Consider the following 144179-nt stretch of genomic DNA (forward strand, 5'->3'; position numbering starts at 1 on the left):
CATTTTCAGCCAGTGGATATTCTTATATAGATGTCATTTGCTGAATGTTTTTCATAAAATAAAAAAATAAAACATATGACCATGAAGGTATACACTGTTAAAGGTTTGCTCTCATATTACTTATTTTTGCTTTATTACCAACACGGTCAAGACAAACCTCTAGGATATCGGTTGTGTTGGTCCCCATTGTGAAGAAGAAACCAATCATTTCTTTCAATGCTATAATCATTAGTTTCACAAGGTAGCACACCAAGGCTTTAGTTCATTGAGCTATGGTGTTTAGGAATAGCTGGAGCTATTATGTTTGACCTTTTCGGAATCGTAATGACTTCCACACATTAAAGGTCAAGACTTGCTGAGCTTCTATTAATTTTTGGGAAAACAATAGACTCATAATGCTCACAGAGTCGAATCACCACCTCCCTTAAACAAGACATTAGTGTACGATTTACCAAGGTAATGCAATTGGATCGCATTGATAATTTCTTAAGATTTGACACATATGGCTTTATAGGACTGACAGATGAAGACTTGTAAACATAACCTCTTAATACAACTAATGATTACTTGCTAAAAACCTTGCCACTTTACTGTCTAGACATCAACTGAAGTAGCACCGACATTCAACTGTAAAATGAATAGCAAGTCCAACTCTCTATAGATATAGCAAATGACATGGTTTTTCAAGATATTCCCTTAAAAGCACTCACAGAAAATAAATGAACATTCATTTGTACTGTGCATGTGTGTATGTATGAATGTCCATAATCAAAAAGCACCGCAGAGGTGCATTTTATATGCAGGCATTTATTTTCGTTTTCTATGAACAACCACAGTTTATTACATTACATTAATGATGGTATCAAATAAAGCAGACAACTGCAATTTGGTGACATCCCAGCAGCCGTGGTCTTGACCAGCGTTGATATAACATCCAGAGTATTCTTCGTCTGAGGCCGAGACGAGACGGATATCGGCCCATGCACTCAGTGCTCACTGGAGTCTGAGTTCTTACAATCGCAATGTTAACTGTTGAAGTTCATAGTGATCATTTTGGGTGAGTGGCATTGGAGGAGGGCCTGGAAACACTGGCCAGTGTTTCCCATTAATTTATTGTATTATAGTTATTGATGCATTCATGGGTTCATCACTTCAATGTTGCAGCTAATAAAAGGTGGAGCTAAATGTAACTACTGTATATGCTTAATGATCAGGCGTTATACTATTTATTATTACATCATAGTGTATCACTATATTTAGGTTTTGCGTTAAGAATCTAGATCTGTAAAGTTGCTTAACTAACTACAATTGTCAAATAAATGTTGTGGACTGGAAGTAACACATTTGCATAACATGGAAACACTCAAGTAGGCTAAAAGTACCTCACAATTGTACACTACTTGAGTAAATGTACTTTGTTTTGTTCCACCATTGCTTGAAGAGCACAACACTTTATTTTACCAGACTGATGCATTTAACTTTACAATGTTCACGTTTTCTATTGAAGGACCATGCGCCCGGATTCCCCCAGAGGGTCATCGGTCCACCGACGGTAGTCCCAACGATCCTGTTGGGAACACTGTGAGGCGTGAGACACTTTTTAAACTGCTGATATTTAGATACTTCCATTTGAAGCGCTGGGCACAACTTTTTCGGTTGTTTCACATAATGTGTTATATATCAGTGCCCTGAGAATGCACTTCATACAGTATGTTTGACTAACCATTGTTCTCATCTGTACAATTGCATTAGTATAATATTTGAAAGGCTAAAATAATACAAATACAAACTAAGCCTATCGACCTTGCTGCAAACTCGCTGCATGTTTCAGTAAGATGGTTGTTCATTGTGACGTGCTTTTAAAGGATATTGATTTTCATGGCTCTTGTGTTATCAAAATATATATATATATATATATATATATATATATATATATATATATATATATATATATATATATATATATATATCAATGTGCAAGACCTGTGGGTTTTATATTCTTTTAAATGTTCTTTAGAATTTGCAGAGAAAGAGTTAGAGAAGAAAAGCAGCTTGTGGCTTGATAGGTCAAGCTCAAGTAGAACATCTGAAAATAAATGTAGCAAAAAAAAGGAATGTTGCCTTTACCTGTTGACAAGGCGTTTGAATAAAGTTGAGTGGTTAAGCTTCAACAATCATCAAATAATGAGTTCTCGCCAATATCCACATCTAGCTAAGGCAATTAGTGGATGTAGCATTTTTAAAACCAGTGAACCAGTGAATGGGTCAACTTCTGTCACTGGCGGGTGAGGTCTGAGGCTGCTGTGCCGAAAGAAAAACCTCATCTATTTCTGTTTTACAGTGTGTGTGTGACAGGCTGACTGATAGTGACTCACAGGCACTCACGCACACGCACACACACACACACACACACACACACACACACACACACACACTCACACAGTTTTGTTGTCTGTTGCTCATTAAGTCGACTTTAATCATTTGAATGATAAAAAAAGAGTGATTTCCTGCTGAAGCCTGTGCCATAAGTTCTTCAAAAGGCCTGAATCTGATTTTGAACATTATTAAATTCATGGTAAAGAGATTCCATTTTTCCGACATCTAATAATGGAAATTACAATACAGTTAATACAGAGGCATTGCACATGGCCACTGGAGTCTTTCGCTTTTAAACTCATATATTTCCCAGATATTCTAAATTTTTATATGAAATAATACGCATGTTGCACCACATGGAACTTTTACCCATCGAATTGTCATTGTCATATTGGATTTGAAGTCAGGACATGTTGATATTTTTAATAATAAAAGCATTTCATTCATATATTACTTACTTAAATATGAATTTAAATGCAAACACCTGTTTGTCCCGAGACCTTGCCATACGTTGAAATCCAACCCGTTTTCTGCTATCTTATTGTATTATTGTGCTACCGTGCTGCGTTTGGGTCAGACCAGCATGAGCAAATAGACATCTGCAGCAAGTCTTTTAACCACATGGAATACACTTGGACTTTTTTATGTTGCCTTTAGTCCATCTTCTTTTTAGGCTGTGCAGTTACTCAGTGAGAATCTAGCCAAGTGGACAATGCTACACTTACATTAAATATAATAGCTAGAGCTCAAGAAAACTCTGTCATTTATTTACAATTGCATCAACTCGGAGATAAACATCTTGAAACCTTTCCAGTGCCATTCGATTGAGTCTGCAATCAGCTGAATGGTTCTTGGCACAATACACAGTAAATAACTGCAAACAAAAAAATTGTTGATTCCACAGATCAACAATTCAATTCTGCCCCTGATTCACACTGCAAACCTAGATGAATGCTACCAATCCATTCCAATCTATAGAATTTATTTATGACTTAATCTTTTTAAAAAGCAAGCCCAAAATGCTAAGTAGCTTAATTTGCCCTCTCCTTCCCCCTGTCTCTCACTCACACTCGCACACACACACACAAACACACACACAGACACACACACACACACACACAGACACACACAGACACACACCTGCTTTCTTTATACGGTGTGGGGTTTGCAGCTGTGCTGTGCAGCAAATGACTGCAGGAGTGTTTAAAGCCTACTGTTTCCCTATCAGAAATATTATTGTTGCTGCTGTTGCGTGCCTAACTGTCAGGATGATGGGGGTATAATCCCAACCCAGTGGCAAACATAAACAAAAAATAAATAAATAAATAAAGTAAATCTACTGTAGCTCCTGGCATGTTCGAACACGCTACGACCCCCCCAACCCTTTAAGAGAAATACTGACAGCCAGCATTGCTGCATAGAATCTGGAATGCTCTGAATATGATAAGGAGGCACGGGTGTAAGAGATAGAGACATGTTTACATGACAGTAACAGGATTACCTACCCCGATATACTCATCCAGTTTGAATATTAATTAAAAGAAATATTTTATTCATGGCTTGCTCTATTGAAGTCCGGTTGTGTGAGAATGGAGGACGTATTTCCAAAGCACCTTGTTTTCCCAAGTTAAGACGTTGCATCCCTCTACAAGAGGGAGGAGTGATGCAGATCCTCCCACCTCTTAATAAGACTCTCTGCTTCCTCGAGAACCCATTCTGTTAATTAACCAAACCTCACAGGGCCAAACACAAGTCCAAATGCTCTCTCGTTTTGATTTAAGTTCTCCGGGTAAACAAGAGCAAGACGCAGCGTCGGCTGCGCGTAGAAGAAATCTGACGTATTCCTGCGTGTGTGGGATGCTGAGGGAGACTTCATAGAGAAAGAGCAAATGTGCCGCTCCAAGTATCGACTTAATATAACCACCCTTGTCGTCCTACTCCTTTGTCACCTTACTGACTGTCTTCTTCTTTTAATTACACATCAGTGCCTTCCTTACTGCTGAGCCCCCACCTATTGGTGCCTGGTATTGTTTGGAAACGACAAACAGGTGTTCATGGGGTGGAGTGATAACCGGAATGGACAGCTGCTCGTGGAAATATTAGCGGGTAAAATTGTTCAGCCTTTGTAACTGCCAATCAGAAACCGGCACATACACACACCGAGCTACATGCAGATATGACAGCGAGTTGTCCATGTGGTGCTGACAGCTTTATAAACTCACCTCTTTTACATCTCCTCAGATGCCAGGGCCATTAGGAAATCAGCTGTCCATTAACACGGTTCTGCCAGCGAGTGATGTTCTCCCCCCCCCCCCCCCCCCCCCCCCCCCACACACACACACACACACACACTCTGCATTTTCCTATTTCTTATTGTCAGAATCACCAGATTGAAAAGAAATGTAAGATGTGCTTAAACTACCTCTGATACGCGTTAACATCACCTGAGAATAAAAGTAGACGTTTGATTGACTTATGTCGAGAAACTGGAGACAATAGAGACTAGAATGTGTATTGTATTGTGTTGTCTTTTTACAGTGACATTAAGGGATCGACGATCATATATCAAGAAGGTTTACCTGCTACCATTACACTGTAAATCACACGATTAGGAAGTGTTATAAATTGCGCTGCAGAATATGGGACTAAAGCCAAAATTAGTCATATAGGCATACTGAAATTGGGAAATGTAAAAAAAAAAAAAGCAGTTTTTTCGCGAACAAATCTTAAACGTTGAGGATTCAGAGAATGAATACAGCAGCAAACAACCATTTGCTATGTAAAGACATAGCAGTAATGTCTACCTGAGCAGAGCATGAAGCCACTCTCCCTGTGTGTGCTGTGACCCGAGCTCCTCCTGGCTCGGTTCACTTACCTGGGCCGGCCGTGTGGAGCCGTAGAGAGACGTCAGAAACCTTTAACACATGCTGATGAATGCATTTAAAAATTTAAAATGCAGTTTTTAATGTGTAGCCGTCTCCCACTCGGATCAGCAGAAGAATTCAACTCTTTACGTGGAACTTTGAGATTCTCCAACTGTAATGCTGTTGACCTCTCGGCTGCTCGCCTACCAGCAAGTTTTCCCACACCCAGTCACAACACATATGGGTTCATGTGTTACGAGTTTGCTCAATATATGGAGTTTTTTTTAATGTTTTTATCAATAGTAATTTACATTTTTAAACTACAAGTACTTCCACGTAACCGCTGGCAACAGTGAAAGTAGCCCATGGGGTAAAATCACTGTCTCATTTGAGTTCAACCATAAACGTGCATTTATTGCACATTATCAGCATTTATTTCGCTGTATACAGTATTCCCTGAATACCTTCACTTCGTACGACACCCATTACTGAATTAATGCCTTTACTCAGAATTATTATCTGATTAGATATGATTTTCAATTTGTATAGATTCACAAGTAAATGGAAACCCGACTTAGTGATGAAGACTATTCACAGATCGTCAGATTTAAAGCACAGCGTTGCCAACTTTGCTTCATAAAGCGCTGACGCCGTGTTGCTGGGCTTTGCCTCAGACTGAGCGCTTTCACAATAAAGTTTTTCTTTTCGCCTCACTGCTCCTTCCATCCCTCGGTTGACCCATCTGTAACTGCTCCTGCTCCACAGGTGGACGCGCTACAAATTTGAATGCAAAACGTTTTCCAACTCTGTCTGCTTCTCCTCACAGCTTTGGATGCATCCCGTACATCCCAGAATGTAATCGCTAAAGAGGGAATCCACGGCAAATCACGCATGACAGAAAGGTGCTGCTGCCTCGTTTGACCGCCTGTGGGCTGAAATGCTGTTTGTTTTTTAATGTCTGGCCACACCCCTCGATGTCACAGTGGGTGTTTTTAATCAACTGTCACAGGCAAAAAACCCACTGTGACATCACTGGCTGGGATGTGACCAGTGGGCTGGCCTGCATTAACATTTGTACCAATAGGGAGCAGCGCAGCAGAAGATCTTTTTGCCCTTTTTTTAATCAGTGTGGATTTACTCCAAAAGGTGTACATGTGTGTTGCATACTGTATGGGTGAGTGTATGAGTGTGTGTGTGTGTGTGTGTGTGTGTGTGTTTGTGTGTGTTTATCTTTGCGTCTGCCTGTTGTGACGTCTGTGTCAGCCTCCTGTCTGTATACACCCCCTGTTTGTGGGGGAGGATGGGTGCTCCAGGTGTGGTATGTGATAAGAGAAGAGATGTAAATGTATACAAATCACATACACTCGCGGGAGCTAACAGACCATGAGCTCAGAATTAGAACATTCTGTCTGCTTACTGAGTATTCAAGCATGTCGAGCTTCAAAGTTTTCAGCATCAAAATTGACGTAAACGGCGATGGGTCCTAGGATTTTATTTTAATTTTTTGAAGGAAAACCTGCCAAATGCTTAATTGGTGCTTGTCGAATGTGTTTATATGACTCAATCAGACATGGACAAAATCAGTTCCTCATCAAAGTATGAGGCTGTAATATTCAAGGCCCTGGCCACAGGCAGTGCTGGCTACATCCTGCTCGGTGGGCAGACTCTTGGGGATTTTGGGAGAGTTCGAGGGCATTCTGTGCCTTTGTTCTGATGCACTGATTACCCTTGCTTTGTCCTCATTTTAGCTCTCTCATATTCAAATATGGCCACAAGGAAAAGGTAAGTGGGAATCAAACAGGCCCCGTGCTCTTTAAACCGACTAAAGATATCAAATGACACAGTATTTGAGCCCACACTCAGTTATACCCGAAACGAACAACACACTGTTTGAACATGGCCTCAGTGCGTCTCCGCTGATTTCAAAATAATGTATTCTATGCATGTCACGTAACTTTAATGCTAATAAATTGACACGACGTGTCAGTTTAAGTGTTGTATCCTGAAACGCTGCCTTACATTGCCATTTGGGGCTTTTTTCATCACATTTTTAAAAAGCCTGAAATTAGCATCAAACTCTGTTAACTGACAAGACGCAAACATTGACATTGTTTTTAATCCCATTAATGAGACTTTGATCTGGCTCAAATGATTGGTCACTCACTGCTTTTCCTAATTATGTGACCTTTTCCGTTTGTGTTCGATATGTCATCCTCTCACATTGTTTCCTCTCTCTCCGAATATACTTTCTTCTCAGAAGACTTATGGGCCACCTGTGAAAATACTTAAACGTTATTAGTATGGCTGGTGAAGAGCAGCGTAACAGTGGCAGTGCGTGGGCGGGAGCTCTAATATGATTGGCTCGGGGACACTGTAAGCCTGAGTGGCAGCCCTTAATGGGAGCCCTGGAGAGGTAACCCAACAGCTGTGTGTTTGCAGCTAATGAGAGATGGGGGAGGAGTAAAGGATCACAGACTGGAAACACTCTGATAAATTCTTGCCTCAGAATGGCTGGGGAAGATAGGAAATCAAGTTTTCTCCGGAGGCGGTTGCTAAAGGCTTTCCTTTGTGACAAAACACGCGGTTGACTCATTGCTCCTGGTCCATTGCTTATGCTTAAGCAGCTATGATCACTGACATCAGTGCTGGGGAAGAAAGGAAGGCAACAACTGTGGCGTGGGATGGATCCTACTCCCTGCTGAGCATGCTGATTTATAGCCCGGAGCAAAAGCATTGTTTTTTTTGTGTTTTTTTTAATTACACTGCTGCAAATTTAACAGATGATGTTAGACACAACTAAATTCTTACAATAAACACCGACAGCATTGTTCCTTGTCTGTAATGGGAGAACAAACAAACAAAAAAAATGCTACGTAAAAATCACACCAACGTCAAGCAAAGTTCTCATTGAATTCTCCTAATTTCCTCAGCTGATGTCGACTGTATTATTCCCCCTCCCCGTTCTCACCGCCTGAGGGTGGCGCCAGATGCATAAACAGGATCCAAGCAGCTTCCATTTTAGGCCATTCCCTTTTGCTACACGGAATACATATCAACAAGTAAACTGTCTGTGCAGCCTACCTGTTACAGCCGCACTCGACATTTTGTACAATCGGTGCATTTCGTGTCAACAGAAGCAGCTGTCCCGTTGCAGCGAGGAGCGAGACGAGTGCAACACATCACTGTATGGTACGCACATTCTATAAGGAGCCCCCCCACACGCTCACACACACACACACACACACACACACACACGCACGCACGCACGCACGCACGCACGCACGCACGCACACGCACGCACATTCACACACACATTTGAGGTGACCCAGTTTGATGAGATCTCAAACTGTCGAAATCACACAATTTCCTGGTGGGCAGCCCAGGCGTAATGTGATGTTGAGTGTGAAGTTGCTGTGTGCTGCGGTGGATGGGAGCCCCACCTCCTCCCACGCTCCGATGAGCGGAGAGAGAGAGGGAGAGAGGACGAGGGAGAGAGGGGAGCAAACCTACCCACAGTATCTCACCACTTGCTCTCTGGAAATGCTTCAGAGGGGCTCCTGGCTTTAGGACCGGTTGGCTGTTGAATTGCACGTTGCGGGGAATGACATGCATGTTGCCGTCGCTTAGACATCCAGCGCGTGCGTGAGAGTCACCACCCCACTCGTGTCTGACTGAAGCGCTCGAGAAACTTGGACCAAAACGGGGATGCGCCAACGAGTGCATATCTTGGCAGGGATCAGTTGTTGAGGATTCTGGAAATGGCACACAGTTGGCCGTCCCTGTGGAGTGAGACTCCTCGTTTCCCGGCTCGATCATAAAAGCACCACACTCACACAACAACAACAACAACAACAAAACTTCTCACATTTTCACGGACACGAGCCTGTATCTTTTCGGCGAGACCGGCGGACGACGGTGGACCCCGAATCCTGCGTTTTTATTTGGTGCGCAAAGTTGCAACAAAAAAAAGCTGTGAGCGGATTTTTCAAATATTTTTTTTGACATTTTTTTTTCCTCGGAGCCCTGCTGAAGTTGTCGTGACGCCGGTGCCGCGGCGGAGGTTTGAGGGTTAGACACCTGCCTCTGGGATCACCGGCGGACGCGCAGCAGCTGTCTGTCGGACGGACTGGCGACGCGACAGGCGCTCGCGGAGAAGTCTCTGGCTCAGGTACTGACATGACTGGAAGATTTACCCCCAAGAAAGTTGTTGTGATTGGCCGACGCTATTGGCGATTGTGCGTGCGTGTGTGTGTGTGTGTGTGCGTGTGCGTGTGTGTGTCTGAGAAGTTTCAGACTTCAAGTGGCGGTCTAAGAGCGCGGACCGGGGTCCTTCGTGGACTGTTCTGTAGCCTACAACAAGTTGTCCGCGAGGCTTTTAACAGTAGACGAGCCGATGGAGCGGCGGCGGCGGCGGCTCGGTGTTACAGGTTGATCAGGACGCGGAGATGGACCGGCACGTATGTCAGCCGCGATAATGACGCGCGCGCACCGTACATAAGACGGGGCATCGCAATTAAAACACATCCGAGCGCAGTGCTCTCGCCTCCGTGAGTCATTGGGTCTGCACACACACACACACACACACACACACACACATACATCTGTCTGATGTATGCTGGCGATCGGCTAATTGCATCTTCTAATACCATTAGGATTCTGTCAAGCAGAAAATGTGATCCATTCATATCATTCCTTCCTCGCCATTTCTTTTATACTAGCTGCAAATATCACACTAATTGTCTTCATTAGTGGATCTTTATTTGGAGCGGTTTACTCACGCCTAACGATTATTATATATACATTTTTTTTTTTGCGCAAATAATTCTGACGTATTGCCTGCCTTGTTAAGAACTATTTGGCAGTTTTTTTCCGACGGAGAGATTCTCGCAAATAATTGGAGGGGGAAAAAAAAGAAGGAAAAAAAATCCCCCTTTGATCAGGGCATCCGCAGGCACGGGTAATCTCCCCTCCTCTCCAGCGAGAGTCTGGGGTGTTGTTTCTCTCCACTCCACCGACCACCGGGCACATTTTAATAGTCTGCTCCACGTTGTCACGTGGGTGGAAGTTCCCACACATACTGTGGGCTAAAAGGCCATCAGAACAGGCCTAATAGCCCAGTTCTACCCCAAAGACATACACCTGAGGAATGTGATCATGATCTGCCTGTCCGTTATGAAACAGTTTAGATGGGAGTTTGGAAAATGACACTCAGTTATTAGTTAATTATTGTGAACAAGTAGCCTGTGCTTATCTATCTATCTATCTATCTATCTATCTATCTATCTATCTATCTATCTATCTATCTATCTATCTATCTATCTATCTATCTATCTATCTATCTATCTATCTATAACATGATAGGAGCAAAAGGAAAGGCTGCAAGCTTAATTCCCTAAATTTTTTCACTCATCATTATATTGCCATAACGATCAATGGTGAACTTTACACCTTCTCCTCTGAACACTGTGCAATAACATGCAGTGTGTCATGTAATGGAGTCGCTGGAGGAAGGCTACCTGTTTGCCCTCCGGTAAATCATCGAGCTTTCTGACTGACCGCTCAGACCGACATTCGTACTTCAGAGCTTGAGGAAATCTGGTTTTAGACACAGTTGCAGGCTAACAAGGACTTTAAAGTCCACCACCTGTTAGTATGAACATAAGTCCCGTTAAACAATGTGCGAATGCCGACGCTTGTTGTGGTGTTTTGAGAGTGTTCTGGTCTGGGTCAGCCTATGAATAGCCAAACACTTAGCAGGAGTGTTTCCCACCAAAGGCCATTTCTCTTCCATTACCACCAGCCAGGTTTACTGTCTCTGGATGTGTGCAGAGTAACATTTTGCAGTACATTCTTATTGGTGGACCAGCTGTAGGGAGACCTAAGCTGTGATACTACCCATCATAAATCATGCTGGTAGGAGGGTAATGGGTTTTACCTGTTATACTAGCTAAAGGCGCACAGTCAGCCAATATATCAAATCACCTCAGTTGAGAAAATCATTACATCATCCGCTATCTTTCCACACTCGAGCAAAGCCGTGGAGATCACATCTTAGAGTAGACATTTATGAGCTTGATTTGTGCAGAGTAACAGGTGAAACAGCCGACTCTGCAGAGGAACAGGAGGACCGGGGGTGCTGCTGGATTATAATCTTCATTCCTGTATGCCTGATGATGACAGGAATGCTTTTTACCCCAGACACAGCCCCATACCTTTGACATATTATTAATATACAATTATACCTCAGTTGATTCTACACATGAGTCATCTCTGCTGGACCTGTGGAACGGTCAACTTAAAGAGCAAGTGTCACCCAGTCAGTCACTGTGTTGACTCAGTCAGTAGATAGTCTGTCTCTATGGTAACCAGAACAGGCGCACATGCTCTGCAACACAATTATATTTTTTCATTTTTTCCATACCTTTAAAAAAATAATGATCGCTCACATGTGTTATGTACTTACCAAATATGTGTTGCATCTTTATTAAAAAAAAAAAAACAACTAAAAAACTAAAAACAGTAATTTCAGTAATTAGAAATGATTTGACAAAAAAAAGGTGAAATGTTCATGTCACATAAAGGAAATAGTTAAGATAGATTGATGATCTTAATCAATTTTAAGATAAATAACTGGATGACCGTAACCGACGTTACTCACTTTTAATATTTTGGACTTTAGTACTGCTTTGTTACTTGTACGTTTCAAATGTACAGTATCTCCTACACAGGATTTATGTCCATAAATAAAAAAATCTATATATATTTCTCACCCTATATTGTCCCTTATAATCATTAACATGAGTAATGGATATAATATAAAAACAGGATCTGCCGGTCCAATTTGTGTCCTCTCCCTCATCACCACACCGCTAATAAACAATTAATATGGAATATATGTGCCCAGCAACTTCCGTTCCTCAAATTGAAAGCCATAACACTGAGCGTAGAGTGGAACCTTATATTTTTCTTTCTTCCCAAATATGAAATGTCAACAATCCCAAAGACAGCTTGACAACTGCCTTTGGTGCAAAAGGCTGTTTGGCAAAACACACAGAGCAGTTTTAAGATGTTTTTTGATGTTGGAGCAAATTAAAAAGATCCTACCGCATAGGTGCAGATATTTCTGCATTTCTCCACCGACCAACAAACTGCAGGTGGTGGAGGAGAGGCTTTTTTTCCGGGGTTTGTAACTGAGGATGGTACCACTTATTCACATTCCATGGTTATGCTGGGTTCAGCACCCCTGGCCTCATTAAGGCATACAACTAAATCACCCTGAGGAATGAGAGCAACCGTGTGGGCAAGGTTGATTGTAGACATGTAGAAGTTGAAATGTTCTCTTCCCCCGTGGGGTCAGCTGGCTGGTCCACCGTGTGAGGGCTCCAGGTGAGACTCAATCAGACGTTGCGGTTTGACTGATGTTTAGCTTCCAGAGAAGTCTCTTCCCTTCTCCTCTGTGAGGAACAGAGCGGCACTGAGCCCTGAGGGAGAGATGGAGGGGTGGAGTCAGTTGCTAGGAGGAATTTGGGAGTTCACTGTTATTTGAAACGGCAGTGGAGGAAATGGGTAGATCCATGAGGCAAAGGAGAGATCTGAAGGAAAGGAGCAACAATATGAAGAGACATCCCTCACTTCTGCATCCGCCAGTGAAATCCAAGTCTCCTCTCTGTTCCTTTTGAAGTTGTTGCAACTATTCCGATATTCTCATTGTGAATGCTTTTTGCTCCTTGCTCTGTCCTCTTTTGCATATTTGGTTTTTTGAACAAAACAAATCCTATTTTCTTTCATTATTAAAAAGGTTCTGGTCTTATAAATAAAGATAACGTATATCCCTGCACGTCTTGGATCCGAGATTTGTGCACTGGTTGTAAAGAAAGGTGCGCAAGACTGTTTTCAAAATTCTCATTTTTACACAATAGGTTATTCTGGCATACATATTATTTTAATTTCTTTTTCAAAATGTGCAAATAATATACATATAAACGGTTGTGAATATGTTTTATTTACCCTCAGCTAGGACAGCCATGCAGTCAGGTGTCAATCACAACACTTCTACATTTCAATGAAACTTGACAGCTGACTCCCAAGTGACACCGTGGGCCGGAGTGAGAATCACTCTCCCCTCTCTTAGAGCCGCTCTTATCTATAGAGGTCATTGGCCGGTGAAGGGGCTTGCTTGGGTGAGTTTTCCCTGCAGCGTGTGAGTCTGTGGTGTGATGGCCATGCTGAGTCATGATACACAGACACTCTAGTCCAGTCTTGTACTTAGACCTGATGTTCCTTAATAAGCTGGGTTTTGACCAGTAGGTGTTCTTGTGCGTGGCAGGTCTTCGCTCTGGTGGTCCTGGGGGTCTTGAACTCCATTGCTGAGCAGTTTTGCCATGTTGCAAAGCTAAACACGGGAAACCCATCAGGCAGTTTGAAACCGTCTTTGAAGGTCCACCTTCAAACTGTGGTACAGGCTGCCTTCGGTTTCTCTCTATGTTGGAACCATCTGGACCATTGCATGAGCACAGCGTGAGTGAACGTTCTCTCCACAGTAAGACAGTGAATGCCTTGATTGTATTTAGAAAGATATTTCTTCAGAATGATAGTTGGTCCTCCGTAGGTGTCTGGCGCAATGTGTTTGTTGGTTTGTCCATTTCTGCAGGACGCATTTTGCAGCACACGGCGCCAAAGGGAATTAAAGAATGGGCCCTCAAGGCCGTACATAGCCCTAATAGCGCTGTTCAGGATGCACAGTGTGCTCTGTACTCGTACAACTTACAGCAGGGGTTACCCAAACATCTCTCCCACAAAGTAGCTGCAGTTTTGTAGTTATAATGGGTAGCCACGGATAAAGAGAGCTTCTGCAGCGATTCCCTCAGTTTAACACCACTCTGCTGCCACAGTTCTCGGGTGTTGACGGTATGAGTTTCAACAGACAAAAAGGATTTCACTTTCTGAGCCTGGCGCTTCCTGAAGATTTCAGCGTTTTGATGCCTGATCCAGTTCGAGCATCTGCCCAACGTCGGAAAATGCAGTCCTTACAGAAGCAGTGGTTAGAGTGGTCGATCCAGAACTGTAATGCGACACATTAGAACACGCTGGAAGATCTAACTTCTTGTTCTTCCCTTTTGACTTTCTGCTGAGTTATGGATCTGCCTGAATGAGATCAGCTTGTAGTCTTGTGGGTCTACCACACCATCTGGGGTGGCAGATGATAACCCACGTTTTTTCAGAGCGAAAGCGCTGAGATGCAGGAAATGTCACGCCTAGTTGTGTTCAGCAGCTCTAATTCATCCGTGTCGCTGCTCAGGTAGTGCACCATGGTGAGACGTGCACTCGCCCAGTAGTGAACCCAATGGTAGCACTCGCTCCCCTTTCGCCACCACCTCGGAGTATTTTTAGTTTAGGGGGAAAGCAAAAAATACATAAAAAAGGTTGCTGTCAAGCTTTTGATCCAATGTTTGTGAGGTAGCTGAGAAATGTGAGAAAGAAGCCCGAAGCCGTGGTGTCAATAATATTCAACGGATAAGAAACTCTCACTGAGTGATGGCAGAACGCATGTCTCCCAAACAACATGAATTTTAATGTCAACGTAAACAAAGGAAAAAGAACACCAATTCGCCGTGGCTGCCAGGCACGGTGCCATCTGGAAGACAGGCACGAGGCCAACTGGAAGACATTAAGTCACGAGTGTCATCAACCATAACAATCATGTCACCATCAAAGCACGCCTGTTCATTCTAGAAGTGGCTGTAATGGCAGGGGGACAGTTACAGCCAGACAAAAACATTATGACATTAATTACGGTTTTCATTTTTGAAATGGCCATTTGTAAAATTAAATTCAACAGCGACTTTTTTTTTCTTTTCTTTAAGAGACGAAGAAATGATGACGCAAGTGTCAAGAACGCTAAAGCATACATCATGTGACGGTAACATGCTGGACACGTTCGTACACAGACTCATTTTCAAGAGTATGATCACGTTAACTAAATGGCAATGTGAAACGGTCTATTGTCGTGACCTTTTTACAAGCTCTTGTGTTTAAGCAGGGTTTGACACGTGAAAGATTTACAATTCGGTTGAGAACCACCGTTTATAATTATTCCGCAAATTATGATGTTTCCAATTGAACTGTCATCTGTCGGTAAAAGAAATGCCTTTTGCAATGTACCCGCTGATTATGTTTTTACTCCTGCTTGCCTATTTTTCCCCTGTCCACATGGACACACAAAATGCCCACTCACCGTTCACGCCACATTGACTCGAGCCTCCTCTTTGCAAATGTAAAAAGGGACACGTCGATAACTGAGCAATTAGTGCATCAATAACCTGCACTTCCAATTTTAATGTATTCAAAAGGAATTGGATTTTTCATTGGATTTTTGTATATTTGTGTTCTGCTGTCTCGCTTAATACGTATTTGCCTTGCTCCTCTCTGGAACATTGTTTCCTTTGAGATGCAAAACGTAGTGATTTGAGCTCAGTATAACACACTTTGACCATGTTCATCTTTCTCAGAAGCACACAAACTAAGGCTGTACTGATCTCACTTATTTTCCCCTGAGGATCCCTCAGGGTACCAGCTGAGATGAGATTTTTCTATTAAAGTTTTTCTATCTGTAAAGTAACAGATGCTTCAACTACAGAACACCTTTTAACAAAAAAATTGGGCCCTTTGAGAGACTCACAGATGCGCCATACACACAAACCTGGTAAAATATTGCCACCAATAAGCTAGAGCACTGGACCTCAATACTTAACCTCTCATTTCAATTACCAATACTCTACACACACATACACACAGAGGATATAATTGTAGTCTAAAATCATTGTAGCAAGAAAAAAGACCGACTTCTTTAGCTAGAGGGAATACAGACCAAAGCAGACACTAAAGTAATGGGTCGTAATTACAGCGTTGAAAGGTTCAAAATCAAACATAATGATTACATTGTTTGAGCTCGCCAGTAGCAATGAAACACGGTTGGACATTTCCACATTGTGCATTGTTTGAAGCTGCATATCATAATAATGGCCAAGTTGTATAATCAGCACGATGATCTCATTGCCTCTGCTACCTTTAGTATGCAAGCGCTTGATGTTAGAGGCCTCTCCAGTAATGAAACAGATCAGTCTGATTTTGGACACCATCTTGGCAGGTTTTGTAAGGATTAATGTCGGAGGCTGTGTTTTATACAGGTTACTTTTGAGCTGCTTTGCTTAACACTCTATGTCTAGTAGTGTAATACCAACATAATGAGTCTCTTGGGCAATCTCATTTTGTATTACACTTTTACTTGTTTACGCAGCTGAAACAATGCAATCCACACCGACCCTTAAATTTGTTTTGTGTCTGAGCTCACAAGATACAATTTCTTGTTCCTACGATAATTTCTACATAAAATGTGCGAAGCTGAGACATTCATTGAAGATATTGAAGCCTTGGGACCGAAGAGAATCCAAGCCGGGAAATAGTTACGATTGCGCTTTCAAAAAAATGCCTCTTTTCCCTGTGTTGTTATTGTCTAATTATTATATTGGGCTTCTAGACCTGTTACTTATTAACAAAACAAATCATTCATTTTTAAGAGATATACACTGAGATAGTTTGTTTTTAATCCTCTTCGTATCTCTCCAGTTGTTGATATGAGTTCTGTGTTTTCTTTTTAATAAGAGTGAAGCAGTTGTTGCCTCTGGAGCTCTGGACAGCTGTCAGGCATTTTATTGCTAAATCTTCACATGATTTTGAATGGAAACCACATTTTGACACAAATACTCTGTTATTTTGCAGGCAGATCTTCTGATGACCTAATGGAACTAAACTTAAAAGTAGTGCTGTTCTGGGTCCTGGTGCTGCACTGTGGCTCTGCTGAAGGCAGTATCCTGTACCGGGTCCAGGAGGAGCAGCCTCCCAACACTCTAATTGGTAGCCTGGCAGCAGACCAGGGCCTGCCAGACTCTGGTCACCTCTACAAGCTGGAGGTGGGTGCCCCTTACCTTCGTGTCGATGGCAAGACGGGAGACATTTTCACCACAGAGATTCCCATAGACAGAGAGACCCTGAGGGACTGTCGATCCCTTGCTAAGGGTAAGCCCTGCTACCTGGAATTTGAAGTATCGGTGACGGATCTGATACAGAACCAGAGCCCACGACTCATTGAAGGACGCATTGAGGTACAGGACATCAATGACAACACCCCGCAATTTCCCTCTTCCGTGCTCACCATCTCTGTCCCTGAGAATACGAACATGGGGGCGCTCTTCTCCATCCCTCTCGCTACAGACAGGGACTCTGAAAGGAATGGAGTGGCTGATTATGCTCTGACTGCCGGGCCAGACGCAGCAACTCTATTTGGTTTGCAGGTGGCTGAAGACAGGGGGGGTAAGCTCCCACAGCTCATTGTCCTGGGCAACCTAGATCGTGAGGTAAAGGATTCCTATGACCTCACCATCAAAGCAGTGGATGGAGGAAACCCACAGCGCTACAGCAGTGCTCTGCTGAGAGTGGTAGTCACCGATGCCAATGACAACCCTCCAAAGTTTGAAAGGGCCACCTATGAGGCAGAAGTGTTGGAAAACAGTCCAGTGGGGCACTCTGTATTACAGGTAAGATTGTGATGCAAATAAATATATCTGACTCATAAGAACTGCTTTTTGTACCATTTGGAGTTTTATATTCAGCAACAAAGAAAAAAGCTGAGCCAATTTATCATGATGTTTTTGAAAAACGAGTCTGTGCGTCATTTGTGCAGCGCTTATTCATCTGATACATGGAATATAAAATATGATTAATGTAAAAACTAAATCAAAGATATATATTTTTCATTGAGTATAATAATCTCATTGAGATTTAAAACTAGCCTAAAAACTCTGAATATTCAAAATTCAACCTCGAATGCAAAACTCATGGGATCCAGGGCCACACTTATCAGCTCACATATCTTCATTATAATTTTTACAAAATGTGTTATTTGTAACTTGTTTCCCTCCTATTCCTCTCATATGCCTTTTACAAAAATATTAGAAGTATTAGAGCATTATTATATTATGCTTGTTCAGGCTATTAAGCTGCTTATTTCTTTTGTTGTGTTATTATACTTGCAGAAATAGAATTAGAGATTCACAATGTCGTGGTGTAGGAGTAAGATACTGTGCAGGATTTTCTCTCCATACCACAGTGAAACTGTACAGAGGGCCATGAAAGAAATAGCAACATGTTTTCATGTGAACCTTTTCTCTAGCCCTTTTTTTTACTGGAATAAAAGAAATGGGGCGAAGAGAAAAAAAGGCGAGTGAATGCAACCATCAAAAGTAGACAGGACAGGCAATAATGAAACACCCTGAATAAAGCTGTTCACTCACTGTGCTTTGAAGTCATCAGACATCCATTGATCCCTTTATTAATTAATTCATTGACCAATAGAGAAAATCCAACACTGGCATCCTTTAATTCTAACCCCAATTTGTTGTGCATAAATCAAGCTTCTAACCACAGAATTCCTTTCATTTTAGGTCAAAGCAAATGACTCTGACATGGGCCCTAACGGAGAAATTGAGTACACCCTCCACCAAGCAGTAGACCCAGTGCCGAAACTCTTACGCATTGATCGCTCCACTGGCATTATCTATGTCAAAGGATCCCTGGACAGGGAGGAAATCAGCAGCTTGTCCTTCTATGTGGTGGCGAGGGATAAGGGTCCTCAACCTAAAAGCTCCAAGACATTTGTAACTATAGAGGTGATTGACCAAAATGACAATGCTCCAGCGGTGGAGATTCGCGGCATTGGTCTGGTGACACACAGTGAAGGAGTGGCTAACATTTCAGAGGACATGCCAGTTGGAACAGCTGTTGCTTTGGTGCAAGTGTCTGACAAGGATGAGGGAGAGAATGCTGTGGTCACGTGTGTGGTCGCAGGAGATGTGCCCTTCCAGCTCCGCCCTGCCAGCGACTCATCCAGTGACAACAAGAGGAAGTATTTTCTACAGACCACCACTCCCCTCGACTACGAAAGGATTAGGGATTACCGAGTGGAGATTGTGGCTGTGGATTCTGGAAATCCGGCACTGTCTAGTACAAATTCTCTCAAGGTGCAGGTGACTGATGTTAACGACAACTCTCCAATATTCTCCCCAACCATGTTTGAGGTAGATTTTTCCGAAGAAAATCAACCAGGGGAGAGGGTTTTGGATGTTATAGCTTCAGATGCTGACAGTGGCACCAACGCGGAACTCCTCTATAATATTGTGGCAGACTCATCCATCAAAGGTCTGTTTGAGATTGACCCAAATACGGGCGAAGTAAGAGCCCGAAGCCCGCTTGACCGTGAGCATAAAGAACGCTATGAGTTCCGGGTCACCGCAGCAGATAAAGGGTCACCTGTTCACAAAGGAACAGCAACTGTTGTAATAAATGTTCTTGACCGCAATGACAATGACCCCAAGTTCATGCTTAGTGGCTACAGCTTTTCAGTTTTGGAAAACATGCCTCCCCTCAGTCCAGTTGGCATGGTGACGGTCCTGGATTCGGACAAAGGGGATAATGCTCATATTCACCTCTCTGTAGAGCCTGATGGAGGGAAGTTTGTTGTTCAAAATGGAACAGGCACCATTCTTTCAAGCATCTCATTTGACAGGGAGAAAGAAAGCAGCTATACGTTCCGTCTAAAAGCAGTGGATGGAGGAGAGCCACCTCGATCTTCATATGTGGGCATTACCATCAATGTACTGGATGAAAACGACAACGACCCTGTAGTCACCAAGCCCTCCAATTCTTCTTTCAGGCGCTTGTCCCCTCTAGCCTCCCCGGATAGCCATGTTGAGATAGTGGAAGCTGAAGACCTGGATAGTGGGCCTAATGCAGAGCTGGTCTTCAGCATGGCTGGTGGAAACCCTTACCAGTTATTTCGCATTTCCCCCTCCAGTGGGGAGATCACTCTCGCAAAAGAGATGACTCGAAAACATGGCGGACTACATCGTCTTGTGGTGCGTGTGAGTGACAGGGGGAAGCCTGCACGTCATGCAACTGCCCTGGTACACATCTATGTCAATGAAACCATTTCCAATGTCAGCTTGGTGGAGGCCCTAGTAGGACACAGTCTTTACACTCCACTGGACAGGGACATTGCTGGTGATCCTGACAATGGTTTGGCTGCACAGCGTAGTAACATTTTGTTTGGAAGCCTTGCTGGTTTGGCAGGTGTTGTCATGCTGATCTTGGTGGTGGTATTTGTTCGACACCGCATCCAGAGAGAAACTAAGAGTGGGTATCAGGCTGGCAAGAAGGAAACAAAGGACTTGTATGCACCCAAACAGGTGCCAAAGAATGCCAAAGGCAAACGAGGAAGGAAAGGAAAACCCCAAAAGTCCCCAAAACCACTCGGGGAAGATGAGGAAGTCAGCCTTCAAAAGAGTCTAAAGTTCAACCTTGATGGAGTCAATGATAGCCCCAGGATACACTTGCCCTTAACATATTCACCAGGAAGCCCAGATATAGGCAGGCACTACCGCTCCAACTCCCCCTTACCCTCCATCCAGCTGCAGGCCCAATCCCCTTCAGCCTCACAGAAGCATCAAGCTGTCCAGGACCTTCCTGCTGCCAACACCTTTGTAGGAACGGGGGGAGATGACAACTCCACCGGCTCAGACCAGTATTCAGATTACAGCTACAAGACCAGCCAACTGAAGTACAGCAACAAACAGGTAAAGTCATATCCTACGAAATGTAACTTCTGTCTCGATGGTCTGTTAAGAGTGGATGGTTGGTGTGTCTCATCGTTTTAGGGTAAGCTGGATGAAGAACTTATGTAGAATTATTCTTAGTGTGCAGTTTTAAAACATCTGAGAGAATAAACCCCTCTCTTAGGACTAGTTTGTTACCCACAATAATGCGGCATGATCTACTTAAAAGACAGTAACTTATCAATTGTTACATATTTTAATGGCTTTTGTTATCAGTTCGAATTTAAAATTTAATAAAAAAAAAGAAAACGTGACTTATTTTTCACACTTTTATTCTCTGCAGCTCTGCAGAACAGTATACAATGTGATGGCAGATTAAGGAAATACAACATGTATACTCTCACTTGCAGAGCTTATACATTGCTTAATGACATGGTGTTCATGGTATTCATGCCATTAATACATTTATATGGTCAAATTAACAACAGTAATATTCTATGGGAGTAATTATGATGCATTTATGCAGTTGTAGATGGTTATAGCGCTATGTCTCTTAATATTTATGTGCAGTGACATGCTATTTATTAATGTTACTTCTCTTTAGGGTTCAATTTGGTACACAAAGAAAGTTGCTGCAAAAATCACCTCCGAGTTGGTGTTCAAACGTTGCACTACTGGAGAACTTAGATGGCCCTTTGTATTTAGTTTTTTTCCCGAGGTGGGGGAGTGGAGTTAAGCTAGGACGGTCCATTTCTCAGTGACTTACTTCTGCTCTTCTGCCTGACCTCTAGTGCTCTGATCTCTCAGGGTCACTTGCTCTTATCTCCCTGCTCCTTATGCTCTTATCTCCTCTTATCTGTACAACATTGGGCAAGGCTCCAATCGCCATGGAAACAGAAATATTAATAGACTCAGAGGGGATTACGAAAGGAAAATTGTAGAGTCTAGGGATAGAAAGCTATTGTGTCTCTAGGTTTCTGTGTCATCTGCAAGTGTGTAAATGTGCATCCTGGACTCAACAAACGTAGACCTGTGTGTGTGTGTGTGTGTGTGTGTGTGTGTGCGTGTGTGTGTGTGTGTGTGTGTGTGTTCAGGGGGATAAGGCAGGCTACCATTCTCCTTGAATAGTACCATTTTGATCCCACCGGTTTATTACGACAGCTATAGATGGACTATTGAAATGCATCTCCCTTTTTCTGAACTTTCATTGTACTTGAGTAAAAAAAAAAGAAAAAAAAGTGAGATGGAGAAACAGTATGACATAACTGATGCAGTGCGTCGGCGAACAGCAACCTAACATGACTGATAGCTCTCTCCACCTCTCGGTGATGAACATATATATTTGTGAATCACACAAAAATAACTAGCTTTAACAATGCAATGTGCATATTGCTCTCGCGGTATTCAAAAGCGACCATCATTTTTATAGTGAAAATATTCAACCGTGAATCGTGATGCATACAACTTATTTTTAGCCGGGGCGAGTCGACTTTGGCTTTCAAGACGCTTCCAATATGTCATACGTACAAAACAGTTTGACATTCTCCAAGGCGCTGCAGATAAAGTTCCACAATTAAAAATTAGCAAAAATAGAAGTTGAAAATATGCCGCTGAGTTCTGAACATGTGTAGGTGACACATTTTCTGTGGAGATATCTTCAGAGCCAGTTTCACAGTGGGCTGGTTGGTAGTTTCAGCAGATGCTTGCTGACAGTTGAGGTGATCACAGGCCTTTTTGGGTGGAGCCAGCTTCGAGAACAGTCACCACTGTCTCTGTGATGGACAACATAAGGGACCAAAATGACTGCAAGCCACAAGGTGCGTCTGGGTATTTGTGTGTAGTGCCAATCTCTGTGTTTGTGTGTAGTTGTGCTGCTCAGTATAAAGAGTGTTAATTGTAACTGCGGTACAGATGTAAGCTCGAAGCACTGCACAGTCTTTGTGGTTCTTCAATATGATAACATAAATGCGTATGAGACACGACTCAAGTGATTGACAGGCTGCGTAAAAAAACATGGACAGATGTTGAAGCTCATGTGACATACCTCAGCAGATGTTGTCCCATGTATGGCATCCCCTCTCACATCAGGGAGAACAGATTGACCAAAATATATAATTAAAGTAACTGCCAAGTGATGTGACAGATGTAGAGTGGTGCCCTTGCTTTAATTAACTGTGCTATACTTGACAATGGCTCTTCATTGAGAATGTGGTCAGGTGTTTGGTTTGCACTAAACGTCTTGACGTTGGGTCCGAGCGTTTACAGCGTAATGCAAGACGTTGGTTCCTTTTTCTTCAAGATAGATATTTTGTTGAGTGAAATCTGAGGAAGTATTCAACAAACTGTGTGTGTGTGTGTGTGTGTGTGTGTGTGTGTGTGTGTGTGTGTGTGTGTGCACGTGTGTGTCTCTTGTACACTAGTTTGAGTTTAAGACATTGATAGTAAATACACTTCTTTAAAGGACTTTTTTTTTATGATTTAGGTAAGAATTAGATTAGGTTTAGAGATGCACTAATCAATCACTTGGCTGCCAATCCAAAACTGGTTTTCAGCTTACCGGCCCTAATCAGTGACCAGCCGGAAAGTTTCATATTTCATAATTTACCGGTCACAGACAGTAACTTCATAGTCATATACTACCTGCGTCGGTGAGTGAAGAAGACAAAGTTCACAACTCGACAGAACTGCCAAAATAAGCAGTGGAGGAGCAATCTTACAACAATTTGGAACAACTCAATTAATCAGGCACTTTTTATATCGTAATTCATTTCCATAATTCCGCTCAGAGTAATTGCAGTGACTGGATTGTCTGCCAACAGCATGGAGCTAAACAGCTAAGGTTAAAGGAGGTTATAATAACGGTGCGTTTAAGCTCTAACGTATATTATCATGCTGTCATGATGTGTTTAAATAGAATCTTGTAAAATGTGTTTTTTGGTATAATAGTATAATACTAATATAATTTGTGTCGCCAGTCGTTATTTGCAACTGTGCAGTAATACTAGATTTAAACAGTATGAATAGACATGCAAACAACAACAAAAGCTGCGCAGCATTCAAATGTTGATTTCTAATTTGAACCGCATTATAGCTGACGCTTTAAAGCATACATGTCTCTAATTGTCTTATGTTGATTACTTTGATATACATTGTAATGATAAGCTGGGCACTGAATTCGGAGGCTGCAATACACACAGGCTTGTATCCAGGCACTGCTGGAGTAGAGTTGCGTAATACGTGGAGACTTCAGCCTCAAAAGCCTGCCGTCTACTGAAGGGCCCACAGCTTAATGAAATAGACTACTCCTACACTCGCACACACAGAGGAGAGGAGAGGAGACCACTGTCCACACGGGGTGGAAAACAGTGGACACATGTCATGGGGAAGACGCTGATTGTGGTGCAGAGGATTTAGTTTGTTCCTTAACATTAATACAAACTTTTCCACGATCAATTGGTGCATAAATATTCACCAGAATGCAGGAAATGAAATGTTTCACACTCAAAATGCTGTTGGAGCCGCATCTGTACACCCTTCTTACCATTTGAATAATACACTCTTCAAATAGCCATACCATGTGCCGTTTTTCACTCCACCAGGCTTCTGTTGGTCAATGGCTCAAGTGCTTCCTGCTGCCTTAAGATAGCAATGCGCCAAAAATGACCTCCCATTTTAAGACCAACAAGCCCAAGGACGCACAGAAGGGCACGATTGCTACTTGCAACGTGGGTGCTGGAAGGGAAAATAACAACTGCGTCGGCCTGAAACTAGCAATGACGGCAGCGCTGAGCTGTTCGCTTTGTGTAGGGTAGGGCCCAAAGTTATTCCATAAGATACGAGAGGAATGCATGCACACAGTCCATATACAAGACATATTTCTTTTCAAATGTATTCAAGCGGTAGATTTGGTTCGTATTGGGAGGTTAGTGATAGAAATAGACATTATTCAACCCCAATTTCAAATATATAGACTAATATTAGTTAGACATATTGTACTCTGTATCACAGTATATAGTAACATATACTGTATATAACACGTATTTAGCTATGCTATATTTAGCCCTGTTTGCTGCATCTTCTTCGCTCTAGACACAATACAGTGCACACATTCATCACTTTGTCAATTATGATATAACTAATTTATTTATTTATTCATTTCAAATGAGTATTTTTTCATTTAGTGATAACATCTACACCTATAGATGCTGGCCTTGAGAACAGCCTGGCTGAATAGCACAATATTTAAATACGGTGTACTCAAGAATGGGTTGTTGACGATGCCAAAACCCAAACAAACGTCCTAATTTAATCACAGCATTATCTAAGTATGTGCCAGCTATATGTGCAAAGCATTATGTGTTTAGTTTTTGTACACTAGGAGCTAGAATTGCTATCAATTCAGAAACATTGTGATCTTCTCCCAAGACTCTGTGGAGATTTTTTTCAGCTTTTAATTGCTTTAGATTAACCCACTTTGGCACAGAATTCCTGAAATGCCGGGGGTTTCCGGGGGTTGTAGAATATTGCAACAGACATACTGCCTCTTAAAACAGTTGGGGGAAAAAACAAAAAACACCATTGCCTCACAGAGAATTCAAAACAAATCCTTTTTCTAAAATGCTTGTTCGAAAAAATAAACAAACCAGTAAATGCCAGGAGCAGACGCCGACATCCGAAACCCGTAACCAGGCAATGGTTGTCATGTACTCTGTGTGTCAAGAGCAAATTCAGAACCATGGACAGTGATCTTTTGCTTTCAAGTGTTCCAAAGCCTCTGTGCAGTTGGAGTACCATTGCATCATGCGCACAGCGAAAGATGGTGGGCCCGTGTGAGGCTGAAATAGACAGTGGTCGAGTTAAATGTTTGAAATACTATTTATAAAGTGTGGATTTTTTCTGATATGAAAAAACATTGTTCTTTTGGCAAGACAAAATACAATAACAACACAAACAAACCCAAAATGTTTCCATACTAGATATAAACAAACGGATGAGCTGTATGAATGCTGGAGCTTCCCGGTGCTGAACTAAGGTCCTTTCAGTTACTTTCATAAGGCTTGCACCGGTTTGGGTAATATTACAATTACATTTTTCTCAGGGTCTTGTCAAGTCACAATGTAGTTATAGACCATGGGAAGGCATTTATATACAGGAAAGTACAGACATTTCAAATGAATCATTATAAATAAGGCAATATATGTATGCATGATGCCGAGCATGGCATGTGCAGTTTACACAATTCAAGTAGAAATTGCAAATAACTTAAACTCCACCAATTTATTATCTCAACATTTTAATATATTAATATGTATATGTTATAATATATAATATATATTTGAACACAATCATGCACTCTCCTTTACTCATTTAGCTTTACATTTCCAAGACTAGAAATATGTGAGTTTGTGTGCCTGTACAAAAACTATCTTTTTATACCCCCCCCCCCCCCCCTTTCCTCACCTTTGGATGTGTGATATTACATGATGGTTGCTGGAGAAACCAGTGACTCACATTAGCCATTAGAACTGATAATTAGCCCTTTTGGGTGCATGAGCTGGCACCTTTTTTCACACATCGCTTAATGAGAATCCTGGATTTGAGCAAAACACATAGGCTCATATGCAGGAACGTTTTCATATTCTTGTCTTAAAGGTGCAATGTATACGTGATTCAGAGCATTAATATAGAAGCAAACAACTGTAGATATTGGGGAGTAATGTCTACTTGAAAAGGGATAAAGGCGTGTGCGTGTGTGAATGTGTGTGTGAGTGTGTGTGAGTGAGTGTTGTAATCAGAGCTCCTCTTTGCAGACATAGCAGACAAACACTGTTAGCTCCGTCAGCACTTACAGCGTCGTCTGTACTGTGAGAGCTGGTAACACAGTTAGCTGCCATGAGGCAATAGAACTGCTCCCAATCTCAGATTTACTTCCTTTAACTCTCTCTTACTTTTTCCGTCCAGAGGGCTTGTCGGAGTGTGCCACTTCAGATTTAGCAACCACTCCTAACTTGAAATAAATAAATGACCAGGGTAAACGTGATAGACGCCACCTGAGCGTGCATTCATGAGAATTGCACATTGCCACAATTAACGGCCCGATAATGCCATAGAAGGCAGCGCGTTCTGCCCCATATGTCCAATATTGAAGTCCTGCTTTCAGAGATCCATAAAGGAAAGTCTATAATTTGTAACGGCTTCAGCAGCGGAATTAAGGGACCCGCTAAAGGAAAGCTTAAGAATAATGAGTGCCGTCAATGCTGTTTCACCCGAGGGTCGCAGCATCACTGAAATCAAAAAAAGAAATGGTTTTATTTGAAAAACGCCTCGCCACAGAAAGGCGATCGATGACTACAAGGGCATGGGGTAAAACATTTTATGATGCTCACATAGATATTGTACTGTTATACAATAGCATCAATAGACAGTGTAAATTAACATTGATAGTGTTAGGTTATAGGAATAAATGTAGAATTATATTAGCCTGTAGTTTAAATTCAGTCAAACAGGGTAATGTCAATATGATAATGTTATTCACGAGAGAGTTTTAAAAAATTGCTTCAAAGTAATTAAATATACAATCCGTTAGATAAAAACTTAGATAACAGCAGGCAAATTGCACATGACTCTTACGACAGGTCTGGACCATTTGGAAATTGTGCTCGTACCGAAGAGAACATTCAAAATATGAGGAAATTTATGACGGCAGCAAGTTCTCCGACATCATCACCTTGTAAAAGTCACTTAAAACAGAATCTGTTGGTACGAGTGGTTCTTGCGTGAGGCCCACCATAAGGTAAGTGGTTTGAGACACTGAGAACGTTGTGTTAACCAGAAATCACGACTGCTTGAATAGCTGTAAATTCATCCTTTATATACATTCACGCTTGAAATGCGTTGTTTATAGAAAAGAGATGAGTGTTGTCCCTCTGTGGGCCACTTGTGTATTTCCATTTCTGTCTCCTGACACTTAAAGCCAAGTGGATTCTGAGAGCAGGAAAATGTGAAGAGTGAGTCACTGTGAGTCTTAATTAACCTGCGTCTTTGTTTAGCAGGGCCCACGCTTTGTGAACTTTAGGCATCCCTTTGAGCCGGGCTTAGCCCAATTTAGCCCAAAACTGCTGTTTAAACTCAACAGAGGTGTATTGCAGTTGAGGCCGGAGGCAAAATATGCAATTGTTCTCCAACACTCTGACACATATTTGTCTCTTACCTGTACTCAAGACCAGTGGAACCTAGAAATCATCCAAAAATATGTCATCTGTATTTTGGTGAATACTACAGCTGACTTACTCTCCTGATGTTTTCCTATCTCGATTTCCAATCTGCCTTCCAGTATTTTTCAAACAGGCCCAGCGCAGTGATACACACACACACACACACACACACACACTCACACACACACACACACACACACACACACACACACACACACACACAGACAGCTCTTTGTGCACCATATATATTGCCCTGGCTGATTACCCAGAAAAGGAAGGCTGGAGGGAAAGTGGGGTAAAAAGCATTTTAGATGCTGGAATAATTTACCCAGCCAGTACTGCATGTTTTTCTTACTGTTTCTTTGTGTTAAAGTGTGATTCAATACATTGGGTTGTACACTGCATTGTATTGAACGTTTCTTTATATTGTTTAGTCATCAATACTGCTTCCATTTCACATCTTAACAGCACTATTTTCCAAATGTTTAGTACTATAGTTTGTTTGTTGACCTACTTGAATGAAGACAAGTGACCTTAGTTCATATATTTTGTATACCTGTGTGTATACCTCGAACCAATGCATCTTTTTAAAATAGTAAATAGCCCTGTAAATAGTAAAAAAGTACTGCTAGTACAATAATATAACTGTGTTCTTTTAATTAATATATAGATATACACAAACACATTGATTAAACCAGCTAATGACTCTACACTCCATGGTTGTTGCTGTCATTTTGGGATATTGTCTATTTCTAAAAATTTTAAACACAATGTCATTTAATTAATTTGAAAATATCTTACATTGTAATACATTTTATAATTAAGTAAGTTTATATGCTCATTTATTTAAAAAAAAAAACACCAATTAATGATTATTTTGATATGGGGAAGTTTCTGACATGGAAACAAACACCGAGAGGCTGTTTGAAGAGCAGAAGCCGGCAACGAATAGATGGTACTTTGCTCCATACTTGATGGAGCAAAGGCATTGCTGGATCAAACATAGTCATAAAGATGCCAGGAGTATATTCTCAGGAGGACGCTTTCATAGGTTTGAGTATTTTTTTTAATTGGGAATCTGGCACCAGAGGAGAAAGCACATAACTCAAGGGTACGAAATAAGAAGTGGGCGTGTTCATCCTGATGCTTCACACCGCTAACCCCCCCAAGCTATGGTAAATACTGCTAGGTCCATAGTTTGGCCAGATCCTACTGTCATCATTTAGGTAACTGACACATTGAATGTGGACACCGATGCACAGCAGAGTGGTCCAAGGGCAGTTTAAATAGAACTGACGGATAGTCACCATATCAACCACTGCAAGTCGTAACAAGAGAAATGGCCGGGCTGAGCGGTAACGCATCTTGGCAGTTAGCAGCCCTCCACAAATACAGGGACTAATTGAGGATGAGGAGCAGCGCGGTAGACAGATGATCGGGTCAGGTTATCTACAGTGCAGGGCAACTGTGTGCAAGGGAGGACTGAAAAGGCTTGAGTTCACCGAGACAAGAATGAGACAAGGAGGCAAAGTCTGAATGTGAACCTGAAAGGAAAAAGAGAAGGATGATGCAGTGAGTACCAGGACTCTCGATACATGTGTGTCTGTCTGTGTGTGTGTGTGTGTGTGTTTGTGTGTGTGCTGAGATTGCTGTCAGCGTTCAAAATAAGATAAAAGCAATAGTGTTTGTCAATGGAGCAATTGGACTGGGAGGAAATTGAATGTGTATTGAGTTGCTGGTGAAGGACTACCGGTCATATAGAAGAGGAGTTAAGTGCAAAGTAGAACATTATGTACATTTGTCTTAACAAGACCTTGGTGCTTAGATTTTCAGTACAACAATACGTCGAGTGTCATCCACAAGTTGTCTGTGAGAAAACCGAAAACTCCAACAGCCGTGCATTACACTGTTACATCCACACAAGAAAATGAAGCCAAAGACTCCAGAGACCTTTCATTATTTTCTGCTGAAGCATCGCCTTTAAATACTGTGCGCTTCTAATTTCATTTTGTTTAGGATGGCTGAACAGGAACACTGAACTGGCAACTTCCCCTTGAGACAATAATTAAGCGAAAGCATAATAAAATATTCTTTATCCACCCACAAATGATTTAGGCAACTCTACACAAAGCAATATTCACACAAACTTGTTCAGGAAATGAATGAATGAATTAATTAATTTGAAAATGTCTATAGAACAACATGCCCATATTAATAACAACAACTCGTCTGTTCTCCTAATGATGTTGCTCATCAAGTAACTGCTACAATATGTTCGACATTATAGGCAGAATGCAAACATTCCATATTAGCAGACCCTCATCAACCACCAAGGGAATATTCACTAGAAGACGATGGCAATCAACATGATGAATCTGTCCTTTAGTCAGCTACTTCAAGTTTCTCTGAACTTTAAAGGGAACATATACTAGATTAAACTCCTTTTGTGAATAGATAGCATGTAATTAAAGTAAATTCTGGAGGTTGCTGGATGCTGCGGTGGAAGAGGGACGTCTCGATAACGGTTTGAACGTTGTGGTGGTCTGTCAGTGAGAGCTAATCCACCAGAGAGAAACCCTGAGGATTTATTGAGTAATATACTAATCTCAAGTAAAAACATGTCAGTGTTAGCCCTAAGCTGTCACCTTGGCAGACATCCATCGGAGTCACGTTTAGATGATTTTTGTGATTTAGGTTACTAGATCAATAGCAAGAGAAAGAGTGTCTTTGCAAACATCTCTGTGCCAGTGGTCTGCAGATTAGGCGCCGGGTTAGTAGCCCAGATGTTTTCTGAAACATCATTTCATCTCCTAGTTGGGAAGCCACACTAATTTACTTAAAGTAATCTACCACAAAATGTATTTAGCATGTCAAATACATTTGTGTTATTCATTTTTCACAGGGTCTTTCCCTGCCCGTTGGAACGGCTGCCATAGCTCCTGCAGCTGCATTACAGACAGGCGGGCATCTTTTTACACATTTAGCTCATAGCTAGCCAATAAAACAATGCCAAAAAAACAGCACTACAAACAAATCTCCTCCACAACCTAGATGTATTCATGTTTTGCACACGCACGCACACACACACACACACACACACACACACACACACACACACACACACACACACACATCTCTAGAAAAGAAACTGTCTAACAGACAACGTGTGCATTTGGATTGTGGAAGCCTGGGAAAGACGATGTGTACAATCTCAAATGATTTCCTTCTTTGGTTCTGCATAATATACGCACAAGTCAACAGTACAACAGACATGAAAGGGCCGAGGTCTAAGCCAATGACTAAATTAAAATGAATACAACCACAACAAGCTGATCTGCCATGAATATTACTTTTAATTCTACTGCTCTCGTAATTCCTCTGCATAAATCTAGCGGGCTAGAGCCGAAAATCCTTAAACTCCACCCCTTCGTATCTTCTTTGGTGTGTCTGCTCATTGCTATTAAAAAACTGCGCTAGGCAGGTAGAGATTGAGGCCAAAAATATTCACATAACATCCCCAGACATCCTTTGAAGTATCTTGCCTGGGTAGAGAGGGTGTGCGTTACCTTGAGTTACAGTAGACGGATGTCAGCTGTGCGATCTGGCTCTGCACAATATAAACGATGGCACAGCTCAATAATCAAGGCTTATGCGGAAACGCTGGGTGCACAGGCGTCCTGCCATACTCAGCACATTCACAATCTCCTGCCACCCTCCGTGTACACTTTTGATGCTGCCCGGTCTCATGTTCACTTAAATGCTGGAGCGCCTCGATTTCGGGATACATCCTAATCATTCTGAGGCCAACAGAGTTCCTTTAAGTTCTTGTGACGGAACAAGTCGAGTCCTATTTGATGCATGTGATTCACATTAGCATGCAGATTTCTGGTTTTACACCAGCAGGCGAGTTGGAGTGCCAGACTCATTGGTGGGTTCCAGGTAGTTGAGCAGAGAAGATTAAAAGTGTACTTTGCTCAAAGTCAGAATCCTGATGTGAAGTTGGACACACTTGGGTACCACCACATGCTTGTCAGGCAGGAGGATGCTTATTTTCAGGCTTTAAAGTATAAATTGGGTTTCTAATGCAAAAACCAGAAGTTGTCAATGATATTTAAATTATAGTCAGATTAACATTATATGTCATTAATTGAGTAAATCTTCTGCACTGGAATGGAGGGCCTGTATATATGCTGCATATAGTCACCTATTCATTTTGTATTGCTTAAAAGCTGTTTTAATATACCTCACTCCATGTGACGAAGAATCACTTTAATCTGTTGAACTCTCTTTAGGCACAAAGGCCTTTCAGGAGTGCTCATAGTAGACTAGTACTTGTAGTACTTTTAACAAAATGCAGTATGCCTACTATCGTCTGGTCTTTAATTTGTTCTCTATTGGCTGTTCTTTAATTTTTTTGCTTTAAGAAATTTAAATCAATTTGAACTCAACCAATTTGTATGGTCCCAACAAACATTATTGTCAAACAGTAGCACTTGCAGACAAAGCGGATGCTATTTAGAGATCCCCCTCACCATGCTAGGTAACAGAGGAGGTATTGATTCAGAACGCGATTGCCTCTAACTGGAGAGTTGATCAACATGGTGAAGGCAAGAGGAACAGCAGAGAGGCAAATTACTTCAATTAACAGGCTTTGCCCTAATGAGAGAACCATCCTCTGAACTCGGACATGAGGATTGATTCCATTGCACCTCACTCTAGATCGGATGATTAGATTTGGCCCTCTGGGATCGGCTGCCGCGGCCACAGTGTGGCAGGACTGACGGGTGTAGATAACGGGCCGAGACCACGCACAGGAGAAAGTAGTACACCTCTCCGTCTATAAGGCTGAATTAACCTATACGTCCTTCGCTGTCCGCCGAGGCTTCTCTCAGTTCGTTGCTGAAATCTGGAACTTTTCCACCCATTGTTTCCCCGCAGTGGCAAGATTACCACATTTTTCCTTGTTATTCTTTACTGAACATAATGAGACTTGTGCCAACGAAGTGTGATACCACTGGGCTTATGTTTATGATTTTGGTGCATACAACTAGTAACAGTGAAAAATGTGTTACTTCCAGTTTTCCTGTTGTTGTCAACAGATTTCCTTTGCAATGTACGCCAGAAGTGGGGCGGTAACAGCATGGTGATTAACACTTTCAACAGCAGGATGGAGAGAGGGCGCCTCCCACCGAGCGTTTTAGTTTTCATCATGCTCGGTTGGTAGTTTAGCTTTCATAAAGTCATTCATAACTGAAACTCAAAGATTCATGTGTGGTCAACTGTTGTTGGTCGAGAAGCTAGAAATGTTAGTTTTTACTGGCGGATCAACATTCACATTAAATAAGAAAGTCTCAATAATAATCGATTTCCACAACCTGAAAATGATGGTGAGCGGCAGAAGATATGAAATGTTGATTGATAGTGACTAATATTATTCAGACTTTGACCAAATAATCGAAGTCCTGATTCAAAACTTGGTTTATTGATCAACGTACGCATATTGAATAAATCAGGTCCCTTATTTTCTCCGGCGAACAGCCGCCACTCTGTGAAACTATCCAGAAACACGCAGAGAATTTTCTTTTGTTTTCCTCGCGCACAAACAAATCTTGGGCTAAGGAGAGTCAGCGGTTAAGCAACACTCCAAAGCAACGGTCAGCAGCGGCTACACATGAGAAACCTCCCGACGTCACCTGCACGATCGGTCTCCACTCATCAAAAATAACAAGGAGCTTTAACGTATCTGTGTATTTCGCCGGCTCCAGGATGCGACCCTAAACCAAGGTAATTGCCTCATTTGTGTTCTTTTTGGCCAATGGCACTTTCAGCTCAAATAATATTCCTGGTAACCATGGTAGATTGGATTATCCCAACCCCCCCACCACACCCCACCCCCCATTTTCAGTTAATGGTACTCTTCATGAATACCGTTTCATCATGTCAGCTTTAATGCAGTGATTATGCATTAAACATGTTTTTAATAATGTAACAATGTATTGATTTAAGGGCAACAGACCCGTAACACGAACCTTCCTGATGAATGGCGACTGTGATTGAACTTTCTGTGCAGCTCGCCCCTGAATGCCAGCCCTCTTGATGTCATCAAAATGCCGGGCAATGCTGACTTGCTCTTTGATGGAGAGGGAAAATAATTAAAGTGACGCTCGTGATCTATATTCATATTAAAAACTGATGGTCTCTCCCTATTGATCATGTCTGATGAAAAGCCAAGATGGTTGCTCTCATTTTTCCTCTGTCGCACATTCTCTCTGCGAGTGGCACATGGTCAGATTCCATCTTTTATAAAATAAAAAAAATAAAATAAAACAAAATAATAATAAAATGAGTAACTCTTATAGGTAAAGCTGTGTGGAGGCTCAGCTCCCTGATGGCATTGCCTTTAGCTGAGATATTATATCACCACACAACCCAGCCTCCTTACCTTCTGCCAGGCAGATTAGTGCTTTTATCAATAAGCAGCTTAGCACCAAAGTGTCCCTCAATAATATGCCATGCTATTTTCTCACCCACTGCTTTGACTCCTGGGCTTCTTTTTTTGCGTCTTTTGCTCTTGCACATTCTCACAACCTCATATTTCCCTGTTTTAACCCCCGCAAAGAAATTCTCCACTTTCTTTAACTCTGGGTATTAACCTCTGACTTAGAGAGACAGTGATACATTATGTATTCTTCACTTCAGGTCACATTAGGAACCTAGACAGGGCCCAGGAGGGCCAGAGTGCAGCATCCCCATCAGACATACTACCCCATTAGAAGCCTGCAGTGCACCATAAAACCCATTAAGGTCCATTAGGGTAGTGCTCCGGCCCACAGACACCTTAAAGGCCAGTCAGCCACAAAGGTGCCCAGTTACAGATGGTGTAACACTTATTTGATTTGTCATTCAGAGCCATGTGTCACGTATTGTTACACAAATAAAAGGCATTGATGTCGGGCCTTTATGCGACATAGTTAAATAGCTTCAGATATTTAATTGCAATTGTCATGTGTCAGTGTTAATCATCCTCAAATGTCGGGACGTTTGGTGACAGCCATTTCACCTATGCAGTTATCGTCTTATTATTCAAGGAAGCAAACTAGCCTATAATGCAAATGACCACAATAAATATGAATTGGCGTAAGCGTTATTGAGCCAAAAGGGATCCCAGCTGAGAATTCGCTCAGTCTTTTGTAGCCTGCCTGAACACGCTCTCCAGCAAATAGCGGCTCTTTCTCCTTCATTCGATTGGAACAATTGCATACAGCTGAGAGGGATGAGCGGACTGCCTCTCATGATCAGAGCTCTGCTTATTACGTTTGATGAGCCTGACCCAAATCTTCCAGTGGCAGACACATTTTTCACAGCGAATTTTGAAATTCTAAATCCTAGATCAAGTCAAAGGTGAATCCCTGACTTGGCCATAAATTGCCATTTCTGGGGCATTTCTGTGATGCTGTAAGATCCCCACACACCATTTGGTATTTCGGGAAATTTTCACGGCGTTTAATAAACATCGTCGACGGCTACAAATGTGTACTTCAGGTTTTAAAGCAATCCGAAGTGTCACAGTCGCACACCCTCGTCAAACCAAAAGTTTTGGAAGCACTGCCGAATGAATGTTTTTTAATTAGCCTTGGGGGAAATATTTCTTCTTGTGACAAACCGTTGTGGGATTATGATTAATTTCCTGTGTTGCATGTTGTCTTTCATTTAATAGCAGCAAGTATATGCTTTTTTTCCTTAAACTTCACTCACAAGTGCATGTTTTCTTTATTTTGCTTTAACTTAATTGTTTGAAAAGAGATCATGATGACACATGAAAATGAAACTCATTTCTTGAATTGTATTTATGTACTGAGCACACATTATACAAGACGTTACTTCTGATTAATGTACATGCTGCATGTCATGCACTTCTATTGCTTTAGTTTTCCATGGCACGGCAGCAGCTCAGAATACAATTATATATTTGACTTGCAGGATTATGCTATTGTGTTATGTAAAGTTTGCCCCAAAAAGGTTACATGGCAAAACAATTCCATTCACAACCCTGTATATTTAATACGATAGAGATCATATTTTCTGTTATTTATACGAACGTTATCGTTTCAATTTCTTTTAAAATAAAAACCGAGAGGACTTTTCTGAGAAAAGAAGCCACAACACGCGACCTGAAGTGTCCCCGGATGTTAGTTCCTCTTTTTACATTACACGTGTGTTTTGCATTATTTAATTACCTTCTCCTTTTCACACCTAGAATTCTCCCTTTTATGCATTTAAATTATTATGAACCTGCAATGTTGTGTTTCTTACCTTCACGAAAGCATTTAACAGTATATGTTGTTTTGTGTAAAACAGAGTTAATAATAGAGGAATGATGGGGTTTGCCTTGGGATTCAAAGTAAGAAGTAAGAATAATGAGGATGGCTCGGTGAAAAAAAGGGTGCTGACAATTTTGACTTCATATCAACGTCTAATTTAAAAAGATGAGCACTTAGTGTTACGAAAAAGATTTTGAAATGCATCGGAAGCTCGTGAAAGCCAAATGAACGAGGCTAAGACAACAGAAATGTGGCCATGCCATTCACTGCTCACAGGAAGAAAAGAACAGTGTCAAACGGTAATAGTCTCATTAGGTTTGATGTGTTCAACGTTTTAAATCTGAATCAAAAAGGTCAAAGTCGCTCATTAAGAGAAGGATTTTACTTTGTTGGTTGAAATATTCAAGATTTCTAATAACATTTCTTACGTTGTAAGACAATTACAATATGGCGAATGTTCCTTCTAACGGGACATTTTGACAGCCAGAGGATCCCCTGTGATCATTCTAACATGCTCCAGCTTCTCACCTTTAAAAAGAAATGTGTCACTTCCATGCGTTTATTACAGCGGAAGCTCCAGGAGGTGTTATTGTGGCTCAGTACAATGATTGATCTAACATGTGTAGATGCAGTAAATAGAAAGTTTGTGGAGCAGAGTCTACGGAACTATTTATTGATCAAAAACAGCTGCAAAAACCGGATGCATTGCATACACCATGGACACCTATATACTCGCCGTATTGATCACACACAGAGGACAACACCTGCATATTATTGATCTTCTAACTCACGATAACCAAGCAAATGTCTGAAAATAGTCCATATTCCTTTAAATACGTAATATGTTCTGATTGATAACGGTTTAGGCACTGTTAAATATAGCTTCAGTAGTTCTGTCATTTGAACTTTTCTAGATGTGTATAGACACAGAAATGTTATTTGAGTGGAGGAAAATAAAAGCTGAAGACAGATGAATTGCACTATAGAAAACATATTATTAGTATTACAAATAAGGAAACTTAAGATGGCAGATAATATGCAGCAGGAAACCAAGGAATGAACCCAACATGGCTGGAAACACTTCCAGGAAAGGAAAAGACTCCAAAGTGAGAATGTGTCTCCTCACTGTTGTGAAACTGAATTGCTCGTCAAATAACTGCATGAGCAAGCAGAAGCGTCTCCCATTTAGGTGCAGTAATTGCCGACTTACCTACACACCACGGACAATTCAGGTTAATTACACCTGGTGAAGGATGCGTAGACACATTACCCACCGGGGACTGAACAGTATGAATGCCCACCACGCCGTGCTTCCTGAGCCAAAGAAAGTGTTTTTTCAACCTCCAACTGAGAGCTTTTTTACTGAGGAAGCACCGCCACGGTACTCATTACAGGGCTCAGGTTGGGGGAGACACTCAGCCAATGGAAGTGTGTGGAATTCTGCCTGTGATGCATCCAGGAGTGCTATTTCAGCATGCTGCCTCCGCTACATTGCAGGATGTACATATGAAGAAGAAAGAGGGGCCATGGTCATACTGAGCTACGGCCAGCTGTTCCGCATTCCTACAATATTCAGGCAAAATCATACATTAATCTATTAGTATAGCTAGAATTCAAGCTTTGTAAAAGACAATTGCTTCCATATGCCGTATTAATTTAGCTTCTGAAGGAAATGCTAATATCATTCAGACATGCCTTTGGATAGATGATTTTACTGCAGGCTATAGGTTGCCACCGTTACTGGGACATACATTCCATGAAGCTCAGCGAGCATGCCCACGCAGGCAGACAGAACTGTGTGTGTACTGTAGCATGGTTTGCATGCTCATCTCCAGCGATTGGAGGGCAGGTGCTGGGCGAGGTTGGAGGATAGATGCTGATGGGCGGTTGGCGAGAGAACGGGGAGCTATGGGAGCTGGGTTGTGGGCCAGATCTCGTCCTTGCAGTTATGAAGGAGAAACAAGCTGATCTGACAGTGACAAATGAACCATCTCCTCATCCCCAACTGCCAGTTGTGTTCCTCTCAAACTCCTTTCTCAACCCCGATCTTCTTCCGTTTTACCCACCTCGCCGTGCCCTGTCCTACATTTCCACTTTCCTTTTTCTTCTCCGATTCTCTTCCGCGTTCCGGTGGCTTGAGAGTGTTGGAGGTTTTGCATCTGACGAGGTCCCGCTGCATTCAATTATAAGGTCATTGGAGTGGATTGTTTATTCTGTTTAATGGATTCAAGCACGCAAGGATATTACTTCCATGCTTCTGTTTCATGTCGCCAATGCGACTGACATGGCATTTAAATACTGTAAATTGCCTCGCATGTTTCAACATTTTATCACTTTTGAGTGGAATTGTCATAGCCGGGTGCCATTAAGGAGGAGACACTGAAGTAGCACGGAGGCATAGCTCAGCAGTGATTATTGTTGAGGTTTAATGACTGTCTTGCTCCTGTAATAGACCTTCTGGGGTGTTGAAATGAGATGCCAAGCAGAGAAGACAATTAATTGCTTGGCTTCCTTTTGTCCCCGCCCCCATCCTCCTGTGTATTGGACTGAAACCTGATAAGATAAAGGCTTAGGGCCACCCTAATACCTTAAGAGACTTGTGTGACTTTCATGCATTTGTTGTGGATGCATTGTGTGAGTCAAGTTGCCCTTCGTCGGTATTTGAGGTCTCCTGTCAGGTGTGCTTTTCATTGATAGCGGGCAGAAAAAAGGAAGAACATTTATTGAATAGCCATTGTATACTTTCATGTGGAGATGTACTTTACACAATCCTGATTTCAAGAATATGTATTTCTTATGGGGCTACAGCACCATTCGCTATAACAATATAATATAATATGACCGGCTGGGTTGTGTGTCTTTGCTGCTCAGTGCACATGAATTCATTTCTGAATATTAATATCGGAAGTAGTGCACAAAATTGATATTTGGGTGAATGTATCATGCATGCCGAGTCCTTCCTTGTGAAATCTTTATAAATGTACTTCAGTGACAGGTTATTAATATATGGATAACCAAATGGAAAGCATAGCACCCCCCCCCCCCTCCCCTGGGCCAATCTGTCTACATATTTATTTCTCAAATGCAGTGACGACATGCAGCATTTCCTTAAGTTTTGTAAAAAAAACAAAAAATATGGAATATGAGAGATTGAGCGTGAAAAACAAAAATCATTCAAATTCTAGTTAAATGTCTTTGTGTTTCAGCAAAGACACATTTTCATAATGATTAGTGTCATACGAAAGCAAAGACAATTTCATACCAAGGAGTCTCTACAAATGTCTCGACCATACACACCGCTAAATGCTGGAGTAAACATATTTCGTGAAAAAAGCCACAGTGCACACTCTTGTTTATGAGCATTAAAAATGCATTGGTGTTCTAAATCATTATAATGCAAATTCTGAGTCTGTAAAGCAGCAGTACACTGCGCACATTAGATGAGTGCAAATCCATCAGGCGGAGCTAAAAAATACTGTGTACCGAATGTAATTGGAATAACAAATAGTAGGCTGTATTATTCAACATATGGTCAATGCCATAGCGATTGGAGTCGAGAGTGAAATAAAAGTAAAATGTGCATGTTTGCCACGCCATTTCCTTTGGGCAAGCACAGTATGCGGCGCCATTAAGAGAACAGCTCGCCACGGGTAATGGAATCTGTGATGAATTATACAACCGCAAATAAGTACTGTCAATCAGTTACAAGTAAGGATTAATAGCAAACAGGGCTGCCCTTAATGGCGTTGCACTATTTCTATCTTTTGTTTCTATATTGATATCATATTTGCCTATTTTATTCCAGAAAATCCCGCAAACAACATTCATTTAAAAATCAGATTTTTGTCTTCCTCTTGCTCTCTGCTAAGTGTCAGTACAAACAAAGCACTTAGAGCGGGGGACTAAAGCGGTGCAGTGTGGAATTTCAGCTCTCAGCGTAATGACTCAGAGGCTGAAGCGGCTCGTACAGGGAGGGGTTCTTTCTGGTTTGGAGTCGTATGAAATGTCATCTGGAATTTGACAAGATATGAAGAAGCAATCCCTTTTGAGAGCTCCACTGAACCGCACATTTTCTTATATTGTTCTCTTGTTATAATCACGCCCTTACGGGTGACCCGTGTCATTGTGCGATAAAACTAATTATTTGCCAAAGAATTATTGTGGGCAGTGTGCTGTCTCGAGGTCAGAATAGCCGGTAGCCTTCGCATACTATGAAACAGATTATAACTGCGTCACTGGCCAAGTTGATATCACACGGTTTTTTTCATCCGCTCAAAATGGTCAAATATTTAAACATTTAATTTGTATAATTCTCCTCTGGTGTGTTTATTAATGTAAACTAGCATCACATAATGACCGAGATTATAACGTTTTATAACTCGTTCGAATTGTTATTTTGGCCCCATGAAGATGTCGACATGAAACATTCTTCCATTTAATCCACGTGGCCCTTTTCCTCACACATCTGCACATTTATTTATTCACAGTTATGATGGGTTTGCACACATCTGGCTCAAGTCTTTTTAGAGCACTCCCTTAGGCTGTGACAATGTGCATGTGGCTCCAAAAACAACCAACATAACGCAAAGATTAAAAAAGGCTCTCCAGTATCAGTTACACTAACTTGAGCTAGATTCTGTATTTTTTTAATTAGTTTGTACCTTTTCAAAAGAAAAAGGATCAGTAGCTTTGACTTGTCCATTCTCTTCCATCCCGTCTGTTACTGCAGGCTCACTGTGGTTCAATCTAATTAGAGTTACCCAACAACTACAATGGTGAAACTTTTTCATTTTTTCCCTTTTTGAAGTCTTGCTCATATTTGTGCTTTACATTTGAGCAAGAGCTCGAGCCCTGATCACATATCATATCATATCATTACTCACTATTTCTTTGATAAATGCATCTGTAGCATTCTCTTCATAGTTCACAGAACAAATAGCAATAGTTTCCAGTGTTCAAACCATTAATGTTTTATTATTTTATTGCATTTGTTTAAATATTGTATTCGTCATGCGTTCACAAACTACCCTGGCTCTGAGAAGACCTGGTACGTGTACAGTGGGAAATAGGCACAAAAACAAACAAAAAAAAGCATGCCAGTCGAGGCTGGAGCGTTGGGTTACAGCTGTGGAGAGGTTCGGTGGCACAGCTGGAGTGGGTTTGCATCTAAAGGCTTCTTTTACCCGGCACATTGACATTTCCATGGTTGCACAGTTCGAGCTCCAGGGCATTCTACAGCAGGACGATTGTCCAGCTTCCACTTTAGTTCAAACAATATGCATCCACTGCAGCTGCACTCACTGTTGCGTACTGAAAGATACATTTGTGAATACTTCCGTTATAATCAGATAACTATGCACCTCACATTGTCAAATTGAGATTCTACTGACATTGCAAGCCTATGCTGTCATTGTGTGTGTGTGTGTGTGTGTGTGTGTGTGTCTAGCATGTGGTTAACACGGGAAGCATACTGGTACATTTTTATCTTCAGAACGCCAGCAGAATGCATTCAGGCATCTTACGTTTCCCAAAATTCAAGTTAAATGGAGACTCACCAGGAGAAAGAAATTCTACCACAAAACAGCTTGCCACATCAGCACTTTTCTCCTTCTTTCATATCGGTGCTGCAAAAGACAAATCTCACTTTCACTCCATTCATGATGTGAACTGAACTGAAACCACATGCTAGTGAGTGTTTTAAAAGCTCGTACGGAGACTCGGTTTGGAAAGACGTATTCACAGAAACGGATCATTGTGTAAAGCCTCACACACTGGGAGTGAATCCCTTCCCATCAAAGTAGCCCCACGGCCCTTTAAGAGGAAAACAGATGTCGAGTGAGATGAAGATAGAAGCATAATTGATAGAAATAAATATGCCTAATACTTTTAATCTTGATGGACCAAATGTATACGGATATATTCTTAATTGACTTTTGTCCTATAAATGATGCTTGGCTGAAAAAGTGCTCCATCTCAGAGACATTCCAGAGGCATTACGCTGGGGCACGGCCGAGTTACATTTTCATTAGCTAAACCATTAATCACAAGGAAAAGAAACAGGCTTTAGCCTTAGCGTTCTGTTTTCACTTTGTTGTACGTGTGGCATCAGCATGCAGAGGCTAAAGTAGGATAATGTGGCCCCTTGCAATGAAGGTGGAAATCTGCAATGCAAATCTATCCATCTTATCTTCACTTATAGGCGGTCGGTCAAAAGGACCATGAGCGCTAATTTTACGAGTCACGGCGCAAGGAAAATAGTCTGCTCATCGGCGCTTGCATCACCCTTTAAAAGCAGTGCTCTCCCACCATGACAGTGGTAATGGAGTGAAGAGTCGGAAGCAGCTTCCCTTATCGTTCTCTTATGAAAACATGCAGAGTCCCAGGGGCCCACACACACACACACAGCAGTCAAAATATGTGGGTTTTTTTTGGTCAAAACTCACATTTGTTGACACACTGAATGTTGGCAGTCACCGTTTTCTTTCAGGAGTAATGATGCGCTCGTTTGTGAGGCGACAGTGGCTCAGGTGGGAGAGCGGGCCAACACCTGGCACGGCAGCTCCGGCACCTCTGCATGAATGCTCGTGTCTGTGGACGCACGTTATGCAGAGCAAAGCACTGTGGGCCACGCTCTGGTTAAAGGCGCTGCATATTTAAATATCACACAGTATTACCTCAAAATACCTTATTTATGTCTGTCAGGTTATTTTCCCGTTTGTTTAAATGCAACCCGAACAATGACTTGACTAACACAATTTGATATTTTCTAGATTTGGTCAAACTATCAACAGAAACCAGCCTTTAAATGTTTGCAAAAACTGATCTTTTTTTCAAATAATTGTTTCCAGTTGCACCATTATGAAAGCAAAAACTATTATGACCGACGAGGATCGTTGTTCATGCCCGCCACAGGTCAAATTATTCTGCAGGAGAAAAGAAAAGTGCCCCTACGTCAAACCCCCAAACAAAGAACTTTGAGACATAGCATGAAAAAGACAAAAAAAACAACATGAAAAACAAAAACCCAGGTGTTTGTGTGACCATTCCTGTAGAATGCACTCAGTAGTTATACTGAGCGCTTGAAGGTATCACCAGTCATCAGGTGCTAAGTTACAGTACCCCACCAGGGGCAGTTTCAATCAGCGCTTTGATGATTCCAAAAAAGCTATTGAGAGGTTCTACTACCTGCAGCAGAACACACAGGCAGGTATTGCTGTTCTCCCCGTGTGGCTTGTTGAAGCCAGAAATGCTCGAAATGAAGTATTCTGCTTTTTGGGCTTGTGGAGAAAACAAATAAATAAATGAAAACCCCATCCACGATTACTCGATTTGTACAGGCGATATACTCTATGTGAAGAATACACACTCACCCCGGCGCATTTGTTATCTGGCAGGGCGCTTCTTAAATCCTCTCTCAGTTGTGCGCTTCCTTTGACTATTTCCACCTTGTTAACTGGGTAGCAGACCGTCTGCAGAGATGGATAAGGTCGAATACAATATATCAGAAACCTGAACATTTCAGGGTCTGCTTGAGAAAGCCCCGACCCGAAAGCAACGTCGGGGGAAAAAAAGAGTTCATGCGTTGAATAGTGTTTCAGTGTGTGCTTGATAAGCATAAGTCTCAAATCAAAGTGCTGCAAGTGTGTGATAAGCCTCACATTTGGCTGGAGCTCTCTATACAGCCTGTGCCTTTCGTGGTGTGTCCTTCGTGCATTTAACATGTTTGTCATCCTAACTTTGTGTACATTTCTTTCGGCTCATGGGTTATTATTTGTCGCAGAGTATCATGCCCTCCCCCCCCCCCCCCCCCCCCTCTCCCCTTCATGTGGCGTAAAACATTGTACCTGGCCAAAGTTTTCCCAAGCAGGCCCGACTCTATGTGACACCTGCGATGACGAGCCCCCTCGAATTGAAGAAAGTTTTTCCACATGCGAGCGCGCTGCCCTTGGCTCCGCATTGCAAACTGGACGTGTTATTCCCTCAAGGGAAAAGCTACGGTTTTGATAATAGCTGTTGCTTTTCCATTCCCGGTGTATTTATATCTGGTTAAGCCAAAATGTCAACTCGCTGCACAGGTGTTCGAGATGTCTGCTTGTGATAACAGGGTCCGGATTATTTCATTTGGTCCATGGGTTTAGACAAAATGACGTTATCAGATAAAAGCACGGAGATAGTTGGAGATCAGCGTGTTTTTAATGCCGCCAGGGTATGCATTTGATTATAGCCATTTGTAATTTGCCTGTGAATCTGTGCATGTATCTCTCCAGCTGGGAGCTTGTTTGTGTCTTTCGGCTTGTCTGCCTCACTGTCGGAAACAGTCATTGACTCAGAAACAATTACCCTTACGACTTGAATATAATTCAATTAATTTCCTTCATTTCACAAGTAATAACGCATAACACAGTTGCTATGAAAGACACAAGGTTTTCACAAGAGAATATACCATTGCCGATGGCTTCTATTTTTCTGCTTTCTTGGAGACGCCGTTCCATGAAAGCCCTTAATCTTCTCCACTCATTCGAGATGATTTATGGGTTTGTGGTGAGGCCTTACTTTGTTTATCAAAATGTCCAGTGAAGAGCGGTAAGACAAAATGAGCGCCCTCCGAGTCTCTGCGTGTGTTCGTCCTCTCCCCTTGTCGCACACCCCCTTTCAAGTGTTTTTCTGCTGCCATTCACAATAGTGATGATTGAATGGGTGGAGGAAAGAGAATGCGCCTCACACATCCTGTTTAAATTCGACATGTGTTTAATAATACGCCACAACCCCACTGCAGACAACTTGACACCTCTAATCTACATCTGGATGACATTTCCTGTTATGTCAAGATTCCTATACCACCTGAATATTATAATAAGAGTATATATAAAACAATGCTATTCAGGGCTCCGTGACAGTGTTTGACGCGATGAACAAAAACCCATTTCCATCGGCTGCCTCTTCCCCTCCATGAAATCTGCCTTTTCCTCTTATCAAAATGGTCTTTGGGTATGTCATTTTCTCCAGGATAAGATCCAAGCGGAGGTAATGATGCCCCCCGGTTTGGTTTAGTTTCGCTATCGAGCGTGTCCTCGTTGGAAAGAATCCTGCAGAGGATTCCTAATTGTTCCCCTTCCTTGAGCATGTTAGGACTGATTCCACTACTTCCTTGGGGCTTGTCTCTTTCTCTGATAATGAAGGGTCTCTGTAATGTTTTCAGCAGTTAGGTTAAGCTTCGACTGCACCCAGCGCTTCGGGAGATGGAGAGATCTCACAGAAACAAATGGATCAAGAAGGAATTACCCAAAAAAGAGATCTCCTTTTTTGTTCTCTTGGCTATAGGACAGCAATGTGGCAGCGACGCATTGAACATGTTTGACATTTTGAAACACGCCTGATCCAATCAGGGCTCATTTGTACGTGAAGCTCATTTCTGAGTGGCAGTACGCTGCTGCTGCTGCTGCTGCTGCTGCAATGGCTTCTTAAAACTTTGTTTTCAAAGTAGAGGCGTTTAGCTTCAGAGTGATATTTTATCAATATGGTTGTTTCAGACTAATTAGCAAATGACACAGATCCTCTGTTTGTTTGTTTTTTGTCTTTTCTGACTGAATCAGGGCCAGGGGCATCACTGCTTTTTATGCGGACATATATATATACGATCTAACCAAGCTTTTCACTGAGTAATTATTGTATATTTGTATTATTGATCACATTTTTGTTAAGTGCTTTTTCTAGATTCAAATCATCTCGGTTAAATCTATAATTAGTGTCAGTATAATTAGAGCTGTTGATGACATTTTTCATTTTTAAATAGGTTTTCATTTTCAAAATGTTTTCTTCAAGGGTGCGCAGGCTGTATTTTATGTGTGGCAGGAGAGACATTTGTTCATTTGTGAGGAAAAATACTTTTTGGAAAGACGGTTGCTACATGAAGGCTATGGGGAGGTAGACAAATAATAAATAATATGCAATTTATTCAACATTTTCACTATATTACCATATTCAGACACACCTGCTACAGAGCTGTCTCAAATGGCATCGTAAGTGATAAGTTACTGACAACCTTTTTCAGCACTGACACACACAAAGCATAATATGTCAATTGCAATTGATAATTTAGAAAAAATATTAAAGAGACTTGTTTCATATTACTCGTAAGCATAATCGATAGACCCATTTATACGAAGCAATCCATTGAGCATAGAGCTAGAAGGTCTCCGCTACCACTGAAACCTCCTAATCAAATGTATTATCTGCACTCTTCAGCAGATCCTCTACAACGTTTGTCCATACCATCACCCCTTCATATTTCTGTTCATTACCACAGCACACTATTCTCCCTTGAACTCATTCCAGTGGGTAGATTCTGTGTATAAACCAGTATTTCTCAAGTCGCATGACTTATGGACAGCATGGCCGTTCCTTCTCGAGTATGAATAGAAGGGAAATCTTTATAAAGCAGGTGTGTCTTCGAGTGGGAGTGGTGAATGGGAGTATTCAGCGCAGCACTGTATGTGTCAAAGTGTACGCAACATATACATGCAGAGCTACGCGGTGTATGTGCAGCGCACAGAGAGAGAAAACCACAGGGGCATTGAGGTTTGTGTTTAGTTCTTTATTTGTGTGTCTCTGTGAAAAGAAGAAGAAAAAAAAATGCAACGACGAGTGGGTTGGGGCGAAAGTGAAGAAATAGTGTAGTTGGATGTAGCTGCTCACCTGGGGATTGGGTCAGGTGCAGAGACAGGGGGCCAGGGGGAGGTATGCGGGATCACTGAGTAGGAGGATGTGTGAATGTCACTGTATTGTTTAATACGGAGGGGGTTGCTAGGATACGCGGGGAAGGCTCTCGGAGAGCGCGCGCAATTTGTCGACTGGTTTCGGCATCGAGAAAATTAGAGCCAATGATTATTACTTGTGTGAGAGAAAACTACCGAGTGTTGCCAATTGCGTAATCGCGAGGCCCGCTTGCGAAATCAGCAGTTTACCATCTGAAAAAAACAAAGATGTACTGCACATTGGAAAGCCTTGCAAATTGGACCACCCTTGCACTTTTCACACAGAAAGAAACCCCTTTAAGCTTAACCAACACTTGGGGAATACGAGCTACAGTGTGACTCTAAAGGTCCAACTGAATGGATGTGTGAATTACATAAATATGTAACTTTCTCTCTCTCTCTCTCCCGTTCTGAAGAAGAAGAAGAAGAAGAAGAAGAAGAAGCGAGTCTGACACAGCAGAACACACTGCAACGTGTCAAAAGGAGAAATCACTACACACAACCTTATCAGCTCTGTGTATGCATAATTTAAAGGGGAGATGTTCAGTAATTGGCAAGGTTTAAATATCTTGAGCTATGGTAATTGAATAGTCTCCCCACTAATGGAAATGTGTCAGACATGCTCTTACACCCAGCAGACCGCAGACATTGAGTGACGGAGCACCAGGGCAAGAGAGTGAGACATGGAAAGAAGCGGAAAGGAAATTCTGTCTTATTATTTGCTTGGCTATAGAAAAGAAGATATCAGGCTTTTAAACGTGACCTGAAAACTCACCTTTTTAAGAAAGCTTACTGCTAAAATATCCTCTATAGGCGCTGCTTTTAAATTTATCTTAAAATGTTCTTGTTTTAACTTTCTGCTCGGTAGCACTTTGAGATTGCTAAATATAAAGTGCAATACAAATAGAATTTATTATTATTATTATTATTATTATTATTATTATTATTATTATTATTATATCACGATGAGAAAGAGTGGCTGGGTCATGTTGTTTGGCTGCCATCAAGCTACATGGAATTATTCCATCTCTTTCTTCTAATATTTATCTTCTGATAAACGCACTGTTAGCTCCAGGGCTATCCGAGTCCTGTTGGTTATGTTCTCATCATAACCCTCCTGGCTGTGTAGTTCGGTCTGACTGCAGACTGAAGAAAGTTGCTCTCATTCTTTCCAGTGGGAGTTATCTTTCTCGAATGAAAAAGCCATTTTTAAAAGATACTTGGCTCATCTGACAGAGCTGTAGCAGCAACACGTCAATCCATATCTGAAGCTGTGATTTGGTAACTACAACACTGATAATGTGTTTTTTTCTTTTATTACTGGCAAAGTCAAAAGCTTTGACTTGACCGCAGTTTGACTGCGTCCCCCCTTCTCTTCACCCTCAGCAAAATATCATATTTATGACTTAATGTGTTCGAGTCTGGAAACGTGCATTACATCGGTTGTCTGGTGACAGTTTGAAACGCCTATTATCTGCTGCATCATAGCTGCACGCCTACAAAGCACCAGCCATAATAATCCTATCTGGTAAAAGAGTTTGAAAGTAACATTGCATTTCAGGGTTCTTTCTTACGGTGTCTATCTCTGGGAGCTGTATTGCCTTTGTACTTATTTATCATAACGCATAGTGACATACTGACCAGTCTATTTGCACCATGGCAGCATAAGAAAAGAGGCACATCATGCATTGTTTTGAGGGTTGTTAGCTCCAGCTTCCTGCAAGCCAGTAGCTTATATTGTAATATGAACAATGCCTGGAAACTCCATTTCAACCGAGTTTTAAATCCTCGCTACCTTTTTTTTCAAGGAAATCATTTTTAGCGTTTAAAAGAATTAAATGATAACGTGAAGCATGGGTGAACGACCTTCAGGTAGACTCCCCATATGTCTTGAATCAAAATAGCCTAAGACTTGACTGGCTGTTGACTATGAGAGACGATATTAAGCCACACGATTGGATTGGAATGTAAAGGATGCGCGTCGATACGCATCTGTTTTCCCGCAGATCAGAGCTACACTGGCACGGAAGGGGTTTTTGTGGGTGTGCTTGGAGGTTCTCTGCAGTCGTTTTGCACAATACATCTTGTTCTTTAGAAATCAAATCAACACATTGATCGGCCAAGATTCTGTCTAATAAAAACACTGAGTAGTGTTATTAGCCTTTAGAAGGCTGCACCACTCGCTTCTTTTATCGTCTTAGAAATCCTTTGTGCTCGTAGATCTCACAGGTTGAGTCCAACATGAAATAGTTGTATACCTGTATGCATAACTGTCGATGCAGGTCAAAATAAGGATGACAGATTGACCTACTAACAAACACGTTTGACTTGAAAATAGGTTGAAATTCTCTTTGCAACAAAGATATAGCCACAGTTATTTCTGAATATCAAAAGTTCCCTGAATATGAATAAAAGACAGAGGAATTCTACCTCGAGGTCTTTGTTGAACAATTTGTCTTTGGTGGGGTGAAATGCAAAATGTCAGCAAACTCTCCTGTCAGACAGCAGGAGTTTGCTTCAGAATCAATGTGGTGCGAACAGGTTCAAACTATTTCTGTTGTGATTGACTGGCATGTCAGCGGCAGAGCAAGCATCAACAGCTGCAGAAATAACCCCACATGGGGTTATGGCTGTTTGTTTTATGGTTTGATTTTTGTGGGTCAGGATGCAGAAGGAACATTACATAGAAAGGAATATTTAACAATCTGCCAAAACTAAATATCTGGGGATACGTACTGTTGAAACCAGGACATATTCATCTATTTCAAAGATTCCTCTGGACACCTACTGTGTGACTGAAACTGGAGACACGGGCTACATTTCAAGTTGTCTACCAGTTCCAACTGTGACAAGATGTGGCGTGATTTTTTCCGTCATGTAAGTCAATCAGACGAGTGGGCATTCCCCATTTCATCACCAAGACAATGCCGTTTAGACCGTTTTGCAGGAAAATGCCCAGATCTTGGCCATAATTGAGCATATCTGCTTTAGCACCGGCAGATATTCTGTTTCATTCGCTCTTTGAACCTTCGATTGCAACACTCTGCAGAATAATGGGCCCACTACTCTTTCTGCCTTAGTCCTGTATGCAAGTAATGAAGCCCTATTTGAGCTCGGAAAACAGGCTACAATTTGACCGCCGGTGTCTAAATCATTACCATCAACAACAACATAATACATACTACGGGTACGGATCTCAGGGTTTTTCTATCGTAATATTCAGACCATTTGTCAGGCATTGGAGAAATTATTGTGCTTCACTCTATTAAACTAAGAAATGGGAAAGTCATTGTAGATAGAGAGCAGGAGAGAGATGGATTTGATGGGGGTTGGGAATAACAGTCTGACACGAGAGAAATTAATCCTCAATATCCACTGCTCCCAATGCACCTCCACAATTGCAGTCTCGGGCTGTCTAGTCCATTCATGAATCACTGGGCCTCGGAGACACACAGGAGAGAACCACCAGCTCTCATAAATAAAGCAGGAACCTACTACTGTATAGTGTCAATGAGTCATCCAGGTCTGCTCTCATTCAGTTTTGGTGAGGGGGAAAGCATGGCAAACCACCTCGAACACTCATGACAAGCTGCCATGGCTGTATTTACTGTAAAGCTTAACCTCCCTGCCCCCAGTGAATCTGCACATGAGCAGCGGTGGCCACCAGCGCAATGTGAAAACATGCTTTAGATATGAGAGGAGCGCTACGAAGATTAGATAAAGAAGCCACATTTGATTTCCTCTCATTGATCCACGCTGGTCAGCTGGATGTTGGCTCCGGCCGTCGATTTGATAGATGATATGATGTTGCATCGGGCGAATGCAATTTTTTTTTATTTGAACACACAGTATATTTATATATTTATCATAACATTTCTTTCCGACTCACCAGAGAATCAAAATGTCACTAAAATGCCACGAGGGAAATAGATCTGGTCTTCTCCTCATACGCCTCTAATGTCTGAAGGAAGGAATCACAACTGAAGTCTTGGCGTGGTGGTTCATTATCTCCCTCCAATAGCACGGCTATCAACCCAGGCCTATCTGATCATGCACAGTGTTTGAATCCCAAAGGCAGTAAATAAGTTTGGATTCAAAAGAAAAATGTTGCTTAATTGTCTGTCCATCTGAAGCTTTTTATAAGCAGCAGACGTGTTGTGGCAGCTTCTGTAATCCAATCAGCATGATTTCAAAACTCATATCTAACACTTGATGCCAAACTGTGGACACCAGTCTGAAAACCGGTTTCTGTAAAGTGAAATATCTTGATGGAATGTTGGATGTAGAAATGGTGAACAAGGTTTCAAAAGCTCATTTGAGTAAATTCAGACTCATCAGGAACTATTAATCCTATTATGTTAACATCATTCAACGCCCGTCCTTGCATTTAGTTTAGTGTGGCCAGTAAATTATTCTGAGCGTCTTCTACGATGATCAAGATTCTTAAGACTATCAGTAGTCAGCAGATCTCATACTATAAAGATGTCGGATGGCGAGCCAATAAGACCCCATTATTCCCATATTCTCAAGACATTAAGCACGACGCCTTCGTAGACTTTGCAACACTAAACTCGCTGTATCCATAAATGTTCGTATAACTGCTCTGTGTGCTCAGTGACATGGTGAAACCTCTCAGGTTTACTGGCTCAGTTACTCTGGCAATTCTCTTTATTCAGCAGGTGTATATGTGGAACTCCTTCCTACCGGGGGCCATTTTAAATAGTTTGGAACTGTTTCTGAAGCGCGATCAGGCAACTTGCCTCAGATTTCTATTTTTACACCTTCTATCTCTTTCTGCTACTTTCATTGTTTATATATATATATATATATATATATATATATATATATCTTATATATAAGTCCATCTAGGAACAAGAGTTAAATGACTTTTAAGTATGATGTTTTCTCATCCAATTGAATTATTTAATTCCCCCCTGACAAGCTGGATCTGTGGATCTTTATGATATGAACCTCGATAGATGCAGCCGTTGGAAAGATTTTGGAAATATGCCCTGTATTCAGGCCACATAACTGTATCTTTCAAATTCTTAATTATGACATGCATTATTTCCTGCTGTTAGGTCAAAATCGGATCAATTAATGTGCATAGTGAACGGGTAGACAGACAGTTAGGAGCCACAGTCTTTCTTCCTATTAGATTTTGGCAGCAATCAAATATTTCTGATCAATGAAACTTAAAACACAAACCCACCGATAAAAACAATACCATGTCCATTTATTTCAGTCATTACAGCTTTGAGAGTGTATCCTTTTAAAGAAAACAGAACGACTGAATTAACAATAATACACTTTGAGGCCTCTGGAGGGATGAATATCAATAAAGACAAAATATGTTCTTCTAAATTGAAAGTTATTGTTTTACGTGCAATAAGAAACACAGCTAATCTGCACAGTCGCTTTCTTTTTTGTAACGTTAACTTAAAAGCCTGGTGTGACACAGTGGCCCAATCAAGGTCACAGGTTTCATATGACCTCAGGAATGCCTTCGGCTCTTGGTTTTAGGCCTAACAATACTCGCAGGGCGAGAGGGGCATGATACATGCTCCTGCTGCCATTGGACTCCTGTAATCTTGTGAAGTTAATTCCTTTGAGGTAGGACAGAAAATGTCTGGCAGATGGTGATCAGTATTGACATTTAAGGTTGTTGCGGAATGTCATGAGGGAACAAATATGGCCTGCTGGCTTTTAGGAAGCCTCTCAATCTGTGTGACGTCCAGCCGTACAACCGGCTCTGCATTGTGTCTTTTCCCAGAGAGTTAAAATCAAGACCGTGTTTTTCATTTGACGGATCAAACCAAAGGTCAAATAATCCAGCGGATTTCTGGAACGCTCCGGAGTCATAGTTGACTCGCCCCCCAGTTGGTCTCACAAACTGCTGCTATTATTTAGAGTCATCAAAGTGTTGCCCTGTATCTGTTAGTAGCAAAGTGTAGTCCATACAGTGTAGAGCCGTACAACGTGCTGACGGACAGGGTCAAACACCATGATCTGTATTTATCTGCGGGATGCTGCTCCTGTGCTGTAAATGTGATTTTTAAAGCCTCTTCATCCTCTTTTTGAGGATTTGCAGTATAGCGGACCACATGTGAGTCCCCCTGCACTTAAGCTACACTATCAGCCGCCCAGTAAGCTATCCATAACACACACAACCTCTTTTCATTTAGATTCTTTTTGTATTTATCGAGGAGTTATACTCATTGGATACCATTCAAAATCATGAGGCAATCTGCTAAGTGCCTTAACGTTACTACTTTAAGCCAATGAAAATTTTACAAATACCAGTGCTGCGTCAGTCTTTGGTGCCCATGGAAAATATAAAGAGATAAGATAACAAAAGATTCCACGCCAGTTTACAGATAACAGTATGCCGGGGTTTGTATTGGAATAAGGTAAATACTTTGTTTTCAAGGCTTTCAAATATTTAATCCTGCTATAGTGTTTGTGATAATAAAGCAGTTGGTACACAGGGAGATGAAAACAGATGGCAGTTTGAGGGAACAGCATGTTTATTCATTTGATGTTGAAAACATCACAAAAACGGACGGTTTGTCGATAATATAAGCGCAGATATGTTGGGACTAATACTTCCTTTGTGTTCAAATCAATATCACGGTGAAAGCAGCGAGATATCAAATGGAGATCTATGCAGGACTTCATTGTAAGGATGTGGGCCTCTGATGGTAATTACAGAGCACTTCATGCTAAAGATAAACTAATGATTGTCTATTTTATTGGACCATGATCCAATAGACCACCTGCTCATTGATGTTACAGTATGCCAAAAACATTAAATATAAATAAATAAAACATTTGAATTGTAAAGGTTAGATTTGAATGCATTTGATGGCCTGTCGGTCGTATGCTGATCTGGGACCCCATTTCATTTCCATGAACCGGTGCTACAGAAGCAACCCTTGGATACATGTGGCTATAAATACCCGCTGATGTCAGAATAATATGGAAATCTTCTGAAATAATAGAGTTTGTTGATCAGGGCTCGCGGTTATTATTGCAACATCTCCCAAGCCTCTAAAGCTCCTCGGCAGTGTCATCTTATTGTGGAGATGGCTTTCTAACATGACATTGTACACGCTTACAAAAAGCAAAGGTAATATGTAAGTGAATCTATTTTGGCAGCACGTTCTGTAACCACCCAAACAGACTTCATAGGGAATCAAGAAAGTGGGGAAGCTAGAGGGGGAGGCAGCCAGTGAGGAATCATGGGCTGTCAGAACCGTGTCTGTCTAAGCTTCAGGAATCCAGGAAGCTAATGCTGTTTGATGTATTAACCATGATGGGGGGGGCAGTGTCTGCGTGTTCATGCGCAGTCCTGTAAGTATTTGGGTACATTCTGTGTGTGCGCGCACGTGGGTGTATGCGCATGTGTGTCCGTACACTGTGTGTGTGTGTGTGTGTAGGTGTGTGTGTGTCTGTGTGTCTGTGTGTGCACGTGCACTCTCACTGACAAGTGGAAAGGGAAGGAGAATTGATGTTGTTTGATGTATTAATCATGCATATGTGGGATTGAGAGGCTCTGTGATGGGTCGCTTGGGCACTGATTCTATCTTCAATCAGAGGCTCATTTGGGTCCCTTTGTGTAAATGCTTAACATTGTTTAGCAGAAAAATAAGCAGCCTGCTTATAAAACATTAGCATTTATTTGTGTGTGTGTGTGTGTGTGTGTGGGGGGGGAGGGGTGGACTTGGGGGAGATTTCTCAGATCTTTCAGATTTTTTCATACATAAAGCATATTAGAAGAGTTGTTCTCCATGAACCCATTTCTAAAGTGGTGTTTATCAAGCGGCTGTAAGTGGTCAAATACGGAGAGGAAATGTGTCTTCAAGCAGCAGCTCTGCGTATGAGTCAATCAATAATTCAGTGGAAAAAGGTATGACATTGATCTATATGCTATCATGATTTATCAGCCTCACGTCCACCCTCGTGATATTTCACGGAGTCCCGTTGAAGGCGGATGACTAACGGCGTCCGTTAAGACGAACCATTTTAAAACAACACCGTTAATTAGTTGTGCTTATTTTTGCGCTCATTCGACCGCCCATATTCAGGTAGGAGTCGGTGCGGTGAAAGTTATTAAGGCGCAGAAAATCATTTGCCTTTTTCTTCCAATTCACTTTGCCCGTCTCAGCTATTGAAATCTCGTCCGAGAGGCACTCCTACTGTCTGAAATTTAATCCGTTGCCTTTGGATTACAAATGTATTTTGTTTGACACTTAAATTCACTGCAGAGCTCGAGTCCTGTTGCCAGGCAACTCTGTTAAGGTGCACATAAAGGACCATTATAGATTGCTTGGGTCCAACTGTTAACTTCTTCTTTAAGAAGATATTGTACCGTTCTGTATCCAGATGAGGCTTGTGTTTGTTGTGTTTCCTTGTGCTTCCAGTGACTCTGACCCTCATGCGTTGGCTCTGATATCAAGCTGTCAATTCTCTTTATTCAGCTAAATAAGTCTCCTTACAAAATTATTCCTGCCAGTAAAGTCGGGGCTCAAGATTCTCTGCAGCACTATGAAAGTATCCAGTTGAGTGCCTCTTCTTATGCATCTATCAGACATATGTTTCTAACAGGAGATGACAGCATGGCCCACAGTATTTAAATGGTTCATGGTGCTTGTACTCTGATGGCTACGATATGACATGATGAGCCATAATATGTCAGATATGACTCAAATGAGCTCTGAAAGGATATGGCAATATTCATTCTAGTATATATTCTAGATATGCTGCTGTCTTATCCCCATTGTGGAGCACTCACACCAAAACCTCATCAGCAGATTAATCAAATCTGTCACCAATATCATACAATATCTGTATCAACTGTGTCTATTCCACCACAGTATTATTAGAGTTCCCAAAGGACTGTGACAAGCATTTCAAATCTGCTGATATTTTTTCAAGATTTCGAAAAAAATGAGAAATCTCTATGTTGTATTATCACGGCAGTTTGTTTGATGTCTTAATGTAAGATGTTTTTGGTTAGATTACTATTCACCTGTTCAACCTTTTAAGTGCACAATGATTATCAATGCATCTCGACGTATTGCATCATACAATTTTCTATACAGCTACTTTTTTAACCAACTATTACAGGCTCAACCAAATCTACTTTAAGACAGTGCTTTCAAAAATCAGACTAATACTAACCGCGCCATCATTTACAATTATATCACTGCAATACACCCAAATCTAGCATGTTGGTAAGAAAATGATACGCCGGAACAATGCGGTAATGCAATCATAACAGCCGTAATTTAATATTGTTCCGTCATCTTGGACATCTTTCACGTGAGAACCGTTTTCGTGGCCAACCGATATCCAGTTGAAAAACCTTGTCATCGTGCCCAAGTCTGATTACAAAAATAAGGTTTTCACACAGCGGCGTTTTAAGACATGGCACATCCCGAATCCCTATGGCATTTTACACTGCATGACTTCGCTTAGCGGCTAGCAGATGTTTCCTTAATTCTTGCTCCTCGACGCTTCCTTGGTTCAAGTCACTGCATCTCTCGACAGAAATCCACGCTATAATTTCAGCCTGCACGCACAATTTCTTTCAGCCCTTTTAAAACATTGCAGCCAAAACCGGTAGGGAGAGCAACAAGTCAGCGGACTGCCGAGTGTTTGATTGCCAGTCTCTCCGCTCTCCCCCCACCCCTCTCTCTCCGCACACACAGAGATCAAAGGAGAGCAGAAGAGAGGAACAAGAGCGACCGTAAATGACAGCAAAACGCAGTCAATTCTCTCACACTGAGCTGAGCAGAAAACCATAACTGCCAGTCATATTCTGTCTCCGCATCGATGCAGAGAAGTCAACGTCGGCATGGCGATGCTCCTCAGGACGGAGACATGTACACACCCCTGGAAAACGTATTTTGTGCTTGGCGATATGTGCTGCAGATGCATGCACGTCTGTATGGCGAAGACGTGAGAGCGAGCCCTGTACCGCATTGCCTTCATCAGCAGGGCTTCTACTCTTTCTTTTTTTTTTAGCGGTTGGAACTCGTAAGTCATCCTTAGTTTGAAGCCTGCAGCGGGATCATTGCTCGGTTGCGGGCTGCCGCTGCAGAAAAAGGGGGAAAAGCAGGGCGGTGGGAGGCAAGAGGGGGACGAAGCAAGTGGAGGTAGGGTCAGGGAATGAGAAAGGCAGGAGGATGACATGTGCATGTCAAATGGTCGGATGACACCGAGTGCATGGACTTGGTACTTGTGTGTGAGTCTGTTTGCACTACGATTGAGAATGCGCTAGGGTGGATTACAGAGCTCTCCTCACAAAAAACATGCTAACTCCTAAAGGCCCCATAACACAGAGCGGAGCACTCAAACAGAGTAATCTCTTCATTGGATGATTTTTGATGTGTTGTTTTTCTGCCTGGTTTCAACTGCACCGAGCTCTTCTCGAGCCACGGGGCCTGCAGAAAGATCAATGTTGAGAACACTTCTTGGCTCGGCGGTGACTGGGCGCCTGTAGCCGGAGATGAAAAAGGTCACTATGTATCTAATCAAGACTGATTTTTTTTCCCCGTTCCTCGGTAAGATGGAGGAGCGTGAGGGCTCTCAATCCAGTTGCATCAAAAGGATTACTTTGAGTGCATGAGCGACATGCAGACGCACTCCCCCAAAACATCCAGCTTCGGGAATGTATCGCCAATCGGGACATCTCGGATGCAGGCTAACAAAATCGAGACCACGAGAGATGCTATTAATAGCGTCACATACGTGTGCGTGCACACGCACACTCTCGTGCACATATCGGAGGGGGGGGGGGAAAAAAGTTTTTAAGTATGGTTGAAGGCTTTTTCATCCCTCTCCCCAATCCAATTATGTTCCAGTTCAAACAAATGGAAGCATATGCATGCTTCTCAGCCAGATTCTACAGCAATAGAGATATTAACTCTAAGGATGGGAAGTTTGAGAGGCAATAAGGTACCCAGCAGGGAGTGGATATTGAGGATTAATTTTTCTCATGTCTGATTCTTTACTTCCCCCCCATTAGCCCATCTTCTTCTCTGTCTATCTTTCCCTTCTGACATTATTAACTGCAGATATGTCTTTCACAGAGACACTTTGGTAGATGCTTATTTGACAGTATACTGCAGGAAAATTTTTTAAAGAAGCTAATTGGCAATCTGCTATGGGTACATGATTCAAGAAGTACTCTAACATTGAATTTGGTACATGACGTAAACCTTGTTCAATTGAGCTTGCCGCTCTTCGCTGACATGAGTACCCGGGCAAAGAGTCTACCGGCCCACAGGCGGCCATTACGGTGTGGTGACTCTGCAACTTCTGCTCTGGGCTTAAAAACTGTAAATATTGATTGCTTTCACAGACCTTGAAGCAACTGCTTGCAGACCAAAACAATGGAAAATGTTTTGTAAACCATATTGGCCACAATCCACGTCAGACAATGCGATGTGAATGAACACGAGAAAAGCCCGACTTTCAGGTAGAAAATGATGTTTATTCAGAAGCATACAACCACATTAGGAACCCTTCTTTCTGTTAAAGTTTTGCCTTTAAATTCTGCTTGCCTTTAATTCCGTTTTGTTTAGTGTTGCAGCTGCTGGAGATTGAATTGGAAACATGCCCCAGGGACTGTATTTAGATTGGAAATGTAGTTGCAATTGACCATTGGAGGGCTCAGAACCCTGGAAAACATAGACAGATATCGCAATTTGCCAAGCTGCCAAAGCGTCTGCTCTGCAGCATTATGGAGCATGACCAGATGTGATCTGACAAACTATCGGGCCAATTCTAGACATTTATGTAAAACTTGATTTCTCTTGCTTTTGGCATACAAAATCATAGACTTCAAACTTCAAGCCCAGATGCTTGGCTCAAATTAGCAGTGTTGGATCATTTAGTTTGACCAAAATATATATAATTTTTTTTTTTGTAACCTGCAGTTCAGTAATAGGGGCCAGAATAGGATGAATGACATCATAGTCCCGGTAAGAGCGGTATGCTATCATAACCAGTTAAATCAGCTCCTTTCACTCCCGTTAAAAACAGTGAACTCAACCCCAGTGCAGCAGTGACGGTTTCTCACCAGAGGAGCTTGTGATGTTTGTGCTTCAGAGGTACAGAGTCACACGGTGCCACCGAAAATATCCTGCTGAGGTCAGACGGTGTCATGTTTAAAGTTGAAACCCCATTTCTGGAGGTATTAACATCACTGTCACCATGTTGTTCATGTGTCATTGAAGTGACTCCATAGTTACGGTGGGAGACATCGATTCTCACAACGTCTGCTGTCTTTGTAGTCTTTTATTTGTGCACGCAGTTTGCAGATTGTTAAGCGATCGTGAAGGTCATATCTCGTACATTATGGTGTCTATGTATCTGAAATGGAAGCAGGCAAGCATAGCATGCATAAAGGAGACTGTTGCCTGTAACCTTCCACACAGAACCACAGCTTAGCTCTAACACGGACAAAGACAAGCCTGTCTGCGGTAAATAGTACAGGGTTCTAATCATCCGTCTACTTCCTAGAGTCTTTCCTGCTTCTCTCTCTCCCTGCATCGCGCTGGCCCGACTCCAAGGTACAATAGAGTCACTCTAATTCACAACAGTCCTCCTCTAAATGCAACTGTTGTTACGGTCGCTGGAAATTAGGCTGCATATATACTTTGGCCTCCAAGGGAGTGCTAATGTCGGGGTCTAAGGAGCAACTAAAATGAACTGAGTTTTATAGAAGTTAATCACTCAAAGAGCAAGCTGATGAAACTTTAAATCGAAATGAGTCGACCTGAATGTGAACCCTTATACATCCATACATTGGGGAAGTAAAGCAATACACGTCGCTAATACAGTGCTTTATACAGTATATTAGATCATAAAACCACAACAGGGGGACAGCCGTATAGATGTAAATGTGAGTTCACAATGCCATAATATTAGAATCCACCAACATTTTAATAAATGCCAAAGCATTAATTAAACCCTGATGGGGAACGGAGGAACATGGTCGAATTTAACAGCCATTTAGTTGATATTAGAAAACTTTTGTAGAGCGTTATTAAAACTGTGTTACATTCAATGGTCAAAAGGTTGGACTCTTAAAAGTGGAAAAATCCTCTTCAGTCTTTTCCGACTGGCCCAAAGACTAACCCCCAATTAATTTCCACCTCTGTCATATTAATCTTATTATTTTTTGTTGAATTTTCCTCTGCTGCTGTTTTCACTTATTTAGTTGGCTTTCTTCGTCACATCTTCGTATTTTGTCAAATCTTTTCTAACGTCGCCGGCATTTTTTCTCCTCCTTTCAGTTCTTTTCTAATTGCTTTCCATTATGGCAGAAAATAGCTGCTGTCGTTCCTTTCCATCTCGACAGAATGTTCCTCTGACTCCCTTTTCTTCTTTTTTCTGTGTCCTCCATTCCTCCAACGTTCTTCCTGCGTCTCCGTGAGCAGCGCTCGTTACTTTCCACAGTGTCGAGTCGCACATCGCTCGCAATCACCCAACTGTGCAAAATCGTGTTCATTCTAAAACATTTCTTTGGACCATATGAGCTCATAATAACATATAGAGTCCCCACAGTGTAACACAATGAGTGTCGGCAGAACGACATCAGCATCTAACCCCTAAACCAATCACATTTTTAATCCTGTGCCCTTTCCAATTAAGTTCTACCACTGATCCTTTCTACAGCTTCCCCAAAGCTCCTCCCTCCCCTCCAAATCTCTCATGACACCAAAAATATTTCATTTGTGTTCCCCCATTCCATCATCTTCCTGTATTATGGTACAAAAAGAAAATACCAATTAACCAAAATATATTGCGTGTTATTAATCAACTCTGGCTCACTATGTATATTAACTTTACATTATTAATATTGCACCCACACACACCTAAATAAATGACTGTTCAGTGATGGATCAATTGTAATTTGACTGCAGCACACACACATGATTACGTGATGATTAGATGAGTAAAAGCGTTGTTGAATTAATATAATTTATTTATATTCCTAATTTTGCACATGCTCTATCCTCACATTGTATCTGTAGCTTAGAAACAGCAGTCAAGATTCCATTATGTGTGTGTGGTCGAGGGTTTTGTGGTTATGTGCCTTCGCTAACTGATGCCAATAAACAAGTACACAACATCTGCACATAGTCTGTGCAATCTGGGGGCTGCACAGACACAACAAGATGTCATGGCATTGCCCAAAATTACCAAATGGATGAAGGCGGAAGGGGCACACTTTTGGTTCTGACACACAAAGTGCCCATCTTTCCCAATAAGCACATTTTTCAAGAGGAGTGTGAGAGGTGCACACTTTGATTTGTATTTGACATTGTGTGTTACGAGCATTTTTCCACTCTCATCATGAGTAATTTAGTTCAAACCAAGTCAGTGAGGGTGGGAGGTGTGTGAGCGTGCGTGTGCGTGTGCGTGTGGTGGCAGTGGGACAGCCAGGGTCATTGCCGGATGATGCCCCGCAGCCGACAGCAGCGAACCGGCCAGAATCAGTTTCATACACTAACTTGAAATGTGTCCTATAGAGAGGTGTTCTTGTAATGGGAAAAAAGAGAAGTCCATAGCTCATTGTGGGACAGAGGGGCTGACGGAGAGCTTTTTTGTCCAAGGGTGATGCATTCACACCAGCACCCCCACGTCCTGTCATATGGAATGGCGTGAACAGTCAGATTTGTCATTAGATGTGGCAGCTATATTCACACATGGTGGGTCTTGCTGCAGTAATACTTGGTTTTACTGTGACAACATTATGCTATTTCAAGGCCAGTGCTCCAATTGAATTGAAATCCTCTGTGTAGGAAAGAAAAAACGTGAAATACTCCAGAATAGGCCGCGGCGCAGACAGTGAAGAATGCGAATTCAGTCTTGCCTATCAAGACCATTAAGGTCTATCTGATTGTTTTTTAATGCATTCACTCCGGCCTTTTTTTTCTCTCCATTTACAGTCCGCGAACAAAGGGACTTCTGGTCTTTATCCACCCCTCGACCCCCACCCCTCCCCTGTCTGATCACTTCATCCTCCACCCAAACCCACGCTGACTCCTCTGCGCTCTTTCCTCCTCCCCGCCTCTCGCTTATGTTCCTCCCTCCCCCTCTCCAGCGTGTCCCCTAGTTTTCTGGTAGCTGTGTCTCTTTGATAATCCAAGACTCTTTGAAGACTCCAATTCCACGCTGCTTGCCTTGGAGCTATTGCACCTACAAAAACAACTGTGTGGGTGTGTGTGTGTGTGAGTGAGTGAGTGAGTGAGTGAGTGTGTGTGTGTGCCTGTAGAGAAAGAGGGAGAGAATAGAGCATGAGAATGGAGGACATAATGGTGGAGAGGAAAATAAAAACAGTTCCATATGCATTTCCTTTGCAACGGCTTCAGTCTTTATGGTTTCATGCTCGCTGCATACACTGAGAGGTGCACTTCTTCATTGTCATATTTGTTGGTGCAGCTCATTTTTTCTCTGCCTTCAGAGGCAGCAGCTCATTGATTCCTGCATACACGCCCAAAATGCCAGAGCCAGGATGTGCTCACATATTGTAACTAAATGGAGAGTTTGCATGAACATTTTGTATCTAACTCTAGATTTTAGAATAAAAGAACTATAGGTGTGCGAAACTGTAGTCTACCAGCAGGAACACACCTTTACTTCTCCTGCCTCCTTCTGTCAGACGCTGCAGTGAGGTAAAGGGAATGAGTTGGCTAAACTTAAAATGCCACCGTAATCAAAATGAATCATTACTTGTAAAAAAAAGAAAGAAAGAAAAGTGTCTCCTCTCCACATCCCCTCCACTTCGTTTCGCTGTCTCCTCCTCTTCCGTCTCTGTTTCTCCATTGTTTCAGTCTCAATCTTTAGTGGCTCTTCTTCCCGTCTCCGTCTCCAGCCCTACCTTTTTGTCTCTAACGTTCTGCCGCTCTTTGGCAGAGCAGCTTGCCATTGGGATTTAGACAAAATTGAATTGAATTATGAAGGAATTTCTCTGCAGTACGATTGGCATCATTTCCTCCACACAACAGAACATCATTCTCATATCTCTGTGTGGGGGAATGAAAATAGGCCGTGGACCATTCTTTCTCTCATCCTTTTAAATTGAATTTTTCATATCACAGGGGCACTGAGACATCAGCCATTTCCTTTAACATGGGCAGAAAACCCATTTCATAATATCTGAGAGACACATAGCTGTGATTCAATAGGAAAAGTCTGGCCTCCAGATCCAGTACACATACGATATACCTCCGGATTGATAAACGGGGCCACATAGGTTTCCTGCAGCTTGAGAAGTTGAGGGTATTCCAGTAGAATATACTCTAGCTGTTTGGCTTCACAACCAGTTAAGAGCCCCGCATTGTACACTTAATGAAATTCAGCTCCAGCTCATAACCTTAAAGATTGCTCTCTCTCTCCACCTGTCTCTCTATGAAATATATAGACATCCCATAACCTCTGAAGTTTTACCAGTTTACTTTTAGTACAAGAAAAGATACCGCACCCTTCTGTAACCATCTTTGCATATAGCAATGATTATATTTAGGTGCTTATTATCCCCATTCTGTGTGTCTTCTTCAAAGGTTTGCGACTCGGGCGCCTTTAACGGAAATTCTGAATATTCAGCATGTTTCAAACCGTTTAAACAATACTTCTGTCATAAAAATGTTTAGAACCGTGACAAATATGTATATGTAGGACATTGAAAGTAAGGTGGCATTTTCTTTAAGTACTTGTTGGTTTCAACTTTTGGAAATATGGGATTTTCTCTTCATAGCATTGAAATATAGAGGGACACATTTAAAATACTGCAATAAGCACAACTTGTTTATTTAGTTCTTATTCCACACCACATCGAGTGCATGTTTTTATTTGTCTCTGGAATTCAAGAGATGACTGGATTGATTGAATATCTTTTTTAATGATTAATTTATAAGAAATTATGCAATATTTGACTTTGATCCTGACATGTTTAGCAAGCAGACAAAGTAGCATACATAAATGGAGATTCGATGAAAATGTTATGAATGGAGTATCAACCACTTTGGCTTAAAATCCAGAGGTAATTCCTGGAAGATTAAATGCTACCGCAAGCTTTAAATCTAGACTAGATATTAAAGGATGTACTATTATTCAAATTCACATCAAATGGAGGTACTTTTAAATCTCCAGGGTACTATTTTACTATAATATTAATAGTTGTAATAATATTATCTTTTGAGTTATATATAAATATATATATACAATAAATGTGCCTTGGTATTATGTTAATATTCTGTAATATCTCGCTATGCACTGTATAGATTGTCTAGTGCCACCATATGTACCAACCATTAAGCCGCCACTTGCTGTGAAATACAGTACGCCGGGGAATCTCCTCTACAGGCTAGTTAACGTACAGACAATGCGGTCGCCAGCTTGATGACCAAATGCTCACATACAGATCAGTCAAAACATGAATGCAAACTGAGAGTTTGAGTTTCAAACACTAAATCTAACTCACCTGCGACTCTGCTGGAAGCCTGCTCAAAATGTGGCATGGGCGATGGAAAAGCTTTTTTCCCATCTGCATAAGTACCAGCAGCCCTGTGCACTAGCAATCAGTGAGAGTTGGCTGGATGACAAGGCGCCTGACGGCGGAGTGGTGTCAGGTAGCTGCAGGGCTTTTACAGTGGACCGGGAACTTGGTGCTATGTGAGAGAGCACAACAGCACTGGGGTCCGCGGCCCTATCAGGGCTCAGTGGTGCAAATCAGCAACGGCAATATTGATGCTCTACAGCCACCAACATCCTATCCCTGTTGCTCAGTGTCAGCCATTTGCCCCGGGAATCCCTTTTTTTCATTCCTTCCTTCAAGCTGCAAGCACATTTTTATTTCTTGTTTTTTATTTCAAATCCAATCTTTTAGGACATACTGCCCAAACTGTTATTTGCAAGTGATTAGATATAACCATTAACAATAACCCATCTGCGTCAGTTGTTGTGGGAACGACATAGGCGCGAGCACATTCGCAAACTGGTGCTGGTTTTTTTTCCAATACAGACACTAAACAGCAAGCCGCAGGCTGGGTGAATAATGGAGATGCATCCTCTCACTCTTCACACCATAGCAATATCTAGTCTCCGTGCAGAAGTCCTCCATCACACCAGACAACATTAGTGACAAGGGTGGTTGATATATGTTTTTTTTTGCAGCAGCAGCAGCGGCAGTCGCAGCCAGCTAACAGGGCTGAGGGCTTTTCTGGACGTGACGTCACTGTTACTGTATGTGTGAAATTGCAGGTGGTGGAAAGGACACTTTCTAAATGAGAGATCCCACCACACATGAATGTGTTTTGGATCTGATTTGATGAATCCAATAATTATTTTGATGTTTCAGCCAAAACGCTGATACGTGTTCTCAGTCTCAACACAACCTGAAATTTCTCAAGCCCCAACCTCATGATTGAGTTCACACATCAGTATTTACAGTTATCTGATTATGCCGCGTTCAAGCTTCGTCACATTGTGCTGTTTTAATATCTGATATATAGTTCAGAAGTTGTCAAATCTCTCAATAATTAAAGTGTGGTCTTTCTAATTCACCCTCCTAGATGTATACTCTATGTGTACATATTCACATATTTTACACTGGCTTGTACAAATCAATCAATCAATCACCCAGGTGGATGGTAATATTTAGTCCATTACGTATTGCCTTGTCCACGTAAAGAAGGACATATCAATCACAATATACACATTGCTCTCTTTGTGGAGAGTATAATTTCATCAAAACATTCTGATGATTATCATTATCAATAAAAATAATAATGTATAGTAACAAGGAATATTTATATTCATACAGCACCTTTTAAAACAAAGTTTTTAAGACAAACTACTTTAAATGGTTGAAACTGGAATAAAAATAATACAATACCCAAAACTAGAAGGCCATTTTTTTTAAAATAGATACAAACGTTTTCCTTTGGTCTGTGAGGTAAACATTTTCAAGGTGTGTGCATGCAAACTGTTCATAAATGTGATTCATACGCGGTACGTCATTCCAAGTCGACTGGCTCAGGTACTGATCCGTGTTTTTAAAATATCCCCGTGGTGTAACCGCGAGGTTGTAGTCAGGAAATAAAGGTTGTCATTCAGTTTGGGGGAACGGTGCTCTCTCTCTTGTCATGAGCGTTATGTTCAAGACAGTAAAGCAGCGATATGGCAGCTCTAAGGTGATGGGGTAGATGGTGTGTACATAAGCGGAAGATCTATGGTTCTGAATAGCTCGAGGCAAAGAAGCGGCCTTACAGCAGCTGCCATTCTCATTTTTACGATATATAATGTAGTTGAAGACAGCTGATGTGCAATTGTACAAAGGGGAATGCAATTTATAGAACGAAACAGTGTACGTGATCACTCTTCGTTTTACAATCCACCGTGAATCACTGTACCTCGTCATATCACTCATACAAAAAATAATGACAGTGTCTAACTGGCAGCTTCTCTTTCTGGCTTTTTGGCATATCAGCAGTGGAAATATTCAACTGTATCCATATGGGGTTTGGAATTATTCTGAGGCAGTAGGTTGTATATAATGTTTCTGGCCAGCTGACAGGGGGAAAAAAGTGTCTCCAAAGGGCTAAAGGAGTAGGGAGTGGATGATTGCTGTGTACTGCTACTTTGAAATGTGTCCTGGTCGCCTTGTAAAGACAGAATCTTGCTGCATCTTTCCATCTGCGTCGGGATTGTAATATAAGGCATATAAATGAGGCCATTTTAGCCCAATCTAAATGGGGCTATGAATTCAGATGTCATCGTAAATGTCCCCTCTTTCATTCTCAGCCCCAGAGCTTCTTACTCCTACCACAATGCCCAAACAATCTCCATCTCCCGCCTCCAGTCTCCCAGAATCTAATCCTTCTGCTTGTCCCCTGCAGCCAAAGCGCCGTTCGTGTCTGCCTGACCAACTCCCCACTCCTGCTCAGGCTCCCCTTCCGTGCTTCTGTCTTGCTGCATCCCTGCAGCCCCCAAGGCCTGGCGAAGGATTTGTGCTCTGACTAAAAGGAGAATCTATTCCCCATCTCTGCAGCCTTAGCTAGTTATCATACCCAGGAAACATGCCGACTCTCTGGAGTGATGCCTTAAGGAGAAGTTTAAGCAAGAATCCGTATTTAAACAACTAAATACCCCCAAACATTGAAATAGCCGTGTAGCCTCAGCGACCCCGAATCATATTTTAAGAATGCACCATTGTGAAATATATCATGCCGGTGATACAGCCACATGAGTCAATAGCAAGTTCAGTATCACAGAAACAATAGCAGAATAACTCGCTATCCAAACTTCCTGTTAAATACGGTCGGCTTCCACACTTTGTACTGTTCTATTGTAAGAATTTGAATAAGATGAATCAACGTTGTTTACATTTTTTGTGAGAAGCGATAAACAGTGTGTTGTTATTTGCTCACGCAGTATAGATTCACCAATCAAAGAGCATGTGTAATAGAAAGAAAACAAGTGCAATGTCTTCATCCCCGAAACCTCCCATCGCCCTCTTTTTTTCCATTTGTGCACCAAGCATACCAATTACTACATTACTCACAGATACAAGTCGTGGAAAGTCTTTATGTTCTGATATTTTTGTTTATTTTCCATTAAATGTTAGCAATAACAGAAAAATCCAAATCAGATTGCCTAAGGCATGCTATGTATGATTTATTGACGTAGCGATGTAGTAGCACAGTGGGGAGAAAAAGAAGTATATGATGCACCCCACATCTTAAAACAATCGTTATATAGATGAAAGCCCAAGAGATGCATCTGTGAAGTAGAGAAATGTGACGGGGAGATGAACAGGTTTCTGGAAACATTCTGAAGCCCACTAACAGCATAAAGAACAGTGTTGATAGCACTTACCTAAGCCCTAAAAGCATTTCTCAATATCTGGTGTGTATGTACTAAAAGGCTGATGGTTCGAATGATTTTCAGCATGGATTTGTTTGCCAGAAAAGTGGTTGAATGGTAGAAAGCACAGACCCGTGGTATTGATCTGGGCTGACTGGTGCAGCCCCGTTCTGCTGTATCAGTGCTTTCCTGACTTTTACGAGAGGTGTTTGTGTGCGGGGGCGGGGGCGGTGGCGGTGGTGGTGGTGGGGGTGGGGGGCTGGGAGTGCGCTTGCACGTGCACCATAAGGAGTCATCTTTCTGTTTTGGATCGGTGGCAAGTAGCCATTAGTAAACTGATCTTTGGAAGAGGAAATTTAATGGTCTCCTAACTGTATTTACAAGCCATTCAATTTGATAAAGGGTGTGATGTTGAATGATTTATGATTTGCCGCTCTGCTCCTCTTCAAGCTATCGAATTCTGGATTTTATCAGTATTTTTATTCCTTCATCTACTCTTTTGTTCTTCCTATAATATCTCATCAGGATAACAGTGAATGCCGATCTAATGTTATATTCCAACGCTGGCGAAACACTGACTGTGTTTCCAAAGCTCTGTTTTGGTCTTTTTGTTGAGATCTTCTTCCTTTTTTAGAAATAAACTGCAGAAATATTATCTGGCTTTCTACACAGTTAAACATCAATATTAAAATATGGAGATAGAAAGTAGCTCACTGGGCCTACTGATTAGTGTACCAATCATTGTCATCAGAATAATTTGGCACTGGAAGATTTAGAAAAATGAAACTTTTGTCTGATAATGATAATAACAGCAATAATTGTTATTTTCACATTGAATCTCCATGACAACTTATGACACTTTTCATAGCATTTGCAGAATATGTATTACGATTTGTAATGGATGGAGGTGGATTATGTATAAAGGTTTGACAATAATACACATCATCTGTCCACCGTTGATTTATTTCTGTACATACTGTGCTACACCTTAATTTTGAGCTCTTGTTATGAAGGGCAACACATATAACAGTACAATTCTTCACAATTTGTACCGTGGGTCTAAACCTACGCTCTTTAATGTTCTTAGATGAGGGGTTTTACATCACGATCAGTATTACATGCCAAAAGCAATTTGGTAGAAGACACAATCTAATTCTTGAAAGGTACATCATCTTATTCATTATTTTAGGCATACATTGCAATTACAGGAAAACATCATACAGCATATTTAAACACATGTCCCATATTTAGGTATTTAAACTCTGCGGTATAGTATGATGTATCTCAAAAGTGTATGTATTCTGAATTTGTTCTGCTGCTGCTAATTTGCACACTCATTATAAGTCTGTAACCTCACTCTGTTCATATATTTCTACCTTATATAATCTGCAGAATAATAACAGTGCAAAAGACTGTTTAATATTTAAGAGTGTTTAATATTTAATACTATTTTTTCGACTTTTCAAGAGTGAACTTTATGAGGCCAGCACAATTCAGACGGTAGTTTCAAATGGTAATGTTGTGAGCTGTAACTGTTACCATACAACCTGCTGAGTGTCTCCATGGGAGCATCAAACGAGAGAGGAGGAGCGGAGTTGAACAAATACTTTACTTGCGTCGAAGATACTCATTCGCTTCATCTTCTCCCGGTTTTTTCAGCACCCCCATCGGCGAGTGACCTTCTCCACCGCCAACCCTGTGCAGGACCTGCAGGACGCCTCTCAGCACAGCTACTATGACAGCGGCTTGGAGGAATCGGAGACTCCCAGCAGTAAGTCATCTTCTGGTCCTCGCATTGGACCCCTGACCCTGCCTGAGGACCACTACGAGAGGACCACTCCAGATGGCAGCATCGGAGAGACCGAGCACCCTGAAAACGGTACGCTGACAATCCTCCTCCGTTCTGTCGCCTTCTCTATGAATATGCATTTAAATGTAAATTACTCTAATAGGCTCTTTTTGTGTGTGTGTGTGTGTGTGTTTTGGGTTTTTTTTGCGATGGAGACATTTGTGGTAAATTTGTTGTTGTCGCTCTCTGGCCATTTTAAAGTGGAAATACTGTGGCTTGCTGTGTTTGTCGATCACTGTGTGAAATGTTATTGGTTTTTAAGCAGACCTGTGCTTGTGTAGGCGGGTGCGTGGGCATACATGAGTGTGTGTGCGTGTGTCTGTGTGTGTGTGTATGTGTGTGTTACCAGTGCCTCCATCCTCCTCATCAGCAGGTCCACTGTCTGACATCCTTAATGACCCTCTCTCACAAGTGTGCTAATTAAAAAGCCCAACTAATGGAGCATTTGCCCTCTAAATAAATCTGAACCATGACATCAGTGCAGACAACACTGTGTTTACTCAAAGCCTTTTCCTCGCCACAAGCTGGACCCATGTTACACTGCAGCTCACTGTAGGTGTGCAGGAGCCCTCGTTTTGAGGCACAGTAATCAATCCACAGGCTGAACAGCGAAGGTCTCAGCATAGGTCTATATAAGAAATAAAGAAAATCATAACCAATGCAGTCACTGATATTTTCTGAGCTGTGTATCGGTAAATTAATTTTGCCACCTTAAGCTGCCAAACATAATCCATTTCCTGTAACACTCTACGATAAGTGATTCACACGGTGCATTTCCAGACATTGTAGTGTTTTCCATTGCACCGCTCTCTGGATTAGAGACTTTTACATGACGATGGTCTCGGCCTTCTCCCTGTCTTTCATTAGTGGTTCTGCGTGTTGTACACATGGATTTTTAAAGGGAAGTAATACGGCTTTTACTGCCCCGTGCAAAATGTGGCATGTATTGGCAAAGACTTGATCGAGCTGTTGATCAGCATTGACAAGCACTTTGTCACAGTGTCAGGGAACAAGACACAGACGTACCTTTTGTCAATGGGGCTGTACATCCTGAGAATAGAGAAAGATTCTGTATTTTTTGGTGTGTGTGTTGTTGTTTTTTTTAAACAAGGAAAAGAAACTATTTAAATCTCAAGCACTCCCGGGTTGAAAAACTTTGCAGGATCAAAGGCTAAAATGTGTCACCGTCAAGCCAAAACAGCAGATGACAAAGTTCTATTATTAGTGTTGGAGTGTTGCGTTGTGATGCCTTGCTACAACTAGACAACCGTGTTGGATCTCATTAGCTGGCTTATTCATCTGTATTGCAAATGTTTATTGTTTATTTATTTATGTCAATTAGTGACACCATTATTCAAGGGGGGGGAGCGGTATAGCACAGTTCCCTCTGGCTCTACAGAGGTCAGAGATTGCTTAGCATCCCGGTTAAGACATATAATTAGTCTCCCATATACAGGCTGTGTGCTAAACAGTTGACTATTTCCGTTTGGTCTTTGCACTTTCGATGTGTAATATGTGCATTTTCTTTTCTTTTTCTGTTGTTGTAGCTGATTATTGTATTTCTCCCGTCTGCAGAAAAAAAAACGTTTTTGTCAGACAGGGCGTTCTTTGTTGTGAGCAGCAGGAGAGCAAGTTTGTGAGTGGAGATGGAGCAGTTAAAGACTGAAAAGATGGCACAGGATGGGGGAGATGTTAGATTGTGGCAGGGAGCGGGGACTAAGAGTGTCTGACAAGGAGGCAAAGCCCATAGGATGAGCACATAGGCCAGGGAGATGCGAAGATGAACTGCTAACCAAGGATAGACCTAATTAAAATGTGATTCCCACTTCAGGGAGATAACAGAGAGCCCACATAAAATGAAGGATTAGACAGAAAAATCTAACGAGACAGAGGAATTCCTCCCCAGCTCCACCTGAATGGTGGCGTGAAGTCTTTTTTTAAAGCATTTGAGTGACAGCGTGACAGGTTGTACTGGTGCAGAGCTTTGTTCATTGCAGCAGAGATGACTGACAGGCTAAAAATGGGGAGTTGAGCATGACGTGTCACTCCATTTAAGTAGGATAAAACGCAATATACGAACCCAACGACCGTCTGCCTTTGCACCGCTGGGCCCCAGAAATATTAACATGGATGTGTGTTTTGTTGTACAAGTTGAACTTTGACAGTGGGGAATCTACCTTGTGAGAGTGTCAACGGTCTGCAGTGGAGAATGATGTAGTTCATGATTTATTTTACATCCACTTTTGGAAATGATGGTGTCAGTCACACCGTTACTGTGTGCGTGTCTTGTGTTAGCCTGGGATTGACTCAGTCCATAGAGTCCTTCACTCAAGACCAGACCTCCTGTTCTGAAAAGCCAATGCAGAAGTGTCTTAAACTTGCGTTCCCTCTTCTAGCCAGCAGGGGGCGACTCGTCTGGATGCTAAAAGGAGACCGATAGTACAGGAAGTCTATTAGAAAAGGATGCTACTTCTCACTTGATTTATTCCCTCAGTAAAAAATGTTGAACATATACGTTTATGGTTTCAATCGCTTGTTTTTAAATCTTCTTCCATTCAGCATGAAGTTAATTTTGTAAATTATGGCCCCATTTAGAGAAAGAAAAATTATACAGCACAGTGGGCGGTAGGGTGGGGCTACCTTGTTATTGACAGGTCACTACCAGAGCCATGGTCACTTCATCTCACGGGTTGCATAAAAACAATATGGTGGCGGCCGCCATCCAAGATGGCGACGGCCAAATGGGTGACATCACGACGACTACTTCCTCATCTGATATAACGTCTGTGTTTAAGACATGCTCATATTAAGGATATTGATGCCAACGATTGTGTATCAGCAAATAATAGATTAACGTAGTTGACTCTATCATATATAATGTTGTTCTATGTCTTTTGAAGATCCTTGCAGACTGAGGTCATATGACCTTGGTTGGATTGGGTGACAGAGAGGAAGGAGAGTGTGTGGTCTGTAACCGCCTCTGGTTCACTGAGGTAGACATCAACATGTTCCCTGGTGGTACTCGGCTTTGGAATTAAGAGAAGATTCAAACTCCAGTAATAACATTTCTAATATATGACGTGGATGCTGCTTGATCTGCAGCGACTAATTTCTTGAGTTCCTTATCCCGTATGCTTGAGCAGCTGCTCCCGTTTGGTTTTTTTTTTCTAATTCTTGTCTTCAGGCTGTGTTAGAGTGCACTCCATTTCAGTTTCCCCATGTGTATTCCCCACTCTTATGTTCGCGCGCGCGGCGTGCACGTCGCTCGACTGTTGGTTAATCTCGTCAGAAATGTTTATCCATCGGCTGCGCGTGCGTGCATGTATATTTGTTTGCATTGGTGTGTGTGTGTGGGGGGGGGGATGGGTGTTGCCTGAACCCCAATCTCTAAATCACTTTGATTACAGTGCTGTTTTACTTTAATAGACTCTCATCATAATCACGGAGCTCTTTAATTCTTTTTAAATTCATTGCTTCAGACGTCTTGAAAACTGCTCATCTTGTGTGCAGGATTTTCCCTCCAGAGTGAAATCAGAGGACTGGTCTGTCCCTGCGCCGTGTCTCAGGCACCGCTGATCAGATTTTGATTAGTGGTTGAAAGTGTGCCTGAAACCCGGTGGTGATCGGGAGGTGCAGTTTGACGAAATGTCCAGCAATGTTAATTATTCAGATATTTTAGTGCCAATTGCAAGTGATAAAAACTTTTTTTTTTAAAGATGTTTCCGGAGACCACCCAAACTGTCCCTGTTGGGGCTGTTTAGAGGTCTCGATGGTCAATCACTGCATTAAACTGTCACTCAATATTGCTTTACATCCAATTAGCTGACGCTGAATGTATTATCTTTAATCCTTGAGTTGACTTTGTCTGATTTAGTTTCACATTGTCTCTCACGTCATTGCATCAGCTGTATATCATAACAAAAATAAACATTGTCAGTTTATTTATTGTTGTATCTACATCAACCCAAGCCTTTGAGCGCATTCTGAGCCCCAGCACACACCTGGAGCCACATAACTGGAATTATTTGACCTCCTCCTGCCCAAGAGCCCTGGGCGTGCATCATCCGGGCTCCTCTGGGACACAAGTTTGACCGGCAATCCCGTCATGTCCAGTCCAACCTAGACAATAATCACTCTTCTGTGGATCAGTGGTTAGGCATGTTGGCTGTGATATGAGGGTTAGCACTGATATAACACAGGTGGATTGAAGACCAGCACACACACACACACACACACACACACACACACACACACACACAACAATAACTCATTGACCACAGATGGAGGAATTTTAATGTGGCCGGTTGCCCAGCGTGAGGTCTTCCTGGGTCTTCCTCTGTGCGGACTCACTGCCATATGGGCTATTGAAAGGGCTGAGATAAAATAGAGTAGATGGCGTTTGCATGATAATAAGGTTCTTGAGTAATGCTGTCTGATTTTCCGGCCTTAGATCTCTCCTCTGATGCATGTGGCGTTGTATATTTGTTCTTTTTGAACTCCTGTCAGGGATTTTCCTCTGCTTTCAGTGCTTGCCATATCAGTATCATACAGGTTTAGCCATTCCTGCTTTGACATCATGAGTTCCCTCTGAATATCCGGTGTGTGGCTTGCAAGTGTACAAAGCAAAGGAAACATTTTGATCAAAGACAGATGTGGTGGAAGACGATGTGCAGACAGAGAGGCGGATTGTCAGCACGATGGGCCTGGTTTGTCCCATCAGTGTCAGCTTGGGCCCCTGCCCGGGTGCCAGTAGTGCTGAAGCAGGGGTGTGGGTTTCCTCCGACAGATGTCACGGTGCCCTGTCAGAGTCCCTGCCGGTTGTACTACAGAGTGAAGCAGAGCATTTCAGCCTGTACCAGCACAGTGGCCACAGTGCCAGCCACTGCTGGAACTACCACCACCCGAGCAGGGACAGGTCATGGGACTGGCAGTTTTGTGGAAGCTTCTTTCGGGGCGGGGGGAGTCGCACAAGTGGTCCCCCGAGGCAAGTTGTCATGAGTAATACGCTTATAATCCCAAGCTCACTCTAGCACACGCATTATGCTCTGCACACATCAGCCGCCGCTATTTGTTAACTCCCCCACCAGGATTGTTTGTAATTTTATTTCAGAGCAAATGGGTCACTGGAAGAGCCTAACTGGAGCAGAATTAAATTCCATGACACTGTGGACAATAGTTAACTACGGCCCTTTAACAAATGTCTTTATGGGAGCATGCAGCTGAATCCAAAATGGAACTGATGATGTGTCAACGCGTCACAGTTTTCAATGTGTCTAGATTTCGCTTCGCACAATTTGAATCCGAAAATGTGCTTCCGCTCGTGTGGTCACTAATAATGAGACCGACACAATCATCCCAAACTTTGGCCGCACACACACTACAGTGTTTGTCAAATTACTGCAGACGGGCCAGACCTTTGAGAGAAAGGACATGGTATCACAGCTCTGACCATTAACTCTGGCAAAGTATGCAATTGGCTTCATATCTTTTAGCGTGAACTGACATATTATTCATTATTGCAGCTACATGTGAAATCCCATTATTCCAATAAATCTACCGCTTGCATTTAATTTCAGACTACCTTCTTTTACACATATAAGGGATTTCTCTGTAGTTACATCACTGTGTATGATAATAGCATGTTTCTGTCATAAGCTGAAAGATATTTGAGGTGTTCTTCTTACAGTTTCAATATGTGTCATAAGTAGGAGATAAATACTGAAAAATTTAGGAATTGATGTTTAAATAATACAAATGTGTATCTAAATGTTGTTTAAATAATAAAGAACAAGAAAGCAATAATCATAAGTTATTTAGTAGAAGACTTCTGCAACATTTTCTCGGGACAGATTCACGGTCCTCTTCATTTTAATTTAGATCTGCACAAGCTACTCAGCTCTTATCCACATGTAGCCTATATAACATAGATGAAGAAAAACAGATGAGTGTTCTGAATTATGCGCAGAAAGAAAAGTCCACGCATATAAGCACACATTAGGTTCCATAAATAGTGCTTTTAACACCATGCTGCCGCTGAAAATGTCCGGTTTTAGCACTAAGCTTGTAAAATGAATGAGTGAGCCAGTATGCCTAAGCCAGTATCCCTAAGCTTTAGATGTGCTCATGTATTACTCTAACAAAAGTGGATGGCTCTCTGTACTTAGGCAAAAATTGGATAGCACGCTGCCTGCTCCAGTGTGTCTCGGCAACAGCATGCTGAAGCAGCAGGTTTGGGGGTGGTAATGTGTGTATGTGTGTGTGTGTGTGTGTGTGTAAACCCAAGCTTGAAAGTACAAGTTTATAAAGACACATGGAGAAAATTTTCTTAATTAGTCGGGTGGAGCTCGTGGCTATAAGAGACACTCCTTTTAGCTGAGTGTCCACTGGCAGGTCCACGGGACCCTGAGTTGAAACTTTAAGGATAATTATAGAGGCAGAAATAGAAAGTGGCAGTCGAGCTCTGTTGCTCTCAGTGGGTCTTACCCAGTCTCACCCCAGATGTGATTCGTAGAGCAGGTAGAGCTCTGTGCATCGGGGAGGGGATGCTGGCTAGAGGCCAGATCCACTTCAACCTCAGTTGGTCGGGCAGCTCAACTCGGCATCAGAGAAAGGCCCCGGGGGTCATCTCTCCATCGTAGTGTGATGGGGACCGAGAGCCGCTGAACCTCCCTCTAACTGGTGTTCTGCCCTTCAATGATGGATGGCACTTGAGGGACTGGAATTGTACTGTATGGATCTGACTTGCATTTCCTTATTTCCAGTGAGTTACAGAGGAATGGAGTCGCGCTCACTTTGAGGCGTCCTCGCAGTCAGTTGAGGATATCTCAGGATTCACTACAGTTCAAGGACCTTGCAAAACCCAATGAGGACTCGTGTCTGCACTGAATGGAAAACAGCAGTGCTTTTCTTTTTCACAAATTGAAATATCCTCCAGCTGTACGGATCAATTCTTAATTTGCAGTTTTGTGTTAACATGGTGTGTATCATGCAGTCAATAGTCTACATGCCTTAAGCTAAAAAATAAATTACTTGAATTTGTCTTGCTTAACCTCGGGGCCAAGCATGTAACCGTGTTTTGCATGTGACATTCAGTATAACGTGCACATATACAAACGTACATTTGGCTTTCAAAAGTCACTTTAAAAGTCATTTTCTGGCACACGCTTTCCCTTTCCCTAATCTCACGACAAAAGTAGAGTAATTGTGACAGAATTTAGCACGACGGTGTAGCTTGTTTCCATCATCTCTGCTGGATCTCCGCTCTAATTAGAGCGCGCTGTAAGGCGTTCATTGTAACACCGTGGCCGATTTCTTTGCCGGTTCCAAACTACGGAGATACAACAGAGACATACAGATCTTAATGCGACTCCTTGGCCACCACCAAAGATCCATTTTATTTCAAGCAATTATACGATTTTGTTCCCTTTCCCTGTGGCTATCTCCCTCTCAGATGACCAGCCATGTTGCAAGGTCCAAACACGTGTCACTCATCTTGATGAGCTGTCTACTTTGAAACAGTATCTAGCCCGGAGACGAGGTACCCGTCAAACAAGCAGCCACCGCAGGCACTGAAAAAACAGATGGCGAGTGCAGCCACTTTAATAAAAAAAAAAAATTTAAAAAAGCGATAGCAATGTTTACTCTTGTTGTGCATTTGCCCAGTGTCTCTTTTTTTTTTGTCCTCCTCTTCCTGCTTTCCCACTTTATTGTTATTATTGCTATGGCTCCTCTGCACTTGATAGCCCCAATTTAGTTCGCCACGAGCCACATTCACAAGGCACAAAAGGCATGGCGGATATGCCTGACTCTATTAAATAAATCTCAGTGAGAAGTCTCCACATTTCACAGACACACCCAGGGTCACAGACACACCCAGGCTGCTGTAACGTTTACTTGACCCAATTTGCCCGTTCATTAAATTTTCATTTTATCAGAACCATAATGTAGTGGATGTCCTGTCTGTTTAAGTTATTTTAAATTTAATAAAAAATGTATATTGCTGTGTCCCTTTGATACACCAGACAGCACTGGAGTGCAGGTGTGGTCTTCGGCCTCCCAGTTAGTGCTCAAGTGGCCCCGCCTCTCCCCCACATGTAATCCCACAACCGAGCAAATATTAGGTCAACTGTGTTCTTGCGTTGGGTTGTTATTTTGGTTGCAGGGGTTCAACAACATCAAAGGACATGAACCATTGACCCGTCTTCGCCATGTCGAATCTTGTAAAAGTCAATCAAACACATGCAGCTGGACGCAATGGATCAGTGAGGAACAACAGGGGGTGGACTCACGCTGGCATTAAAAGCTGATATGATGACCCCCTGCTGCCTTTGGGGTTTCTCTTCAAGTCCATATTTAAAGACATTGTGCGGTTTCCTTTAATAATGATATAAACAATCATGTTCTTGATTCAGTGTGATTATTTCATTTTTTTACCCTCACTTGCCTTAATTAGAGCCTTGTCAGAGGAGCTACCGCCTGGCACACGGTTTAGACGGGGAGAGCAGCATTGGGAAATTGCTGCGGTTCTTTTCCTTTTTGGTCACATAAAGCTCTGCCTCTCCAGGGTTGTTATTTAACCGCTTACATGATTCTAAAGACCAGGTTTTGTGAGATTACTACGGTGTTTGTCCATACTTGGCATTAAAACAATGTGACTGCGATAACAATCAACACAGATTGAAGTAATACAGTTATCTCTTCATATCACGTGGGCTGATATATGCATTACACTCCGATAGCAACCTCAGGCTGACCACTTGATTTCTGGTTTGAGGATATGATGTATGATGGAATGATAAGTTGTCCTGGAACAACCCTGGCCATAGACTATAAAGCACACGGCACATAAAGACATGTCGAGACACTACAGAGTAAAACAACCCTTTCAAAGGGTGTTCTTCATTTCATGTCCATCTCCTAATACCAGCATGTGCTGCCTCTCCCTAGTTAACCACCTATGTCTCACATTGCACACTGACTTTGGAAATCAAAGGCCGAATTAGCGAGGATCGCTTCCCCTTTCGCTTGATCGAAAGGGGAAGGAAAACAACAACAAATGGATCATGGAAGACATCTGTTTTACATGTCAACGAGATCAATGAGTGAAAGATAGCGAGCATCAAAGTGGTGCATAGGAATTAACTCCAGGTGTCCTGCAACGAAAACAATTCCCTCTTTGATAATTAGAGCTGTAGATCACATACAAGGAAGACCGTGATTTTAGTATTGATGAAAAGGAAATTGCAGATGAATTATACCCACATTATTAAAGTGAGATTTGAACATAGAAACAGTTCAATTCAGTCAACATATTGGGACATTTCTCACCTCTCTCCTGGTCTCAATACAATATTTAAAAAAGCATTTTCTACAAAAGTCAAGAAAGAAAACCAATTTATAGTGTTTTAAATGGAGGCTCTTACAGGCTGGTTGTTGTGTGGGCGACAAATAAAGATAAAACACAACAGTAACATATTGCGACCTGAGAAGAAAAGCCCATTACAGTAAGTGTTTCATGGCAAACATACGGTTTAAGGAAATAAAACAGCTTACATGCAACAGTAAGACTGAGTGTTTCCTTTCCTGCTGTTGCAAATTGAAACATCACCGACCTGCTGGTCCAAGGCCGTGGAGCGCTGCCACTGTGCTCGGAAGAGGCCGGAGAGCGCACATGTGAAAGCCCAAAGCCGGAAGAAAGCTTCAAAGAACGGGGACCAAGAAAGAGACATTCAGACATGGAGAAGAAAGAGCGTTTGGGTGAGAGACAGGAATAGACAAGTGACTCTTGAAGTAAATGTCACACGGTAATCAGAGAAGGGTTGGGCTATAAACGGTCCGTCTAATTATCGTGACAATAGTTTTCATTGAATCTGTCATGAACTTTGCAAAAAAAGTATTTCTGGTGTTCTTTTTTGTGTCTTCTCTCAGCTCCATCTTTACTTTCCACCTCAGCGCTGTCGCCAATCATCAAGCCAAATAAAGTCGTGCACGTTTATTAGCTAATCTGCTTCAGAAGCCCCGACTTCTGAGAGTCAATCAAGACGTTCGGCTGGAAATGTGTTCTTAACATTTTGGTTAAGCTTCCTTGACCTGTGCAGAATTTGTAATGGAGTTACACTTTGTGGCACCGGAGAGAAAGAAAGAACATCACCCTATTGAGCGTCCAGTCACAACCCCCTCGTGCCACAGGGATTTAGTCTACGTTTCTTTGAGCTTTTCTAATTAAATTGCACAGAAAACTGAATGGGAAATGTGTGGTTTCCTATTTCAGGAGTGAGAGAAAGGGAAGAGGGAGCAGAGTGGGCGTAAATGTAATTATGCAGGCAGGTGATCACATATGATAAGATTATAGACTGTGCTAACCCTTTACCTCTGTTTCCCCATAAACCTATGACGGCTGAAGTGTCTATGCAGTATATCTCTCATTATTCACGCGTACATGTTGTTATGGTATAACAACTACATTTTCCATTGTATTTACATCATACTGTACACGTGTACAGAGTAGTGGAGTCTGTATTTTAATCCTAATCAGCATCCCTGTGTTTAGTACTAAACCCTACATCAACTACGGAGATGCCCGCAATGAAGATTTAAATGAGCAGCAATAAAATACCTGCATTGGCCTGGAGAACAAATGCACATTTTTAAATTGAAGCAATGATGTCTAACTAATGTCTTTCAAACTCAACATGCACATTGTGCTCCCCCGGCAGCCTTCTCTGCATGAATATGAGATTGAATACAGCATATAGAGTACTCCTATTTATTATCCAGGCTGACTGCTCGAATAGAAGATTCAAGGAAAACGATGTTGGCTTCGTTTCTTCTCAAGGCGACATTGACTTGAGGAACAGTACGTCTCTGTTGAAGACATGCTGGGCTGCAGGTTGTGTCATGTTGTAATGCATTGGATTGGTCCATCATCTGGGGACCAACCCTCTATGTATTTGTCAACGTGCGGTTCCATTTACTCCAAAAATGAAACTGGTCATGCGTTATTATCTGCTTAGAGCACTGTATAATTATACACATTAGCACCTGTACACATTAATCATAACACACTTTCAAGCATTTTAGAATGAGTTATAAGATCAAGTATCTTGCTACTTCATAAGTGATGGTCTCTCCACAACATTTTTTGCAAGAGTGTATTATTATTAATATTTCTCTGAGCTGTTATACATTCTAATCTCTTTTATAATGCATTATAATGTTATAAGTGGTCATTGTTTGCTTTAAGTAAGCACCCTTTTTTAACTTTACTTAAAGCACACAATGACAACTTAGAGTAACTTATAATTACATAATGATACTTTACAACTATAGAGATTAAAATACACTGTGATCCTTGCAAAATAAATCTTAGTCTCCAGCAGTCATAAATAATTGTAATATTTGAACGTATAGGTAATCATACTACTTTGTAATCTGTTATGATTATTGTTATAAAGCTTTGTGAATATGTAAGTACTTATAACTATAGCTTTTAGCAGATTATAAATGCATTATGAGTATGTGTAGAAGGCCTTAGAGACATGACCATCACAGAAAGTGTTTCCATTTCAACTGAAGAATACTCATGAAACTGGACTGATAATCATGAACCTGAATCACTTATGTTTGTGATATATATATATATATATATATATATATATCTTTTTTAAATGTATTTATATAAATATATATATATATATATATTGTTTGCATTGGCAGCTGCTGGAGATCAATATTGTGTTGTCAAGGTTCAGAATGCAATTTCCAGCCAGTAATTGGCCAGCGAGCCAAACATATTGTTGTGGGCAGAGGCATGAAGCTGTTCTTCACAAACACCTCTGTGCACCAGCAGAGGAACGATTATATTACTTACAAAAGCAACGACATCATCATCGAGAGCCGTTTCCTGCCTGTCCTCCAACCGATGTGTTGAATCCATTTTATCTGGAGATGCCTTTTGCATGTCACCGTTTGACAAAGCCTTAGTGTTGGTTGACGTATCACACCGCATATCAACTCCTCAATTGGAGGAGCTGGTGCATAACGTGATCTGTCAGCAGGTGCTAAGGCTTTGTCAAACGCAGTGCTACAAAAAGGCAGTCTTCGTAGGAAGGAACTGTAAGACAAAAATGGTGGACGGCGAGAGAACTGACAGGAGGTGTGCCGTCACCCACTGAACCATCTACAGCGGCTCCTCCTGACGGCCGACATGTCCACTCGCCTTTGTCCGTCAGGACACTCACAGTAGCAATTCTCATCCTGGCAAGAGCTGAATAACCTGATAAACCGAAACATTTAATCATTAATACTTAGAGACCAGACAGACACAAAATGATCCCCCGTGGCGCTGGAAAGCGAGGCTGTTTTTTTTTTTCTTCTTCTAATCGTTGCGAAATAAACTTTTCCAAGGAAACAAGATGCTGCTGTGTATGTGAACCGTACTCAAAGCACGCTGCATTAAATACATGCACAGCAATCATCTACAGAATCCCGCCGCAGTGTTGTAAGTAAATGGTAACATGCAGCCTTATCTCTCATGTCCCTTTCTCTATAGGCGAGATGTCGAATGCTTTCGAGCCGAGGCATTCCAATGTTGCTCGTGAGATGTGAAGGAGCACGTCTGAGGTTACAAGCTTCACCATTGTTCTTTTTCCTTTTCCATAACAATGAGCAAGGAAATGTGCACGTCGACACTATGTTTGCGTGCTTGTAGCAAAGTTTCCCCTCTGGAGGAAAACCAAAAAAGACAGTTTTTTTTTTTTTTTGTAGCTTCTGCTTACTGTGAGAAACTGCTCTGAACACTTGAATAACAAGATTTGACATGTCGTAGCTAAAGAAATGCAATACAAAACCCTGGTTTTTTCTTGTTTTTCTTCATAGAGTACGACAGCCACCGAATGCATTCACACCCAGTTATTACACTGATAGTCAGCACCAGATGCTAATGTCTGCTCAGATGTGGGATATTTCCTTTTTTTTCTTTTGGTTTCTTGGAACATTTTAGTCATTTACCACATACACTGTTTGCAGGGACCTGCAATATACAATTAATATCACTCAAGCGCTCCCAAACAATAGTTGCTGTTTTTCCCACATTATCCCTCTATGAGTTGTGGGTCTCTCATATATTTGTTCGCCATCGATCATAGCGGCGAGGCGCGCACGCTGGAAAGCAGCCGGTGGGGAGAGGCAGCATTCGCAATCAAACAGAGAGGAGCAGTGTGAAATCTCAGGAAGAGGCAGCTTCCCCCATGCCCGTGGGCAGGGGATCAGACGATGAGGAAGCCTGCCTCAGACACTCAACACCTCCCACTGGCACCCTGATGCAAGCAGCATGCAAACCCACCCCTCACATGTATCTGTCAGCCGGGGGGTGGGTGGGGTTAAGCTCTGTGTGTACCCCGACTCGGTAACTGCACTGTGACGTTCATGTTATGCTACTGCAGTGGAGCTGTGCTAAGGTTCACTGTGAGTCGTTGATGTGGTATTTAAAGGTGGCAGACTGTTGGTTTATTTATTTTATTTTTTTATTTTACACCGCCCTTGTCACGTTATTGCTTTAAGCCAGCAGACGGGTCTGACCCGAAATAAAAAGGAGAAAGCTACAGGTGCAAACTATCTCCAAGTCTAGAGGAAAGGAATTCTGCTGTGCAGAGAGTCATAAACGTATTTGATTCACTGCTCTTCAAAACCAAATCACAAGCTTTCTATATCCAGTCAGCCTGTTCCAGCCACTGGCATAATAGTGCTGTGGTTTCCTCATCTGCCCTCCATTGTCCACCTTGGCTGTCCATCCATGACATACAAGACTATAGTCTCTAAAGGGTTTGTTCCAGACTGTGAGCAGGCTTATTTCAGGTATAGGTACATTACAGGAGAAAGCAGGCTTGAGTGGGTGAGAAAATACCAATTTTCCCACCGTGCCTTTGGCTGCTCCTTTCACCCCGGTGTTGACTCATCTTGCATCCTCATGTCCAACCAAATGTTCACACAATGGTCGTTTCAGCTGAATGTGGGAGTGTGTTTTGAATGTGCAGAGCAGACTGAATTGGGCCCACTGTCAGTGGGCTCCACAGCTACAGATGGCTAATAGCCAGAGCTAAAGGCAGACACAAAAGTCTCATTTGTCAGTATTGATTTCTAGTGCGAGCCAATGTAAAAACATGCGCTTTCACAAATGATACAGTCTATCACGTGCCACGGGACAACCAATTCATCATTATTACATGTTTTTGTGAGTTGACTTGTGGGACTGGAAATTACTGGAAATGACATGCACTACGGAACGCTAATGACAGCATGCAGCAACAATTACTCCAACGTGACAAGTTGCGGTTGAATATAGACCTCTCATTCTTTAACTTGTCTTTTCAGAACAGACAATATGTCAGAGCTACTTTATAAATAAAATCATATAACCTTTTGATGAAACGCCAACAGACAAGGTAATGGCCTACTAAAATAGCTGACATTAGAGCATCTATGTTCTCTGTTGATGACGAGCGATATGCTCTTTGGCACTGTCGGAAGCAAATGGCAGACTGTGGCATGCTAGAAGGCGTATTTAGCTGTCGTTGTTGATGTTCTGGAACCCTGATGATGATGAGCATGGTTCAGAATGTGCTTTAACTCCTGTCAGTGGTGCACGGCATCATTTTGCATTACATGCTTTCTTTCATCTGGCATTTCATTACATTAAGTCCAAATGATATTTTCTAAAAACACAGTCGCCCCAAAGTGAATTACCAACCTGACAGTCCGTGAGGACGTGGCAACCAGTGTTAACCTCTTTGTCTCGTATCCCGCCTGTTGTGAGATTGATTGAGTTAAAAGAGAGATGACACATTGAATGGGCAAATGTGGGACATTGCTGGCTAACTGTTGTATGTGCTCTGTGCATAAGCCCTTTGATATGCGCACATACACTGGCAATGTCTTATTTATAAAAGTAAGAAAAATGCACAGCTGGGGGACGAAAAGTCTTTTAGAAAACATGTGTAAATGTACCTTTTTTTTAAATCTTTCTTCCCTCCCGCGCACACAGATCTTTAGCGGTGGAGCTACGCAGGCTCTTCCACTGGGGCGCTTGGTGTGGCATAAACCTCCTGGAAGCTGTGGAGGGGTTTTAATCAAGTGTGAAATCCTTTTGGAGTAGATGCCTGCACGACTGTGCTTGTGCTTAGAAGCGTACTCCTCAACGCGCTCCCCCAACTCTCTTCCCATGAACATCTTTTGTATCGAGAGTCCACTTCGCTGCAGTGATGTATACAGACAGCGCTCTTAGCGGAGCTGAGGAAATGAAACTCCAATCATCATGCATGAGGCAGCGCACACAGGCACACTCTTGCCTGGGCTTTTTCTTTGAGCTGCGGATTCGGTTCCGTTCGGTTTGTTAATCGGGCATAAAAGTGTCGTTCATTCATTTGAAAAGAATCATTGACATTGGCCTTGTAAACAGAGAGAGGAATTTGCCACTTAAGCATAATGATATAATCAAGCGAGATAAAGGCTGAGCGTTGCTCAACTGTAAAGTAAACGTATTAACCCTAAACATCTCGCAATTTCGGATTATTGGAACAATGAGATTAACGGCAACAATAGAATTGAGCTATGCGTTCTTTGATAAACAATGGGACAATTGTGTGTGGATTACCCATGAGAAATGAACGTTCTAGACATAAAAAAAGGACAATTAAATGAGAACAAATAACTTCCGCTGCTTTTTAATTGAGCAGTTTTAAAAATGTTAAATCATACCTTCGCCATCGCACAATTTCTTTTTTTCCCAGGCGTCAGAGGTCTGACATTTTGTGGCATAATTATCTATAGCCACTGGTCAGGAGGACAATACTGACGATGCCGTGTCTCATCGGCTTACCGTCAAGGTGGCATTCGCTCCACTAGTTGTGAACCCTCGCTACCGCCTCCGATACGTCATCGCTTGCGGTTGCATCATTCGCATGCGGCAACGTCTCCCCGCTAACTGTGTGTGCAGCACCGGGCCCTCCGCTTTGCCTACGAATACATTCGCTCTCTTCGGCACGCCGTCCCGTTGCCACGGGGGGAAAAAAAGCAGACGCCCGTGATGGACGTGTTCTTTGGCGGCCCGGACAGCGTCGGGGCTTTACAGTAATGCATTCATCACGGCAATCAAAGGTTTACACGAGGGTTGACGTCTCAGACTCACAGATCTCCGCTGTCTGCTGTCCTCCTCACAGACATTGATTTGTCTGTCCTCGTCTGAGTCTGAAGGGATAACCAAGATGAATCGAGTGGTATTTCCATTAAATCGGGGCTGTGTGTTTAGCTTGTCAACAGGTGGGCTACTTAACAAGTCTATTAGCTGCCAGCTGCACATTTCTGGTAAACAAATACGCAGGTTCTTCAGCGCCGCTTTGCTCTCAGAAACCGCGTCCTACTCTTGACTGATCATTGAAGCAAACTCATTTCAGAGCTTTCACAGCGTGTACATTTAAATGAGGTCACTGGGTCGTGGACCCATTTATTTAATTAGGGACAGTTGAATAAAAAAATGGATGATAATCAAGGGCAGGGAACTCATTTCAGCGCTGTCAATCAATAACTCATCCAGCAATGGTTTTGCCCAAAGGAGTTCAGCCATCATGATCCCTTTTAACCAAACACTGTGTGTCTACAGCCTGTGTGTCCGTCGTATTTCTTCATTCTCACCGTCTTTTTTAATGTTGACACATACCTGAAGCACCATTTACAGCATACCAATTGCACGTTATAGGAGGTCAATACATTTACTGTATTGAATGTGTTAACAATAGAGGGATTTATGACTAAACATACCAGACAGACTGCAGTTGGATACTTCTAAACGACATAGACACAGGACGCCATCTCCCGAATGCATCACATTAGCTCATGGGCTACACACACACACACAGTGCTCATTACACAGTGCATAGCAACAGCTACATAGCAACTGCTGCGGACTGCTTAGCAACAGCTGCAAAGACATCAAGGAGGAGGGGGGGGGGGGGGGGGGGGGGGGGGGGGGTGTCTCATGCCATGTTTCGGATGAAACCATTTCTGTTCACAAATGCCTTTTTACAACTTCTTTTTTATTTTCTTGATGAATGTTGATGTTTATCACTGAAGCCCTCTCTCATGGTGCCGTTTGCTCTCTCCTGCCCACAGATATCCGCTCCCTCCCTGATGTGGCGATGACCGGAAACTGTACAACCGAGTGCAGCGAATTGGGCCACTCGGACGCCTGCTGGATGCCCGGGCATCCCTCCCCCGTACGCAAGACCAGGAACCCCCCGAAACTCTCCACCTTCGTGCCTTACCAGGAGAGAGGGAGCCTGGGTCGCCTGGCTAACGGGAGCACCAGGCCAGGTGGCGAGGAGCACCGGTCGCGCCTTCCGCCCTCCCGCAGTGCCTACTCCAACAGCGGTCACGACGCCAGTCAGGACTGCCCCCTAGAGGAGATGCCCCTGAGCGTAGCCTCGGAGTTCCCGCCCACCTCCCCTACGGCCCACACTCCAAAAAGAGAAATCTACCTGTGAGGAATATCGTCATCTGAAGGAAGGAAAGATACACCCACTTCAGGAGGAACAGGCTGTCCACATGCTCAAGCCAATGCCCGTTTTGTAGGTAACAATAGGCTGTGACTCATTCAACCACTGGCATGAACACTTGCTTTTTCTCATTTCCTTCTTAAATTATTAATTTATTAGCATATTTATTGAGAATTCCACAAAGTTAATTGATGCACTCACTCATTTATTTATACAAAATCCTGAAGGATAGGATTCTAAAAGATCAAAAGGAAATGCAGATGGTAATTGCTACTTTAGTAGTGACTAATTATTGTTGTAGTTAGCCAAGTCCCATTCTGTGAAGTGATCTCTTGAATTTGAAAGTTGTGATCAGTGCTCTTGTGCCATTATTAGATATAATTTAATAGACAGCTAGTCAGGCCCTATCAGAAGGCATAACACTTTTGACTAACAATCAAATGAAACGGTCTATCTTAATGTACAGTGCTGTAAATACATTTCAATGGTGTGTTCTACATATATTTTTGTCTGGCATAAGATGAAGAAAAAAAAAAAAAGAAAAAAAAAAAAGGCCTCCGAATTTTTACATATTTGAGCTTTTCTTTGTTGCTGCTGCTGTTTACACTTGATCGAAACCATCTCCAGAAGTTGAGCTATAGATTTTGTGGAAGGCATTTATCCGCTCTTCACAATCACACACACACACACACACACACCTTCGACCCCTAATCATAGTAGAATGGCCTTTACCTCCGCTCCCTGTAGAGCTCTGCCACTGGTGGAGAAAGCCGTGTGCCAACATTTAAACTGACATCATGCTCCACTGAGTCTCAACACTCTGACCTATGGTTCACCATGAAAACGGTTGACTTGGCCACAGTACACCGGAGTAACAATGACCGAATGCAGAGCAATCGCTCGGCACAGTCCGATTGGCTTTCTCATATCAAGCCTTGTGAGACCCTCTGTTGATGAAATCACACCAGTGGACCAGTTCAAAAAGCTCCTCTCTGTCGTGACAATCAGACGAGCTCTCACAATCATTTCCCCTGAAGCTCATAGTCCTCTCCCCTCATGATCTATAAGAAGATATGTAGATCTAATGGATGCATAAAGAGGTATTTACATTAAAGGGCACTTGAGCGAGGAGAACCGCGGGGAGCTATTGAGCACGCGGGCGTGGAAGTTAATATCGCGTCCGTGTCCTACACGAGTGCTCGATGTCGAGAGTACTTTCTTTCTTTTTAAAGTCGCAGTTCTCACTAGATATAAACTTTAGAGGGGAATTCAATGCACAGTGTGGACCTTGAAGTTCTTTTGAAGAGATGCAGTTAAAGAGTTATTGTCAAGAGCATGAGGGATTTCATTGTCAGTGATCAATATCGGCAAATGCAGATTATGGTTGAGCTCAAACATAGGTTCAGATAGTAGGACTGCAGCTCCTGCTAATTATGATTTCCCCCTATATTGAGGACAACATGCTTAATAAATTATTAGGCATTTTCCCTCTTGAACAGAGAATCAAAAATTAGGGCATGCCCGTGGGCTTCATTTATCTTTACAAAGAATTTCCAAGTGAATTTGAAGGATATGTCTGAAGGACACTGTGTTTTAGTCAGTAATTGGGTGTTAATGATGACAACATTAGCCTGCCTTACAACATTGCAGAGCTGGCCGGTGTCTTTGATTTGAACATTGATTTGATTAGATTTCTAGATACCTTTCACCCCTGCAGAGTATTTCCATAGTGAGATTGTGTTTCTGAGTAAGAGTGGAAGAGCCTTGAATGGACATTTCCTAATTAGGGTGAGTAATGAGTCTTGAGCTAGGACATGTGTGAGCACACCCCCAGGACAAGGCATCCACCAGATAATGCAAATCCACCCGCAGAGCTACAATCAGTTAAAAGGGGTATTTTTATCAGCACTTACCTCATCATGCTGCCATTGGAAACTGCGTTTAAAATAATTAAAACTGAAAACATATGGAAATTACTGGACATGGCCGTGATTAAATAGGGTAGGCGATTATCCTGCCTTGAGGGGGAGAAAGCACATTATGCCGTTTTCAAAGCCATTTAGCGACTGAAATAAAATTCAAACAACAGCCATGATACACTGTGATTAAACCCCCACGCGGCCCTCCAAGCACCCTCTCAGAGCTGTGGCTAGCCTCACGAACTCAAAGCAGTGGGTAAGATCACTGACCTGGAATTAATGACAAGTGAGAAAGATTGCAATGAGTGACGAAACCAGTGCCACATCTCCTCAATCACAACTTTATCTATCGAAACGCGTCGACTCGATTCAGATTCACAACTGCTTTGCATCCAGATTTATCTCTGGGGTTAAATCTAGCCAGATTACAGCCTAAGTACACTTATCGCTCCAGTGAATCTGGTGTCTTTGGATTTGTCTCTTTGATCACCAATACGTGAAATAAATTGGGTAACTCTCGGCAGATAAGTCGTGATCATCTGTTGTTGCTCCGAATGGAATGACAGGAGTTTGATTCAAGTCCTCTGCAAAATAATGAGAACAAGCCTGCTCCTATTCATCCCCCCCTCCGCCCCCGCCCACCCTTTTTTTAATGAGTTGGACTCTTTTACTCCAGCCAAAAATGACCTCCTGCGACTCACCCCTGGAACAATTTATCACCAGGTTTGATCTTTCTTTTGAACTCATGCTGAATGAACTGTGTTTACTTCTCTCTCAAACACAGAATGGTTCTCCTTGATTATAGTGCGAGGACATCATGAAGCACCTAGATACACTCAAAAGTATGTGGAATAATGTTTAATTTGTACTTAACATTGATTTAATGTTGAATTCACTTGAGTATCTTTTGCCTCTCTGTAGTGTGTATTGTATGGTGAACAATTCTGTGGACAGATGGACAAATTACTGTACTGAAAATGGCAAGGGATTTTTTTTCTTACTAATCAAAGACTCTTGACTGGTTGTGTGGAAAAAAAAAAAGACTAAAAAAAAAAAAATTCCTTTTGGTGGTGTAGTGTACATAGATCTCCACAACCCTGGGTCTGCTGTCAAGCAGACGGTGATTTTAGCATGAATTCCAAAGATAATTGGTGGAAACTGTTTACTCTTTTTTCTTTTCTTTTACTTTCTGAAATGTCAGTGCTGGTTCATATTCAAAAAGGCCCTCTCCCAAAAGGAACCAAAACTAACTGAACATTTCACGTTTTCTCACCGTTCATCTAGAACAAAGACAATTGCCTTGAAAATATGTCTTTACAAGAGAGAGAATCTAGTTGTTATCCTAATTGTTGGTATATTTATATAGGATAAAAATGCTTGTGATGCCATGTTTTTGTACAGTTTTATGTACATACAAGTGAAGCTTTCTAAAAGTTCTGAGAAAAGCCGATGGCATATAAAAATTGTAACATGTTTTCTTGAGATGTGCACATCTTGCCTTGGATGGATTGACCTTTGCTGAGTCAGTGTGAATGTGGCTGTTCTATGCCTGCACTGTAGTCATTCACCGGCTCCCACCTCCTGAGGACTTAATCAGTTTTTATGTTTATCGTGAACAGTGGATCGTCTTATCTTACCAGTTTGTTAAACTCCTGTGTTCTGCTTCGTTCTGTTTTCGCATGTTGACAAATTCTCTTGTAATACTGTAAGTCCTCATGAACTTTGTATTAAAATCACTTCAGGGAAAAAGTGAATGCTGTCAGTGTTTTCTTTGCCTTCTATTATTATTCATCGCTTTTCAGTGTTAAACAAGGATTTGGCGGTTACATTTTTATAAGAGGTTTTGCAGCCTTGGAGCTACATTGTGTATAATGCGTTTCACTCTAGGACCGAAGCTCATTATGTAGAACTAGTATTCTTGTCATGTGGGGACCGGCGCCTCATTTCTCAGTCGGGAAGCCTCAGAATGTTGAGAGGAAAGCATCCCACGGCTTGAAGTAGGAGAGTCGCACTTAGGACCTGCGTCCTGCGTCTCTCCTACCAGAAAAACAATGTGCCAGAAGTACACATCCCCCATCATGCACTTAGCTTAATACAGAACAGTTCTTTAAAGCATTGATGAGCTGCCCATTGCTACACATTTAGTGCCAGGCTTACAACACTGCTGTCTTGTGATGTTCATTTTGATATGTCTGTGAGCCTTTTCTTAAAAGGAGAATATCATGTATTTAATGGACGATGGTCCACGGTTGGAGGCATTCAGTGAAAGAGAAACTCTTTCTATGTCAGATGTTCACGCTCTATGCATTCCTTCTGTGTTTGATCATTAGCGCATAAGCTGTGAACTTAATTGACTTAATCATTGTTGCACTGATAGTATATTATTTAATAATGTGTGAACTACCGTAATGTAACATGAGTGATTAAGCAATTCTAGTACTCTTTCACAAACACCATCCATGACCGGGTCCTGAGTCACACTTTTGTAATTATGTCCTACAGTATCTTCTCTTTTCCATGATTAGGGACAATATAGCGCCTTCTGCCACTATGTCTTTTACTCCGGGCTGCTTGCAGTTTCTGCAGGAGCTGGGACTTTAAGTCGGCACTCGGGATATAACTTGGGGTATAAACATGGCATGAAATACCTTGTCCTCTAGGATTATCAAAATGGCATTTCTTAAACCCTAAAAGATGTATCAGTCAAGGTTAAAGTCAGTCAGGTGGACAGAACTCCGAGTACATCTCATTGTCACTTCCAAAATCCAGTGTGAAGATGACAAGAGGTAGTGCAAGCAGAAAGGTCATCATGTCGAGTCACGTGAAGAATGAGCCAGAAAGATGAAATAGTCTTTTACCTGTGTTTTTTTCTGTACATGAATTGGTCAAAAGTACATTTTGACGCGATAATAGTGCTATGGTTCAAAAGTCAGAGGATCAGCAGGGTTTACAACGACGGTCAATATCTTGACCAAATGTGGAAAGATTTCACTCAGAGAAAATGGTGCCGCCAGAGAATAATAGTCAGGCGATAGTCAATGTCACTAGGATCCATCTTCTGGACACCATGAATGTCAACGTACAAAATTGCAGGGCAATCCACCTGATAGCTGTTTTTACAGTCTGGAGGAGTGGTGGATCCACCAACTGACACCAACTGACACTCCTGCAGCCTGATAGTTCAAAAGTGTTGGATAGGCAGCACTGAGGACCTTGAAATTGCCTTTCACTGCCCTGTAAACAATGGACCAGCCTACTGTACCTACATTCTATGTGGTTCAAAGATCAAACATATGCTATAGGCACCCTGAAGCAAGGGGACTGGCCGACAGTAGGCTACTGTGGTATACAGAGTTAATGCTATTTATTCTTCTGGACATAGATAAAGGCAACAAGCTCCCTTGTATACGCCTGTTAATCTACACTCATTAGGCACATTGTCCTCAGCCATGGCTGCCAGTGAGCATTATGGATAAGACTCCAGTCAATGTATGTCTTTGTTACATAAAGATGTCTGTGAAGTCAATAATTGTTTTGCATTATCTCAGTAAGGCAGTCTCATAAAGTGACATTGGGTATAAAAGGGTTTCACAAGAAATGGCTCATCACAGTTAATTGGATCTTGTTAAGATTTTCAATACGAAGGGAATACACGCCAATTGCAATATCACATTCGGCTCAACATTGGATCCAGTCACGTAGAAATGTGAGGATGGGCCAGCAGGAAGAAGCAGCCTATAGGTCACTGGAACCAGAGTTCAAAACAGACATTAAAAAGAGACCTTGGAGGATGCCGACCTCGATCTCCTCCAGACGAGCTCGGGAAATGCCATCGCCCAGCCGCGCACCACATGACATGCTTGGCGAGCGTGGGGCATAATTATGATGCATGTCTTTATGGGATGAAAAGCATCCGTTTGGACCACCCCTGGATCTGAGAGTCCGCCCTCCTTTGCTTTTGTGGTTCTGCCTCAGCTTATGACAACTCCATCCAGTCTGATGAGTTTGTGACTTGGGCGGACCTAGAGAGCAAAAGGTCTGTCGCCCTCCTAAATGATGTTGGGACAAGCAGTCGCCATTGCAAAAGGGAGTCATCTCTAAACACCAACACGTGTCAATGTAAGCAGAAATATACGTTATATTTAAATATTTGGACGGACTGGATTTTCAGTGGTGGACAATTATGCAGCCACTTTTGAAAAGTCTGCCTCATACCAGCAGATCTGTTGCGTTACTCACAAGTGCAACCATGACACAATTCAATTCAAATTCAGACTGGTTGAGCATTGAGAGTAACCATTTTTCGAACAATTGCTAATTGGTAAACTTTTGAGAACAATTCAGGCATTCCACTGTTTTCGATATATACCACCGACACTTTCAACGCATATCGGAGGAAATAGGGAACATACTGTACTTGTGTCACTCCACCGCAAAACTTCATTCATCCCAAACAAGCAGAAGAAGATGTTATCCACAGACACAAGCGATCTGCCGACAACCCATAACTGACATCAGTGTCCTTAAATCTGTCAGCGACGAAATGGATTTGCTTGTCACAAAATGTCAAACTCAACAATCAAAAGAAAACAACAGGAAGGTACTAAATATGGACTTAATGACTAATTCCCACGTGAAAAAAGCCATCAATGCAAAGTCCTGCACTCCTTCAAGAAAAATCATCTGATTGAAAACCACCAACACTCAAATTTAATTGTGCACAAATGAGACATTGAAGGAACGCTTTACTGTGACCACAATACCAAAGGCTGGCTTCTCTTACACGCTACGCCAACCCATCAGTGATAGTGACAAGGCAGCCTTCCGTGGGAACGGCAACCCTTCAAATTCATATCTACGTTCATGCACTGTTTGCTGTACATGTTTGATTGGTTTTAGTCGCTGGTCTTCTGTCTGTTGCTCTCAGCTGTCATTATGATAATTGGTGACAGCATGTTAAAGTAAGAAATATTAAACCTCACACAAACACACACACAGAGACATACAGACTTACATTCAACATAGTAAGCCTGCATAATCAGACACAGACACATATTACTGATGGCAAATACTCACCAGGACACGTCATCCCAAACACCCGCAATCATTGCCCCACTTACATTCCTAAGAAAGGAACATACATGGGATTGGCTCCCATGCTAAAAGATATATAATATTTATCCAGTAAAAGAAATGTAAGATGCCTACTTTAAGGGACTCACACTTCAAGCCCCAATAACTGTAGATATGTCACTGGGATTACACCCATTGCGGACCCAGAGGGAATATTCATTGTCTTTAACAAACCAATCAACACCACTGCAAATATTTATTCAACCTAACATGGATGACCAGAATTTATTCACATCCTTTTCACAGTTAAAAATGATCACTGGAGGAGATTTGGACACAGTTCTTAACCAAACAATAGACAGATCAACAGCTACTAGCAGGAAATTGCAATCCACCGAGACAATAAACCAGTACATGGAGGAGTTAGGACTTGGCGACAGTTGGCGTTTAAATAATCCAACAGTAGATGAATATTCATATTTTTCACTGGCACTTCATTCATTCTCCAGCATTGACTTTCCCGTCACTAGCAAGTCAGTTTTACAGGACATCACTGATACACCGATCCCTTCAATTGTAATAATGACCATACCATCGCCTTAGTTCTCCACACTGCAGACTTCCAGATGGCGCCGTAATGTTTCCCTCCTCACTTTGACAGGTCCTTCAGGTAAGTGGGCATCCTTTCTTGAACAGCTCGCCAACAGCACTTGGAGGAACTGCAACGACAGTAATGCAGGGAGAAAAGAATTTTAAGAATTCAATACATTGAAACTTGGAACTGGAAATCAAACAGTGAGAAAATAGTTGTGCTACAACTCCCAAAAATCATAAACAAATCATAAAACAAACTGAGGAGCTATTAATTTGAATTTAGCGCAATTTATTTTTACTTCAGCAACTACGACATAATCAGTTTGAATAGATTGTTGTTAGATACGAAAGCAATGCGGAAAATTAGATATCACACAGTTGGCATTCATCAGGACCTCTATAATACGCCACCAATGCTTTAAAAACAATATTACAGAACTGTCCAACCAAGAAACACATTATCTTTATTATCACTTTGAAGAACTTCTCCTCAAGTACAGCACAGGCCAACAACTTACAGTTGCTTTACGTATGTGTGTACACATATTTCTTCTTTTTCTCCTTTTCTATTTCTACATTCTAATATTCCACCTCTTATTTCTTTTAAATGTTTTGTTCTGCCAACCATTCCCCTCGCTGTGAGAGTGGAACAGAAGAAAGGATGCATCCACTTCCGGCGAGGTGACGCCGTAGATCGTAAGCAACAGAGGAAGGGGTGTCACTCCGGAAAGGAAACGTTAGAAAGGTTTGCGTTCAGGGGGCGGCGACTTATTCTAGGTTATTTCCACTATGCAAAACCTACTTTAGGTCTAAAGTTGCTCTGTTGTAGTCTCTGTTTGTATGTGCTGCCAGGACAACTCTCTCCATCATCCACTGTTACTTTCTGCCTAGGTGAACTACTCACTAATAATAGTCACTAATGACTCATCTCACATAACTAGTTTCTCTAGCTCTCAATCCAAACAGCAGAGTGGAGGTTCAAGAATTTCAAGAGCTTGAAGAGACGCTACTGTCCGCTCCAAGGCTCTCTTCTTCCAAATCCCGTCTCGTAAAAAGGAACCAGCATGAGTACCTTTACTGAGTTCATCAGCTCTGATGCCTTGCTTAACGTGCTGCTAGTTTGAGCCTCCCCTGCCTCACAGGCAGTGAGAGGAAGCCAATAGTATCAATCGCATGTAATCCGAGACATAACCTGGACACCTGCTGAACGGCTTAACTGTTAAAGTATCCAAGTTTTAAAGGCTTTTGTCAGAACTTTTTATTATTTTTTTTATTATTAGAATTGACAGATATTTTGTTACTCTCTAACACTGGTTAGATTGGTACTGAGGTATTTCAGCATTTCTGCTCTCCATTGAATTTTAACTCGGGTAAGGGGCTCCATTTTCTAATTTATTACTCTATTAGACCTGCTCGGCATTGCACTTTACTGTTGTAGTGAAAGATGACATAACTGGCACCTTCAAGACCTATTTGCTGCTGGAGATTTCTCCTGTGGCAGGCGTTGGGCTTCACAGAATTGCCGTGTCGGCCTGGCTTTCTGTCTATCAATTATTAATGTGTCTATGTTCTGCTGGCGACCCTCTTACTTGAGGGATATGCTGTCTCAGTATTATGGTTATTATCTGCTTTTTGACTCATGGAAGTGTTTTGTTATTCAGGGGAGTCATCTAGAATTGGGCGAGAGAGACCCGAGACTATGTGGTAATTGACAATGCAATAAAGATGGGCCAGGAAGATGATGAATTGAAGATGTTACATTGAATCAATCACCCCTGGACAACTGGCGTTGGCTGGCTGGCCGACGGTCTCTTGCTGGCCGGCGGCTGCGGGCGAGCTTGCCGACTCCCTGCTCCATGGTGTTGCTCGGAGGCTGGTCGCCTCTCAGCGGTCCTGGTGCTCCGGTGGTCCGGTCCGTGGTTGGCGATTGCGTCCCCCCCGGCTGGCATGGTTCTGCGGTGTTCCGCCTCGCAGCTCCTCGGGCTCAACGGCTTCTCTGCTCCTCCGTTCGTCTCCATTGGCCCCGTTGCATGCGGAGGGTTTGTTTGCTCCTGGCCTGATCGTTCCACGCTTTCCATCCCCTCCCTCTGGTCGGCCGGGCGCATCGCTGCAGCTCGTCATCACAACATTAGTCCCCAAGAGCGAGATGGTGGCAACGAAATTAGGAACTGTTACAGCTCCCCCACCACCCTCTACTCTTCCTGCTGACTCCACTCCCCAAAACCGGACTGGTACACTCCAAGATGTCGTCCTTTTATGCAGTTCTTTGTTTCCCCTATTTTAGTTTGTCTGTTCTGCTTTATTTTGTATTTGTAATTTTCTATTCCTCTATTGTGTTCATTGCCTATATGGCATTGTCTCCTTTGCCTCATGTATTTTCTGAAATGTTTACTTGTATTGATGTTATGTTTTTACCTTGCTTCGATGTAGAGCACTTTGTAAACCCTGTTTTTAATGCTTTATAAATAAATGTATTATTATATTATTAAATGTATTACTCCGTACATATCTCATGAACAGCCTGACTTATATATGATTCGTAAAACTGAATTATATTTTTTACAGTGTTTTCAAAATGTGAATATCAAACTCTTTTCAATGAATCTCCAGGATGTTAATTTCATTAGTAAAAACTTTGAGGGAGAATATGTATTGATCACCTGTATTCCGGTCAAAAACATGGCATTGAACACAAGAACGATGAAAATAAAAACGAGATAATATGTTGAAAGATTGACAAATTGTCAAATGATTGACTGTTTAAAGACTTATTCAACGAGCTGGATGCATCTGTGGAATCTCTTCAGAGGTTGACAGCCACTTGACCTGTTGCACTACCGCTAATGAGAAGCATCTTGAACTCAGTAGTGTTGTGACAAATTATTTATTGACTAAATTCATACAATCCACTTAGAATTAGACAGAAAGTGGCAAAAAATAATCATTTATTTTTTTGTGGACTAAGGTAGACAAAAATTCACATAAAACTAATATATCCTCATCAAGATTAAAACTATGTTAGAATCAGGTGGTAAAGTTATGGCTTAACTGTACCTTAAATAAACTGTAGTTGTGGAAGAATTCTTACATAGGTTTATTTTGGAAAACAGACTAACGGACAATTATGAGGCAAGTTTGAGAACAAGCTCCATATTGCCTTTTCCCAATCTAAACTGTGATCCTCTTCTCCAGCTGGACCTGACAGTTCTGGGCATAGTCATACATCGTGGCTCATGCAGGGTCATGATGTTCCTACAGTAAAGAAGCCTCCCTTGGATCATTGGGGATTTTGAGACACTCCCTATAGCTACGCTTTTGCTTTATTTCATCCATTACTGACCGTTAGGCTAATGCAACACATCGGCCACGCTCTGCCTCTCTCTCTCTCTCTCTTCCTGCTGGGCATAGTGTGTCCTACTTGGAACACATGACACACATAGATGCAGACCATTGGCAAAATGAAAATGATATTTGAAAATAACCAAACCTGAATCTCGACCCGAGGCTGGAGAGCGCCCAAGAAACCCCAAACATGATATTTGGTTGAAGCAATCGAGTCAGTCAGCACAACTGTACTGCATGGTTAATACTGATGATCCATCGAGGCACCTGTGGTTAAAGTAGTGCAAATAGACACGCTCTGGTTTCCTAAAAACTTGCATTGATAATATAACTGTAAGAAAAGCAGGGAAAAAAATGATTAACCGGTTTCTTTGTTCAGATCTTAAGACAGAAAGCTTTGCAAAGCTGTCCCCCTGAAGAGATACTTTTAAAAGGCGATGCACTGAGCCTAAACAAGTCTGATCCTGAGCTTTGGTGGGGAAGTAGATCCTCCGGTGGGTTGCAGAGGCCCTGCTCTACAGGTTTGCATACATTTCTCAGCTCCATTTTGCAGCATTACCACCAATATATCTATTACCGTATTCATACAGTTAATATTAGAGCTCCAGGAAGCACTGCAGGGAAACACTGCTCTCCTGTAGCCTTTTCCTTAAGATGAAAACACTACTCGGCTACCGCTGCTGTTGCCGTGGAAACCTGGTCACTCTCACTCTTTTACCCCACACTCTTCACCACTCGCTTCATTAAGTGCGTTGCTGCTGGCAATTAGAATAAAACCAGCGGCAGGGATGGCTGTCTGGAAATGCAGTCTCCAATTACACACTTTCAAGCTGCAGTGTTTCTTCAAACTGCATCTGCTCTCTATATAATACAACATGCACCTGGGAGCTATGCTTCTAAAAGCCTGCAGTATGGTTCCCATACCGACGAACGACTTCAACATTCACGTCTTTTAGTTACGTGAATACAAATGCAACACGGATCAGACAATGCCTTGTTACTCCGATGCTTTTTTTCGAGCTCGCTCTGCGCTCGAAAAAAGCAAAACAATGTTCCAGACATTGTCACGGTTATTTCACAGGCGGAGAAAAATGCCTGAGTGATCAATCCAAATCTGCATCCTCGTGTGTGGACGACAATTTCAAATTTTTGTTCTTCTTTTGCTCATCTGTTCAAGGCCATTTCTATATAAATGATTAACATCAGAAATATAAGTGGAAGGGAATGACGGCTACAAGTCTTTAAGTCTGATCACACTCAGCAATTTATATTACTGCCCAACGTTTTTACTTTGATTAACTGACGATGTTATTACGGCATTAAAATTGATGAAGTAAATGTAAGTGAATCATCATTACAGGACATTTGCTCTAAGTGAATAAGTACTCTTGAGGAGTGCACTTGGTATGTTTCGTATGCAACATCATCATTAATTTAATATTGCCCGTCGGTTGCTTTTGCACATACTAAAGCGTGAGGGGGGGGGGGGGGGGGGGGGTAAATAAAATACTGCATGTGCATCAAGCAGTCTGTGCACCTCGTTTAACACTCTATTACCGACCACCTCAGCACACGCTCTGTCATTACTGAATTACCTACAAGCTGTCCTTCTGCATTGACAGACCTTTTGTAATCGAGGGACTGGCCCTCCAACGGAGTCGGGTCATGTGTGATTGCTGATTTCAGAACAGTTTAATTAATAAGGATGCATGCAGAGCTTATTGTACATTCAACAGTATCAGAACATCCATCTTAAAGATAATTAACTCGGCCTATCATTTGAAGAGGTACCAACTGTAGCTATAGAGTGACTGAATTTGTCACAACCAGAATTTGGATTTACCTCAAGCCAAATCTGCCTCACAGGCGTAAACCAGTTAACAGTTCCACTCAATCCTCAAATGTAGCTTTCACTCTGCTCCTCTCGGAAAAATATCAGCAAATACGTTTCAGTGCTAATATCTTCACCTGAGTAAATCGTTGTCTCAATAGAGCCAGTGGCGGAGAGCGTTTCAGAATGAATTCACACAATGAGGCGCACTGCCACCGAGATTCGAGGGCTTGTTATGATGCGGAGGCACTGAGTGAGATTGAATTTTGGTTTGTTGTAATGATTTGTTTTACGAGTAAAAGACAGAACGACTTTGGAGGTGAGAGGACAGAAGGTCTACTTTAATCAAGGACATTAATATATTTTAAAAAAAGAGAAGAAACATGTCTGCAGTACACAGTGGCTGGCTACATTTAATTATGTCAAAAGTAATTGGTCAGATAAAGTCAGAAATCTTACTCAACTGTGAAACCCCAAGCGTGTTGCTTTTCAAATAACCCTTATGGGAATTAATCTTTGGCTTTTGGTTACTTGAAGTTGGTACATAATATGTGGCTGCTCATCTGGAAGATTTTAAACACACACACACACACACAAATCTTTGCTACATCTTCGAACGGCCCTTGTGTTAAGTTTGTCCGTTCTGGGCTACTGTAGAAACATGGCGGCCCTTTGTGAAGCGTATGTAGATGCACATGACTTAGTCTAAGGTCATGAAAACACAACAATTCTTACTATCATGTTTATTATACAATACAAATAGATGGCCTAAATGTTACACACTGTTCCTTAAATAAAAACTACAATATGTAACAATTACCAGTACACCATAAACTTCAAATTCCAATGACATGAATGGTTTAAATGGGAACAGTTTAAACGGAGGGCTCGGTACAAATATGATCTTGTACCTGTAGCTCCATTATTTACCAGAAATATGCAATCGCCACATAAAAGGGAAGAGAAATCTACACTGCAGCAAATTAATAAAACATCTTTTATTTCCTTTGACATGAGCCAAGGCTTGTCCGCAGGTACCAGCGAGCCCTCTGCACCGCTCCCTCTTGCACCTGCTGGCTCTCGGAGTCGAGGCTGACGAGTTAATGCGGCTCAGGTGTTGTAATTGAAGATTGCCACCAGCTGGTCGTGGTGTCGCTTGGCAGGCCGGAGCAGAGCCCGCTTTGGCTGTCAGGTTGAACAGGTGAGCGCTGGCCTCTGTTCACAACAAGCCCCTTGTTCACTGAGAGCCACTTGTATCTCCAGGCACCGGGCGCGCACATAATGACTCTTAACACTGGAATGGTGAAGAAGAAGAAGAAGAAGAAGAAGAAGAAGAAGAAAAAACCGAGCGCTTCATTGAATATTAATATGAATCTGAAGACACTCCAAAATTAAAACCAACTAACCTCATTAGCATCATCTCGTTGAACACATGAAGTAGAGAGACAATGGAGCCGCGATATCAAACAGTATTTCGTTATCCAAATACTCTCTAGGCTGACTGGCACCAAATATTCATTCAGTTTAATGTAAACCACCCACACACACTCAATGCCATGCGGACCAGGAGCGATCCGCATTAAGATAATATCGGCCTCAAATTCGTGAGAGCTTGTTCGGTAACCCTTTGTAGCCTTAAATGATACGTTTAATACTTTCCATTTACATCTCTAAACCTGACAAACATGACATTTAAGCACTAATCTAATAAGCCACCAGTACAGGTCCAAATGGAATTAACACAGTTTGCATTCGTCTAAGATGCATTCAGCATACACATAGATGTCTTCAGATGTCTAAAATACATTAGCAGTTTCTCCCTTCTCTCATGCTCGTTTCCATTAACAGCTTAAGCCGTGAATTTACAATATCTACCACTCTCTGCAATAACCAGTAAAGGCTCTCGACATCGGAGGTCATGATGGGAAGTGCCCACTTGAATGGTAGATGTACCGCTAGAACTCCAGCGAAATCAATTACAAATTACGATGTTATAAAATACAAAGTGTTTCATTGAGACCTGAATTTGGAAGTAAATGTGAATACGTATCCAAAAACATGAATACGCATATCAATCATATGCCTCATGCAACTGGACTAATCTGGAGACGACAGGCACGCAAGAGCACACACACAAGTACCCATTCTCTTCATCTTTTTATTAGGTCATTTTTTTGGGCTGCGGGGTGCTGCCAGAGGGGCAGAGTTTAGGTGAGCGACGAGAGAGCAAATAGCATCTCGTCCATTGAAAAGCTGCTGGGAGAGAAGGTTGGATTCTGTGGTTATGGGACAGTTTGTGTAACCACCGGCGTTCCCTGCAGCCCTCCACAAGTTTGAAATGGATCATTACATTTACACACTGTGGCACCTGGGTGGGAATGGGTGCAAGCCGGCACTTTGTGCCTCTCAAACGACGTTGGGTGGCACCGCACCGTGAGGAGCAGCAGCAATCTGGAGAGAGACGAGTCCATAAACAGTCACTCGGGCCAGCAGGCTGTTTGTCAAGTACGATTACAGGGGAAAGACTGATGTTACCCGGTTCAAACCAGGTGGTGATTGGAATGGAAAGCAAACCTAAATGATTGGAAGAGGTGTGTGTGTGGCACTTAATGCTCCCAGTAATACGAGCTGCTGTAAAGAACCACAAAAAGGTCCAGAATAGGCTCCTCAAGGGAGGGATGCAGACAGGGGCAGACGGCGGCCATGAAATATGCATGTTTGTTCTGAACTAGAAGATATATATATATATATATATATATATATATATATATATATATATATATATATATATATATATATATATAAAAAGAACACAAGACACCAATAAAGACTAAAGAAAAAAGGTAAAAAAACAAACATTATCCATAAATAAGATTGCCTTTTGCTAAAAAAATTAAATGCGAATAAAAGAATGAGAGAAAAAAACAAAACAGATTCCAGATTTAAGTGAAATGGCATGACGCATCAAGTCATCTGTAAGAACAGAGCAAATCTCACAGCAAATGAAATGTTAAACAAGAGCTGTGTGTGGAATGCCTGAGGGCTTTACAGCCTGTTGTTGGAAGAAGGTCTTGGCTTATTATAATTTACAGGACATGATTTGTAGTTAAATATTAAGTCTGATTAGCAGAATCTTTAGTAATTCATAGCATCAGAGTAATCTTCCATAACCTCAAATGCGAGTTTTAGTGTCAATCTAATTTAAAAAATCTAATTTATTTAAAAGTACTATAGTCATCCCTCCTTCCTTGCTCATCGTGCCCAGTGCAACGACTGTAAGGCAAAAGGCTTTCTAGGTATTTGACAAAGAGAGCTGTTTCAACATTTGAGGTGGTTTCATCATGTTTAACTAAAAAAGTAAGGAAGCTTGTTAGGGAGTTTTTCCGAGGCACATTAGCTTTACTTCCATTAGTCCTTGTAATGGTTAAGTGCAGAGTTCACAGCCCAATCATCTGACACTCCAAACTAATCACCTGTCTTATACAATCCGTCAACCTTTTATCGAGGCCTCGAGGTGATAGAATAATTGGTTGTGGTTCACTGTCTTCCAGGAGGGAGATGTTGTACTTCCTTTTAGTTTCTTTCTATCTTTCTTCTCTCTGAGGGTATTTAGTGTGAGGTGACGGTGGAATCTTGTGCCAAATAGAAAGAGCCAGAGATGTTTTGCAGGGGTTGACTTTGCTGAATAATCAGAGCCAACTGTCACTTGACCAAATAATTGATTGGCTCATCCTCCTAACGGCGTATTATCTCTGCGTGAAACTTTACGTTATGTGGTTGCAGCAATGTTTTATGGCGTGTCGTTGCCAAATTAATTTGTGAGCGCTTACCAATCTCATAAATAACACACTGCACTGTTTAAAGACTGCTGATTTTGCTCATTATCCAATGATGAGTTTGAAAGTGCCACATTTTAACGTTCTATTCAAATACCAGTTAGGCTGGATTAAATGTGCATGAGCCTCTGCATTTCAGTTTTTGAGCCTTTTACCAAAATGTATCGACTAGCCCAAAGTCTGCTGGAGTGCTTTCAGTGGGGATCAATATTAAATAGTAGCGCAGTGTAAGCCCATGTCATGAATTTATTCAAAACCTCTCTATTTGCTTACTTTTTACACTACACTTTAACCTGAAAGAGCAGTGAGCACATAAACATATTGATGTGTTATTATATATTATTCTGACTTTTCTCTCTCTTCGATCCTTGTATTGGTCTGTCACTCTTTACACACACACACACACACACACACACACACACACACACACACACACACACACACACACACACACACACATACACACACTTACTATACAGTAATCACTAGTGGGTTGTAATCCTCAAAAGGCTGACCCTCTCCCCTGAAGTGACAGAATGTAACCTTTAGGAGGAACTGGTGGCCCATCTCCTCAGGGACAGTCAGTGGAGACACCAAATGCACAGCGACCAAGTCTTTTAAGAGGCAGCCGAAAGGGCACCGGCTTGTTGAGGGGAATACGCACACAGCCTGTGGATGTCAAACCCCTTGGAGCTTTGCCTGTTCACCGCATGATAATTGGTCATCTATCTACTTTCCTGTGATCACCAGTTTAGTTCCAGCTCCGCGGGTCAGTCGTTTATTTCTGGTCTCATTGCTGCTTGTTTGTTTCCAGTTGTGTAGTCAGCTGTTTACTTCTGGTCCTGTGATCAGAAATGTATTTCTGGTGCTGAGGTCAGTGCTTTACGACTGGTTTCAAGGACGTGGCAGTAGAAGCGCAGTGCTGCAGCCATTTACTGCCTGATTTTATTAATTGGCTTTAGACGTATTTAATGCAGTGGAAACATTGTGTTTTGGTCATATTTCCTAGTGTGAGAGATGAAGACAGGGAGTGACTGGAAAATGCAATTTCCGGGGGTATTGCAGAGTGACTGCGTTGTTTGGAAAGCTGGAAGCTGGAGTACATTGCTTCATGTATAGCTGGGAGCTGGACAGCATTGCTTGATAAATGTCTGGGAGCTAAACTGCATTGTTGGCTTAACTTTGTACGAAGGAGCAGCTGAAGGAAGAGGCAGAGTCTGGATAAAAGCAAAGGGAAAAGAGGGGCAACAAGAATGTATAGTGTAAAAAACAAGGAATGTGTTGAACCTAGTGTTAGGCCTTATGAGCTTCAGAATACGGAGGTGTCATAAGTGTCTAGATGGAAGGTTAAACCATCAGCTCAGGTCTAAACCCCATAAAGACTGTCATGCACTTGAAGGATTTGCTATATGTGTGTGTGAAAAGAAAAAAAGTCACCAGAGTTCTTATTTTGAAAGTGTTCATGAAGCCTGTCATAAGCTCATGTTACCTTTTGGAGCTTATATTTTGAAAATCCATCTTATTCCAGGGCCCCAATTAGGTCTTTCTTGCGTCTGGGTTTTTTTATTTTGAAAATCTGGCCTACGCCAAAGCCCCCTGGTAAGCTCCTTTTCTCATCTGCTGGGTTTTCGCTTGAAAATCTGCGTGTGCTTGCTTGTAACCATCTACACATGACACAGAGATAGAAGCTTCCCCTATACGTCACAAAAAATTAAAGCAGTTGTCTCCAAACATCATGATGAGTGTGTGAATTTCATAATATGTAATCTCTGTTTAGTGTTTTTTGACTCGCTTTTTCCATTTGTGTCTACATGTAAGTGTGTTCGATTTCAGTTATGAAGAGAGATGGAACTCAAACTAACTCCTTTTAGCAATGAGAGAAGTTAAACGGTAGTTACAGTTAAAGTTGTGTTAAGTGGTTGGTAAACGCCACAGGGATCAGTCTAATTATCAAATATCAATCGGCTGTTTTTCCCCACCTGCAAAAGGCTGCCTCGGGAATGGTAACTTCTGAGTGACTCCTGTTTCAGACAGTTGATTAACAATTCAGAATATTAGTAAAGCAGCAAAGAGTTACTGTATGTGTGTGTGTGTGTATCCCACTGGCTAGCTAATTGCCGCTGCCCTGAATCGCGCTAGTATGGCAGTTACTGTAATGCAGTTACTCGTAATGCCCACCCTCCGGTTCCTCCCCAGGTGAACGCCGTTAGCTCTGCTAGCTATGTTAACGGCGTTTGCACTGTTCGTGCTGTTAGCACCATGAGCCGCGAGCAGCCGGCTCTGCTGCCTTCATGTTGAGAGATGTGTGGAGGCAATCCCTCAAATCTTAAATATGCTCTGCATTTTGAATTTAGCACCCTTAAATGGGGCTAAAGATAAGAGGAGACCACTCAAAATATGGCTTATTATTCAAAGACCCCAATTGCTATCCCCTGTTTTTTTCATATTGTAATAAGGAGTCAACGACAGGTCAATGCTGAACGTGTTTGAAATCACAAATGCATGTTTTGTTTAGCCACAGACTGTCCAATTATCGCGTAGCATAAGCCAGCTCCGACCAGGGTCCGACAACAAATCAGCTGTGCGCCATAGACCGACCCAGATGTACAGGAACCTAAATGTTCCCTAATTTCATCATTTTCAGTCTCCATTGCCAGTTTATGTGGAAGTTTACTTTTGATCTGAAGGCTTTAGCTTCCATCTTTTATCTTTTGAACCTGTTTATGATGCTGAATCAGTTTGACATCCTGGATATAACCTTCAAACGCACATTGTTGACTCCTCTGTCTGTCTCTTTTTTGTTTTTTTCAAAAATTGGATGAAATGTATTTATGGCGTGCAGTTAGTGACCGTGCGTGCTCCATGATAGCTGTGACAGCTTTACGGAGTAGCAGTGGGGGGCGGGGCTTTGCAAAGGGCCAACTTAAGACACACGTTTAACAGCTCACTACCAGTCTGCTCCTTTGACTGAGCGATCCTATGAACAAGGATGGTGCTATATATATTTGGGAGATATTCCAGTGTGTGCCAATTCACATTTCCGTGCTTTCATTGCTCTCATGCACGTTGACGTACTCCTTGAACAGAGTGAGCCCCTTCAAGTTCCTGCCTGAATGAGACGTGTGAAATCTAAATATAAAAGTTGAATGTATACAAAAGTTTTGTTGCAGTGAGGTGTGTGTGTGTGTGTGTGTCACCCTGCACCATGTTGAATGGAGCCATGGGAGCAGAGAGCGAGTGTGCCAGGATGATTCAGCTCTATAAATGCAGAAAGAGTAAGTAGTAACTTACATATTGACAGGAGATGGGGTTGATGTCTCTGGTGAAAAAGATATGAGCTCTATATGACAGCTGTACCTTGAGGTCTTTTGAGAGTCCCTGCCAAGAATACAAACTGCTGGTTAATCAGGGATGGAGGTGTCTCCCAATAAAGCAGTCTCCAAGAAAATACATTTAGGGTGCTCCTGCATGAGAAAATAAATATTGATCAACGGGTACCTAGATACTGTATTGCTCTCTTTTAGCAGACACGTTTATTAAACCAACGCTTTAATTTCCAATGTTTTATTCACAGATAATGATTGGTTCAGCTTATGAGAATTCCCAATTGGTTTCGTATGGAGATAAGGACGACGTTCATTCACTTTACAACCATTAACCAGTTCTATTGGAATTCCTCAAAACTATCTAGATTTAATTTGCGAGAGAATCCCCAAGTGAGGAAGGTACTTTGGCTCATTCTGTCTGTGATAGTATTCTGATAAGGGTTTTATTTACCATTTCAAGCTGGTTGGAACTGCTGGTGTCAAATATCCAGACTCATCCAGTTTCTTTGTGGGTTAAGTAACCCGACCCCTCAGTACTTCAGACACATTAGAGGTCAGACAGCACTTTTGGTCAGCTGGACATTAAAGTGGCTAATATCAATATCTTTAAAAGAATATTGGATCTTATGACTGTGTAATTGGAAAGAGAATTATCACCAGACAGCACTTCCCTTCATTGCTGAGAAACATCTCTCAGCTCTTTATTTTGGTTTTCTCGTCCACAACTTTGCTGGTGAACGCTCATCGTAGCATCATTTTGGTCTGCAAAAAGCTCAAAAAACCACTGGAGTCTACCTATGTGGCAAACAGTTAGCGGCTGTATATTATTATATTGATATTGTGAAATGAGACTAGATATCTAACTACAGGAGATGTAGAATATTGTAATATGGCATAAGTGTTGTCTTTTCCTGGTTTTAATGGCTTCATCACAGTCAAGTGATGTCATTTTCTGAAAATACCTGTTATTCGTCTTTACTCACTTACATTATATAATTATATCCACATGACTGATGATCATTTATCTGAAATCTCATTGTGGAACATTTTTTTGTCAAAGCACCAATTGTCAACCCTACAATATCAATATCAAGGTATTTGGTGAAAGATATTGTGATATTGGATTATTTTGTCGCCAAGCCCTATTAGTGAACATAGTGAAACATTTAGATGCTAAAGAGCCAGGTATTTCCCTCAGGAGTTGTTGGAGACAAAACAGAGCGTAAAAGGTGGGTGAATATTGTTGTTAAAAATCATCAGGTAGTGAGAAATATAAATGAACTCAAATGTTGCCCCGTATCTGCTGCTGTAATCAACTTAAAATGTATTAATATGTTAAAAATGTGTTCACAGCTTCTTACTGTTCTAGAAAATACATCATTGCAGGTAAATCACACCAACCTCCTAAATGATGGTATTGATTGTGTCAAATTATGATTATCAAATTGTGAATAAAATCTAAAAATAAGTGTAAAATGTATATATATACGCCGAGGGCAATTTGGAACAAGATAATGAACTGCTGATTGTTTATAAACCAAAAGGATATGATGAACCGCTGTGATTCCTCCAGTACTGTCATTAGCCCCTTTTTCACCAGAAAAGCAAAATGATATTCATTACAGTGACAACATGATGAAAGGAGATGAGAGGTAGTTTGATGTTTATTCAACTTGAGAAAACTTCAAGAGATAACATAATTAGTAAAAACATTTGATGACTGAGCCCATGTGGCCGATTTTTAGACGTCTATGTTGTGCCGCAGTTAAATCTAAGGAAACGGCACAAATCGGCAGCCATTGTGCTAAGACATTGGAAAGCAGTGGGAAGCAAAATATTAATTGCCAAATTGCCTTCCTTTTTATATTCATTTCCCTGTAGTCTGCTCCCGCTCACATTTTCTTCCAGCTGATATCATTGAGAGCCATGAAATTACCAAATGGGGGCAGGCAGGAAAATACCTGCTCGTGCCCAATGAGACAAGGTCACTGAGCTTGATCTGCTCTGGTCCAAAATGAGGGCCCTCTGTATCATGAACATTTAATTGACAGGAAAGTCATTCGCTAATGAAACAGACAAAAGAACTAAGCACTTGTTATCTGAAATGTCGCCCATAGTGTTCAAAAAAATACATCGTCCATCTCTTGCTTTCGTTCAGCTATAATGAAGTCTCTCATTCAGTTGAGCGACCTCGCTTTCAAAAGCGTTTTTTTTCAAACACACCTAATTAGACTTCACAACCTCTCACTGTCGATCTTGTCTAATTAAAAGTCTCTCATTCTCCCCTTCACCTCGTGTGTCTGCTACCCGTCAGACAACGGTCTCACTCTTTCCTTTTTCTTTCCGCTCCCAACTAAATAAACTCCCTTCCTCTTCTTTCCTTCTGAATTCACGTCTTTAGTATATTAGAACATCCGTAATTGAATAACGCTGTCTCCCTCCTTCGGCTTCAAGCTTTCTGCCTGCTCTCTCAGCACACCCCTCACCTCTGTTCTCTGCCAATAGGGCTTTCTTGCTTGTTTACTTCCTCCCTGCACCTCTAAAGCTCTTGTCTTGGATTTGAGCCCATTCTTTTAGATGTGTAACATCCAAACATCTCATCTGTTTCCTGTATTACTCCTGAAGGTTGTGGTTGCCTCTCAGGAGCCTCTCTTTTGTTGCCCGAGACATATGGGACGCAAATCTGTTCAATGAGTGAAGCTGAGGCATCACGTTTTATCTCCTCCATAGTCGTCTCCCCCCATCCCCCCCTCTGTTGTACAGCCTGCACAACAAAAGAATGAATGCAGAATGCATTTTCTTCCCATACTATTTGGTGTGAAATGATGTTTGGCACTGGGGTTATGGAAATTAACTTTTTTCATATGCTTAATGTTTCATGTCGCGTGTATACATATGATAATATTATGGAACAAAACTTGCTACTGCTAAAACACTTGAAGGCGCTCATATGAATATGACATTCAGGGAATATCTCGTGCCTTCAGACGGCTCTCAACATGGCTCCGGCTGAGCCGGCAGCTAACGGGGCTAACAGGGGAAACGAGGACAACAGAGCTAACAGTGTTTACCTGAGGGGGTAAACAGGGTGACGATGCTATGGGTCAGAAGAGATGAGCTCAGTGCAGGAAGCTAGCCACTGGTGAACGTTCACGTGCACCAACGTGCACTAAAATGCACGCACGGCCTGCCCGGCTATGTAAGCAAAGCACAGAAAGGCTCTGATGACAACACACACAGAGGGAGAGTGACTATAGACATTAGTCCACTATATCTTTACTTAGCAAATAGTGGTGTGCTGCTATACCCGGGCTGTGAACAAGGATATGGGTTTGCATATGGACCGGAGAGACATGTTCCTAACAATATTTTGGGGAGGACAGAATACCAATATTTGAACAACTTGTTCGCATTATCTTTGGAGTAGACAGACAGACAGACAGAGAGAAACGCACACACACACACACACACACACACACACACACACACACACACACACACACACACACACACACAGCGACAGAGATATAGAAATCATGGCCTTTTTCCTCACTGGGTTATAACTGGTTCCTTGCAAAATATCGTTGGTATGTTTTGAATGAAAGTCCAGGGGTTTATAGATTAATTATCATTGACAATAATAGGTTCCACATATATGGAATATATTTATCGAATATTAATATCGCCTGCTACTGCGGGGAAAAAAAAAAAAATACTAGGACACAAGGTTTAATATTGTGTTTGTTGACATGAAAGAAGTCATATCTTTAGTGATACTGGAACAGTTGCACATCTCTGACCAAGCCTTGAAAACCTATTGAAATCCTTAACTCTGGGTTTGTACTTCATGCTGAGGGTGTGTAGGGCGCATGGTAGGGGGCGGGCTGTTATGTTAGGCTGCAGCAGCTGCTCATGTCCTCTAGCTTGGCTGTTTATCTCCTACTGAGCAGCAAGGAGCCTATCTCAGGAAAATGATGTAGTCTATCTGACTGCCAAGTGCAGAATTTAACTTCACATCTGGACCCACAGGATGTATTGAACTCTGAAGACGGCTGGATTTTGTGCCACCTAATGAGCCACAAATGTGTTCCTGCTTGTGTCTTTGAGCTGCCTTATCTCACCAATGAGAACTTGGTGTGATATAACTTTCTTTAAAATGACATTTGGTATGATGTGTGTGAAGACAAACTCGGCAATAGGAGCCACGGCACTGACAGTTGAACAGTTGGTTGACGGTGCTTGCCAAAAACTGAATGGCAGCAGCTAATCAGTTTTGGGAAATCAGGACTCTGTTGATTACAAGTATCTCTGTGAATGCAGATCAGAATTTTGAAGTTGTGTGTGCTTGGCAACAGTGCAATCCAATGATCATAACTCATTACACAGTATTTAAGGCCATCTTTAAAAGCAGTGATGAAGTGTGAGTTTAGTTAAAGAGATTTCACCACAGTACCTGCTATTGTTTGCTGGGATTACATCTTGCTGTTTGGATTCACTTGTCTTCTTATCCTGCATGAAACTTGGTGAAATGAGCAAAATGTCTTTAAATGCAAACACATGCTCTCTGTGCACAGCAAGTGAGAGAAAGTTTGCTGCACTGAGAATTGGGGAGAAATATATTTGAAAGACAGATATAGTCTTTGGTTATCTGCTGTAAAAAAACAAACAGATAATCTGCCTTGATCTGGAGTCTTTGGGAATTGTATTTTATTTTTCGTTTTGTTGAGAAGAAATCTTTGCTTAAGAATTTTATTTTTTTTTCTCAAAAATAAATAATTGTGTGAAATGCTTTTCTCTCGTGAAAGGTCCTCACTCAGATGCACTCTTGAGCCTCCAAGCCTCAGCAATTCTGTTGTGTACATATTGTATTAAACATGCCAGCAAAGAAGAATGCACACCAACACAAGCCAGCGTGTCCTCTGGAGTTCCAGGAGAAGTAAAAGGTGCCAATACGTTGGAGAGAGTCCAGCTGTTTCACATGCAAACACATGTTTGCACATATGCTACCGTATGTATGTTGTATCGATGTCGGCTGGTATGTGTTTTTGCACTGCCTCTCCAAAGCATCACCGAGAAATTGAACATTTAACTCCTGTGGCTCTCCACCTCATGGAACGCCTTCTTATTTAAATCCTTGAGAAAAAAAGAAAGAAAGAGCCAACAGTAGATAATAGCCCATTACTGTTTCTATAGAGGTCATTGTGATCGTATCTCAAACCAGCGCAAACACTGAATCCAGTTTTTCCGATCATACATCACATCCTGATACATGGATGCCAGATGTGACATGAGATTATTACCAGGAGCAATATCAGACAGACAGGAGGCAGGCGATATTACAAATATTATTGGCTGACAGGTTGTTGTATTACATTTTCTGTGACGGAGAGTTAAAAAGAAATGAGCGCACAAATCATATAGGCGTAGGTTACTGGGGGAAATATTATAAAAATAAAAAGGTTACACAGAGGAAATGTCCCCTTCAATATTTAGAACACTTTCATTTAGTGAAAAGTAAACACGGCAAAAGCTGCTCTAAATAAGCTGCACATTAGTGAGAGGAAAAAACAAGATCAACCAAACGGAGGAATTCCAGTCTGACGCTGAAATAGGCCACTGAAATAATCTGACATTTTGAGAAGGCACAACATGATGAGAAACAAGAAACGTGATATGTTGAGAGTAAATTCTGAATAGAATAGGTTGGTTTGAGTCATATTGTTTTAGCTTATATTATACACCCTTGCTCTGTCTGGGAGTGTCTCCCTATTCCAGGTGGATTCCCACTGAAAAGCATGCGGTAGCACTTTATCAGAGGTGGTGAAGTTGGAGCATTTGTGTGGACAATATGCTATATATATTTTTTTAAAGCTGATTCATGCCTCATCAAGGTTTTTTTTTCTTTCAGTCAGTTTAGTTTTTTTGAAGAGCAGCGCACAAAATGTTGTCTCATCCGGAGATCCAAGTCCCAAACAGGGCTTTGTGTGTCTGTCAGACGGTCTGAAGGGGATACAACAATAACAGCAGTGCAATAACGTGATGCACCGCAGGATCCAGGCAGGTAGATCTCTTCTTGAAATAGTACCACTTTATTCTCAAATTCTCAGTGAACACACGGTATATGTGGAATTGAATTTGCAGAAGGCTTTAAGCAGAAGTCTTGCTGAAGCGTATACGTGAGCTATTGCAGACCGAGGGGTTTATAAATCAATTGAGATTTATTAATTAATCATGGATGTGAATGTGTGCCACATGCACATTTAAAGGGGTTCCTTTTCCATACAAAAGACACAAAAGAGGTCTGAAGAGAGGCAGCAGAAATTGACATTAATTTTCAGAAAGATGATCTACAGGAGACTACATATATTAAAGCAATACAGAATGCCCAATCTTGAATTGTCACCTGGCGCTGTTTCTTTTACATGAATATAAACATTTCCACCATAATCTGGTGCATATGAATTCACTAGAATACAGGAACCGCCAGGTTGCCACTTGATGTGTCCCCCTAAAATGTCATATTAGGGGCATTTTAGGTATGAATAAAAAGCCTTTCATAACGCCAGCCGTCTGAATGTCGTTGCTCCTAAAGTAGTGTTGTTATGGTAAGCATGGCCTCTGAGCCAGGCGAAGGTCATGAATGATACATAAACATTTGAATTATTTCATATTCTTTGTGTTATACTAGTATAGTAGAAGTCACAGGAAAGTAGAGACACAAAGCTTTGACGACATAAAGACGTGTGTCTTTTATTTCAGCACAGCTATAACACACACACACACACACACACACACAAAACATTGTGAAGATGCTGCGTTACCATAGTTACACACATTTAAGCGACCAAGCCCAACTGTCACTGTTTCCGTGTGAAGGGAAAACAACACAGAAAAGGCACATAACATAACTGCTGGTGTTGAACCACAGATTATGATGAATTATGTTTGATTTTTCTGGGGAGAGGGACGTCTGGGATGCTCTGCTTCGCCTGCTGCTCCCGCGCCCTGTTAAGTGGAGGATTGTGTGATACAATATAAAGTGTTTTCACTCGGCGGGTCACGTTACCTGTTAGCTGGGGTGTGATGAGGTTGATCTGACTTGGCAAAGTCAAAGTAACGTTGTTCCTTAAAAAAAAACCTCACACTATTTTTTTTTTCATCACCACGGTTTTGCACCAAGTTTTTACTTTATAATCTTCTTGAACTTTAAAAAAAAAAAATGTTAAACCGCCAGTGTTGAAACGAGTCCCACTGCAAGCCCTTGGCACTGATGCACATTCTGATGTCCAACTCTTCTTGCTTGCAATAATTATTGATCAATTGTTTAACAGTGTAGTGACATGAAAAATGTAATCTTAAAAATGTCCATTTGGTATCTGCCGATATGACATATTTCACTTTCATAACGAGACGTTCTTTCACACATGACTAAACCTATATTTTCCCCTCACTCTTACAAGATGGATGCCATTTATACTCTCTTTGGCCATCACAGTAGCAGTCAAGAAGATTTGACAAGCATGGCAGGTTTCTCCCTCTCAGCCCAGAAATGGAGGATGAGAGAGCTGCAACTTCTGAAGCCAATTACTTAAGTTTGGCCTGTTTTCTTTCATTCTCCTCTCATGAGAAAGGATTGAATGCAAACTTCCTACAGTCCTCTTATCATATGGTAATAATGTACCATGGCCTGCATGTTTTTATGTGCCAAGTCATCTTCACATAATTTATTCTCTTTATTTAGCAGTGCATTCTAATCTCCCTTTGTATGAAAAAAAAAAATAGAAAAGGTACTGAGAAGATCCTTTTGCAGAATAGCTTGTTTCTGCTGCTGAAGTGTGCCAACGGGGAACATTTACTCAGAGATTCTTCGCAGTGTTTAGATAAGACTTTGGATGCTGGTGACAAATCAAATGCATGTCTGTGGGAGTGTGAGAGGACAGCAATACAGCCAATCATGCAAAGCTGTGCTGCGTCTCTGCCAAAATGAGATTCATATCAAGAGTGAATAGCTGCTTTCTGAAAAGGCAGCGCTGAATAGTACAAAAATATCCACTAAAATGTTAAATAACATATATTTGTGCCAGTTAACTGCGATCACAAAGTGAAGAAAACGACTAAGAAAAAGATGTTCCATTTATCGGGGAAAAGTTCGCTATTCCTGCAGCACCCACTCATTTAACACAGAGGTAAAACTAATTATTACAATGTTGTTCATATCGTTGTTTAGGTGTTAACTTACGCCCATCAATAATATATTTTATCGATGTATTTAAGTGATCTTGAAGCATATGTTTGACTACTTTTATTCACTTGTTTTACATTTCTACATGTTGGATAAAGAATCCTCTTTGTTGCTTCGTAATGAAATGTTCTACCTCCAGGTGTGTAACTTTGTCAGAGGGTTAGAAAAGAGGAGGCAGAGCAGGTTGCATATCATCAGCAAACAGCCTCTCATGGTTCTGTGAGTGTAGTTAAGAAAGTTATGACTGTGCCTCAAACAAATTACTGATGTCAAAGTGCTCCCAAGATGAAATTGTCTTCTAAAAAGGTGGACAATTGCTCTGATAAGAGCAAAGTACATTAGTGAGTGGCACATAAATAGACAAATTATTCTTTGAAGACAATGTTTCTTAACATGCATATTTTTGGATAGTATGACAACTGACTTTATAGTCTGTACATTTTACTTGCCCAAATTTGAAATGTATGTAATAGATACGGGTACTATAGTACTGCTGAACACATATATAATGATAACATAATGCTTGCCTTTAAGTAGTGTACAGTATATATATATATATATATATATATATATATATATATATATATATATATATATATATATATATAAGGAATAAAAGATTACAGGCCTCGATGGGACTGAACTCACTGCCAAAAAGAAAGAAAAAAACCACAGATGCTCAAACAGGAAGAAAGAAAATCAATAGCACATGCACAATCACAACCCTCTTGTGACGTGTGTCAACATATTTGTTCTTCTAATCATCTCTTTACCTCTTATTTTCTGCACTGAAAGGGTTTCTTCAGAAACTATAATTATTCGTAACAGGTGGACTCCTTATGTCTTGAAACAAGGGAGCTCACATACCAGCCAACAGAACATATAATGTATTCATGTTTAGGTCGTGATGGCCTCCTATACACATGAGAATCAGCTGTCCACCAATGTTCATTTACATTATCTTACAATTTATACGCCGCCTTCTCTATATTCAAGATTCTTTTTTAGTTTTTTTCTTTTAATTTATTTTTATTGCAGAACACATTTGTATTGTAACAAAACCACCGTTCTGATGTGATATTAGTCATGTCTTCAGACACAAAACAATAGTACACAGGTGTAGCGTTTCATTGGATGCATGAGTCAGATTTAATTCCCATATACATAGACTCATGTCATACTCTGCGTTTTTACCTGACACTAATAGTCATCATTAAAGGGCAAAAATGCTTCTATAACACATTTGTGCTAAATAAACACATTTCTAAATTATAACTTTTTTCAATTTAACTGTTGCGTCTTAACGTATTGTTTGATTACTAATATGATTAACAGAAGATTGCAAAATATTTCAATCAGTAAGTCATCTCTTAGAAGCCATTGGAGAGAGACCCCTCACCTTATTGGTGCCATGTGACGGATTTGGCCCCCTCTAGCTGCGAGTTTGCAGATTGCAACCAACTGAAACTTTCCCCATATGCCAAGCGATTTGGACATATTACCATTAATGCATTTTGAGCTTACGCAAACATTTCACAGAAGCGAAAATGTGTAATTTTTATAACATTTGTGCTATGGTTACATATCTATGATGATGTGCCATGCTACTTATAATGTATGTTTAAATTAGTTTTTTTTAAGAGCTTAAAAAGAAAGACCTGTTAATCAATTGATGTCATGTATGTCATGTGTTTTTTGTGTCATGGACACATGACTTCTTTTACCGAGCTGGTAGGTTTTACAGTGGAGACGTTCTACTTCCATGTCCTCCTTCTCACCAGATCGTACGTGATTCACACAGCGAGCCAAGAGCTTAGCTTTTTTTTCCGTCAATATTTTGCCGTTTTCAGTCAGTAAATAGTTAGTTTTTATATATAGGGCATATTCTGTTATTGTTTGGAAAACTAAAATATATAGTAAATATCTTACGGTTGTAACGTTAATTTTTTTAGTTAAATACATCCAATGATGCTTGATCTGTAGTATGAAGTCATTTCTCAGTCTCTCTCACATTTAGTGAAAGTAGAGTGACAGACAACACTTTTACTAAAAAAAAAACACGATATTACAAAATTTGGTTTTAGAAATTTATTACATGTATCTACTATTCTATTCATAAATTCCACCACTTTTGGTAAACCAATGAGTAAAGGTTTGTTTTCACAAGAGATTTTAAGAATTTTCATAAATATTTTAGCTTTAGGGCCAAATGACCTCTTTACACTGTGCCTATGACAACAAGTGGAAAAGTGCCTTTTAAAAAGTGAATTTAAGAAATTATGTAAAATCAAGAAAAAGACCTTTACGGTCTTGTTACCTTTCTTCATTGGCGAGCAGGCACAATATTGCAATGAGACTGATGCAAGTGTCCTGTGTAAAGAAGTCCAGCTGCACATCGTCCAGTTTGGTGAATCATCAAACTAAGATCATGATGTCTGTTCTCTCATAAAGATGCCTGTAACACTTTGGTCAAATTGATTGATGGGTGGCACTAATGAAGTTACAGTCTATTCTCTCTTCAATCAGACTGTCACGCAGTTTGTCACTTTAATTTCCGATTCTCCCCGCTGGCCTGTCAAAGTTATAATCAAGTAGCAAAGACCTCCTAAGCCATAAAAAAAAAAAGAAGGTGATCAATAAAATCCTTCCAGTAGTAGATGTTGGATTCAAAACTGAACACTGTTCAAGAAAAACATTGAAATACAGTAAATGTTTACAGTAGCATAGGTCAGAAGGTCATGCCTTTGTCTCTTAGGATCAGGATTGTGGATGTTGTCAGCATACGGTTATCAATTCTCTTCTCTGGGCTGTCTTGGAAAATTCAGCCTCTGCTTTTGCGTCTGGCTCTCCCTTCGTGTGTGTATATGCTTCAATTATGCTCCAAGTTTGAAGATTTAAAAAAAGGGTGTTGGAGTTAGAACAGAAAGGCCTTACTAGACCTGTGTAGCCCGCTCCTCTTCCCAACCGGGTGGAGATCGAGGTGCATTGTTGGTAATGTAGGCGCCAGGTTTTTTTCCCCCAGGGAACATGGATTGCATTAAAAAGCACGAGGTGGAGTGCTCTATGAATGCGTATTGTGAACACATTAATTGTGTCCATTCGTAAACTGCTTGAATGGATGAACGACAAATGAACGAGTGAAAGAGGCTGTCGTGTCCTTTTTGTTTTACGTGCGCTTGGACCTTTTTAATTTGTCTTCGTATGGTTATGCTTGTTTCGTTCCAGCTGCTTTGAATGATGAGACACACTGTCATCCTGATTATTCAGAATATTTATGTCTGACTAGACATGGACTGACACACCAGAACACAAAGTACTGTTAAACATCAACTAAATATATCATGAAAAATCAACTATATACACTGCAATATAGCCTATATTTTAGATTTAGAGAGTGCACATTTTTCAATCTCAGTGGGTAATAAAGCCTGCTTGTGACATTTCCTTTTGTTATAGACTGACAGCCAGTAACAATTCTGACACAGTCACTAACCTTTTGTCGAACATGTACACCCAAATCATGTTTTTGACCTTTCCATCATTCCACACATTCTGACAGACAGAGGCCTCGTACTGTCAATATTTAGTTTAATTTGGAGAGCTTTGTATATTCCTTTGCAAATTAAGCCCCACAAAGCCTCTCTCTCTGCACGGCAGTATCCAATCTGTATCAATTCAATAAAACTGTCTGCCTTTCTTTTTTTGTGATGCTCTCCTTCTATCTTTGCACTTGATACAAACAATCTTTCTGATTGTTTTGATAGTCATTATGCAGCTGCCCTTCTAGTTTGATTGCGGGGGACGAGACTGTGATCACTCATTTGAAAACAAAAGCCGTGAAATTGTGAAAGCTGTTTCTGAAATAATATACATGTTTGTCTGAAAGGCGGCAGACTTTGAAAAGGAAAAAGAACAAAATAGACACCTCTTCTTCTTTGGTGAGGTGGGATTGTGAGATGATCGTTGTGCTGCATCGCGGAGAGCATTTGTTTACACAAATAAATGGCGCATATTTGACGCGCAGGCAGCCTCAAGGCAGAGTTGTGCAATTGTGTCTGAGATGAAAGGGGCAAACTCTTTTTTGCCTCTAGAGATTCCAACTTGGCCCTCAGTCGGCTGCTCCACTGTAATTAATTCAGCTCTATGTGTCAGTATTTTGGAAATCAAGGCTTCGTAACGCTCGTCCTAAATTTGTACTTTTCCTGTTGCGCCCAGTGAATGCAGATTTCTTTGAATTGCCTTTTTACTGCCGCATGCATATTCATGAATGCCCGGGTTTTGTGTCCTTCCAGTTTCACATTCAGGCATTCGGCGCGTTGGAATACTCGGTTACATCACACAGCAAAGACGAGTCACCTCCGTTTTCATCCTCTAGCTCGACAACAGCGTTTCTCTCGCCGCTCATGAAACTAATAATTTCCTCCCACATCTCCACAGAATCTGGGCTCTGCCCGTCATTCGCAAATGCTCTCCTTCCTCATGCGCCATGCCAATTATCAATCTCCGGCACCGGATGTACTTTTTTTTTTAACTTTGTTTAGGTGAGATGTATTCTTTCTTGTGTTTTTGTTTTCGACCACGAGGCGTCACGTCCTTGTTGTCGAAAAGTGACCTCCTCTCACGGCCAACGGTGGAGGGAGCTGCTGGGAGTTGGCCACACCAAACTGGGAAGCACAAAGACAGGGGGAGGGAAAATTAATTAAGTCTGTTGGACGGAGTCGCAGCTCTGTCTTTGTGCACTGTGCTTATATGAGTGGGACAACTATCCTAACGCGATGGGCCAGAATGAACGCACACGGATTGGTGCCAAATCAAAACGTGTGCCTGGGCTGTATTCCACCTGTGCCTCCAGTATAACATGCTTTGAATGATGGTCAGTCAAGGTTGAAAGTGATGATAATTATGCTACCAAACAAAAATAAAAATGTTATTTGAATGTCAAGGTGATAATAATACAATTACAAAAAAAACAACTGCCTGAGGAACCTGAGTGTGCGTGTGTACTGACTTTGCGTATGAAATGCAAAGAATTTCCGTTAAAAGATCAAGCTGTCACGACGTCAATGCGCCCGTCTGACGTGAGTGAGATGCCGAGGTAATCTAACCGCAAATGTGTACGTCTCGTTGGCAGCCGAGCAGCCTCCTCTAAAAGCCCTGGCGGTGTTGATTTTGGCACCGCGGCAGTGCAAACATGTTGCCGCGGGAGAGGCTACTTCCACTGTAATGTATTTACTGTCTAATTTGTGTCTCAGTGAGAGACCATATATCCTGTTTAGGGAGTGACACCTCTCCTCCTCCACTTTATGGAGCGGTGCAGGCATTTGATGGGGACTGCAACATGCTGTGCTGATGGATGAGCCTGTCGAGGCAGCCCCATGATGCCTCGCTTCCCACAGAATGCACAGGGCCGGAGGATCTCAATCATATAGAGAGGCATCGCTCCAAACATAGTTAATAACTCATTCATAACAGCTGAAAATAAGCGCACTAACGGTATATGCTCCACTTGAGAACATCGGTTTACAGTGTGGTGGTGGGTTCGGGTGTCAGCTTTTATGCAAAAAGTTTAACATGCGGTAAAGAAATGCTAATTAATCCCGTCGTGACAACTTACTTTTTTACCCGCTGATAAACATGCCTAAGGTTGAGGCTGTACATGTGTCAACAAGCTGCTTTTTGTACATCACGCTGTTTGTTGCTCGCGCTACTCCTCGCCTTCACGTGTCTGCCTGTGCTGCCAGCGTACAATGTCGAACACGGCCTCTTAATGTCAGGAATTCAGCTCCAGACTGAGAGTCTGATTCCCCCAGGCAGAAAGTTCTGAATCGCTGGCAGGTGTTTCAAAGTGTTCAATTTGTGGATGTTCTAAAACAAATTCTTGAAACTTTGTGCTTTAATACGTCTCTTTGAGTGACTTTCGGCACTATTTTTGTGCCTCTATCTTTGCTCTTTTTTTTCTTCTCCCTTTTCTTTTTTAGGTGAACAATCCCAATCAACAGTATGTCTGAGTGAAGCTTGAAGCCGTGTGTTCTTTCAAATCATAACTAAAAACTCCTACTGTGCTGGCGTAGAAGTTGTTACCGGATCTATTCGATTACATGTTACTGTAGCGGGTGTTACAGTGCAAGTGAGGGCCCATGAATGTGTTAATGTTACCTGCAGTAGCAGTCAACCTGAGGCAAGCGGGCAACAAAGGTAGCGCATGGTTGGTAATTTCTCCCAGTTTACTGCACTAGCTGAAGCAATATGGTATTTTATTGACGAATATGTAGTCTCATATAGTGTTGGTGAAAATGCAGACAGCTGATGGATGACAAACCAACCGTTGATGGATGTCCACAGGGGACTGCATAACAAGTTGCCCTCTATTGTTTACTTGTATTGATGGGGTAGCTTTTGAGCATTCAGCACTTTGTAAATTATATTAAGAGTGAGCAAGTAATAGTGTCTTTTTAAGTCACTTCCAGATACATTTAGGTACGATTTGATATACCATTTCATATCAAATAAATCTGAGCTGAATCCAAATTGTTACTAATCATATTTTCCATGACGGAACACAGACCATACTATCTGAAACACATCTTGCACCGAAGACAATTTCTTTTCGACACAACCCCGCTAATCGTCACCATGACTACGGTTTCAATGTCTAGTAAATGCGTGCAGTTAACATTAGTAGCAGTGTGTTTCTCTCCTTTACTTCATGTCCACTACATACAGTATGACACCCCTCTGTTTTCACATATCAGTCACTGTAAAATGTTGCAAAAAAGAGTGCATTAGACGGTATCGTCAAAATTCATACAGGTATATTTTCAATACCTTTTTGACCTTCCAGCACCTGTATTTAGCCTGTATTTAGCCTCCTAATAGAATGTCAGCCAGTTTCTGGGCGGAAAGTGGTGCATCCATGTATACAGGCATCTCCTGATGTCTACTAAAGGTCTGACAACTGACAGGTAAATTGTGAAATATTACATGGTTCCGTCAAACTGCTTATGGCCATCTCCGCTCTCCCGTCCTCGTGAACTCAAGTGCGGTTTCCTCCGTAAACTCAAAAGGTCTTTAACGCAGGCCGCAGTGGGAGTGACAGACGCGTGTCATATTTTCTTTTCATATTAAGGATTGTTAAAAGGGAACGCGGAGGAATTACACACACGGCGGTAGACTCAGTCCTGCACAGAAACTCCAATAAACAACCATTTGATAGAACAACATTTTACATTCCAGTCGATGATTTTATGGTTCAAAATGTTAGGAATTACTTCCAGATGGAGTTCGGAAAAAACTCCAAATTCCATAGCACGTATTGATTTCTGCCAGAATAGTGCATCGAGATCCTCATGCATCCATGTAGCGTTCTGCCAGACAACAGTGTCGTCACTGAGAAAGATCTTGTTTCCTCTCAGCGGAGCTTTCACAGATGCATCACTCAGTGCCGTTTGAAAGGGCAGGGCTTACTTTCAGGACAAGCGTGGCAACGTATGGAGAAACATTTGGATTGTGTGACAAATACAAGTTCCATCAAATCCATAATGGAACTACTTCCCCCATCTTGCTTGAGTTGTCCCAAAAATACATACACAGTGTTTCTGTGGCTGCGTGACCCTGAAAGTGTGTCTGGGAGGTTTTATGACACTCACTAAAAGATTTGCAAGTTTTGCTGACTACATGTCTTATACTGTCAGTGGTGCATAACCAATCTCTCCATTCTGTTAATATATACTGTCTCTACACACCCTCCTCTAGCACACTGTAAGGAAAAACAAGCTCAGGAAACAAGTGTTTGTGGCGCAGGAATGACACCAGGAAAAACATTCTGGGCGTCATCACAGAGATACAGGCATAGCTTCTGATTGATTTATGTGTCCTGGCATTGGCTATGATTGTGTGTGTCTTTCACCGCAGTGTTATGCTATTGCTCTATGGGTAACTAAATAATACAGGGAACAGTTGTCACACAGCAATAACTCTTTTGGAGACATGCTTTTTTTTTTTGCGCTGACGTGTGTTTTTAAGACATGTCACAGCAGTTCATTCAAGTTGCTTTTAGTGTTATACTGATAATTGGCCAACTTGGTGCTTTTGTTGATGAAAGTGCTTTGTTTTGCTTCATATTGCAAATCCACTGTTGTAAAAAGCATTTCGGTAATCAAAGCGACACGATGAATACAATTATCTCAGCCCTCCGAAAACAGAAAATATCCTCGAGTCAGGCCATGTGCGATAACATTGTTCAATATTACTATGACCATATATGAACACATTTTCACAAGTGTGCATACTATCTATACATTTCCTATGTGAGCCCGCTTGTCTTTGAATTCGGAACCAGATTATAATTGAATATTGTAAATATAATTGGTCTTCCTAGAACAGGAGCAGTACTCTTTGTAACAGCAAAGCCACTATGCAAACATTTAATAATTCTTCAGTGGAAACAAAGCGTGATAATAAATGTCGGTCTTAAGCCCCAGTGCCCGCTTAATACCGGGTTTTGGTAACCGTCCTTAAAGGAAAAAGGTGTCTTCTTATTTATCGTGTTTCATGAATATCAAATGCACTGCTCAAATCATTCATGTTTTTTTAAATTAGGCACATTTAACAATTCATTTTCTTTTCCGTTTGCTGTGGTTTTATCAGTTACTTTGTGCTCTCTGCAGGCTTATCGCATGCACAGTCAAATTCACAGTCAGTGGCTGATGTTTTTAAAGTGGTGAGGGCAGTTGTAAGGAGGACTGACTCCTCGTGTCAAAGGAGTCCCTCATCTCCTTAAGAGGCAAACTGTGGGTGAACTTTACAGGACTGAAGCACTCCAAGAAATGAGAAACAAGAGTATTTAACTGTTCCATAGCCACAGACGGCTGTGTGCAGCAGCTTCAAACGGGTGCATTTGGGAAATGACACATTCTTTCTTTGAATATTCTGACATTCACTTTTATGTGGCCAAAAAAAAACAAATTCAACTTAACTTTTGATTGATTATGAACTAGACAAACCCTATTTCTGAATATAGGCCAGCGATCTGACCACCAGTGATCACACTGATGGATTAAAAGTAGTTGAAGGCTGAAATATGAGTGGTAGACACACACACACACACACACACACACACACACACACAAACAAAGAGGACATCATGTATGAGCTTTTATAAACAGTGCATCTTTGATATGGGGGACTCTTCCAAACAGGGCAGCCAAGCAACACTGGAAGGGCTTCAACATGTGAAATCAACAACACAGACAACAAAAAGGAAAATTAATCTGTTCCACATCCAACTGAAATAAACACCTGTCAAATTAGGGAAATTGGACAATTCTAAAACTTACAAACCTTTTTGGAGCACCGTTTTGTTTTCATACATTTCGGTTTTGACTGCGAGGCATTTGTATATGCTTGGATGGAGATGTCAGGATGACAAAATGTAGTGCGTCAGATAAGAAATATGACCACATGATTCATGAAAGCACATCATTCAGTCCAACGACGGAGCACGCAGGCTACAGTTAAGGCCAGGGTGACCTGGAGGCAGTGAATCTAACCCCAAAACACAACTGCCATGATATAGGGATGCTCTTTTGGCAGAAGATAAGGATTGTGTAATAGAATTTCTGTTGAGCTGGTTTATGGGTTAAAGCCAGGGTTGGCAATGTTTGTATTATAATGTTGAAATCATATTTACAGCCTGACAGCAATCAATACATAAAATTGCCTGACGAAAGAAAATAAATAAGTGGTATCTGTGTGGCTGTCGACCTGTGCGCGCACACACGTGCATTCAACTTCACAAGACGATAGAAATCTATTTTTAAAGTGTTACCTGTATTGACATTCTTTAGTCAAAAGGAGACGTTTCGATCGAACGTTTTCACACTCAAATATCGATCCGCACATTTCAGCACCCATCACAAACCCCTCAGAGGGATAACACGGAGGAGATGAAGACAGACATATTGAGACCTCTACAGATTTACACCTGTGTACTGCTTCCAGTCTCTAGTTCAGCAGATTAGTATCCACCTTCTGTTTTAACACAGTTACTGATAACCATTTATAATGCAGTGGCACTCAACACTATTCAACCTATTGGCAAAATGTACACACTTTCAGTTGTTTTCAATGAACAACACACACAATTATTCCTGCAAGTGGTTTCTCCAAATTCGACACAAAATGCCACTTTTAATGATATAGCCCTTCATAACGAGCATCTTTAGTACTTTGAAGAGCACCCTTTTGCTGTTATGACCTGATGCAAACGTGATGCTTAGCCAGACACCAGGTTGTGAGGAATCTGGCCTCCAGCTCTAATATTCTTGGGTTTGCGTGCTGCAACCACCTTCTTCAAATACCACTAGATATTGTCAATGGGGTTCAAGTTTTAGGCGACTGTGACGGCCACTCTAGAATCTTCCTTTTTTCCGAACCCAAGACTTGGTGGACTTTGAGGTATGTTTGGGATCATTGTCTTGTTGGGACGTCCAAAGCTCCAGCTTCCTCACAGACTGCGTGACGGTTTCTCCTCGGATTTCCTGATACTTGAATGAATCCATCTCGCCCTCCAAACGCTGCAAGTTTCCAGTGCGAGAAAAAGCAAAGCCGAGCCCAGAGCATCACCGAGTCACCGCCACCGCTTCACTGGCAGGATGTTCTTCTCAGCATATGCTTGATTCTTCATCCTCCAGACATGCTGCTCATCCAGGCCCCGAAAAGTTCCAGTTTTGATCTATCGCTCAACAGAATCCCACAACTTCTGTGGCTTGTTAATTTGGTTTCATGCATTTTGGATCTAACTTTTCTAGTTGAATCATGTGTGCTTGAGACGACACCTGATTTGCAAATGTGTGCTCTCATGAGGAATTCTTTTAAGGGAGTTTAACAATTTTGTGACTGCAGTAGTCATTGAAAGAGGCTTTTTATGATGAATTTGGAGAAACCAGCAATTTAAATTGTCCTTGTTTGAGTTGTTTCTTGAAAACAGCTGAACGTTTGTCAATTTTGCCAATAAACCTACTTTGCAATAGGGGTTGAATTACAGTCATACATTAAGACCTGTGGAAACCAGTCACACCTCACAGTCGACCCTTTGACAGTATTGATCAGCACTCCAGTGTCTTTCCATGTCATTCTCATCGTTCATCGCTCCTTCAGTTATTTCCTTAATCAAGGTGTCATTTCACGTGCTTCACTTCACTTTGCGTACCCCATTGGTGAAAAGTAAGAATCGTTTCAGTTCATTCCGCACGCCGCTGAGCACAGAATAACAGGATCAGGAAACAACCCAATAACCCAGCCCAACTCGTCAGTGATTCAATGTCCTCATTAAAGGATCATGATCTGCTCTATGATTCATGATGGCCATGCAGGAGAGTCATGTAATTGGAGTGTATGAAAAGCGATGGCTCTTTCAACAGGATTTCAGCTGTGTTATCAGAGTAGTTACCGTTTCAGTGTCAGTTCTTCTCCCCCTTTCTACTTGCATATCATATACACATCAAAGTCGCAGGCCAGCAGTGCACTGAAGTAATGAATGCCCTACATTTCAGCTGCTTAGATTTGATGATGTCCTATTGAAGTCATTTTTTCCACAAGTTTTCCCCTCATGTTCTAATTCCATCTGGTTTCTATTAGTTTAAGGTAATTATGATATTGTAATGCCACCGTTAAGGTTGCGCGGCGATTACTTGTATTACTCCTAATTTGCTTAATTGCTTGCTTAAGTGCCTTTAAAGAAAAAAATCAATACGGCATGATCATTTCAAATGAAGTAAGTACTGGACCATCGTGTCATTTATTTGCTTAGAAATGCGTAGCAAAGGAAATAGCCCAAATATGAGAAGCATTTAAGCTACACTGTCATTCAACTGATGTTTTAGGACCTCTTTAACCTATTTATTTAATTTGTTAATTGTAAATGTTTTTAATTTAATCTAAACAGTAGTAAGAATGTCATTTAGCTTTACTATTAAATGATAGGCTAGTAATATTATCTATTTTTCCTACTGACAAAAACATCTAATCCAAAGTTTGAAAGCTACCCTTGGCATTTTCATCTAAGCTTTAGAATTCCATTTTGACTAAAAACTATTAAAAACCATGTCAATAACCCGACAGTTGTACCGGGTGACATGAGGGATGTTTGCTAAAATCAACATAGTTTTCGTAAAATTATTTAGCCTTATTTTCTTAATCTAACTTTGTATCCAGTTTAGGATTGACGTCTGGAACCAATGGGCTGAGGTCTGTGGGGGCCACAGACGGGGTCATGGATGTTGGGAAGTAGATGAACAAACACATTGTTGTTTTATGGTCTTTAAATGGAGTTGTTGACATTAAAACATATAGACAAATGCCAGCCTTATCATTTAATGTCTCCCTCCGCTCAGAAAGGTTTTGCTTTTTGTTAAAATTGTGTTTGAGCTTCGCAGACTTGTGTGTGTGTTGATTTTGACGCGAGAAGGCTATTTTCAAATTCAGCTGTTGAATGTTTCTGTGCTCACCTTTTAGGTGAAGACGTTCACCGACAAGGTGATTCTGTGACATCACAAGTATTTTGGAAGACAACCAACCCGATATGCAAACGTGTGATTTGAAAACTTTAACTCTTAACTCTTGCAAACTCACCACAAATAAACTTTAGATGAGGTAGGCAACATTTTGAATATTCATAGATTCTGGATTTTACAATGAGGGAAAAGTAGATGATTATATATTTAGTAACTTTTTTTGTGGCAAACTAAAAAAGATTCCAAGCAGAGTAATTTGTCTTCACAAATCTTAGGAGGAATTTAAATATAAAGAGTGCTTTTATTGTATCGAGCATATACTAAAATGTAATTTGTTTGGTTCTATTCATAACAAAAAAAGCTAAAGGAGTAATATATATATATTTGTATATTTGTATTCTTCCAGAGGGGATTTTAACAATGATCTAGCTTCCTAGTGCTTTATTATACATGGAGCTGGTACCTTATCATGTTATTCATTCATATTACTTACATTGTGTTCAGCCTAAAAATTAAGAACCAGTCGTGGAACAGGACAATGAGACAAAAAGATATTGCAGTGACACAGAGAGTTATGTGGGAAAGGCATTGAACACTACAAAAAAAACAGAAGAAATGATGAATGGCATACAAAGCCACTGCCAAAATACTGAAATCAAGAGGAGAACGATGTGCGGTACTACATTGACCACTCATGCAGCCTCAAAATAATTAAGCTGGTCATAATATGTGGCCATGAGGATATTATTATTTTGGCTACCAAGTCCAAAGAAAGACATCTCAGTGATTAAAACAGACGGTTGGACTCAAGTCTTTAAAATAAATCTTTAAAATTTGACAAGAAACAAAAGGCTTGTGTGCAAATAAAACCTGCAACATAAAGACAACGTGTATATTTATACACAGTCCTTGATTAGTGACCTTATTTACTTGAGAATGAATTGAAGACAAAAAGAGAAGCTATGTAATAAATAAAAATCATTTGAAAGGCCTAAAGAGCACTTTTAATTAATGTAAAAATAAAATAAAAAATGTGCATATGCTGTTCCTTCAGCAATAAACAGATTGTGCCCTGATTATTTTGTCCCTCTTATTTCTATTCAGGGGCAGCCTGTGATCCTGGCAGCAGATCAATAATAGGTCTACTAATATATTGGCAATAATAAGAGTCATTTGGTAAGATCAAGGGTGAGGTCAGCCAGTGATCATTGGTTTGCTTTAACGCTTCACCAAAGCAGTCTGATTGCCACTTAAATGCTGAGAGTCCATGGGTCTTCCTCTTTATTCTGGTACTGATGCGAAAAAAAAGAAAAGAAAAATGATCTGCTGACTTTTCCATCTCATATACAGCGACCATATTTAGCAACGCATGATGAGCTGCTGATGCTTGTGAATTCATTCTATCTTTGCTGGGTGAATTGGCATGTGGTTCCCACTGTGGGTGGCATTGCAGAAGTCTATTCTGTGGACTACAAAGCAGTGCATTATATTTTGCAGACTTCCTTGTCTGATGCTGTATCCAGAAGCTGCCTTCAGCCATTGCTGCAGAAGGAGCACGTCCATACATATTTGTTTTGCCACTAAGGGGCAGCTCCCGAGGTGATGAGGTCGGCGAATAGGGTCATCAAGCAACGGCTTAAGTGAGTAACCCCTGTCACCTGTGGACGGAATTAATGTGATGAAAAGTTGACAGCGCACAGGTTTGGAGTTGCGAAATGTCTTTCCTTGAGCCGTGTTCCCCAAGTGTTGGCAAACAACAACCCTTACTCATAGTAGTTACATTTATATATATATATATATATATATATATATATATACACAGAGAAACATAATGCCACCTGGAATACAATATTTATCTACAGAGGAAATGTTTAAATGAACGCTTCTGCCAATTTGCAAAAATGACACTCAACATATTTTCAAAATGTTCACTGTCAACGGAAATTGCAAAACAACTTCTGCTTGTAGCAAGTAAAGCATAAGTTGTATGGTTATGTTGAGGCACTCGCAGCCCATGGTTTGGGCTAAGGGACGATTTTAGTTAAATATTGAAGTCATAAGTGACTTGTCTAACCCTAACCACATGCAAGAGTCAGCCTGTCTCCAGTAACAAAGTCATGTGTTTTGCACTCCCACATCTACGACCTCCTTCCCTCGCTGTGTATGCGGTACACAAACCGTGCACTTCCATCACCTAAAAAACACGTTGACACTTAACATAATCCAGGCAATTATGTGTACTTTATAACATACACTATAAGGTAAAACATAGCACAATATACACATCATTCTAAGATGAGATACACAATTGATCCCCTGGAGGGGAAATCCAGGTGTTAGCAGACAGGGTTGCTAACACCTGGTTGCATACAGAGCAGCAAATTGAAGGAGTCATTAGCCATAGGTGCTAATTCAATTGGATTAGCAGAAGAATAAACCAGCTGAATGTATTGCATGTGGTTGAAATCTCCACACACCTTCTTCTTCATTTTCCTTTTAATTGGCCGCCTTATTCATATTAATGAATGCAATCGATCCAATAACAATACAATCTGCGATGAGCTGCTATTATATTGAACAACTCAGCTGTAGTTATTGGCTAAATGATTTAAAATAAAACAGATATACACTAACAAAGGTGAAACATATCATCATCATTGACGTCAATAGCGTATGAGCACAATGCTGTGCTTCAGTCGTCTAAACCCCCCACAATGCAATGTTTCAAGTCTGCAGACAGCAAATTTCTTTCCTCAACTTCAAACTTTGAAATATCTCGACCATATTAAAATGTAAAGATGTGATAAAAAATGCCTACTGTGTGTTTTAGTCACTTAGACCTCATGAAATATTTTCCAGAGTGCAATGAAGCGACCAAATGTGGCGAGTGGATGACTTCTTCCATGCCTGGCCACAGCTCTCACATTAGACAGCCCATCAACAGGCACATTTGCACAGGGGGGAAACACTGAAGGTGTGATTAGGCTGGAGGTGAATCTCAAGGCCTCAGTCGTTTACATCTTGGCATCCAATCACCATAGAAAATGCATTATAGCATCCAGCTGACTATTACGCTCTATTAGTTTTATCATAAACATACGTGCAGCAAATTGTTATCTAATCAAATAAAGATATCGGTAATTATATTACTATCATGCCAACGTTAGAAACTCTGAAATATTTGCAACATAAGACATAAACCTTGAATGTTGAAAGAAGGCCACATGGCAAATCTTTTAATCCTTCCCAATCTGGGCTGTGATGTGAACCAGGGATGAGTAAAGCTGTGTCCATCCATCTGGGTTCAAAGATCCTGTACAGCTGTACCCACTAAATCCACAATGTGTGCTTTATAGGAAAGTGGAATGAGAGAAGCTCAGGCAAATGATCTTGACTTTCAGTACGAGGTAATATTGTTTTTATTGCACTGATTCAGCTATTCAGATGGCCCACTCCAGGTCAGATTTGAGAACATTGCCAAGTATGTCCTCATTACCGAGTGAATAACCTGTGTTTCTCAGTGAACTCTAATGTCCTCTGTCAGTTTTTGTCAATTATAGTAGTTTCCAGTTTTATTTAATCCCCGAACACATTTCAAATGTCTATGGAATCAGATTTTTTAAAGGATTGCATTTATTCAATCATATGTCATTTGCCATGCAGCATTTGCTCTTGCTTCTCAAATATGATGTCAGCTCCTCGCTTTGGTATCATTGCTTTTGGTATCATTGTGATATCTTTCGGGCTATTGGCAAGACAAAACAAGCAGTTTAAAGACGCCACAATGGTTAATCTGTCACTTAATCTATCAATAAAATAATTATTAATTCGCTACAATTCCAGCCCTAAAACAACTACCGAGCTGTGTGAGCCTACGTCTGATGTTATGAACCCAGAAAGGAGGGCGTTTGATGTTTCGACGTTTGTGGGATTTCCACAACGAGTATAAAGCGGAAATCGTGGTTATTTCTTCCATGGTAGATGGCGGAAATTATAACTGTTTCCACGGAGTAAATCCACGGAGATAAGCCACGCCCCTTATCCAGCACGAATGAAGCGAATAAACCACAAATAGTCGGGCGAGTAAACTCACGCGAGTAAAGCATTAAGCATTTAACTTTAATTTTGCCATGCTTCTTGTCTAGCCCTTGCAGCGACTTTGTCATGATTATGGTCTGGAATCCCTCATACTGTATGCGTTCATGATCATCTCCTGCTCGTCAGCGCAGAAAAAAGAGCCTCTTCCTTTGAGTTTATTTGCCTTTGTGCTGTTAGAAAATCATGGTTTCGGTGTTCAACGCTTCACCCTTTTGAAGTCGGACGGGCACGAGCAACTATCCTGAATACTGAAGTCTGGTTCAAGTTATCGAGATTGTTTGAGCGCGGATCAGCCTTTGAGAAACCGAGATAGCCTGATTTCAATCATCGGGTTAATTTAAGCTGGCTAATAGAACATTTGATCGACTTAATTAAACCACGTACGAGGAACGGGGCCCTGGTTTAAGCAGGTTTTTGTTGAATGCAGGTAAAGAGGCAGGAATGCAATCTCGGAATCCACCTGCCAAAGACAATGTATCATTTCATTGGTTTAAAATTAGCTCGTAAACTTGAAACAATCCGGTCGTAAACGTCATCTCTCAACTCAAGTCTCACATCTCAAGTTGCTCTTCGGACTGTAAACAATGCCCGGATATCTGCTGGATGCACCAGAACAATGGACCCTTTCCCTCAGAGGTTTATCCGACGTCAGACTGATTGCCAAAGGGTTTGGAGATTGCCAGATTACCAACATTGGCATGCAAAGGTTATCCCATTTTAATATGTCAGTGTTTCCTTCTAGGACCAAAATAATCTTCCTCGCAAGAGAAAATAATTGCCAATCTCCAGACTTTAGCCTAATTGTACGGTCCGTTATGAAGCATGACTTACAAAAATAAGTGCTTGAAGATAGAAGTAAGCCATAATACTGTATTATGTATTACATTGTTGTGATAAAAGAGAGTTTCAAGACTTCAGGGTATCTTTCTCTTCAATTCCTTGATAAAGATGTGCCCTTTAACTTTGGAGACATCATTTCCATGTGCAAAAGGCAGGTCAATTCTCTATTGTTTGAGAATGCACGGTGCAGTACAAAAGCTGTCGACAGCACTTTCATACAATAATCGCTGCGAGGAAGAGAAGAAATGGATGTGCCCCTCATGCCTTTGTCCATTGTACTCACTTTTTACTCCCCCACAGGCCCTCAACAGCCTCTGCCATGTGGCACACAGAAGGCCGGCTGGAGACAGAAACTAACTGAAGGGGAGCACTTTGATGAGGGTCCAGATATTCCTAGCGAGGAATCACTTTTTGAATATTGTTTTACAAGCATCTCTTTTCACGTCTAGACAAAAAGGATGATACTGCATATTGAGAACACGTTGTGTGAAAACAATGCAGCGATGTCAAAGTGAAGTGTCTTGGTAGAAAGAAGTGTTTTTTCAGCCACGCGTGGCGCTTCAGTGTAGAGGAACAAGAAAAAGAAGTAAGAAATGGTGCTGCTTCAGCAGCAGCAAATCTGGTCGGGACACTGATAGAGAAGTGATCTCTCCTCTATCATCCACCATGGCTGAAAGGCCCCTGAGCAGGGCATTAAACAAGGCATAGAGAAACTGCAGTAATAGATCGGCTCTGAGGCCAACAAGACAAGGCTGCAGTGTTTGTACTTGTTAGCTCCCAGCTGTGTGTGGGTACACATAGCCTATAACTCCCCCCATAGCTGTTGCTGTATATCGGGATGTATTTTTAGTAAACATGCATTGTCAAATCAGGAATAGGAATTCTAGTTCATTGAACAATGGCTCTGCAGTGACAGCAGAGTCAGTAAAGGACTACAGTATGGTAAAGGTGGATACCTCTGTGCACTCCAGGCAGTATTTATATTTATATATTTATTTTCTGTGTATGTAAGGTATCAGCAGTTTTGTAAATTTGGCATAATAGAGAGTGTCACCATCCCAACATCTTGTGCTCAGCAGGATGCAATGTGGCTCCCTGGTGCTGGTCTTGTTTAGTTTCTCTGCTGGCGTGCAATATAATGAATGATATGCTTGTAGTTTTTCCTCATGAGCTGGAATAAATGGCAAGCATATATTTGTGCAGTGAAATACTTCTACTGAGACTGTGTGGGAGGAAGAGACAGTGAGAGCAAGGGGAGAAGGGGTAATTGTTTGAGAGCTTGTTATATCATCACTGAGTAATAATTGCTGTAATTAGTGAGGATGTACATCCATCTCCTTCAGATCGGCTAATGCAACAAAAAAAGGGATACATTTGACAATAGGGCAAACAGATTGTTTTGTTGCAAAGATTACTTGGAGTTTAAAATCATATCAGATGTGGGCTCAATCTCCTCTGTATTCAAGCAGTCAGTGATAAGAGTCTCTGGCGATCCATAATGTTTGTCTGCAGTAATTAACTCGAGGTGAAGATTATGGGAGATTTCTTCTGTAGTGTGTACACGTCATGCAGAATTCATCTTCTGACCTCAGCCCATAACAATGAGCCTCATTTATAGCTTCGGCTCCAGCTGATAGAGGATTGGTTTTGACAGCGATCAAAAGTGCACACTAATCTACCCGGCTGGCATTTGTCATTGATATGTATTTGTGGCACCCGCATCATGCATTTTAATGTATTTTTACAGGATATGCAACAGAACAAGAGGATGTGCGATGATTTCAACCGCCAATATTCAGGTCATCGCACAATGTCAGAGTCGTGGCTGTCACTTCTTCACACAGAACCAGGTCTGTACGTTGGCTCAGCTGTGGAACCGTCTTTGATTTGTCTTTGATAGGTTAATAAAAAAAGGTAAAACACCCCCATACATTTCAACAAAATAAACATAGCATTTGCATTTGAGCAACAAACCAAAAACAAGAAAAGCAATCTGAAAAGGTTCTTAATTACATTTTACTTGCCATTATAGTGTAATTCATGAACTATCTACACTGTGGCGTATAGTATGCTTTGCTAAAACTATATTTTAGTAAGTTGTGGAGTTTCTTTTAGTATATTTCTACATGTGCTAATTGAATCAAACCAAAATGAGTATTAGTAGCCATACCTACCAAAAAATAATGCATGGTAATTTGTATGTATCCCACAAAATCAATTTCTATGTAATCCATGTAATTATGAACCAGGAGGTATAACAAGCTTCAAATGCTCGGTACGAAGTAGAGTTTCTTTAGACCCATCCATCCACGTGAAACCAGAATTAAATGTTGATGCATTTGTCATGTAACTTCCATACTTAAGTAACACCCACATCAGTGGTTATTTTTTAACGCTGAAATTGACACGTGTTCCTGGACATTTCTAGGAGAACGCAGGAAAAGAGAGAACCATTGAATGAAGATTGATGTTATTTATACAGACACACGTTGGAGGAGGGGCCCTACCGTTATCGGGCATGAAGGCCAAAGGTCACACCCTTTTACTGAGCAGTTAATTAACAACTTCACCAGGACAAGTAAGGTTAAACCAGATAATCTCAATTGTTTTTAGCCCTGTCTGCATTGATCTGAAATCCCATAAAGAATGGGAAGATATTATCAATCACATGGTGAAAGATCTTAGCGTGACTCGATCATGTTTTATTCGATACGTTTGTTTTTTCAATTACGTTCCGCATCATATTGTCACATATGTTTTTGCTCTCATAAAGAACACACGTGCTATGGGGTTATAAAAAAGGTTAAAACACAGTTAGATCCCGTTGGAAACTTGCTTCAGCCTTCAAGATAACCGTCAGGAATCAATGCCATGTTGCTGTCAGCAAGGAAACATCAATAGGGGGTATTGAAAGGGTTAACTATAGCGCTGATTGCATTCTCAGCCATCTGGGGAAGGGACTTTCTTTGAATCTCTTTGTGCTCATGAATTCAGGGTTCTGGGGAGATGTTTTCTTTGAGAGCAGGAGCTCGTCGGGTAACTGTTGCTGATGCAGTGCTTATTAAACCTGTTGATGCATTGTATGTGATATACAAATAATCTTGGCTCGTCAAAGAGGGTCTGATGTTAATGGTGCTGGTCTGTGAGATATACAAATGCATGGTGGTGTTTCCCCTGCATGAATGGCACTTGGATTTAAATATGGAGCGCCAATTCCTTTTATGATTACACATTAGCAGCTTCAAGAACAATTGCAAGCTGTATGTGCCACTTTCCAGTTAATCCATTATACATCCATCACCCATCTTACAGAAGGCAATTCTTTCTCTCTGAGCATTGCCAGGGAAAGGGTTTGACTGTAGAAGCTCCTGCTATTAACAGAATTAACTCCAGCTAGGAGCACAGCAGAGGGAGAACACACCAATTCCATTATCTCAGCTGGACGGCGGCCATTCTCTCTCTGCCACTCTGCAGCCAAAGTGCTCCGAGCATGGAGCCCACCGAAGCCATTGTACAGTGACACAACTCTCAAATGCACTCTATCAAGCATTTCTGCTTGAAATATTCATCTAGCTGGAAGACCACATTTGAATCTTTTGAAAAAAATAAAAAAGGTACAGATATTTAATTCGTCTTTTTCTCTTCCCTTTAACCGAGTGAGTTAAGTGAACTACAGTGAACCCAGGGATATGTGGTAGCTTAAGTTTACATTAATACCCTTTCCCATGTAATTCTAAAACCATCTTTCTCAACGGTCCTTACTGTTGACCACATATAAAGGGGGCCATAAAAAGACAGGAGTTTAAAGAATTATCATATAAAACAGGAAATATTGAGGTAAATAATTGATAGCACTTAACATTATTGGTCATTAATAATGCAATACTGACGTGATCAAATGTTAATTACAGGTTGTATGATAAAACAAATGATGAGAATACATCAGAAATTGAAAGCTTTATTTTTATAATAATGGGGAAGAACATCAGGAGGGTAATTATGGGCTATAGTATTCTTATGAGATAATAGTAATTACATATTAGTCATGTTTTAACAATATATGCACAGGGTAATATTACGGAAATACTTTCAGAAAGATGTCGGATGACATACCTGGCCTCAACATTGGGTTTGACACCTCTCCCAGTGAGTCTAGATCATACTGCAGGTCATTTTTTTCTCAAACGAGAAAATGTATCCCGTATAAAAAATAACAGTGAAAACTTCCCGAGATGTGTTTTCTTTCAGTATTATTCAGCTCAGTCAACCACATATAAATATTATAGTAGAAAAACACTGCTCTCAAAGCAACTTGACTTATGACCTGAACCCGATGATGGGAGCAGGGTTTTCTTTTGTTTCATAGTCAATTTGTAGCTTACGCATGCAGTCACAATACAGAACACAGACGCTGAAGAGTATAATTATTTTGTTCATGGTTGCAGTTTGTACTAATTCCCAAAGAAGATGTTCATAATTGTTTGTGTTCATTGTCCTCCAGGTAGGTTTATCGAAGAGGTTCAATTTAATTGTCCAAATAAATTAGATCTGCAACTGAGGAAATGTTTTAAAGCCGACATTTGACTGACTGACCCGACCGCGGTGAGGAAGAAGCTCCGAACTCAAGCTGCCTGTTAGCGTGATAATATTTGGCCAGCTGTTTATGGAGGCGGTGATAAGTGGCCCTTCCGTTAAGAAACAAGAATGAATAGAATGATCTGATTTTTATCTGGGTTTATAAAGGGATATTACACGTTCCCACATTCGTCCGGCTTGTGAAAAAGGACTGTGCCTGCCTATATGAACTTGCATAGTTACACGTTGCAACTGTTACAAGTCACAAAACAACACCATATTATTTGTGCGGTGCAATAAGGGTCACCTGGGTTAATCTATACACCAACCACACCAACCATTCCACACTGTATATACTATTGCATACACTAATCATTGGAGATCAGCAGGGCCGGCGCAGATTTATGATCGCTGCACAACGCACGCCGTTAGATTTGGGTCAGACTTGATCTTGACTTGCACTGTCAGCAAGTAAAAGAAGGCAACGATAACCTCACAAGACCATATCAGAGTCAGGCGCCACTCTCGCAAGGCATTATGGGAAACAAAGAGCTGATTTGCTGTTATTTTTTATAACAACCGCCATGTTTTGTATAAAATCCCAAGTGTTCTGTGTAATTGTACTATAGGTTAACAAGCACACATGTGGTTGATGTTATTATTTATGGAGTGTGCGTTTGTGCGTCCTTGAGTGCGTGAGTGTTCGTCTCTGTGTCTGTCCACCGCTAGTCTCGCATGCCGCTGCAGCAAACTGCACTGTGTCCGTTGTGATTTACTGAAGGCTGTCTATGCACTTATCTTTTAGGTGATTTTCGCCATCTGATCATAAAAGGTTATGAGGCCACATATCTGGATGTTGTCTGTAAACATGAGATTATTTGTGACATGCCTCATGCTGGATTTATGGAGCATGATTTATCATTTCTTTCTCATCTTGTATTCTGCACTTTATGAATATCCTTGAATGGAAATGTCACTGTAAACTTGTCCAGTTGAGAGCAGATAATAAGAAAGTTTATGGACAGTCTCACCGACAGGATGTTTGTGGTTACTAATGGAAGCCGCCACCCGCCCACCTTTTTAAAGGTAAGCAATTTATTAGTCCAAGAGCTTACTTTTACACTATATATAAACATCCCATTGTGTCCTTGTGGGCACACAACAGACCATTAGCATAATTTAATAAGTACTATTTCTGTTAAATTTTAATGTTGAATTCATCACAAATAAAGACGTGTTTGCTTTTCCTCTTGGCTGTTTGGTAAAACCGTGTTAGAAAGAATGAGAGAGCCCGCAGGCGAGGAAGGGAAGAGCGAGAAGACCAAGTGAGGATACAAATCTGAGCTTTGTACTTTGTGTATATATATATATATATATATTATTACTATCACAGAGTGCATGTCATTAGTATTTGGGGATTGTTTTACTCAAATGTGCCTCCTGGCTATACAGACTGTGGGATCTTGTGTAATTGTTTTTCCCAACATGGCCTCCTTCAACCATTAACCATGTGCAAGAAGAGAAATGCTCTTGGTGTACAGCGATAAAGCAGCAGAAACATTGGAATAAGCCCAATGTTGCTGTTGCACTGTGACTTGTTTACAATATCCAGTAATAAGACATACATTTATTACCATTTGTTTGACACATACTGTAGCAACTGTTGTTCTTCTCAACACGGAGAGAGGAAAATAAGCATTCTGGAGCATTCTGTGTGAGAGCCCCCCCCCCCCATTTCCTTCTAAGCACAAAAACAGGACGAATTTATGTCTTAGCTTTTTTTCAGGACAGGCATCAAAGAGAGAAGCAGATACAACGAGAGGAAGGAACAGTTACGACTGCACGCTGTGAACTGCATTGTTATTTCATACAGCACACTCCCGTGACATTTTCGGCAACATACATGGGTAACTCCTAGCAAGCGTGAGATCAAAACAATAAAATAAATTGTCGGAGAATCATATTGAGGTAGTCAATACAGGCATCCCAGGGGAGGCAAAGGAAGATACAGAAAGAGCTTTACAGACAAGGTAAGTGACCGGGAAGCTCATATTATCAAATAGAGCATGTCATTGGTGTTTAAACATTATCCTTTCCTGCAACTTCATCCCCCGGGGAATCTATTCTGAGTGACAGAAAATGTTGTTAGTGATGCATACTAATGACAAAATGTATGATTTCTCAACATGCATCACACATCTAAGTGTATTTAGTAAGGCATAGGTACCTTGTAGCGCTCCTCAGAGTCCAACAGTCTGTACGTCGCAATCCTCCCTTCAAATCAGTAAAACTGCATGGAAGTCGTTCACTTTGGTTATAATGCAAACCTGCCTTTTCACAGCCCACTGATTTGAAAGAGTCCAAGGTTCAGCATTTAAACTGTAAAAAAAGTTACTTTTGAAACTTTGTCTGCCTGCAAGACTGAGTATGAGCTTTAGATTTAAGGAGAAAATACACAGATTTAAGGAGCTTGTATAGCTCACTGGCCAAGTGTGGAAATGAGCCAATCAGTGTACTTTCACTTTAATTTAACAATGGACATCTGAAGAAATTGGACACAAGTCTGCTGAATATACCCTCTTTGTGTATTGATTGATGATGATGATGATGATGATGAAAGTTTGTTTCTTTTTGAAACCCTGGTGACTGGAATTAGAGTGGGAAGATGATTCTTTTAATTTGTGCAAGCTGTCCAACTTCAGTGAATACACTCCGGTTCGTTTGATTCATGACTCATTCCTGTGAATGTGGCTGATCAACCACATTTTGTGGGGAGCAGCCAGCCAGAATTGAAGTCATTCCCAATGGTAGGCAGAACATAATTGTGTTTGTCCTAAACACTCGGTTTGTGTTAGCAAACTTGTCTGCACACTTAAGTCTGTATAGGGAAGGCTATAGTACAACCACTGGACATTGATCTATTTGCACTTTCAGCTGAGTTGAGCTGAGCCATCCAATTTCATATATTATTCAATGCTTCAGCGAGGTTAGTGGAATTGGAATATATTGTCATTCTAAAGGTGACATGGATACCTCATACTGTGATACAGCAATCAAGGTGAATATAACCTAGAAATAAAGTACATGAATACAAAATAGTTTTAAAAGAAATGCAGTGATAGACATGTTAAAAATGTAGTATCTTTAAAAATGCTATCAGTCAATGTGATTCAAAACATAAACTTAATCACTCAGGCTACTCTTGTGATTTTGATTAAAGCAGTAGGGATGATAATTGTTGGCACAGAGTTCTGGCAATACCGTACACGTATGTGCCTGGTGGGGACATAGTATTTCAAGGTCAACATTTCAAACCTTGCAAATATCAGAAATTAAGTTCCACTGATTTTGACTTTAACGGAAATGGGAAGGTTGGGCCAGTGAGCTAGTTAGATGTTTTATTGTTTTATTTTGTATCTCCTATACAGCTATCTACTCTAGTTCTTCACTCATTCTTGCACATGTTGACCCATTTGTTGGTCGGCCCAAGAGTTTGTACAGGTATACCAGTAGCTCAATTTGTTAAGGGATGTTAAGGGATAATTTAAAAAAGCCACAATCCCAGTCTGTCTATTACTTTGATGCAATTTAAGATGTCTTAAACTAAAATCTGAACAACAACAAGCCAAATTTAGATGCAAGGTTGGAAAGCCTTTTAATTTACTTTACTATATATGTTCTACTTAGGTCTGTCTTTTCAAACATAATAATAGCTATAGCAATAATAGCAATACTAACTATGTTCTACCTACTTCTTATGGCTGGATCTGCACCTTAACATACACTATGTAGGTATTATTACTTGTATCATATTCAGTGTTGGGCACAACACTTATTTCATTTAAATTGGTTTAACATCATTCTTTGTGGGGGCATCCTGGTGGAAGAAAGGTTTTAGCTGCAATATCCCAGTTTTCTCTCCCCTCATTTCCTGTCCATCTTCATACTATAAAACTGTCCAATAAAAAAGCAGAAAGCAAGACTGGCTTGTTCAGGGTATAATATGAAATAAATATGAAGGGCAATAACTGCAGCCCCTTATATTGCCATGCATATCATAAATCGAGAATGCGCTCGATATATAGACTTGACTATTCAAAACACTGCATCGGGTTTGTCGGTGTCCGATACTCTGCTGCACTAAATATCGAGAGACCACTTCATCAGACTCATTAAAAATCTACTAAGTAAACAGGTCTTATATGCAATCCAAGCAAGTCATATGTGATATCATAATACACTCCAGCTTCTACGTTTAAATGGTGCAAATAAGTGTTTCCCTAATTTCCCTAATTTGCATAGAGTGCCTCATCTTTGCATTCAGTATTTAAGTGCTATTCCCTCTCCACAGATGCATGAGGGCGACATTCCTGTCCCCTTAATCTCCGCCAGAGATTGGGAGCCGCTGTGTGTGCACAGTTTTTAGGGTGTATCTTCAGTGTATACAAGCTTTATGAATGAGCCCTCAGAGATCCGCGTCTATGATCTGTGATGTCACATTGATGTACAGCCCGAAGCTGTTCTTCTACTTCAATGGTTGGGAAACTGACTGGGTGGATTTTTTAACCATTATTTATCCAGTGAAACCTGGATAAGCACACATGCGATTGTACTCAATTCCCTCGGCTGTCTTGTCCAACCATAGTGTGATACTATTGATCAGTCAACCTCTGCACTTAGCCACTTTAGTGTTTTGACGGGACCGTCCTTGATTCAGATGATTGACCCGCTGCTAAATGTCAAAACCTCAGAACCGGATTGATTGGCAGGTGTTTTTATATCAACGCTCGACTGCATGTAAATTATTAATGCTTTATGGTAGGTAGTGATAGTGTTAGATGATTATTTGCATCAGTAATATTGTAAACACTGTACTTTATATTGCTATATTAATGCAGTCTTATTTAAACACCTCAATCACAATCAGCATGTGCAAATAAACTCAGAAATAATGGATTGGACCCTTCTGGGCCTTGTCATGTGAGCTTGTTGGTGATGCAACATTGCACACAGCCATCTGTATCCTTTCCTCACACATGTCATATGCTTCTTTCAGCATTTCAGCAGGTTTTGGCATTCAAAACAACACTTCTCACAGTCACTTCCAACTGTTGCTCAACCTCTTAAACCCTAGCCCAAGAAAAACACCCCAATTAACATATCCCAAATGCATCAGACATTTCTAAGCTTAGTGAAGCTATTCATATTACCATTGCGGATTAAATGGCGATGCAATAAAGATTTGCATCAACATTTTAAAGGCAATAAAATAAGCCTTCTAGCAATAAAATGAGCCTTCTAACAAAGATCCCATGGATAATGATGCAATGTATTATCCTACTCTCTGTATCTCTTTATGAAAAACACTCAAATACAACATTTATCAAATATGTCATACTCATGGGTGTTTTGTTCATGTGTACTGTTTACTTTAAAATATTGAAATAGTAATAAGCACAATGAATAGCGAGCTCCATGCTATGCAGGCAGATAAATGGAGAATGCCGAGCCCCCAAGTAATCCAACTTGTGTCCATGCAAGCTGAATATAATGATAGAAGACTTGTTGGTGTAAGTGCTCACATACAGCCACCAGATGGCCATTGACAGCCGTGTTCCCACCACGGATGTATAAAGAGAATAGTGCAAGTCACTAATCGACTGACGATTGGCCCAAGCGTTACTGAAGAACTGCATCTGAAATCTGGCTTTTATGGCAAAGATAACCCAGAATGTCGATTCATCGCCATTGTGACTGTGAAATGTGAAGTTTGAATTAATAATGGGTAATCGGTTTTGAGTAATCGTTTGTTTATGTACAATCTAAAGCTCTGAATTTCTAATTTCCAGCGATGTCAAACGTTTTATTATAGACTGGCGAGAAAAATGATCCCTTATTTTCAGGAAGGATATCTTTCTATGACTTTATTATTAGAATACATCAATAAATATGTGCAACATAAGTAGTTGGTTTACGTATTCTGTAAACGTAGATTTAACGTGCATATCTTCTATAAATGACCATCTTACATCACACGTTTCTTTTAACTGTGCCATGGGGGTGGACCCGGTGTGAACACCAGTATCAGGTCCACACGAGGAGATTGAAGGCAGCATTTTTACCCTATTCTTACAAGCTGTAACTTCCTTTCCGCATTATCTTTGTGTACCCTTCAACATCAAACTCAAGTTTGCTTATGTCACCGTTTCCTTTTCTGTCCTTTTCAAAATCAATTATGCATCAGTGTGGCTGAAGCATAATCTTTTTGGTCTTTTCTTAAAACAATATCTACACAGGAGAAGACGGTGGTGAGTGTTCACTAATGTTAAATAAACTGAGCAAAAGGACTGCATCTAAAGAATTCACAGGTGCTCCCATGAAACATTTACAGTTCTTTAACATTAACCAGCATGGTGCTAGATTGAGAATGTTTGGTAGGCTGGTGGAATCCAATAAGACTGTACTAAATTACATATTAAAGGTAGCAATTAAATATCTGGAAAGGAAAGAGGAATATGC

At 41.3% G+C, this 144179-nt stretch overlaps 1 protein-coding gene across 1 annotated transcript; it reads left to right on the plus strand.

Annotated features, from left to right (window-relative positions):
* The first annotated feature begins 17038 nt into the window (after positions 1-17038).
* pcdh1a (protocadherin 1a) lies at positions 17039-87460 on the plus strand. The gene is made up of 4 exons (XM_034550656.1): positions 17039-17833; positions 18740-20926; positions 69737-69956; positions 87090-87460. The coding sequence occupies exons 1-4, from the start codon at positions 17039-17041 to the stop codon at positions 87458-87460; spliced, it is 3573 nt and encodes a 1190-aa protein (XP_034406547.1).
* Positions 87461-144179: the final 56719 nt, after the last annotated feature.

Source organism: Cyclopterus lumpus, chromosome 14 (assembly GCF_009769545.1).
Source record: "Cyclopterus lumpus isolate fCycLum1 chromosome 14, fCycLum1.pri, whole genome shotgun sequence".
Lineage (NCBI taxonomy): Eukaryota > Metazoa > Chordata > Actinopteri > Perciformes > Cyclopteridae > Cyclopterus > Cyclopterus lumpus.

Excerpts from the sequence above, each read along its gene's own strand:
- pcdh1a (XM_034550656.1), top strand. The coding sequence starts at position 17,039 with ATGGAACTAAACTTAAAAGTAGTGCTGTTCTGGGTCCTGGTGCTGCAC. Across the intron at positions 17,834-18,739 it reads TGGGGCACTCTGTATTACAG|GTCAAAGCAAATGACTCTGA; the intron begins GTAAGATTGTGA and ends CTTTCATTTTAG. Across the intron at positions 69,957-87,089 it reads GACCGAGCACCCTGAAAACG|ATATCCGCTCCCTCCCTGAT; the intron begins GTACGCTGACAA and ends TCCTGCCCACAG.